At 40.3% G+C, this 144,179-nt stretch overlaps 1 pseudogene; it reads left to right on the forward strand.

The window, feature by feature from the left end:
- Positions 1 to 52,383: 52,383 nt before the first annotated feature.
- On the forward strand, positions 52,384 to 105,165 carry LOC150064497 (chondroitin sulfate proteoglycan 4-like; annotated as a pseudogene).
- The last annotated feature ends 39,014 nt before the right edge of the window (positions 105,166 to 144,179 follow it).

Consider the following 144,179-nt stretch of genomic DNA (forward strand, 5'->3'; position numbering starts at 1 on the left):
TCAGCTCTACCTGGCACAATTCATATGCCAAATGAATTCAGGAGATGAAGCACTGTAAGCAGGTGGAAAAGATTCTGATGAGAGCTTCAGTATGGGGCAGATGTACAAAAGCATGACCAAGATAGCTGGCATTGACATGTCTCAGCAGATAAGTTCTGAGAAGCACATTGTGGAATCTAACCTTGAGAGAAAGAAAATATTCAGGTATCAAGAGACATGGATCTGGTCTGTTGCATGATTATCAGTCTCCTTATCAGACTGAGCAAGAAACCTTACTTTTCCAGGCTTTGAATTCCTCCTTGGTAAAATGGTGGGCGTGGTTAATTCACCTCTGGTACTCTCTTCAGTTGTCAGACTCCACTATTCAATGTCCCTAATCAGGAATGAAGCATCATTCCTTTGAAATATAGAGATTATCTCATTACCATGGCTGGAGGTGGAAGACAAATCTGGAGAGGATGTTGGAGGCAGGGGATAAACTTATGAGCATATCATATAGTTGGATTCCCACAGAATAAAACTATGACACATAATAGAAGCCTCATTTATCCTTTCAAATCTATCACAGTACTGGAAACTCTAGCATTGATACATTTTTAGGTGTTAAGTCAAAGAGCCAGTTACTTGCATTATTTGTTTGGCTCTCTCTTAGCAAGTCAGGGTCTTGAGTGTACCTTGTTTTCTTGCATGTGTTCTGACAGCTCTCATCTTTTGTTGAGTTAACTTGTGGACTTCAAATTCAGTTTAAGTATTCATCTTTATCTTTTTTTTCCCGGTTGGTCATGGGACTTGAACTCTGGGCCTGAGCTCTGTCCCTGAGCTCTTCAGTTCAAGACTAGCGCTCTACCACTTGAGCCACAGAGCCACTTCCAGTTTTCTGGCAGTTTAATTGGAGATAAGCATCTCAAGTACTTTCATGCCCAGGCTGACTGAACCACAATCCTCAGCCTCCTGAGTAGCTAGGATTACTGGCGTGAGACACCAGCACCTGGCTCAAGTGTGTCTTTTTTTTTCCCATATAATTTTATTGTAATTAATAGAAGGGTTACATTACAATCGCCAGATGGAAGGTGCATTACTTCACATACATTGATACCCTTTCTCATATCTTGGTCCCCATTTCCCTCCCCCATATCCCCACCCTCATCTTGTTTTCCCCCATTTCCTATCCAATTTCAAATAACCAAATATGCATATATCCAATATATCACATAACAAAGTGAAATACTGTAATAATATGAGATACCCCATTTGTAAGGAAATGGAAAGACTTAGAAAAAAATCATATTAAGTGAAGTAAGCCAGACTCAAAGGAAAATAGGCTCAATGGTTTCCCTCATTTGCCATACTCAGTAGAAACCTTGGGCTCTTCTAGCAAAGATTTGCAATAGAGCAAAACCTAGATACATAAGGCCATACAGTATGACGCTAAATGAAAGGACCTCCAGGATATAGAAACAAAAGCCATATAATGAGTGATTGTTGTACTTAATGTACTATGTTATCTCTCATGTCTTTTGCTTTCCCTTGGTTATCTCGTGTGTATCTTTTAAGGAAGCATTTACTATTCTCCTTGGCTTGGCTCACTGAGTCTCTGACCTCTCTGCAGGCTTTAGCTGAGCTGCGACCATTTGTCACTTGTTCACACACTAAGCCTTCTCATGAGAGTGTACTCTCAGGAAGATAGCAACTTCCTGGGTCAGAGAGAGAAAAGGGGAGAAGGGAAAGGGAAAGGGGAAGGGAGAGGGTGAGGGAGAGGGAGAGAAAGAAAGACAGAGACAGAGATAGGGACAGAGAGGAAGAGGAGGAGGAGGAGGAGGAAGAAGAAGAGGAGCAGGAGGAGGAGGAGGAGGTGGAGGAAGAGAAATAGGAGGAGGAAGAGAAGGAAGAGGAGAGAAAAGGACCAAGGTCTCAAGAGTCACCTCAAAGGCACATCTCCAGTGATCTAACACTTCATTAAAAATATTATTTTTAAGGGCTAGGAGTGTGGTTTAGTGGTCGAGTACTTGCCTAGCATGCACGAAACCCTGGGTTCAATTCTCTGGTACCACCTACATAGAAAAGCTGGAAGTTGTGCTGTGGCTCCGGTTGTAGATCACTAGCCTTGATAAAGCCCAAGGCTCTGAGTTCAAGCCCCAGGACTGGAAAAAATATTTTTAAGTAGTTGTACAAAGGAGTTGCCATTTAACAAAGTAGTTTATGGATACAGTACATTTTGATCAATATCACCCCTTAAACATTCTCACTCATCTCTCCCCTATCCACCCTTCTCTCACTCTTTGTAATTTTGTGGGATTTACATTGGATTCTTGTCTGTATTTTCTCCCTCTTCTCCTCTTTGCTTGTCTATCACTTTTCCCTTGACTTCACCTACTCCTTTTCAAGTACCTGTTTCCTGGTATTTTATTTTGCTGACCTTTGATCTTGGCTTTCTAAGGCATTACACTGATATTCCTTAAATCTACTGTATTTCAGTTAATATATTTGTATACACTTGCATACCACCCAACATATTTATTTTGAGTTGTACCCAAAATCTGACTTCTATATATAAGGGAAAACATGGATCCTTTGTCTCTCTGGGCCAGACTTGCTTCACTTAACATATTTTTTTGAAGTCTTTCCATTTCTTTTAAATGGTACAATATCATGTTTTTCTGATGGATGAGTAAAATTTCATTCTGTCTCTGTCTCTGTCTCCAAGAGTGGAATATATACATACACACACACACACACATATATATATATATATGCATACACACACACATATATATATATATATATTTTTTTTTTTTCTTGATCCATTCCTCCACTGAGGGACATTTGGGCTGATTCCATACCTTGGATTGACTCTGGCAAATAGTGCTGCAATAAACATGGTTGTGCTGGTAGCTTTACTCTGTCTTGGTTTGTAATCATTTGGGGAATGCCCAGGAATGCAATTGCTGGATACTTAGTACCTAGCAGTTAACTTTCCAGGGAACTTTCCTGTATTGGAAGAACAGAGCCTGAAGGGCTGGTGGCATTTTCATTCCAGATCACACACTTCTCAGTGGAGCTACAATAGCTGCTTTTGGGAGATCTATGGTCTAAGTGTGGAGTGGATGTCTTTTCTGTATCCCTTCTTCCTGGAGAAGGCACCTTTGTGTAATTCAAGAGTTGAGGGGAACCACCTCTGTTATTTATTTTTCTAGAGGTTGTTCTTTTGCGATTTACATTGTGCCTCCAGAGAGTGTCGTTTGCCAAGCCAAGCTCCATATCTCCAGGGAACAGCACTCTTACTCAAGTTTAGATAAACTATAAAAAAGACAAAAATATTTCTGGGAAAAAAGATGGAAGTGAAAGAAAATGTCTTGAATTTAAGGGGAAAAAAAAACTAAAAGGAAATTCCACAGGTAGTTCATCAGAGCTCAGGTCCTCGGGATTCTATTAATCTGAAGGAGAAAAAAGGCAAAAACGGAAATAACTTGTCATAGTTAAAGGGAACTTCTGAGATGTCAGGAAGATGGCTGAGGAGTCCATTGCTGTTTGCTATTGAGTCACAATCAAAAAATATTTTTTCAGGGTTGTACATCTCCTGGGTATTGCAATAGTTTACCACCATACCCATGGGCTCCTGGCAAACAATAGACAGGAACCAGAGCAAAGGCACCACAATTCCATCAAGACTACTTAAATTTAATTTTAGGCCAAGTAAAAGAAACTCTAGATGGAATATACAAAGTATTCCAGTAGTAAAAATAGCAGTTGCTTTGGAAAGAAGACTCTTAAAATTGTGAGATCAGCTTGAAAGTTTAATTTGAATTGTTATATATAAGAATTATTACCCCCAAACAGAAAATAAGCTCTTTAAAGATGGGAGAGGTCATTATGTATTCTTGATCTGATCAAGTCTTAGAAATCTATTGTGATAAAAGAGAAATGGGTGATACTATGAGTAAACTAATGAATCCTATTCCTAACATCCATCCTGTTCTTTTTACAACCAATTTACTCATGCAATTAAGTTTACTGATGGCCTTCTGGAGATGAGATATTGGACCTACAGAGATGACAGGAAAGAAGATTATAATTCAGAAGAAAGCTGGAACAATTATACAGAGAGGAAAAGAGAGTGGGAATAAACTCTGAGAGGGAGTAGTTGGGTTCAGGACTTCCTAGGAAGTGTCTCCAAGAAGAACTAAGATTTGTAGGAGTTTCGATCAGGATCAGTGCAGGCCACGGAGGTAAGAGGTAGTGGAACCACCAAGGCAGAGGCATGGATATTTTGCGAGATTAGGACACATGAAAAATTCTAAGTAATTCTGTATCACTAACCGTAAGAAGTCCAAGAGATGGAGGGATTTAAGAAGAACCTGTAGAGGGAGTTTCAAGATCAGTGTGGAAAATCTTTGGTGGTTTATGGAGAATGATATTGTCGTCTGTAGTCAATAGAGTGCAATAGTGGTGATCATGAGAAAGCAGAAGAATAGAAAGGAAATAAGGTAACCGATTTTGAAGCCAGCTGTTGTGACTTTGGTCCTTTAAAATTATTTAAAAGTGCCAGGTGCCTACCTGTAATTCTGTTACTGAAGATGCTAAATTCTGAAGATTGTAGTTGGAAGCTAGCCCAGGTAGGAAATTCTGTGAGACTCTTATCTCTAATTAAGCACCAAAAATGCTGAAGTGGTGCTGTGGCTCAAATGGTAGAACACTAGCCTTAAGGAAAAAATAGCTCAGAGACAGCATCCGGGTACTGAGTTCAAGCCCTACGATGGGTGCACACACACACACACACACACACACACACACACACACACACACAATGCATGCACATATGCACACACATGCACAAGCACACACAATTATGTAAAAGATAATTAGAAGGTAGCTCAGATGAACTACCTGCTTTGGTGAGCAACTGGACATAAAGGAATTGGGAAAGTTGAGGATGGTTTTTGATCTTTGGTTTGGGAAGCGAAAAGGAGTTTAGTTGTTTGAGTAGTTTTGTCACTGAGCAGAAAAGTTAGTGTTTAGTTTGATAGCGTCACATCTCCTTAGTTTTCTAGGTGAAAATGTTGACAATTTAATAGGTATTTTGCTTTCTGCCCACAAGCTATTTCTCCGTTACCATTCAGTTTTTTTTCAAAGACGATGATCCTAATACCATTTCAGAGACAGCCTCATGAGTACATATTTCAAATCACTCATGATAATCTAGTTCTTCTTGCCAAGGTTTAGGTGAAGGTGAATAAATTGCCCAGTCTTGAGATGTCAAGGGCTATTTACTAGAAGTGTGGGTCATGGATCAAATTGTAGAGAGCCTGCCTAGAAAACTCCAGGTTCTGAGTTCTTATCAGTCCTTTTACCAACATCACCACTCATAATAATACCACCAGTAATAATAGTAATCATAATAATGATAATGTGATGAAGAATCCTATGAAAGTCAATAAAGAACAAAATTGTATTTTCCAATGGAATATAATCATACCTGGCTGGCTTCGAAGCCATCTTGCTGTGATTTGAGAATAAAATCAGAACTCTGAAGTAAGCTACCCCAAAGGTAAAGATAGAGAAGTGGAATAAGAGCTTGTTGCACTGCCTCTCTTAAATTCAAATTTTCATCACAGACTAAGAATTTATAGTTAAGAGACTAATCCAGTTAGTAGTGATTAGCATTTAAATCATCTGAACCACTGGATTGCTCCAATTTAGGACATGAGCCCAGTCCCTTAAAGTCTAATCAGTTTGAGTGACAAGAAAATGATATGTCACATCTTGGAACATTGGTCCCATGGATCAGATCTTCCTGGGTAATGTGCATTCTATTTTATGAATCACTGTAGACCTTCTTTTTGGCTGCATCTTGTTTTCATTCTGCAATAGTTGTGTTTCAGAAGATAGGAGGAAAATTCAGATCTGTGTACACTTGTATACTTATGAATTTAGTCATGTCAATATCTACTAGTATAACAGATCCTAAGTGACAGATGACAAAATGTTCTCTGCACTTTTGCCAGAGGAGCTACGGTCTAGCAATGAGAAAATGAGGATGATGAATATTAGAGACAAGAAATTTGAACTGTTGAGCCATTTGTTATGTGGTAGGATGACCACGTATGAATGGACATAACTAAATAATACTTTATCCCAAAATCTCCAGTGAGAGTTTAAAGGGGCTTAAAAATGGAATGGTGATTTCTGGCAGATACCTTCTCTCTGGACGGTTGCCTGCTGTAGGCAGCTTTTTTGCACTATGAACACGACATGTAGGAATGAAGTCCTTTGCTGACAGACAAGAAACTCACTCAGGAGGTAGATGGATAAGGTGGCTTCACATTCAGAATGGGACACTACATGACTGTTGTATTTTCTTGCTTATCTGTGGGACATATTAACTTTTATTGTATCTAGACCAAGTAGATTCTGGATAAGGAAGAAAGGAGAATATAGAGCATATAGCAAAGAAAGGAACAATCCCAGGAAGAATGAAATTCTTCATTTAAAAAAGACACATTTGCTACTGGCTTTAAACTCTATTTGATTATGTAATGCAGAAATGTGAAATAAAGAAAATAGAGGGCATACCATTTAAAAATGTTTTTCTTTTGTGTTTATTTTCTTTTTGGTGAAAATAAAATAGATTTATAACAATAGTTAAGAACCCAAATCGCTCTAACTACATTGCCACTAACAGTTAAAAATGTCCCCAAAGATCACAAAAACTTTAACAGAAGGAAAATCTGATATATGTGTATTTGATTATTTGAAATCGGATAAGGGGGGGAACAAGATAAGGGGCGCAGGTGGGGGGAGGGAAATGGGGACCAAGACATGAGAAAGGGTATCAATGTATGTGAAGTAATGCACCCTCTATCTGCTGAATATAATGTAACCCTTTTATTAATTACAATAAAAATATATAGAAAAACCTTTAAAATTTAGATTAATTAGTTCCCATTTCGTATTTTTAAAAATAAAGCTATGTTTAAGTAAAACATAGCTTTTGGGAAAATCTGTAAATATACCTTTGATTGTCAGTAAATATAAAACTAGTAAAAGATGGGCTGGGAGTTTGGCCTAGCACTAGAGTGCTTGCCTAGCATGCCCAAGTTTGATTGGTACCACATACATAGAAAAAAGCCAGAAGTGGTGCTGAGGCTCAAGTGGTAGAGCTCTAGTCTTGAGAAAGTCCAAGGACAGTTTTCAGGCCCTGAGCTCAAGCCCAGGACTAGCCCCTCCCCCCACAAAAAAAAGTAGTAAAAGACTTCTCAAAATAGCTGAGTTAGTTCATGCTTCTCACTACATACCGCATGCACATGAAGGGGGGAAATAAATCAGGTATCATCTGAGAGATTTGCAATAGAGCAAAACCTTGATACAAAAGGCCATATAGTAGTTCGCTGAATGAAAGGATCTCTAGGATATAGAAACATATAATGAATGGTTGTTGTTCTTAAGGTACTATGTTATCTCTCCTCTCTTTTGCTGTCCCTTGGTTGTCTCATATTGTTACAGTGTCTCACTTTGTTACCTGATATATCGGATGTATTTGTATTTGGTTATTTGAAATTGGATAGGGAACGGGGGAAAACAAGATGAGGGGTGGGGGTGGGGTGGAGGGAAATGGGGACCAAGACATGTGAAAGGGTATCAATGTATGGGAATTAATGCACCATCTATCTGGCAAATATCATGTAACCCTTCTATTAATTACAATAAAAAATATATGAAAAAAACAAGATTAATATCTCCAGGAACAATCTCATGAAATGGATGTCATCTGAAGGTGGTAATCAAGGTAATGCCATGAGCCGACCAAGCTCTGGATTGTAGTCAGGGGTTTAGCTTCCAAAATGAGGACAAAAAGAAGTTATGGGAGACTTGCTTGAAACAAAAGGATAGAGCAGGTTTTTGCATGTGTGAAAGGAGCCTGAAATCTCTGCCAGATGCTATGTTTAAGGAAAGCTTTGGAACTAGGGGAAAATTTACCAATCCTATGAACTAAGCTGGGTGAAGCTGGATGAAGCTGTGGCTCAGATGAAGTTACAAATCTTGTGAAAATACATCCTTGGGTGAGATCACCAACTTAGCAGGTTCTGTGCAAAGATGGTGGCATTTGATGGCGTCAACTACAAAACCACTAGTAGGGAATGTTATCCAAAGGAGGAGAGAAACAAAAACCCCACCATCCACAATATATATCTATGTACATAGACATATATACAGACACATATATATTTCATATCAGAATTCCCAAATACATGCTAAAGAAGATATCCAATAAAACCAATGGTTGGAACATAAGTTTGCTAAAAATAAATTTAATTTTGTAGAACCAAAAGATCCTGATGAGACTAACTTTACTCAGAATTGCAGATACATGGATACCATCTTAAAGAAATGTGTTAAGAACAGAAATTATGGAAGTGCCCAGTGCTGATAGCTCATTTCTATAATTGTATCTACTTGGGCTGAGATGGGAGGGTCCCAGTTCAAGATCAGTGTGGGCATAAAAGTTTGTAAGATCCCTTCTTTAGAATGAGGTGGAGGGGTGACCTGTACCTGTGCTGGTAAGGATGCAGGAATAAAAGAATAATATAATAGAATATCACGCACAATTATGAAACAATTATGGCCAATCCCCAAACTTATGTCTGATTTTTTTTTCTTTTTGCTTCATACATTTGAGGAAACCTTGACATATAAACATCCTATTAAATGCCCTCCTCGCTGTTATATGAGCAATCAGCTCTATTCTGAGATCTTCACACCCCTAGACCTGCGTGGTATCAGTTTTAACTGCTATAGTATTAAGGTGAGACTCCTGCTGCTCTGGTTCATTTTTTACTGTCTGGTATCGACTCACTGGTTTGATTGCTCTTACCTGGAGTACTTGACTGCATTCTTTCATTTGTATAATATATATCTATATATCTATATATATCAGATGCTATTTTCTACCAGCAATCAAAGTCCTCAATGAGTTGTCAGCACCCACAGAATTCTTAGCAAAATTTAAAAGTGGTTTTACCTTTAGTTTCCTTTCCAGACATAACTCTTGCTCCCTCCTCATACTTCCCCCTGGCTCACTTCTGTGTTCCTGTAAAGCATCTTGCTTTTCTGCTTTCCTGTCATTGCTCATGTATTTATGTACTTCATCTTTTTTTTTCTTATATACTTCATGTTCTTATATACTTTATCTGTTCTTACCCAACTAAAACTCAAATTATCTATATGCACAGATACACGCATAGGCATATGCATAGATATTTGAGAGTATATAGACTCATGCACTTCCTTTAAAGGAAGTGTGAAAAGAACTGAGAATATATGTTGCAGCCAATGATTCAAACTGCAAGCAAAGGTATGCACTTACAAAGTTTACTTCTTATTTGTACTTCTTATTCTGGAAGAATGATGACTTGATTTAGGCTGTTCAGACACAAACATGTTTTGATTTCCTAAGCCTTTTAACTACCACCTGGAAACTAGATATAAATAAATGATACTCTATGTATTCAAATATATTATTAAGCCAGGCAGCCTTATTTAAAAAAAATTAGCTTTGTAAATAAGAGACTAAGCAAAAGCCCAGTGCATAATGACACTTTTTCTCTGTAGGCATCCACTGCTTTCTGGACTTCAGTTGGCATGCACTTAACAGTTTGGAATGTTGACAACTCACTCGGAAGTTCTGACGCTGAGACATCCCGTTCCCAAAGCCTCCCTTGTCCCCACTGCTTAGAGGACAGATTCAATTTTGCCCCACTACTTAGAGGAGAGATTCTATTTCGCTTCTATGTCTCTAGATATGTTCGTATACTGGTTTCTCTAGCCTGTGGGCTCCAGTCAAAGGCAATTATACAGACAACATGCTGCCGAGAGGAAAAGGAGAGGCACTCTGATCAGGTCCAGAGGTCTAGACTGCATGACATTTGGACATTTGTTGCCTTTAAAACCTTTCCCTTGACCTTCCCTCCTGGAGTGACCTCTACAGCTCCCCTCTCATCTCCTGATGCTCCTCCCTTTGTTCCCCATGCTGTTCCTCTTTCTGTTTCATCTACTAAGGAGGTCTCCTTTCCATTTGCAGTAAATGTCTTCTGATCTTTAAAAAACAGAGCTATTGCCACCTCATCCACAAAGCCATCAGAGCTTTCCCAGCCTGGAGCATTCTGTCCTTCCTGCGTTTCCTTAGATGTTTGCTTGTTTCCTCTAAGGGTGACATACTGCCTTGGGTTTTAGTTAATTGTGGGTTTATTTTTTTCCTTTTGCTCAAGGCTGGCACTTTATATTTTGCGCCACAGCTCAACTTCCATAGGACTTATATATATATTTTTAAGTCCTCCCTTTTAAACTCTAAACAGCTCTGAAACAGAGGCCATTCCTTTTTTACATCTGTTCTACCCCAGGGTTAGAGAAACTGTATATTCGGTTAATGCATGTTAACTCTGCAAATGCAGGAGGGAAACTTGGCATGTTTATTGCACATCTAGGATGTGCTGAGCACTGTGTGGCTCTTAGAGTGCTACAGTGCAGGTAATATTGTGAGGTAAGAGTGTGAGTGCTTAAGCCAGTCTGGACTAAAGTTTCCACATAGCTAGAAAATAGCCCACATCACTCCATCTAACTCTTGACTGAGAATGAAGCCTCGTACATAATTATGCCTAGGCTGGCCTTAAATCATAATCCTTCCAATATCTGCCTCCTAGCCTGACAACTGTTTCATTGTTTCTCAGTTTTAACTTGCTGGTTCTGTTTTAATTTCAGAGTTTGTTTTGTTTTGTTTCTGAGGTTTGAACTCAGAGCCTTGCACTTGCTAGGCAGGTTTGCTACCACTTGAGCCATGCCTCCAGCCCTTTTTTGCTTGTATTATTATTTTTTTAAGTAGAGTCTTACACATTTATGCCTACATCATCCTGGAACACAATCTAATTTATGCTTCCTGTGTAGCTGGGATGACAGGTTTGGATTGCATCACATCCAGCATAATATTAGTTGAAATGGGATATTGTAACTTTTCTTTTTGCCTAGGCTGTTCTCTTATCATGATCTCCCTAATCTCTGATTCCCAAGTGGCTAGAATTACAGGCATGAGTCACCATACCTCGCTTGGCTCTATTAATATTTATTAATATTTTTATTTCTTGTTGCATTTCCTATTTATCCTTCCTCAGTAAAATCTTGGCAAGAATTCCAATCACATACTTGAAATTTATCATTCATTCCTCAACAGGGAACTTCCTCTCTCTGGAATCAGATCAAGGTGTTTAGGTAGAAAAGAGGTTGAGCAAGACTACTTTTCTCTTTGGGAGAAATTTTTCTAGTTAAGCTTGAGTGGAAAACCAGAACTAGATTTCTATAAATTTATTTAATGTTACTCCTGTAAACATGTTTCCCTGTGTTCCTTTTTTCATGCTGTGATTTATCTTGTTATGTTCATATTGCTTTTTATTGAATATACTTTAGAAAATAATAGTCATAATTCCAATAATTAGATTATGTTTATATTAGTTCCTTAAGAAACAAATAAACCAACCAAAATCTCCATTGTTCAGTATGCTCAGTTGCTCTGACTGACCAAAAATTTTGTCTTGGCCAACCATTTTGATATTGAGCATGGATTCCCATTCTACTACAAGGTGAAAAAGACTGATGATAGAGCACCCTGGACAACAAACTGACATGTTCTATTTTCCCAGAGATTTCTGCACACTTGGAATAATAGTGAGTTTCTCACATATGGCCAACAATATAAATTACTAGCGACTGTAGGCACTGGCCTTTGTGTTGTACCCTATAACTTACATAGTGCCATCAACCTTTTTCTTCCTGTTGGGTCTTCACCCGAGCTGGTGGACTAGGTGTTCTTATAGTATCTTACATTTAAATTTTAGATGACTAATATTAGATGACTAATATTAAACATTAGTGACTACTAACTTGGATAAGACAGTTCTAGAAAGTTATTGATTGATGCCAATTTTCATGTTTTATATAATATTGGTGAAGACTGGGCTTATGAAAACAGCTGTTAGTTCCTGAATGTGTTTGAGAATAAAGCATCTCAGGTTAGAAGTATAGCTCAGTGTTAGACTTCTTGCCTACGATGTTCAAAGCCTGGGGTTTGATCCCTAGCACCACCAAATAAATAAATGAAACAACATATCAAGACAAATCTCATTTCTCACTAGAGGAATGGCTTAGTAGAAGAATATTTGTCTAGCAAGCACGAGACATAAACTTTAAACCCCAGGACTGCCCAAAACAAAAACAAATACAAAAACCAGGTAAAACTAAAGAAAATATCACAATGCATGTCTATTCTGGTAATCAAACAGAAATACTAAAAATCTTTTTTTAATATATTTTTATTGCAATTAATAGAAGGGTTACATTATATTCACCAGATGGAAGGTGCAGTACTTCACATACATTGATACCCTTTCTCATGTCTTGGTCCCCATTTCCCTCCCCCAACCCCCACCTCTCATCTTGTTTTTCCCCCTTCCCTATCCAATTTCAAATAACCAAATAAGCATATATATAATATATCAGACAACAAGGTAAAATACTGTAACAATATGAGACAGCCAAGGGAGAGCAAAAGAGATGAGAGATAACATAGTACATTAAGGACAAAAATCACTCGTTTTATGCCTTTTGTCTCTATGTCCTGGAGGTCCTTTCATTTAGTGTCATACTATATGGCCTTATGTATCTAGGTAGAAAGAGTAAAAATCTTAAACACATTTCTTATTTTTCCAAATGCTTAAAAGTTTTAATTCAGTAATCAAGTATTAGAGTTCACTGTAATAGTTGGCAGGAAACTTTAGGCTCATGGGAGTTCTAATCAATATAGTTATTCGGGAGAGGAATAATCACACCTTGGATTTCTGTACTCCAGTGTTCATAAAAATAATTTATAATTTATCGATAAGTCTGCAATATTTATTACATTCTTGTCTTAGCTCTGTACATCACCTGTATAATAACAATACTTCTTTTTTCGTTTTGAGGCAGACTCTTTCAGGAGGTGAATTTCTCCTACATAACGTAATGCACGTTTACTGAGATAGCCATCTGAAGCGCGTGGGAAAACTGGGAGAACAAATGAATGATAACCAATTGTCTGTGTACACAATTCCACAGCCTTGGATGAAAACATATTTGTGAGGTCCCCAGAAGAGATCCCATGACTGTGATAATTGTCACGTGCCTGTTTATTTTCCTCTTGAGAAACCGAATGAGTAAAAAAAAAAAAAAAAAAAAGATCACCACTAAACAAAAGCATATCAATAACAGGAAACGGTTGGTGAGAAATACCCTGATGTTCCTGTAAATTCACGTCACTGGATTCCCTAGGGACAAAGGTGCATGAACTGCATGGGTAAATAATTATGATTTAATACGGAGACCTTGCAATGTTGTTTACAGTGAAACAACAAAAAAGAATTGTTTCTGAAGACACAAATAAGCAAATAATAGAAACACATATCAATATAATCAGGAAGTGGTGATGTTATGTCTAGGTCAGCTACCGAAAACAATTTGTAATCTATCAAAGTATCTCCTCTGCTATTGCAAGCAATACAAATTGGACCTCTGGGAGAAAGAGAATCTCTTATCCCCAGGACGATGAGAAGTGGGGGAGAAAATGAACTCTTCATCTTGTAGAGTTTCCTGCATCACGACACCTGTCTGCCTTCAAGGTTTTATTCCTGTGAATGGTAAGAGGGAAAATGAGCTTTTCCTTCCTATTTTTAAAGGATTGAATGGAAAGGACATGTCATCCTTGGAAATGTGTGCCTGTGGGTATATACTCTTCCAGCTAAGAAAACAAATGAGTAGCTGAGCTTCAACATAGTTAGGCCTCTCTCTTTCACTGTCTCTCATAATCAATGTTTTACTTGAGAAAACCATATTTTCAATTTCCTCTTAAGTCTACTTACCTAAAAAGCATTAAGGCCTTTGTCAGGTAGCCTGCAAAGGAGCATCATATTTTTATTGGGATGGGAAGCTTGGAGAAGTCCCACAGGACGTGTGGGACATACAGAGGAGGAGATCAAAATGGATTTCTTATTTGAAATCCCTCTATTTTTTCCCGAGTACTAGGTTATAACTTTCACGGCTTCCTTCTTAGGGTTGAGGTAGCTTTGTAAAATTTTTCTGTATATGCAGTTCAGGGTGATTTAGTTTTGATTATCATTCCTATCACTTCTATTGTTTTTAAAAGATCCTGTGGAATAATAGACCCTCTAAATGTCCAGATCCTAACCCTCAGAACCTGCAGCCTCTTGCCTTTTGTGACAAATGGCACGTGGCAAACATGTTCTGCCATTATTATTATTATTATTATTATTATTATTATTATTAATGTTTCCCTCACTGTTCTAGGCACCATAATAGGCAATTTCACGCTAGTGATGATCTTTAATGGAGTTAAAAAGCTTTGGGGGAGAAGTATCCATTGTTATCATTGTTATCAGATTTATGTGGGTGCATTTTAGGCTGAGAGAGGTTAAGAAAATTAAGTTAGACACGCACAAATAGAAAGTGGTCTGGTGAGGTTAGGTCCCTCAAATCTCATGGCCGTCTTCTCAGAAAATGGGAGCGGGCAGTGGAACACCATGCTGGTGCAATTCTGGACAATCTTCTTTCCCTTCTGGAACTCTATTTCCCACCCAGGCAACTCCAGAAGCTTGTGAATGCTCAGCATGTGCTCTCGTCTCTATAGCTTGCACATCCTAGTAATCTGTGAGCCAGCAGTTTTACCACTTCCTCGTGGCCAGACCTTGCTAGGCAGGCACTTTTCCTTCCTTCCCACGACTGAGAGGGAAGCACGATCTCAGCTAATCTTCCTGTGATGGGAAGGTAAACCTCATGGTTTCTCTGTGTTTGTGTGGAATTCCAGTTCTAAAGGAAAGCCTCTTCGAGGCAAGCCCTTGGGAAGGCTGACTTTGGGGGCTTATAACTCAACTACATGCTGTGACAACAAAGCTGAGGCCTTAGCTCAAGGACAGGTCACTTAGACAAACAGAGCCAGAGCCAGAGCCAAACGTGGAGCCTTTGCAAATTGTAATTACATGAAACGGAGCTGCTCTAGGTATGTGAGGACACAAGCAGTGGGGAAGGACACCAGTCTCCCACCTCCAATCCCCAAACTAGCATGTGGAACAACATATAAAACGTGGGGTCCCTTTTGTTTTTGCATTTTAATTTGTACTTTTGATAAAAATCTCCATTTGCATTTCACCAAGCATAAAAAAAGATTCCTTTAGGTATAGACTGCACCTATAAATCTATTTAAAAAAAAACAAACCACATCGAGTAGTAGACAAGTGCTTACAAATGAACTAACTGAATTATAGTAGACTATGGATAGCTCCAAAAGTGTATTTTTTTTAAAGAAAGACAAAGTACAAGCCAAATAAAATAAGTACCAGGAGATGGGTACTGGAAGGAGGGAGATAGGGCCAAGGAGAGAGGGGTAAACAAATGAAGGGGGAGGAGAATGCAGTCACGAGTCCATTGTATATACCACAAAATTAAGAAAAGTAAGGGAAGAGGTGAGTAGAAGGAAAGCAAGGATGTCTTCAGGAAGATACTCATCACGCTGTATTCATACACTGCTTTGGTACCAGTTACCAACATTTGTACAACTACTTAAAGGTAATAAAAATTTAAAACTAGTAGCAGTAGTAATCAAAGATCCATAATGACAAAGGAAGAGTTCAAGTCTTTTGGGAAGCTGCAGTCCCATGACAGAATATTAACATTTGAACGTCTTTTTATGAGGTAATGTCTGACCACTTCTAGCAAAGTACATCAAGAACTGATTCCCACATGTGAGTGTCTTTGTTTAATTTATAACAAGGATTTAAAGACATATCAAAAATAAATAAATCTTCTTTTGCTCGGTATGAGTTTTGAACCATGAAGGCAGGAATATGCTAATTTCTACAATACCTTGTAGTGATGGGTTGGATATTCATTCAGGTTAACTCCAGGAATAAAGTCAATTATTTAAAAGCAAAAATAAAAAGGGGGCCAGGTATGTGGCCTAGCAGTAGAGTGCTTGCCTAGCATGCATGAAGCCCTGGGTTCAATTCCTAAGCACCACATTAGTAGAAAAAGCTGGAAGTGGTGGTGTTACTCAAGTGGTAGAGCACTAGCCTTGATAAAGCCCAAGAACAGTGCCCAGGGCCCTGAGTTCAAGCCCCAGGACTGGCAAGCAAAACAAAACAAAAATAAATAAATAAAAGCAAAAAAATTTGACAAGCTTTAGAGTTGATTGTTCTGCAGTGTTTGTTTAATGTAGATAAAATATCCAAGTTTTCCTAAGAGATAACTAGGACACAATTTGTGTTTCTGGAGCTTACCTGGTATATTCTATATATGCTTATTTGTTTATTTAAAATAGGGAAGGAAAGGAGGAAAACAAGATGATTGAGAGGGGGTGGGGGGAAGGAAACAGGGACAAAACCATGAGAAGGGGTATCAATGTGTGAGAAGTAATGTACCTAGTAGCTGATGGATGTAACTGTAACCCCTCTATACATTATCCCCCACAATAAAAAAGATAACTAAGACACCATTTGTGTTTCTGGAGCTTATCTCCCTCTCCCCCCACCCTGTGTAGGCTCCTCCCCCGCCCCCTCCTCCCCGGCTCTTCAGCAAACTTCTGAGGAATTTTTAGGACTGACTTCAGAAATGCACATGTTAGGTCTGGCCGCTTGCCCTAATACACCAAGATAAAGATAAAAGGAGTAGTAAAGAGCACAAGATTTGTTATGTATAATGGACAGGCCACAGGAAGAAGAAAAGTAAGAATTTCAATCCCCCTTTGCAGTACAGATATGAGCTTTGGGTTTTAATGGAGAGAGAATCAAAGCAGCAGGAGAGAGGTATGAATAATGAAATAGCTCTGATCAAAGTGTAGCCTGGTTGATCTTGATGTGTGTTTGGGTTTTGCCAAGGGTTCCAGAGAAGTAATCTGTCATCATTTGAGCAGTCTTGCTGCCATGAGATGACTGCTTCTGCTGCAGAGTGGACCCTGGTTGTACCCTGGCATTATCGTTTGGAAAGTGGTCTATCCTGTGGGATGGTCCCTGCTCCTTTCTTTGGATGTGGTTTCTGTTCCTCTTCATCAAGATGATGTTCATCAGTCCTGTCCTTCCTGGAACGCATGTGAGATAGATTCAGAATAAAGAAATAGATGTAAAATGCAAGTACAGATGCCAAGTATATCTCCTGCTTTGGTTCATTTCTGAGCATGAATAAGGAGTCCATGTTTTCTTTTTAGTATTGGCAATTTCCAGGTACATGTTATATAGCCAATATAACAAGACTGACTGTAAGGCCCTAGAGCTATAATCCTGCCATGTGTGAATTTTCTCCCCTCTCCCATGGACATAGATGTCTGTAACACTTGAGGACATAATTATGAGGTAAAAGGCATTTGAATGGTCAAAACACATTTCTAACATGCCAAGCCTCAGTCTTAGAGAGTAAGGCCTTTATGAACAAGGCACCTTTTTAGAAGAAAGGTTGAGTGATCTCTTCTGAAGCCTTATAAAGGCCAGATCCCAAAAAGACAGCAACATTGAGGTGATCTAAAAGTTTTCAGATTAAGGTGAATACCACTTCCCAGGACAGGGAAGGCCACAGTGGAAAACCCTTTAGGAAAAGGAATGTGTGATGATCAGAGACACAATGACCATTTTCTTAGCTTTCCTGTGCTTAAGCTTTCTTAGACTCCAGACTTGCTCTTGCTAGCTCTAGTTCTTCCTTCTTTTCAGCTTCCCATCTGGTAATAGATAAATCCAAGGATGCAGCGTATTTCAGTCTGTCATTCTGATAGAAAGAGCTGAATTTTCTACAGTAAGCACACACACAATGGTGTCCATTCCTGACAATCATAGCAGAATTCCTAGGTTCCTCTGACTCACAGCTATTGTCAGTTTCTCCTGGTGAGAGGACCATGATGAGGAGACACATCCCAACCTGTGGAGTAGTTCTTAAATGAATCATGCCCTGAAAGCATGTGATGATAAGCTTCAGGAGGAAACGGAAGGGCTGAGTAGGTCCTAGCTCATCTTGTTTTCACAGGAACATCTGGTTGTGGGACTGCATACTTCTGATGCACTCCTCTTCTTCCTCTGCCCATGAGTCTCCCACTATCTGAAGGATGTGGATAGATTCTTATTTCCTATCTCTGTAAGCAGTGGTTATGACCTAAATTGTGTTTTCTCAACATTCAAATAAAAGTTCTAATACCTGGTAATTCAGAAATTGGTCATATTTGGATACTGGGTATTTAGAGAGGTACTTAAGTAAAAATAAAGCATAATACTGGGTTTAACTCAGTCTGACTAGTGTACTCATTAAGAGGGAAGCATGGGAGCACACAGAGATAGATACCAGGGATGTATGCATTGAAAAAAAAAGACTGTGAGGACACAAAGAGCAGGTGCCATGTGCAAGTTAAGGAGCTTGCCCTTAAAGGACCTTGGTCTTGGACATCCAACATCCAGACCTGTGGAAATACATTTCTGTGGCTTAAGCCACTCTACTTGTGTTTCCTTGTTTCAGCAATCTTAACATCCTCGTGCAGCCCTCCTGCATTGCAGGATAGCCATCAAGTATAATCTACTCAAGCCATAAGCTTTCCTAGAGCAAGCAATGGCTTCTTAATCATTAAAAACCCAGAGACCTGTTGGGCATGGTGGTTCACACCTGCAATATTAGCTACTCACGCCTGTTTTCCTAGATACTCAGGAGACTGAAATCTAAGGGTCTCCATTGAAAACCAGCCCAGGCACTAAAGTCTGTGAGACGCATCTCCAATTAACCACCAGAAAAGCAGAAGTGGCCTTGTGGCTCAGGGGGTAGGGTGGTAGCCTTAAGCTGAAGAGCTAAGGGACAGTGCCCAGGCTCAGTGTATAAGTCCCACAACTGAAAAACAAAACAAAAACAAAAACCAAACAAAAAAAACAAAACAAAACTTCTGGGCAAGGCAGTGAGAGTTTCTTGGGCCCCTTTTTTCCCCAACAACTCCTTTTTTTTTAATCGGTTGTGGGACTTGAACTCTGGACCTGGACACTGTACCTGAGCTCTTCAGCTCAAGGCTACTGTCCTACGCTTTGAGCCACAGCGTCAATTCCAACAACTTCTTTTTTTATTTTTGTTTTTGCCAGTCCTGGAGCTTGAACTCAGGGTCTGAGCCCTGTTCTTGGGCTTTCTCAAGGGTAGTACTCTACACTTGAGCCTCAATTCCAGCTTTTTCTATGTGCCTGGTACCAAAGAATCGAACCCAGGCCTTCATGCATACTAGGCAAGCAAGTACTCTATTATTAGACCAAACGTCTGGTCCCAACAACTCCTTTTTAAAAAACATTTTTTAACTTACTTTCAAATTATCTTTAAGTCATCATACAAAAGGATCTCAATTCCACATGTCAATTTATGAATACAAAGCATCATTTCCCCTCATCCCTTCTAATGCCATCTTTTCAAATTATATGGTTCTATTTTCACATATGTACATTGAATGTTAAAACTACATATTCTCACTTTTCTTCTCTCCATTTGTCTGTCCCCTCCACCCCGCCCCCATTTACTTTCTCCTGGGGTGTCAACAACTCTTTAAGTAGACATGATCAGATTTGCCAGGCTGAATCAAAGAAAATGAGACATCTGAATTGAGAGTGCCAAGGATCTCTCTGGAAGGACAAGAGATACAAAGAGCAAAGTGTGAACATGAATCATCTGAGTACTTGATACATGTCTAGTATAATCCCTGGGGTCATGAAGAATCAACTAGGTCAACAAAGATGAGTATCCAATGCCATTTTTGTGTCGCATTTGGTCCTGTCTGTTAAGTAGCACCTGGGTTGTATTTAGCAGACAATCTGAGACTCTGGTTGTTTTAATGTTCACTTCCTGAAAACATTGTTCATAAATTCATGGCTCACTGCCCTCTCTCATTAAAACAATTCAGGCTTTTCATCATCTCTATTTTTAGAAATCACTTTAAATTAAAATATGATCACTTACTTACTAGATTTCTAAGAACATGGAGTGTGAGGATAGAATTTACTTTCCCCCCCTCTTATTTCCTATGGGTCACATGATTCTTTTCAACACTATCTGACCATCAGTGGCATTGTTTACGTGTTACTGGTGAGGAAAATGATAGCAAAGTTAAAAAATTGCATGAAGTAATTTTTTCCATATATTTTATTGTAATTAATAGAAGGGTTACATTATATTCACCAGATAGAAGGTGCATTACTTCACAAACATTGATACACTTTCTCATGTCTTGGTCCCCATTTCCCTCCCCACACTCCCACCCCTCATTTTGTTTTTCCCCCTTCCCTTTCTTATTTCAAATAACCAAATAAACATATATCCAATATATCAGATAACAAGGTGAAATACTGTAACCATATGAGATAACCAAGGGTCAGCAAAAGAGATGAGAGATAACATAGTACATTAAGGACAACAATCACTCATTATATGGCTTTTATTTCTATATCCTGGAGGTCCTTTCATTTAGCATTATACTATATGGCCTTGTATAACTAGGTTTTGTTCTATTGTTCCTTTGCATCTGGCTTACTTCACTTAATATGATTTTTTCTAAGTCTTTCCATTTTCTTACAAATGGGGCAATGCCATTCTTTCCAACAGCAGCATAGAATTCCATTGTGTAAAAATACCACATCTTGTTGATTCACTCATCAACTGAGGGACATCTGGGCTGGTTCCATATCTTTTTCATGGTAAATAGTGCTGCAATGAACATTGTTGTGCTGGTGGATTTAGTATGTCCTTGTTTCTGGATGATTGGGTAAATGCCAAGTAGTGGAATTGCTGGGTCATAGGGGAGCTCTATGTTTAGTCTTTTGAGGCACTGCCACACTGCTTTCCATAGTGGTTGAACGAGTTTGCACTCCCACCAACAGTGTAGTAGTGATCCCTCCTGGCCACATCCCTGCCAGCATCTGTTGTTATAAGTTTTCCTGATCCTGGCCATTCTAACTGGAGTGAGGTGGAATCTTAGAGTTGTTTTGATTTGCATTTCTTTTATGGCCAGAGATGTCCAGCATTTCTTCATGTGTCTATAGGCCATTCTTATTTCTTCTTCAGAGAAAACTCTCTTTAAGTCTTTGGCCCATCTTTAATGAGATGGTTGTTTCTTTGGAGATTAGTTTTGGAGTGATTCGATTTTTTGAGCTGTTGATCTATTTTAGATATGAGGTCTTTGTCTGTTGTATGGTGAAGATCTTCTCCCACCCTGTAGGCTTTCTAGTTAATTTGCTAGCTATGTCCTTTGCCATACAGAAGTTCTGCAATCTAATGTAGTCCCACTTATCTAGACTTTCTCTGATTTGTTGTGTTTTTGGTCCTTATTAAGAAAGTTTTGACCTGTGCCAAGGAGACCTATTGTATCTCCTATTCCTTCTTGTAAAGTTTTCAGTGTATCTGCTTTCACCTCAGGGTCTTTGATCCATTTGGAGTTAATCCTGGTGCAGGGTGACAAAGAAGGATCCAACTTTAATTTTTTGCATGTGCTTAACCAGTTCTGCCAGCACCACTTGTTGAAGAGGCTGTCTTTCTTCCATTTTATTTTTTTGCTCCCTTATCAAAGATTAGATAGGTCTGTGGGTTAATGTCTGGGTCCTTAGTTCTATTCCACTGGTCTTCAGGCCTGTTCTTGTGCCAGTACTGAGCTGTTTTGGTCACTATAGCTCGATTACCGAGTCTAAAGTTTGGTATTGAAATTCCTTCTGTGCTGTTCTTTCTGCTAAGAATTGTTTTGGTATATGGGGTCTTTTATTATTTCCTATGAAATTTTGGATTGCCTCTTCTATTTTTTAAAGAATGACATTGGGATATTGATGGGTATTGTGTTGAATTTGTAGATAGCCCTTGACAAGATTGTCATTTTCACGATGTTGATTCTTCCAATACAGGAGCATGGGAGGTTTTTCCATTTCCTCAGTTCTGCTTTAATTTCCTTTTTTGGGTTTTAAAGTTTGCATCAAAAAGGTCCTTTACATTCTTAGTTAATTCCTAGGTACTTTATATTTTTTGAGGCTATTGCAAAAGGAGCTGCTTTCCTGATTGTTGCCTTGTGCATGAAGTAATTTTGTAGTCAATGTAATACTAAGATTTTTGTATACAGACACACTTTGGTTCAAAGTATATTACAGTAGGTAAGAGACCATCTCAATTTATGAATGAGACATTTTGACTCATAAGATATTTCTCCATATTATTTGCTTTAAAATGTTTACTTACAACTGTTCCTAGCATCTTTGTAGATAGATCAACAGAAAAATCTATCTTCTCATAGTGAGGAAAACTGTGGTGGAGAGAAGCCAAACTGATTTGGTCTATTGCCTAATAAATATACGATACAGATGGATTTTAGCCCACCACACATTCATTGATGTGTTCTTTCTGGAATTGGAATTGTATCTTTTAAAAACATGGTCTCTATTTAGTAAGTCAATATAACATGATAGATGGACAGACTATAAAGGATCCAGAAGTTAAAAAACTTGTAGAATATATTGGAAATGAAATTCATGCAAAGATCATTATACAAGGGAGACTTTTTGGAATATTATAGAAATGCTATATATATATGTGTGTGTATAACACACAGGTATATGAAAATACAATAAAATTCATTAAAACTCCTTAAAAAGAATGAGAGGAGAATAGTAAGAATAAGAAAATAGTAAGAATAGAAGAGTAATAAAGAAGAGGCAGATTTGATGACCTTGTAGACATGTATATAAATATATAAATATCACAGTGAACCCTCTTTATATATTATTTTATGCTAATAAATTTTTTAATAAAGAAATATATGCAAATAATACACTTACCAATACTTTGGCAATTTCTATATTACAATTCTTTTCAGTCTGGATCTGATGCATGTCAAGTATAAATGCGACTTGTCTGAATAATAAATTTGATATCTTTCTCTAAGAGCAAAGGAACCACATGGCTTTGGTTTTTAAATTTTTTATTTAATTTCCACTTAATTTTTTATTGTAAGGCTCCTAGATGTGAATGATTTAACTATTTTGGTTCACAGCTAGTCATCAGTCAATGGTTGTATCTAATGGGGCCAATTTTGACTTTGTACAGCTTTGTCACATTCAGCATTGCCAGTTCCAATTGATCCCCTTGGAGAAAAAGCAGTTCATATTTTCCCCTAATGATTAAATTGCTTTTCCAGGCATGGAATCTTACTTTAAATTGGTTCTGTTGTGGTTATCAATGTAAGTGTGGCAGAACATTGTTCTCATTTTCAGACAGTGCAAAAACTGGGTATAGGTGGTGGGTTCCTGGCTTATTTACAGAGATTATGTGTCTGAAAATATTCTTCTTATTTGTCTATAATTATGTCTCAAATCATCTCTACTTTACATTAAAATGTATTCCCCTCTCCTACTCTGCAAGGACATCTGTGAACACTCAAGGGTAATCTAAAAAGGGAAATCTAATAGCGTGATAACCTGATGATAGAATAGGCAATGTATTTTCTTATTTCCCTTTAAGTCCAGCCCTGAGACAAGTACTTTATGGTGATTTTTCTAATTTGGGAAATGATTTTAGGAAGGTGGGAGGACGGAGAGGAGGCAAACAGCATAGGGGGGAAAAGCCAATGAATGTAGTGTTGCAGAGAAATACTGCAATGTGCCTCCCTCCTGATGAAGACCCTCCAAAGAAATGAGAGAAATGGCACAGATCAGGACTATCCCTTTGAGAACCTTTATTCCCTGGCATCCATTCCTTCTAGTCTGAATGTTTGTCCAGGAGGCACGGATTGTAAATGCTACACCAGGCACAAATTCTTCTGTATATGAGAAGGTCCCCAGGCAGAAGAAAGGACGAAGTACTTGATGTGTCCATTGCAGCTCCAGTGAGCTTAAGGTGGGTTGAGAGAATACAGCTTGGAGAAGGAGGCAGTGTCTGTGTCCAGTGGTTCACTCTGTGATTTTTGAGCCAAAGTGTGAAAAGAACAGGGTAGAGTTTGAGTACAAGTTGATTTGGAGAGATAAGACTGGATGAAGGAAGAGATCAAGCATAAGTTGGGATGATGCTTCTGAAAGAGAGTGGAAGGAAAGCTTCAGGGTTGGATCTGAGGACCCTGGATGATAGAAGGCCACAGCTGAGAACATGACTCACAGCTGGTCTGGACCCTGCCCTGACCTTTTTAGTTTTTCTGAAATGCAGATTCAATCAAGACAATGATGGGACAGAGAGACGGAAGACAACTGAGGATTTTATGGAGTTTCCTTCTCAGTCTTATCTCTTACTTGGTCACTTTTAGTCAGTCTTGACTCACTCATCACTCATCAACAGTGTGCTTGTTTTTTTTCCTTTTTTTGGGGGGGGTCCATCTGCGTGTGTGCTGTCTACCTTTCCACACGCGACTGCACATAGGGCAAAGCACCAGAACTGGTTAGTGTACTACACACGCTGTTTGTTTTTCTTTACTAGGTCTCAAACTTTCAGGATGATGTGAACCCCATGAATGTGTTTTTCCCCTTGCACGGATGTAGTGGAGTTTTTGTACTATTACATCTACATTGCATTGTGCCTCACCTTTCCTTCCAATTGATTTCTTACATAAACTAGATTTACCACCTCCAGAATTATCCCTGACTAATATTCCCACACCCCGATTCCAACTTGTTCTCTATTCCATCACTAGATTAAACCTTTTAAATCAAATTCTTTTCCATCTATTTTCCTCCCTGTTTACTTGTTTCCAGTGAAAAACCAACTAACTCACAAATTTCCAAACCTAGAAATCAAGTCTGCTTGTAATATTGTCTAGTTTTACTTTCTAAAACATTTATCGTACTGTACCTACCCTCAAATCTCCATAGTCACAACCAGCCTGTAGACTATGTATTTCCATTTTACCGATCTTCTCAGTAAGTAGATCACTTTCCTTATGTTATTAACAGATCCCATTGAATTGTCGAGGCATTTCAGACACACAAGTTGGGATTTCTAATTTCTTGGGAAACACGGGGAGTTCATTTACATACAGTTCATATACACACAGTCAACTGGATCTGTTGGCTCAGATTAAAAAGATTTTAATATCTTTAATTAGTTGAACAAAAGGGTTGCCATTCCACATGTCAGTGTGTGAGTTCAATGCATCTTGATCCATATCAGCCCTTCCATCATTGTCTATCCCTCACAAGGTTCCCACTTTCAGATTATCACAAGAACCTGCTCTCTCCACTCACCTATCTACCCATAGAAGTTACTTACATAACTAGTACATCTTCTAAGGCACATGTGGCCCAGCGTAATTATTGTATAATTCATTGTCTTACAACATTGCTCCAATTTCTTGAGTTGTTGCTATCAGAAGTAGCCCGTCTATCCTGGATACTCACAAACCCCTTCACTGTCAATATCATATGTGGCTCTGCTGAGGAATTCTCTAGCTAGAAGCATAAATAGATTGTCCTACATAAATCACAGGCCAGAATACTAGAACACTGATACCTCTTGAGTAGACATAACCAGCCGAATGCAGCGGCTCACGCCTATAATCCTAGCTACTCAGGAGGCTGAGATCTGAGGATCGAGGTTCAAAGCCAGCCCAGGCACTAAAGATTGTGAGACTCTTATCTCCAATTAACCACTAGAAAATGGGAAGTGGGGCTGAGGCTCAAGGGGTAGGGCAGTAACCTTGAGCTGAAGAGCTCAAGGTCAGTGCCCAGGCCGAGTTCAAGCCCTATGATTGCCCCCCCCCCGAAAAAAAAGAGTGGCCATGATCAATTAAAATGGAGGTGAATAGGTAAATACTTCATCTATCTCCTGAATTAATAATGGTATTTATTTTCCTTGTGAATATATGAATATATATGAATAAGAAATATCTCCTGAAAACAAATGAGCAACTTTGGATTTCTAACAATCTTTCCTTCCTACTTTTCCCCTTCTTTTTGTAGTACAGATGGAATTCTACTTCTGGGGAAAACAACTAAGATATTTCTCTTCTGGTAAGCCATTTCCCCTAATCCCTATCGCGACACCCACTTCATTTTACAGTACCTCCTGTCCCTTTGAGTTGATCTCAAATATTTCTTCAGGCATAAATTTTTCCTGATCCCTCTTGTTCCTGTGTTTATGTAAGCTTGGAATGCTGTTGATCCTGCTTAGTGATGATACATATGCAGCTCAGAAGTGAGAGGGATGAATCTTTGACCAATAGGAAAAGAGAGCCAACGGTCCAGTGACTGCCTGTTCTTCCCTGGATCAACTGTTCTCAGATACTACCAGGTTTTTCAGAGGATGATTCTGTGGCATTGTTCATTAGTCATACTTGATAATCCATATGATGTCTTGGTTCTAGTCTTCCCTTTTTGTTCTGTTCTCCTTGCCTTTTCTGCTGTGCCCCAGAATTATGCATCTTAATTTTGCAGTAATGCATGAACCTTTGCTTTAGACTCTTATTTCTGAATTCTCCAGCTAAGATGCCTATAATCTCATTAATAAAGGCAAATTATTCTTTGATGGAACGATACTTTACTCATTTTATACCTAACATTGTGCCTAGCACCATGCCCTTTAATATCTATTTTCAGATAAAATGGACCAAGAGCTCTTGTTTTAATTGGTTTATTTTTTTGCCGATGTTTAGTGCTGATTCATTTCTTGGCTATTTATTCCTTATTGTTCTCTTTGGCTGCAGTTTATCTACTGAATTCCTGAAGTTTAGATTTTTCCCTACCAGGTGACTGACTCAATGCAGAACAGCACAGTTGCCTTAGAAGTGGCTTGTTTCAAGTGCTCAGCTTTGAAATGTTGGCCTATCAATGAAACTTAAGTCTCTTATGAAAATGTGACTCATTATGACGAGTTGCCCCATCAGGGCTCAAGCTCCATCCCTTCCTTCCTTCATTCCTTTAGCATCAAGCACTGTAAGCTGGTACCACCAGGACTTTGTGTTGGGTGATGGATAGCATGGCTAATTCTTATCTTAAGACACTTCTGAGAGGGAAAGAAAGCATTGCAAATAGTTAGCAGGCAGTAATTGTTCCACAACAGGCGTAAACAGAGACTTTATTGGGCACTGCAAGGTGTAAGATCATACAATTATTGTGTGTCCTGAAGCATTGTGTGGTAGCAGGTACCCTGAGCTAGTCAGCCAAACCTCTGTCTTGGCTAAGCAAGGCCAATCAGACTGTAGTCAGTCAGATGTTTGTATGTATGTATGTGTGTTTGTGTGTATATGTATGTATGTATGTATGTATGTCTCTAGATAGAATTTATTCTGATTTAAATATTTAAGTTGAGCTTTAAAAAACCAAAACCAAAATTCAGCTTATCAATACTAGTAAGTTAAACACAGAATAGAGACTTCTTTTTATCAGAAGTCCAACTAAAAGTTAGAGGAAAGTATTTGGACTTTGTTTTGGTCTCACCCAGGTTTTTTTCTGTGGTTTTGTTTGAACTTTAGTCTTTTGAGCACAAGGTGGATTTTCCTTCAGCTTTGTCAGATTCCCATGACTGTAACAAAATGCCTGAGCTAATGAATTCCAAAGAAAGAAAGGTTATTTTGGCTCACAATTTTCGAGGTTTCGGTCCATGGCTTGTCTTATTGATTTGGACCTGTAATATGACAGTATATCATGGTCTGGAGTGTGGTGAAAAAGTTGTTCACTTTATGGTAGAGACAACAAGAATAAAGAGACCAGGGCCCACAGTCTCCCCATAGGGCATATCCCCAGTGACTCAATGTCTCTAGGCTCATCTCTTAAAGCCTAAAGCTTCAACAACCTCTCAATAATAATTGGGTGGGGACCAAATCTTTAAAACCTGGCACTCAGTGGGTATTCTAGACCCAAATGACAGCAAGGCCATACAAATGCAAGTGCAACAAATTAACAAAGCACTGAAATTTTACCTTACACTTAGGGATGCGGAGAGGAGCATCATTTAATTGTGTAGAATTTCTTATTGCTGCATGGTGGTGTAGAGTGGGGGGGGCTCTGCTGTGGTGTCTATCTGCAGTGACCATCACATCCTTCCCTCCCATGCTCTCCAGCATGTTCCCTCCATCAGGAAAAGCTGATTCCCGTGAACTTTGTAACTTGCTTTGAGTAATGGAAGTGGTAGGAATTTACCAGTTCTAGGTTGGGTAGCTTCAACTTTCCCTATTTCCCTTTACAGCCCGACTCCATGCTGTAAAGAAGCCAAGGCTGAACCATGGCCAGAGTGATCAGAAGAATGAGAAGAGCACCTGAAAGGATGCTGAGGTGCCAGGCCCGTGGACAGTTCAGACCTTGGAGCTTCAACAGATTGCTGAGAGTTGAGTCAATAACCCCAGCCAATGCGCTGTGGAGGAGAATTGCTCAAGTCCTAAGTCAATAATTGCCCCACTGATTGGTGAGAAAGAATATAACATTGTTGTTTTAGCCACACATTTCGAAGTGATTTCCTGCTGAGTGAGAACGGTTTCCGCACTACGGGTTATCCCTCAGTAGCCTCTGAAGGAAAGCCAGCTTGGTTTGCATTCTTGACATCACCCCCCTACGCCACCCCAAATGAGGATGAAACTTACCAAAGCCAAGCAAGCCTGCTCAGGGAAGTAGTTTTCAAAATAGAATCCTTGGTATTATAGACATTTTCCATTTTTCTCTTCTGAACTAGAATCCTTTGCTGAGTGAATTCAAAATCTTCATCCAAATTCAATTAAAAATAGTCTTCTCTTTTCACCAGGAACTCCAAAGCAGCCCCTGCCTCGGGCATGGGAACCTGTTAATGGATCTTAAACTCCAGTGAAAGCCAGAGGAGAAATTCCACAGAGGATGAGTGTTGTAAATGAGGACGTGCAGGGAGCAAATATTGGGAAAGTTTCTCTGAAGAAGCAAACTTTAGATTGAGCCTGGATGAGGACTAGAACTCAGCCAGGATAAAGGAGGATGGAGACAGCCAGGCAGAGATAGTGTGCCTAGGAGAGTGAATCGAGCTGTGCAGGGCAGAGGTGATCTGTTGTCACAGTCTTCCATACAGCTGTTTCCTAGTATTCCTTGTTTTCACTCCACTTTCAGAACCAAGGCATATTAAATGGTGGTGAGGTGTTTCCTTTCTTTTTAGTGCACTCCTCTTTTCTTTTCCAATCTAGGCTCTGCTTCTGCTCTAGACATCTCAGTTTACTTGAGTTTACTCAGTTTACTTCTTTACCCAGGAGAAGTTATTACACAGTAGAAGTGCTATTGCAGGTGGGGAGGCTTCAGCCATTTTTTTCTAATGATGTCTTGGGAGGTGTAGATACCTGGTAAGAGGGTAATTATTTCCCATCAATTTGCCTCTACCAGTACTAGCTTTCCAATTTACCAAGCCAATGTATAGGCATTAGCAATGAAATCTGGCTGGCTGGGTGGGCACTGAGTCTGACAGCTGGGTTTGGAGTGGCAGTGGCAGCTCACCACCACACAGGTCTCTTTTAATGGATTAGTTTTCCAGAGACTCAATGGTGGGCTGGCTGAAATAATCTTGTGGGTTTGGATAGATGATAATGAACATCTTATGTTTCAAAACATGTGGCCACCTTGACTGTATAGTCAACTTTCCAGGCTTACAGCCCAAATGGTGTTAGGGGAAAGGCAGGTGAAACAAGAGTTACTGCGCCATCAAGCAATATGAACTTGTAGTTTGCTGCTCAGCTCTGTGGCAGCAGGCACTCCCAGAGAAAGAACACTGTTGCAGTTTAGTAAGCTCTTAACATGATCCAATGGATTAACTCATGTTTATATCTGAAGATCAATCTGATCCTGCCTTATTAGAGTCTGTTTCAAGGTTATGACTGTAAAACAGTTATCTCGGATTTTGCTTCCACAAGCAAGCTCCCCACATCCTCAGAACTACCCATTGTCACAGATCGAAAACGACATGTCTAGTTTTTCTATGGTATCTAGGAGTTCTCCATAATAGTTAATCAACTGTCCTTCTGCACCATGGTTGGGATTCCCTATCATTTAGTTACAAGTCTCCTTTGTATTTGAGTCAAAGATGGGCTGACAAGTTAAATATTGAGCTCCTTCTCCAGCACAGCTGTGGATCCACAAGAGAGTCAGCTGCCAAATCTCTCTGTGCTCAAGATGGAATCATGGCTCCTTCTCTTCTCTGTATTCTTGCCCTGGGCAATCACACAGTTACTATTCTGAATAGGGTCAGTATTCAAAATTCATTCAGCAAATATTTACTAATTGATCTCTGCGCGTGCGTGCGTGCGTGCGTGTGCGCACGCACACACACACACACACACACACACACACACACACACCTGTCTTCATTGAGTTTATAAGGTTGGAGGTGGCTCTATCACAATGAACCAATGATGAGGGTTGGGGAGAAGTAGAGATAGACTACTGTCACCTTAAAGAGGGGGCTGGAGAAAGCCTCTAGGAGAAAGAAGGCTGAGCAAAGCCCTGAAGAAAAGAAGAGAGCGAATCTTGAGTGTTAATTGAAGGCAAGAATATTCCAGGCAGAGGATACAGTGAGGGCAAACAAAACCCTGTGTCAGAGTGAGTCTGGCAGCATTTTTGCCCAGCTAAGAAGCTGCTATTTTTTCTCACTCTCCACTAGATCCAAGTCTATTGTCTGTGTGGTAGATTACCACTGAAAGTACCTTGGCATAGCAAAATGGGACATAAATGTGTTAGTAAACATTTACCCACACCTTTTTAAGTCCTTGATAGCTATTACATCTTTTCAACAGTACAATCAATTTTTTTTTTCCTGAGCTTGGTGATGAATACTTGTAGTCCTACCACTTGGAATGTTGAGACAGGAGGATTTTGTATTTATGTAGTCTGAGCTACATAATAGGGACCCTATCTCAAGAGAGAAAGAAAGGAAGGAAGGAAAAAAGAAAGAAAGAAAAAAAATCATCCACTCTTCCTTTAAAGACAAGCAAACAGGAGATTTTCTTTGCTTTCATATTCCTTTAAAACAAATCAGCAAATTTAAAAGTACTTGTTCTATACTTGTTTTATCTCCGGGCTGGACAATTGGAGATACAACTAAGATAGCATTTATCTCCTTTGTTAAGGGCCTTAGAATGAATAAAAGGAGTAAATTTGTATGCTGAACAATTAGAGAAATGTAATTGCAAGAGGAAGCTCCAGTCTCTTCCTCCCTCTGTTATAGCATCTCTCACTGACCATCTCATCTGCCAAGTGCTGTGCTGTTGGTGAAGGTTTAGTGTCATCGAATCATGGATTGAATTTTCAATGTAATTTCAGTTCCAGGTGCTGCTGGCTCACATTTAGGAGGCTGAGATCTGAAGACTGAGGTTTTAAGTCAGCTAGGGCAGGAAAGTCTCAGACTTTGTTCTCCAATTAACCAGCAAAAAATCTGGAAGTGGAAGAGTGGCTCAAATGGTATAGCATGCCAGCCTTCAGTGGAAAAAGCTACGGGACAGCACTCAGGCTGGGTTCATGCCCCTCTACTGGGATGCACATACACACTAATTGATACACACACACACACACACACACACACACACACACATACACACACACTTCATTTTAGAGCCTTCCTAATCCCCCTGCAGAAGCCCTCTGAAGAACTTGGGAATCTCCCTGTCATTTTCTACTCCCCCTTGTCTGTGTGTACTAGCAAAACCCAACCAAGAAGCCAAGGTCATCTATCAGTTCTTTTCTTTCCCCTCTGGGAGTTTCAAACACCCAATTAAAGCTGAAATTTCCCCCAGTGGAACCCAAAGAGCTCAGGTTTCCATTTTTTAAGCCAGAAGATTCCTATTATGCAATTCATTCCCACTATTTTTCTTATTTCCCATTGGAATGTTCGTTCATCTTAAGCAATCTTTTCTACAGAAATACACAGGCATATTTGAACATAATATCCCTTTTTATTTCATTTGATTGGGTAAAGGGAACTTTAGACAAGGGAACCGAGAGCTTATCAATGAAATCTTGGTTAATCCCACTTGAGTTTAAGCAGACTAGATTATGATTGCCCTTTCTTTTCTTAGGAGTGAGATAAAAATTCAGTTTAGTCAATAGCGCTTGCTTTTCACATGATTCTGCCCACAGACTTAGCAGTGGAAAGCTATTTTCATGAAACCTAATGGTGCCCTCAAGTGGCCACACCATTTCAAACTTCTAAATCTCATGGCAGCTCTTTCTCTTTCTTGGATGCTGGCCATGTTTTCCAACGGTCATAATGATTATTACGCTTACTGTTATTATTGATTCTTTCATTGTTATTACCATTATCATTATTATTTTGGTTGCTGGGGATTGAGCCTGTAGCCTTGAGCATGGTGAACATGTGCTCTGACACTGAGCAGCATCTCTAGCCCTTTAAAGTTTATTATTCTTTTAAGAGCTTACGATTAACTTTCAATTCCTGGATCCCAGAAGCTGGTCCTTGCTGCCTGTTGCCATGAGAATGAGACTAAGAGGCAGCACTGATGTTATGACCTGAATGAATGATTTCTCAGAACACTCATGAGACAGGAAAGTCACCCTTAGAACCAATGATTCCAGCTAAGTTGATGTTTGATCCAGGGAAGGGACTTGTGACCATAAGTAGCTGTTCTGAAATCAAGGGTGTCCTGGCCTTCTCCCTCCTACACATGCATTTTTTAAGAAGACACAATGATTTATATTTTGCAAGTTAATAAATGGTGCTGCATTTCTCAATTTATTGGCTCTAAAGTGTCAGTGGTCTAATTACCGGTAGGATAAATGGACCACTTTGGATATTATTTCTCAGGATTAACATTCAACATTAAAGCTTTGCAACCTCTCAGGTAGATGGACTCATAGCTTCCCACAGGCTGGCAAACCATTTAGCAGACCTCACATAGTAGGAGGCAGGCTGCGGATGGCAGAAACAGGATAGCCAAGAGCTGTGGCTGGGTAGTCCAGTATCTGTGGGTGTACACTCTCTTATACATGTGTTAGTCCTGTGGCCTGCATTTAGCGTCTGTTCCTGAGCATTTTTGCTCAAGGCTAGCACTCTACCACTTGAGCCACAGCTGTACTTCTGGATTTGTGGTGGTTAACTGGAGATAAACATCTCATAGACATTCCTATCAGGGTTGGCTTCAAACCAGGATCCGTAGATCTCAGCCTCCTGAGTAATTAGGATTCCAGTATGCACCACTGGCATCTGGCACAGTAGTCCAAGACCTCTTGTATAATTGTTTTACTAGTCATTTGACCCAGAGAATCAGACCCTCACAACTAATATGCTTTGGGGTCTGGGAGATAAATTGTTTCCCACTGCATCAGCCAAGGGAGTAGGGGGAGACCTGGACTAAGTCTCATGCTTGGTCATTCCCATCAACTTTTTGGCATTTTTTAAAAATACAGGTAAGTAAAGGACAAGGGCTTAAAGGACAGTAGGAATAAGAAAGAAAAGTTTAGATGAAATGGCATTTTACTGCTTTGAAAATGACCTGTTTCAACAGAATGGCATAGGTATTACACAAAAGGAGGCACACTGATTTGGGGAATGCCAGAGGATTTTGTCATTGCTAAACTCATTTGTCACAACTTACCACCACTAGGGACAAGACAGTAATGGAGACTGGAATGTGGAATTGAGGTTTGGGGCACCAGAGGCTGAAGCCTTCCACTAGCTTCAGGTGCCTGGCTCCATTTTACAAGGTACTTATTGGATGGGGTACAGGGGTATAAGTGCAGAAAGTGGGTCACAATATTCTTAAAGTCACAAGCACCAGTCATGAGACATAATCTCAGTCAAAAGACACGTGATTTCCTTATCTTAGCAAGCAGAGGTAAACAGTAAATGATTGAAAGTTTGGGGTAGAATTAGCCTACACACAGGATAGAAATCTGAATTCCTATCAAGCCAGGACTGATTGATTTTTTCAGGAAACTCAGCATTCTGAGAGTACTTTTGGAAGAGGCCTTCCAAACTCCAATCCTATCATGTCTTACAGCTTAGATTTTGGGGATCTCACACTCACTAATATTCCCAAGGAATATCCTGAATGTGGCTGTGTGAATGGACACAGGAACTTGGTTGATGGAAAGAGTCAGAACGAGCCAAGAGTTCAAACGCAAGTGTGTTTAGATGGCATGAAAGGAAGAGAATTCTCTGGTTCGCAGGCCCCTGATCGAATCCGGGGAGTTGTGTACTTTCACCCTCCTCTTTATTGTTCTCTGGCCACATAAATTGATTCTGTAAAGATAAAACAGGCTGGAAGACTGGAGGAATTCTATCATGAAGGACCAAGTCTTCCACGATGCTGCTATGACTAGTGTTGACTAGGGGGTGAAGGGACAACCCTCACGAAAGACAAGATATGCCTGCTATCTTTCCAAAGACTGGGTGGGGGTGGAGACATCTGGGGACAGGATTTGTTGAGAGGGAGGCTCATGACTCATACTGGCCACTGGAGGGCGCCCCTCTACAGTCATCACTGCCCAGAAGCTCAAAGCAAATTCTAATCTTGTAGATAAATACAGAGGATAGATGCAGATTTGTATGGCAAGGTTTCTCAACCTCTACAGGGTTGATAGTTTGGGAGAGACAAAATCTTTGTGCCAAAGGTGCTGTCTTGAGCACTGCAGCGCTCTAGCAGCATATCTGGGCACCAACTGTTTGATTCTAGTTCCCGCTAACTTTTTGTAACAAGAGTTAGCTTGACATTGCTTAAGGACCTCTATGGAGGCAAAGTTGTCCTTGGTTGGCAGCCGCTGGTATGTAGGATTTGGCTTCAGTAATTCTATTGTTAGAAGGTTCAAATGCCTCTCCCCAAAAGATTCTTGTGTAAGATCAGTGGACAAAAGCATTAAAAGACCACATTCCTCAATCATTTCTCAGTTAAGTCTCAGATACAGGCTCTCCCCAACCTGTCAGGTTCTCCCCAGGACTGTCAGATCATATGAGTGTGTGTGTTAAGGCTTCTCTCTGTGTGCCCTGTCAGGCCCTTGTCAGAACACTCGTCAAGTGTGCAGACCACAGGAAGCAAAGCTTCTTGTACTCTCATTCACACTGAGGTTTTAGTTATCTGGGTGACTGCTGGAGGCCATGCATATTTAAATGAAGGAACACCCAGTAAGAGACAGTGTTTTATATCCAGCAATTGAGCCTCTAAGGGCAGAATAATAGGCATTATGGAGTTAGTTAATAGGGGTGTTAACTAACAAGAGAAAGCTTCTCATCAAACTGACCTTGACATTAGTCTCTCACCTTCACATCTCTGTCCAGATCTCTTCAACAACGCCTGAGGTCACTACTCAAAAGTGAGGAGTTTGTCTTACAATCTGCCTTCTTCAACTTCACCCTTAACTAGTCTACTCTAAGCCCAAAAGTCACGAATAACCATGGCATGGATGAGTATCGGCAAAACAGAAATGACTATTTGTGAGGCTTCTACACTTCTCAAGGCACCGTGAGGTTGTCTAGATTGTTAGACATAATTTTATAATTGACAAAACCACAGGCACTCAGATCACCAGGATGTCCAGGCAGATATGAGAACAGAAGAGAGTGCAGGTGGATGGGAGGCAGAGGAGGGACAGGAGGGAGAGGCGACCTCCCCAGCACAGTTGGAGGAAAGGGCCCTGGGGACTGAGGAGAGGAAGGGCCTTCTTGACCAGATTTTCCCTTGGGCCCTTAACAGGAAGCTGCTGTGGCTCAGTTACAGAGCTAAGACCGTGTGCCAGATTTTCATGTCTATCCGGAGCATGCAAAACTCTCAGCTCACCTTGAAACCACATCTCAGCTTCTGGTCACACTCTTGAATTCACACTCATGATGGTTTCTGAGAAATGCTCTGTGAAGTGCAAATGTACCACGTTGTAGGACATTTATTAACAAGCCACATAGACAGGGGCCTCCAGGAAGCACACAGCTGTTGCCTAATTTTCTTCATCTCTCCCAATAGTGACCATGTGTGTAGATGTGTGTGTGTGTGTGTGTGTGCATGTGTGTGTATGAAAGAGAGACAGAGACAGGAGATAGAAAGAGACAGAGACAGGGACTGAGAAACAAACAGAAATAGAGAAAAGGGAGGAAGATGAGAGCTGTCATCATAAGTGACATGAGGATTTACTCCCATTTTAACAGCAGAGATTTAATGGTGCATTATCTATACATTAACTTGCTTAAAATATAATTTGCACAAGAGTGTAAATGTTAGCTATTCTGCTGGTGGGAACAAAAGGAAAGGTACTATATAGGATAATGGATTTGTTATCTTGCTTGGCTTTAGTAATCCTTTCCTTGTGAGTTGTTTATCAAAATAAGTATAATCAAAGCACCATTCTTTACATCTTAAATATATTCATTAAAACACCTGCCCATAATTTGTACCATCTGTGTGATTTTGTTGTGCAAATTAGCTCTATTTTTCATCCTAGGAGTGATGAACAATCTAAAATTCACGGAGCTATTAGCCAGCTATGCAGACTCCTAAACACAGCAACTAAAGCCTTACAATTTCTGGCTACTTGTCAATTCCTTGGCACTAACTGAAATAAGATCTAAGATGGATCTTGACAAGCAGAAGATATGGCTGATATATACTTTTAAGTGATGAAATTTATGGAATGACTGAGTACTGAGAGATCTGTACTGTTCTTTGATGCATAATCTTTGGCATTTGTGGATAGACGTAAGTATTCTAGAAAGCTCAAGAGTATAGCAGTCTGCTGCTATACTGGGTCTGTGGAGGACTTTTTCACCTAACTTGTTTACAATGATAAGAGCACGCTTAGCCTGGAATGCATCTTTGTAGTTATGTGGCTGAGGAGAAGGGACCTCTTTTGTCAGCCAAAGACCATGGGACTGAGTTGTGACTTGGAGTAGAATTGGTAACCCTCTTGTACTTTTGCACTTTGCAGTGAGCTTGCAATGAAAGAAATGTCTAGCCTGCCCCACTTAGGACTGTCAGAGGATCGGCTCCTGATTTTTTCCACTGAGTCCAACATTCACTGAATGGTCAAATGGACGCAAAGCCCTTGCCTAAACAAGGGAAGAAGCCCTTTGGTGAGAATGCTGGAGATGTGATAATGAAGAGATTTCAAGAATTTTGTTTGAGAAGGCAGCCTTCCTTCTTGCAGGCCGTGGGGCTCCCCCCACATTCTGGGAAATTTCTAAGTGATAGAATAACCTAGGAGAATCTCTTGAAGCCTTAGAAAGGTTTGATGAGGAAATCTAAACATTCGTTTTCCCAGATGCTGTGGGCATGCCTCAGCTGTACCTTGGCTAATGCTTTACCTAAGGACATTTTCCAAGCATCTGACATGGCAGATGCCTTGTGGACTGGATGGCCAAGAGCTGAAGTGTCTGCAGACCTGGCCTTAATCCTGACTCATTTGAGAGAAGAGGAAGACACATGGGAAAGGAAATTCAGTTGCCTTTTTTTCAGTCAGAACCTATCCTTTCTATTTCGTAAAACAAACTGTTATCCAATTCCAGAGAGAAAGAGAGAGAGAGAGAGAGAGAGAGAGAGAGAGAGAGAGAGAGAGAGAGAGAGAGAGAGAGAGATATGAAAATGACATAACAGTAGTAGACAGTGGTCACTTTAATGGTGTCACTCAAAATGCCACATTAGGCAACTGTTCCTGTAACTGTGACCTATAGACTTCCCCATAGATTGAGCTGATGGGCTAATCTTGAATCTAATCCTGGCTAAGCAAACCTTTAGAAGAATCAGAAGAATACTCTCTGGCTTCTGCAGATTCATGGATCTGTCTTAGCTTTCTTCCCTTATCTTAAGGCCTTGGATCCGTCTTAGATTTCTTCCCTTATCTTAAGTCCTTGCTCACAAATGCTCAGGAGAATGGCTACTGAAGATGCTTTCATGGATTTATATTTCTGTGTGAGGAATTTCAGGTCTTTAAGGAGTTTTTAGTATGAGAAATTATATCAAAAACAGATGGATAAGAGTCTTCACAGGAGCAAGGGTAGGACATGTATTGGGGGGGCACTAGATAGGCATTTCATTGACTAACTTTTCTTGAGGTCCCTGAGTTCTATATAAAGAGTTCTTAAATTCAAGGACTGAATGTAACCAATAGCCTAATAACTACAAATGACTTAATTACCTCCCATAAGTTATCACACTCGGGCTTAGGCTTTTAACATGAATTAGGGAAAGAGGAACAAAAATTTAATTTATAACAGGTAAGGTTTAAACCAGTGAGAATGTCAGAACTAGAGGTATGAATTGAATTTAGGTGTACTTGAGACTATAGATGCAAAATTGTTTTGTTTTGTTTTGTTTTTCTTGGTCCTGGGGCTTGAACTCTGGCCCTGGGTGTTGTCCCCATGCTCTTTAGCTAAAGGCTATTGCTCTACCATTTCAGCCATAGCGCCACTTCCAGTTTTCTGATGGCTAATTGGAGATAAAGTCTCATGGACTTTAGTTCAAAGCTGACTTTGAACTGCTATCCAGAGATCTCATCTTCCTGAGGAGCTAGGATTACACGCATGAGCCAAGCTCCAAACGTGTTTTTAGCTGGAGAGAAAAGAGCTGGCAGATCTGAGCTCTGAGACACAGAAATATGCAGAGGTAATTTAGAGGTCATGGAACTAGCAAAGCAGACCAGACCAGCGCAGTTACGAGAGTAGTAGGCTAATCACACACTTGTACTTTGTGGAAGCAAAGACAGAAAAAGATTTCAAGGAGAAAGCATTCAGCTTGAATACTCCTGAAGGCAGAGTAAAAGAGAACCAATTGGCATTGACTATGTGACTGGTGACCTTAATAAAAACAGATGCAGAGAAACAAGGGTGAGGAGACAGGAGAAGTTTGGTGGAATGGCATGTGAGAGATAGGGAGAAGATGCAGCTATGTTCCTATAGAAAAGGTGGTTTGTTGAGATTGGGGAGAAAACGGAATTTGGAGCAATGACTTGAGTTCTAGGATTAGTGTCACTGTTGGATGGTGTGAGCACTAGAGTTGTGCATCTCGTTTCTACTTTCTTCAACTGCAAAAATGGTTTGCAAGACAAAATTCTTTGTTTTTATTTTGGTCTTCACATATTTGCATTTGTGTTTCTTTTCTGTTATTCATCTCAGAGAACAGAGTTTAGTTTGCTTAGCCAACAGATTTTCCTGAGGAAAAACGAGGAAATTCACCTATTTATGAAGTAAGAGATGAGATAGAGTGATTTTTCTTAGAATATCTTTATTTGCATGAAGGCTGATCAAAACTTGATGAAAACAGACATTGGATGGATATTCTTAGTAGTCACATATTCATCCAACAATGTTCCTCCAAAAGGTCCCTGCACGCCTCTCGATGTGAGCAGCAATTCGTAGGTGACTGCAGGAGGCCGTGTCTAGGTGGAGCTGGTATGTGAAGGCTAAACTCTCACATGTTAACATTCCAGCGTGTTGCGAGGTATTGGTGCCTCATACCTAGCGAGTAATCCTACCTAGTCAGGAAGTAAGCTATGAGAATTGTGGTTTAAAGGCAGCCCCAGCAGGGAAGTTTATGAGATTCTTAATCACCAAAAAGCTGGAAGTGGAGCTGTGACTCAAGTGGTAGAGCACTGTTTGTTATTGAAGCAGAAAAGCCCTGAGATAACACCCAGATCCTGAGTTCAAGCCCTAGAATTGGCACAAAAAATTCAGGATGTTCATTAACATAGAGGCATTTTCCCCCCATCCCTTCCAAAGTGTAGTCCTTAGTGTAGGTTCTCACCATGGTTTTCTTTTCTGTGGAGGAGGTAATGAGAAGGAAGTGATTTGTCACCGCAGGTCACATAAGGCCATCAAGGCCACAGGGAAGCCAGCAGCATGAATAGATACCATTCTATCATGCTATTTACTTACCACTACTTTAAAAATTCAAATGTCAACCAAATGTGGCACATGCTTTTAATCGCAGTACTCAGGAGGCTGAGATGGGAAGATCACAAACTCGGGGTCATCTTGGTCAACAAAACAAGATCCTGTTCTCCTCCACCCCCCAAAAAAATCTTTGTGTTTTTAGACTTCTACTTCATGTGCCTACAAAAATACCAACTATATTTTCCTACCTCTGTGTTTGATGTAGGTGTGTACTATGGGAGAAAATGATAATTGAGGAGGTTCACAGAAGAACACCTCTTCTCTATTTTCTTCTCCCTCACCCCCCTCTCTCTTCTTCTTCCTCTCTTTCTCTGTCTCTCCCCTTCTCTCTCTGTCTCTCTCTCTCTTTCCCAGCACTTAAACATGCTCTAATCCTAAACATTCACTTGGCAATCTAACTTCATTTGTCAAACCCAATATTTTTTTCATTTGGGTTGTGGGGCTTGAACTCTGGGCCTGGGCACTGTCCCTGACCTCTTCAGATCAAGACTATTACCTACCCCTTGAGCCAAGTGTTCCTTGAGCCAAAGTGTCACTTTCGGTTTTCTAGTGGTTAATTGTAGTCTCACGGACTTTATTGTTCAAGCTGGGTTTGAACTGTGATCCTCAGATCTCAGACTCTTGAGTAGCAAGGATTACAGGTATGAGCCACTGTTCCCAGCCAAACCCAAAATTTTAGTAATATCTGCATCTGTTTTGTCCTTCCCTTTACATCTTATCTATTTTGGGCAGTACACTGCTGTCTTCCAGGAAATTAGCTGCTCTCATCTGTGGTTTTCATCTGTATCTTTCTTCATCTCCCTTGATTCTTGAGGCCTTCAACATTGTTCAACAGTCTGCTTTTGTTTTCCTTTTGACAATTCTGGGCTAAATGCAAGGACTTGTGAACTTGCGCTTGGTGTTTTTTTAAGTGATGACTGGTACCTTATCATTTGAGCTAGGGTCCATTTCCAGCCTTTTGCTAGTTAATTGGAGATAGTTTTTCAAATGCATCTGCCCCAGCTGGCCTTGAACCCTGATTCTCAGATCTCCCTGAGTAGCTAGGACTCTAAGCAAGACCCAATAGCACCAGGCTCTGTTGAGCAAGCTTAATGGACACTGTCGTCTTTGTCATTCTTTTCTCCTGTGGACTCTTTTGGACTGCTCATTTGTGATTTGTGCTCATTTACCTCTGGTGCTCAAAACCCATCAGAATTTACACGAGCAACTCCACCCCCCCAAAAAAATACATTTGACTATTTCTGTTTTCTGCAGATGGCATCACAGAGACGTGATGATAAATGATGGGGCTATGAAGTAAGCTAAGCCAATGAACCCTTTCTATTTCTGAGTTAAAAACCTTCTGAGTGGTCACCTGACTCAGAGTCACTGTGGTATACATTTCCATCTTAATCTCACTCAACTGTGGGGTGAGGGTAGGACTGATATGTGTAAATTGCATAGGAAGGAAGCAAAACACTAGTAAATGGTTCTTTGGAAAGCAGAGCTCAATACTTTCAAATCAATTTTGTAGTTTTGAGAGAGCCCCAAATAGTTTCCTGTGGCTTCTTGCATTTCTTTAACTAGAAGGGAGCTTTGTGTTAGACTTGCAAATTCAGCAGAACTGTTTCTTCCCCTAATGAGGCCTGGTGCCTGATGCTATTCTGTCTGAGCCCTAGGCTGTTCAGTGGGGAAAGTGGTGGAGGCAATCCCTGGCTGTGTACTTCCTGAGAAGTCCACATATTAAATGATTCTAAATTTCCCTGGAGCACTGGGACTTGGCATAGGGCTTCTGTGTGGGGCCTGAATCCCTACAGATAGTGTGGGTGGGTTTGTGGGGAGCAGTTTCCCACTCCAATCTGCCTATGTGGGCCCCTCATCGCTTGGTGGGGCTGTAGCCTGGAGAAAATTCAGCTCTGAGTGAAGCTGAATGAGAGATAGGTTAGAAAGAAGCTGAGGATTCACAGTTGCCAGAAGGTTCTGAGAATTTCCATGGTGGTGGCTAAGACTTAAAAGCTATCCTTGTATGTCCTGTTGCTGAGAGATCTCTGTAAAAGTTCAGTCATGATACCCAAAATGTGCAAGGCATCATGGAATATCATTTTGACAGGGACCCCAGAGAGCAACGAACAAAATCACCTTCTGTTGAATAAAGTTTTTGAAGTGCTGATGGTGGCTTGACCCTCCTAATTGAACCAAGTCATATGATATCAAAATTGTTCACATTCCACCAGTGGCAGACTACTCATCACTGACAGCAAAATGAGAAGCCATGACCAGGTAAGTCACGAAAGTTTTTTGAAGTGAAATTCCTCACATGTATACCATATCATCAACTGCCAGTAATCTTCCATTTCCTTATTAACCCATTGTCAACTGACTTCTGTCCTTGTCCTCAGAAGAAACTGTTCTCAAGGCATTAGAGTGACCAGAGACCCCCCCATCTCCAGCCTTCTGGTGAGAGGAAAACACCATGACCCAGTTCCTGTGTGTTCTGAAATCAAAGCTCAGGTTGCTTCTAGATGATAAAATTATTATGCTGAATTCTAGATTCTGGAAGTCACTGAAGGGCAAACCTTCCAGCTGTCCCTGCAATAGTGTTCAGGAAGCAGAAAGGGCTGAATAACAGCTCTAAATCTTTCTCTTTGTGATACGCCTTCACTTACCATTCATACCAGTAGTTACCTTTAGGCTGGGGAATCCCATTTCCACAAAGGTGTCCACTTTTTGGGACACAAAAGATACAATACATTGTATCTCTTCCCACAGCATCCCTTCCTGAGACAAGGCTGGGCAGAAAGCAGAAGGGAAAGAGTAGAGTCTACTCCAGATAGAAAGAGATTAGGAATGGGAAAGGTGAAAGGGAAGAGGGTTCTGAAACTCCTTAAGAGCTGGTCCTAAGACAAACACCTCACTGACAGGTAAGTGGACCTGGAAAAATGTGTTGGGGCTCTTTGGGGCAAAACCACAGTCTATGGACCCCTTAAATATCCATTAGAGAGAATGTTCCTTTGCCTGTGATCTGGGACAAAACTCACAACTTCTCTGAGTGGCAAGTGAGGACTTGGTTCTTACTGAGCAGTTACCAATGAGGTGATAGAATAAGATCTTAGCCTGACCCTCAGTGTATTTTATTTTTGTATAAATGGTCTCTCACAATCCTCAGTAGACTTAGAAGCTCAAGAATGAGCAGAGATCTGAACACATAATGAGATGCTGCTAATATAGGAGAATCACTGTGGAGTAGATGGGAATGACCTAAATAAACTTGAGAAGTGACACACAGTTCTGATTTCTTGAGATGCTACCCTTCTCAGAACTCATGGTTCCTGTTGTTCCTGGAAGGATAGCAAGAAGCCCCAGGCCTTCCTGGCCTCTTGACTCTGGACCCTTTTACACCTGCACTGGCATTCTCTTTACGGTCCTGCCAAACACTCAAAAAATGTGCTTGCTTCTTTTCTGTTCGTCATTTATGGTTTTGTTTCTAGGTGAGTGAGATTCTGTTCTTGTCAAGCAAAGTGGAAGAATAATTAAAATGAAATAAACCTGTACATTTCCACATACCCAGCTCTGTTCTTTTCCAGTTGTTCTTTTCATGTCTTTTAGGAAGGCACAGGGAATAGCTGACAGTCTAAATGCTGGGATGCCAGGGGATGATCGTGTTCAACCTTACAGCATCCCTGTAGAGGGTGGTACTACATTATGCCCTTTTTGTAGATGTTGAATTACTTCACAAATATGAGTGGTGAAGCTGAGAGCTGAGCCTGTCAAGACTCATGCAGTCAGAGCTAACAGAGACGACTTGAAAAACTGCCCCATTTAAATAATGTGGCTATTTCCCGAAATCTCTTCAGCTCCATTATCCCTATCCTCCTCTCTCTGTAGTTGTTATATGAAGTTGGCCTTGGGTATTCCAGCCCCAGAAGAGAAACGGAATTTGACCTTAGGTTCCTGAAGTGAGAAGAACTCCTTTGACACTCCTGTGGTTTTCAAGCTCCTTCCCCTTCATAGTACCCCAGTTTCCATGTTATTAGTCCTGGGGTCTTTTGGGGGGAACCTAGTGTTCCCCAAAGTCTTCATCTTAGACACTCAGTGTTCTCTTTTGGGATTGAAATTCCTCAAAAGTGTGACTCTTTCCACATCTTGAGGAAAATCCGGAAATACTTATGCTTTCCTATTTGTAGAATGTTTCTCTGTTTCAAACAGAGGAACTGCCTCAAAATATTTCTTTGGGGCTGGGCAAAGCTCCCCTTCTAGCCTGGAGATAGCCCCTTCCTTCATGGTCTCTAGGCTACCGCAGTTATAGTAGTTAAAGGATTATATGTGTTTTACAGAGTACTACAGAACTTTCTGGTTGCTGGAAGTAGTTGGCAGAGCAGGCATTGTGCCTTTTTCTGAGAGCAGAATTCTTTGAAGAGTTCAGATCCTTGACGTAGATTCTGAGGAAATCCTTGTCTTTCTTTCCAGAACACTGAGAATTTAACTTTAGTAGAAAACTCCAAGAAGGCTTCCACGGCCCTTCCTTCCTTCTGAGAACTTCCTTCTTTTTAAGGACCTCACAGGAGACTGAAAACATAGAAGTTCTCTGAGGTTGGTATTTCTGAACCAGCAGTGACTTCTGAGAAGGCACTGTATTTCTACATATTAGTGCTTCACCTAGGTCACAGCCATTGCCTCAGAGATGCTGGCTCCAACTCAAAATATTTGTTTGTCAGTCTGGGAGTAGGGTAGGCTCTGGGTGAATTCCTAGCATTCCTGAACAGGCCTCCTCATGTGGCAAATGCAAGTCTCAATCCACAACGCACATGCAAGACCATGTTGACTTTTCAACAATCAAACTCCCAGCTTAATACTTGGTTTCCCTGAGGACCTGTTCAGCCTTAGCCCATGCCACTATTTAGCAGGTCTAAAGAAAAAAGATGTCTTGGGGGGACAGAATAGTCGGGGGATACAACCAGTCAGGACATCAGTGGGATTTAAAGAAGATTATAAAAGTTGCCCAATCCCCACATCTAGATTTTTGGGCATTAGGAAAGCAATAAGATTCTAAGAAAGAAAAGGCCTGTGTGGGAAGTTTGGACAGCTAGTCCCATTGCACATTTTATAGAGTTCCCATACAGGGTGACATCCAGAGAGTTAGGGTTAGGATTAAGGTTAGTGTTTAAAATGACTTTGGAAAAATGGAGAATGTTACTAGTATCTGATAGGACCATTCAGTTGGGAATGTGGCTATTTTTCTATGGCTCCTGCAACACTGACATCCAAGACCATATAGGGTGGTCTCTGTGTCCACTTGCAGGACAGTAAAGAGTATCTGGAAACTGGCAACTTGCACCTTTCTTTCTGATCTATCCTAACACTGCTGAGAACAGTGGAACTTTAATGTCATTTGATTGTGGTGGAGCATGTAAGAGAGAAACTCTCATGCAAGTGAGAATCTCCTGAGATGTAATTTTGTATACACAGCACATGGGGAGATCAAAACAAAACTCAAGCTGAGTTTTGGAAAAAACAGAGAAAGTCATAATGCATGCACATTTGAACTTATGGAGTCAGCGTCATATAGCAACTCTAGTAAAGTGTGCGTTTGGAAGACCTCAGGAAGTGTTTCATGGAAACAAAATTCAGGGAAGTACACTGGGTTTTCTGGGGATGACAAAGCCAAAGATAACTATTGCCTGTACTCTGTGCTGTATAATTGCTGTTTCTCTGGGGTTTGGTACCCATCTTCTCTTAGCAAAGAGATGGCCTTTGATTGCAATCTTGATTATCACTTTGACTGGTTTGAGATAAGCCTAGAAGATGTAGGTAAGTACATCTCTGGTGTGTCTGTGAAGATGTTTCCAGATATGATTAACTAAAAAGGGAGGGCCTATAAACATGGGAAGCATCATCCAACAGGCAGGGCACATATGAAATTAAAGAAGAAAGAGGAAGCCCAGTTGCCTGGAGGTAAGGAGTCTCTGCTACATGCTTCTGCCACAATGATATTCTTTCTTGTCTCAGGCCCACAACAACTGATCCATCAACACTAGTATGAACAGAAATTAATTCTCCTTATTTAAGTTATTTTCTTGGGTATTTGTCACAGTGATACAACATCGACGAAAACAGGAGACACAGGGCATTCTCTGCTGGTTACTGGTTAATGTTCCTGAACAAGCTGGGTGGGCATGGGTCTCAGCTGCTGATAATGAAGATGTCTTCTCCACAAAACTTACTAGTCTTTGAATGCCATCAAGTCTTTGCATTGTTCTTGTTTCTAAGTTGAAAGTTTTGAGAAGGAATCAGCTTTGGCACATCCTGCAGCAATCCATCCTGGTCCAGTCACATCAGGTCATGCAAACCTGACATGACAGAGCAAGCCACTCACATCAATGATCTGTGTTTTGAGCAATTCTTTTTAAATTTTTTATAATAAAGGTAGTGTAAAGAGGGGATATAGTGCCCCCCATACTGGTTTGGACAGTTCTACAGAACGCTGGGAATTGCATTCTTTAAAGAAATAGAAGAGGCAATCCAAAATTTCATATGGAATAACAAAAGACCCTGTAAAGCAAAAACAATTCTTAGCAGAAAGAACAGCCCAGGAGGAATTTCAATACCAACCTTTAGACTCGATTAGAGAGCTATAATAACCAAAACAGCTTGGTACTGGCACAAGAACAGGCCTGAAGACCAATGGAATAGAACTAAGGACCCAGATATTAACCCACAGACCTATGGCCACCTGATCTTTGGTAAAGAAGCAAAAAAATAAAATGGAAGAAAGACAGCCTCTTCAACAAGTGGTGCTGGCAGAACTGGTTAAGCACATGCAAAAAACTAAAGTTGGATCCTTCTTTGTCACCCTATACCAGGATTAACTCCAAATAGATCAGAGACCTCGAGGTGAAAGCCAACACACTGAAAACTTACAAGAAGGAATAGGAGATACACTAGGCCTCCTTGGCACAGGTCAAAACTTTCTTAATAAGGACCAAGAAGCACAAGAAATCAGAGAAAGTCTGGATAAGTGGGACTGCATTAGACTGCAGAGCTTCTGTATGGCAAAGGACATAGCTAGCAAATTAACTAGAAAGCCTAGAGAGTGGGAGAAGATCTTCACTAACCATACAATGGACAAAGGTCTCATATCTAAAATATATCAACAGCTCAAAAAATTGAATCACTCCAAAACTAATCTCCAAAGAAACAACCATCCCATTAAAAGATGGGCCAAAGAGAGTCTTCTCCGAAGAAGAAATAAGAATGGCCTATAGACACATGAAGAAATGCTCGACATCTCTGGCCATAAAAGAAATGCAAATCAAAACAACTCTAAGATTCCACCTCACTCCAGTTAGAATGGCCAGGATCGGGAAAACTTATGACAACAGATGCTGGAGGGGATGTGGCCAGGAGGGATCAATGCTACACTGTTGGTGGGAGTGCAAACTCATTCAACCACTATGGAAAGCAGTATGGCAGTTCCTCAAAAGACTAAACATAGAGCTCCCCTATGACCCAGCAATTCCACTACTAGGCATTTACCCAAATGTCCAGAAACAAGGACATACTAAATCCACTACTACAACAATGTTCATTGCAGCACTATTTACCATAGCAAAGACATGGAACCAACCCAGATGCCCCTCAGTTGATGAGTGGATCAACAAGATGTAGTATTTGTACACAATGGAATTCTATGCTGCTGTCAGAAAGAATGACATCTCCTCATTTGTAAGGAAATGGAAAGACTTAGAAAAAAATCATATTAAGTGAAGTAAGCTAGACTCAAAGGAACATAGGCTCAAAGGTTTCTCTCATTTGTCATAATCAGTAGAAACCTTGGGCTCTCCTAGCAGAGATTTACAATAGCATAAAACCTAGATACATAAGACCATATACAATGATGCTAAATGAAAGGACCTCCAGGATATAGAAACAAAAACCATATAATGAGTGATTGTTGTCCTTAATGTACTATGTTATCTCTCATCTCTTTTGCTGTCCCTTGGTTATCTCATATTGTTACAATAGTTCACCTTGTTATCTGATATATTGTATATATGCATATTTGGTTATTTGAAATTGGATAGGGAAAGGGGGAAAACAAGATGAGGGGTGGGGTGGGGGAGGGAAATGGGGACCAAGACATGAGAAAGTGTATCAATGTTTGTGAAGTAATGCATCTTCTATCTGGTGATATAATGTAATCCTTCTATTAATTACAATAAAAATATATGGAAAAAAAGAACAAAACCTAGGTACATAAGGCCATGTAGTATGACACTAAATGAAAGGACCTCCAGTATATAGAAACAAAAGCCATATAATGAATGATTGTTGTCTTTAATGTACTATGTTATCTTTCATCTCTTTTGCTGTCTCTTGGTTATCTCATATTTTTACAGTATTTCACCTTGCTATCTGATATATTGTGTATATGTTTATCTGGCTATTTGAAATTGGATAGGGAAGGGGGGAAAACAAGATGAGGGGTGAGGGTGGAAGAGGGAAATGGGGACCAAGAGATGAGAAAGGGTATCAATGTATGTGAAGTAATGCACCTTCTATCTGGTGAATACAATGTAACCCTTCTATTAATTACAGCAAAAATATATGGAAAAAAAAGAAAGTTGGACTTGGAGGCTTGACCTGACCTGATTTCAAATTCACCTTAATTGAAATTGTTCCTGTATGTGTCTTAAACCCCTCTTAATACTGCAACTTTCTTGAAGGCAGGTGATCCAATTGATCTTAGCATGCCCCGTGGCATATTTTGTATACATTTTGCATGTAGAAGAGTTCACTGATTGTTTGCATATCCCTGCATGTATTCTCTGACATTGGTACCTTCATTTATGAACAGGAATTGGGCCAGTATCTGAATGGAGTAATTTCTGTAGTTGGTGCTTCTATTAGAATCTGACTCTTAGGGGGGTAGATTTCCTGACTTGGGACTATAAAGAAATAGTCTTAAATTTGCCACCATAAACAATGGATTTCCCCTTAAGATGGAGGATCTCAGTGTCTCATTCTAGAGTCATCTTATCTGCTATGGTAATTAGCTAGAGATCACATCCCATCTTTGAACATTTTAGTGATAAATTAGAAGTAATTTTTAGAAACAGAGCAAGTTGACTCTGCAGAGGATACAATTCCTAGTTGTTTTATTTTTGACACTTTGAATGATTTTTCTAAATTAAAAGCTCCAAATTTATTAGCAATTATTGCTTTGGTCTGTGGAAAGAAATCCAAACATATCACACTTCCTTGTGGGCTAATTAAAAGGGCTCAATTTAAATGGAAAAACTGTCCCAATAACAGCAGTAACTAATTAGAATGCTAAAATGCTGAGCCAGAAGGGATTTTACAGATCATTTAATCAATCTTTATTTTGTAGGGGAAGAAATGAACTGGTGGGGCAAATGAGACTGTTCACATACCTAAGCTCAGAGTTATGGTTCATACCCTCCTGCTCCAGGTTCTTCCACCCCAAGAAAGTCAGCTACTATTGTGGGGGTGTTGGAGGATGCTAGAGACTGCCAATATAGACAACACGAGTAGCGTTTAGGAAAGTGGAAACATCCTTTGTCCTCCAGGAAAAATAAGAGATGGCTTATTCTCAGGAGCATGTGCCCAGCCAGTGATGCTTGGGGGTTGGTAGAAGAGCCTCATGGAATGGTTTTGCTCCCAGGAGCAACCACATGTGATGAATCTTTATCATGAATCATTTTGAGGTAAACCAGGCTCTCTGCCTTAGGCAGACTCTACTGCATCTACACATTCAAGTGTTTGGTAGGACAGAGTCAGTCTGGCTAACTTCTGTGCTTCTCAACTCCCATTCCAAATGCAAAATTTAGAATGTTAAATCTTGAGAGATTGTAAAGGTTGGGTGCTTATATTTTGGGGGGAGAATAAGGGGACACAGAAAGGGTGAGGCAAAGAGTAAAGAAATACAGCAATGAAGGAGACACTATGTTGAAAATGAAGTATTCAAATTGTAGGTGGGAACAGGAGAGAGAAGCTGAGAGAAACATAGGAAGGAGTAACTGTAACTCCTCCATACATCACCTTTACAATAGCAATATATAATGCAATATATAATATATATGCTTGTATATATTGTATAATATATAATCCATATATATATATATATCTTTAAAAAGGTTTGGTGTGATCTCCACTTTTTTGGGGTTTTTTTGCCAGTCCTGGGCTTGAGCTCAGGGCCTGAGTCCTATCCTTTGACTTTCTCAAGGCTAGAGCTCTACCACTTGGGCCTCAGCACCACTTCCAGCTTTTTTTTTTTCTATGCACATGGTACCGAGGAATCGAACCTGGGTCTTCGTCTTTGTGCATGCTAGTCAAGCACTCTACCACTAGGCCAAACTCCTGGCCCCCTAGCTCCACATTTTAAGAAGGAAGAAACAGAAGTCCAATTTGTGTTTGGTTTCTGCCAAGCCATTAATAGCAGAAAACTAAGGATGCTGAGAGCAAAAGTTTGCATGATGTTTGAAATAAAAGCTAATTATTTTTAGTTGGTCTCCCACGCTTACCTCTGCAACTGTCCTGTGATCCAGAGAGGAAGAAGGAATTGCATAGAATGAGAAAGCTGGACTCATTTATATTAGGCACAAAACCAAGAACTCTGCCTTCTTCTGGCTCTATTTTTAGGACTTCAGACAATCTTACTGGGAGGAAAAAGTGCGTAAATGCTACAGGAATCCCAACTGAGGATGAGAATGTGCTTGACAGTTACACTAGAGTTCTTTGTTGGATGTCTGCTGCTGGTCTTAAGGCTTGCAAATATATAGCCTGTTGTTATGGCTTGCATGTAAAGTGTCTCCTCAAAGACCCACATGGTAAAGGTTTCCATTGCTGACATCCTGAGAGAAGACTGGATCATGAGGGCTCGGGCTTCATCAATGTACCAATTTATTCATGAATCCATAGCTGAATGGACTCTCAGTGGTTGGGATGTAGTTGGAAGAAGTACTTGGGAGGTGTTACCACTGAAGGGCAAATCTATTCTGGGACTCTTCTTCTCATACCTTTTCTGTTTCTTGGCAGCCACAAGATGATCAGCTTTCCTTTATCCTGCGCTTCAAACAGGTTTGTGTGTGTGTGTGTGTGTGTGTGTGTGTGTGTGTTATGGAATGAATAATCATGGACTTAAATCTCTGTAGCATCAGTCAAATAAACCTTTCTTCCTGTAAGTTGTATTTCTTAGGTATTTTATCATGCTGAAAGCAATGTGATTAACATACCCCCAGCATGCAAACCAAAGTTCATTAAATCATGCTTGGACAAGAAGTTGAATTATTACAAGGTTGGAATTCAACTTGAGCTATCTTAGGCTAAAAGAGGACTCCAATGAGTCATGTGAAGAAATTTCTGAGAAAAATTAAGGTAGAGGAAGGTCTCAGGGATGAGTGAAGATGATAAATATCAGGCTGGTGCCACAAACCTTCCTTATGTCCACTGCCTTAGCTAGTGTGTCTTCACTTCTATGAAAAGGCAGGGAGCATGGCTTCCAAAATCCTCCCTACTTCCCTTCCAGTGAGGAGAAGATCCTCTTTCTTGGGAAACTTTCTCTGGAATTCTTCACATTGGAACTGACTGGCTTTGCTTGGATCAGCTGTGGGATCCCTTCTCTCTTCCCAATCACACTTATCCAACACATATTCACAAACATGTATGCAAGAAGCATCCACTGGGGATTCAGCAAGGGAATCCCCTCATCCCTGCCTGCTGGTCCTGAAAGCTGAGGCCCCCACCCCTGTGTGGGGAAGGGCAGTAGAAAGCAGCTCCCCTAAGGAAGGAGGGTGGGGGGCTGTTAGATAGACAAAGTATGCCTTCTTGGCTGAAGAAAAGGGCAAAATGGGACTTCACGCTCGACAAACCCTTTATTACAGAACTAAAATAGGAAACCAAGGGGAAATGAGGTCATTATTTGTTTTATTAGGAACACTACTCTTGATGGTTCCAGTAGCACTTGGCTTGGCCTTGTGACTAACGAATGTCACAGAGAAACCCGGCAGAAGAAATGAGGCTCAGGGAAGCTGGTTCTGGAAGGTCCTGGGCTCTTCTTTGCGGAGCCAGCTCTTCAGGCCCTGTTTAAGTCCATTTTTATTTATTTAGTTTATTTATTTTACCAGAGGCAGCCTCAGACCTGGGTGGTCTAGGACACAGGATGATCACCTTGTGTCATTGTCACAAGGTGGCAATGGAGGAATGAGCAGGCCTGCTCACAGGTGCACACACCGAGCTCTCACCAGGCCCAGGCGCCCTCTGCGCCCCCCGCCGCGCACCCCCTCCCCCCGCTCCGCCCGGGTCCCGGTGGGCGGGGGCCGAGGGGACAGGCCGTTCCGCCCCGCGTATCCCCGCGCGGGGCCGGGCGCCGACAGTGGGGGAGTGGGGATCGACAGCCGTTGGTGGCGCCGGGCGCTCCCCGCCCCATCCAGCCCCCTCCCCACTCCGGGAGGGGCGGCGCAGGTAGCTCGGCCAGGGCCCGGGAGGGGGCGAGCGAGCGAGCGAGCGCGGGGCCGCGGCGGCGGGATGGGGCCACTCGGGGCCCGCGGCCTGGTCCAGCTCGCCGCCTGCCTGGGGCTCTGCGGGGCGCGCGGGGCGCTCGAAGGTAGCGCCCCAACTCCTCCTCCCCGCCGCTAGCCCGCCGCGCGCCGTCCCTCGGAGGGCGTGGAGCCGGGGCCCCGACTTCCGTGCCCCGATGACCCGGGGCCACACCAGGCTGGGCCGGCACCCCGGAGGGCAGGAAAGACTTCCACCGCCCCGCGCCACCCCTCCGGCCGGGCCGCGCTCCCCGGCGGCCCAGCCCGGCCTGTTCCTCTCCTTGGCGCCGTCTGCCCTGAGGACTCGAGGTTTAAAGTGGGCCTGCGAGTCCCGGAACGAGGGCCGGACCCCTGCCGTCCGCCCTTCCTTCCAGTGCTCGGTTAGCGGTGTCCCCACTGGGCTCTGGCCGCCCGCCCTCCCTGGGCGCACGTGGCCCCAGGGCTTTAGGGGGCCGAGTGTCTTCACATTCTTGGGTCACAGGCTTTGTCCCCAACGACACCCCCTCCACACAGGAGGGTAACATTGCTGAGCCCAGTTAGGAACAAGCCCTCTTTTGCCGTGGTGTTTTTAAAGATTACTGAGAACTCATTCAGAATGTTCCTGTGTTTTCATGACCACACGGCATACGCATGGATGCCTTGTACATGTTTGTATGTCAGTACTGGGCCTTGAACTCAGAGCCTGGGCACTGTCTCCTAACTATGCCGCCTTCAGCTTTTTGGTGATTAATAGGACTTTTCCTGTCCATGCCGGATTCGAGCTGCCATCCTCAGATCTCAGCCTCCTGAGTAGCTGGGATTACAGGCGTCTAGGAGCCATGTGTCTTTGGAAGTGAATGCAGTTCGAGAGACTGAGTTTTCGAGAATGCAGTCTAAATCACACATCGGCCCAGCACTGCTCACCGGGGCTCAGAGGACTCCTCACCCTTCCCCTGCTTGGGGTTGGGCAGATGGACTTGTGTCTGCACCTGCCTCATCTTCTTCTTCTTGAGTCTTCTCCGTCCCCTCACCTTCCTCTTCCTGTCTGGTTCTCAGGGTGGATTGGACAAAGGACTGAGGGCTGGAACTGCTGTGACCTGGGCTTTGCAGGGAAGGTGTGAGCTGCAGGACAGGGAGATCCCAGAGGATAAGGGCAGGTCACTGGCGGAAAGCCAGTAATGGTTAGTGTAGGGTGAAGGAAACCCAGGGCGCAGAAGACAGATAGACCAGGGCTCTGTGCTCTGTCACGTTGTCAAAGAGTCTTTGAGTAAATGACTTCTCTGGGTCTTGATTTTGCAACTGTAAAATCATCATGATAATAACTTCTTCAGAAAGACTTGAAGTACAGTGTACTACCGATTGCCTTAGTAGTGAGGAACATTCAGTGAGCACTCATTTTCCATCCTTCCCTGCTCATGACCCTCCATTTCTCCCATCCCTTGCAATTAATTTGTGTGAGAGCCAATGGGCTAGACATCCCTCTAAGGGTAAAGAATGAGGATTAAGAGCCTTATTGAGTATGGAATACAACACACTGGCAGTAATTGCATGAAATTTTCCTGTTCTTCCTTCTTTGCTTTGGTTGTATGACAAATATTATGTACTGAAGTCTTATCAAACATCTACTTTGAAGCACTTGAAAGAATGTTTTTTCAAATAGCTTCACTGATCTTTGCTCTGCTTCAGTGATCTTTGCTTTCAGTTCTTGAAAGAACAGGCTGATGTATGGTCAGCTTTGTGGGTACCATAATAGAAAGCCATCCTTGTCTAGCAAAAGATATTGCTTCTGTAAAAAATATCATCAGCATTTTTTTTGGCTAGTCCTGGGGCTTGAAGTCAGAGCCTGGGCACTGTCCTTGAGCTTTTTTCAAGGCTAGCAGTCTACCACTTGAGTCACAGCACCACTTTCAGCTTTTTCTGTATATGTGGTACTAAGGTATTGAACCCAAGGGTTCATGCAATCTAGGCAAGCACTCTACCACTAGGCCATAATCCCCACCCTTCGTTAGCATATTTGCCTTGTTTAATTCTATTTGTGGGATCAGTAGTACTGTCACTTGTTACTTCCTCAAAGTAAGCACACATAGCACTGGGCCACATTATCAATAACTCAGTATTCCAATATTTCTATTTAATATTTGTAATTTTTACTACCTTCTTATAGGATCTCAGTACATTATTGTTATTGCTATCTAGAAAAGTGCCAACACTAGAAAGGGATTTCACAGACACAACTATATTTGGACTTTTGATATGCACAGATTATCCTGAACTCCCTAACTGATATTAAACTATAATTGCAAGGATTTTTATAGTAGACAGGAGTATCAGGTTCAGAGGAGACATGACTAAAGAAGCAGAGGTCAGAGTGATGTGGTTGTTGGCTGAGGGGTTGGAGACAAACTAAGTCATGGAGGTCGCCCCCAGTATCTGGAAAGGCAAGGAAAGAAGGCAGGCCTTCCTTGAGTTTAGTTCAATGAGACTTACTTCAGACTACTGATCTTTTAGATATTAAATGAGTGGTATGTTGTTATAGAAACAAGAGGAAACTTATACAATGCATGATAATCTAAGGGGCATGGAACTCTGACAGTATAAGACAGGTGCCGTCAGAGAGGAATGAGCGGCTGTGACTGTGGGCTCAGTGTGTGGTCTGGAGGAATCAGAGACCTGCTGTCGCAGGTGACCCGTGGTTAGGACAAGTATGGTATGCACAGTAGTGTATGGGTTGTCCACTCCTTGGGTGATCACTCCAAACTGAGGTGATGGCACCGCTAGGCCTAAGGGGAGAGGAACATATATGCCAAAAGTTGGCAGGGGACAGGGCAGTGATGGTGGCACCAGCAGCCAGGCGTCATGGAGTGTGTGTACCCAGAAGTAGCATGGGATCAGAGCAGCAATGTATCCTAGGCCATGGGCTCAGCCGTGATGGAGAGGAACCAGCACTCAAATGTGGCATGTAGCCAGGAGAGACCATGCAAGTGCTGCCTTTGGTTCTGGTATTAGCATGACTCTATACAGGTAACCACGCTGGTTCCTGGACTCTCAGGACACTTGTCTTGAGGACAGCATTCCTCTCCTCCCCAGTGTGCTAAATATCTATGATGCATGTCACTGAGTGGGCTAGCTGCTCTGCTCTGTCACACTGAGTATGAGGCTGGAACCCCCTAGTAGAGTGGAACATGTATTGGCTCCTAGAGATAGATGCACAGGGGTTTCTGACTATTACAGTGATATTCTTTCAAACAAAGCCCCCCCCCCTCCAAGAGCTGGAGTTTGAACTTAGGGCCTCACATTTGTGCTCAGTTTGTACTCTACCATTTGAACCTTGCCTCCAGCTCAGCTTTTTACTGGTTATTTCAGAGATGGAGTCTTGTAGACTTCTTAGCTCATGTGGCTTGGAGCCATGATCCTCTGGGTCTTGGCTTCCTGACTAGCTAGGATTATAGATACAAGCCACTGATGCCTGGCAACCCGTTCTTTCTTACAGTAGTGCCCAGCAGTACAACCTGGGCTCTGGGACTTTGTAAGGAGAAGATGTAAATTTCTTCTTCAAAGCAAAGCTACTGTATAGATTCTATGCAGGTCCCCTAACTGGGCTGCAACCTTAGGAAAGCTGTGAAGCTTCCCCTTCTCCCTTCCTTCCTCCCTCCCCTTCCTGTCTCTTTGTTTCCTCTCTCTCTCTCTCTCTCTCTCTCTCTCTCTCTCTCTCTCTCTCTCTCTCTCTCTCTCTCTCTCTCTCTCTCTCTCTCTCTCTCTCTCTCTCTCTCTCTCTCTCTCTCTCTCTCTCTCTCTCTCTCTCCCTCCCTCCCTCCCCCCTCTCTCTTCCTTCCTTCCTTCCTTCTTTATCAGTTATGGGGCTTGAAGTTGGCTTGGGTGTTATCCCTCACCTTTGTGCTCAAGGCTAGCACAAAAGGCTACCACTCTATGCCACAGCTCCACTTTTGGAGTGGTTAATTGGAGGTAAGAGTTTCACAGACTTTTCTGCCTGGGCTGGCTTTGAACTGCAATCTGCAGATCTCAGCTTCCTGAATAGCTAGGATTACAAGGCACAAGCCACCAGCACCCAGCTCTGTGAAACTGTCTAATATAACTAAAGTTGACAGGTATTGGTTCTGATGGAGTTGATAAACTCTACAATTACATTTTTAACTGCAAAATGGAGCCCTTCTTTGCTCAGCTAGAGGAAATCCCTTCTTTCTTTTGCCTGGGTGGCTGTTGAGGGTTCTGAAGAAGAAATGACCCTTCAGAGATGTCCTAAGGTAAGTGAGAGAGCACTGAGCCTAGACATCGACATCCATGTTGGGTCTGAGTCATCTCAGAGTCGGTATGGCTGTGGACAAGGTTTTTTCTTCAGCAGGGTCAGTGTATAAAGGGGGATGATGATCATGTTACGTGAAATAAACACACACAATAAATTTACTGACTTGTCTTTTTTATTTCCCCTAGCATCTTTTTATGGTGAAAGCTACGTGGAGCTCCCCATCCAAGAAGTTTCCTCTGAGCTATCTCTTCAATTAAAATTTCAAACCAGCAAGCCACAGGGGTTACTTTTCCTTGCAGCTGGGAAAAATGACTACTGCATAATAGAAGTTGTATCAGGAACTGTATGGGTATGATTTTTAAAAAATCCTCAAGATATACTAACATTCATATATTATGATATATAAGTGAGAAATAGAAAAATCAGCTATATAAGTTTATTACTATTTTCTCACTGGTATAGTGTGATGTGTTATTTCTATTAGTGAAAGCTTTTTCCATTTTTGCTACCATGTCTTAAATAAGTAAAAAAAATATATATTTTATATATTTTGTGTTGGCCTTGGGGCTTGAACTTAGGATCTGGGCACTGTTACTGAGCTTCATTTTACTCAAGGTGAGTGCTATATCACTTGAGCCACAGCACCACTTCCAGCTTCTGAGTAGTTTATTGGAGGAATGAGTTTCTGCCTGGGCTAGTTTTGATCAGCGATCCTTGGCTCCCGAGGAACTAGAAATATAGGTATGAGCCACACATGACTATTTCTTTTAAATATTTTGACTTTAAAATATTGTCACTTTTAGGTACGGGAGTTTGGCCTAGTGGTAAAGTGCTTGCCTAGCATGCTCAAAGACCTGAGTTCGATTCCTCTATACCACATATGTTGAAAAAGCCAGAAGTGGTGCTGTGGCTCAAGTGGTAGAGCTCTAGCCTTGAGAAAGCCCAAGGAAAGTCAGTTCTCAGGCCCTGAGTCCACTAGGACAGGCAAAAAAAAGTTGTCACTTTCATGTGCAGTTTCTAAGTTTAGAGAACGTCTTCATGTCCAGCCCCAACTATCGATTTTTCTATTTCTGTAACAAAAGAATTGAGGCTGTGTAATTAACCAAAGAAATACATATGCTTTGACTCATAGTTCTGAGGCCTAAGCTGGAATCTGCTTAGCTTTTAGTGAGGACTTATGGTAGAAGCAAACAAGAGGGAGGAGAAGGGGGGAGGAAGCAGAATTTGCTTTATGACGACATAACTAATCCACTTCCACAAGACAACTCAGCTGGTACCAGGTATTCATGACTACAGTCCTAGCTATTCAGCAGGCTGAGATTCAAGAACCATGGTTCAGAGCCCGCTAGGGCAGGAACGTGCACGAGATTCTTCAATTAACTACCAACAAACCAGAAATGGTGCTGTGGCTCAAGTGGTAGAGCTGTAGCTTTAAGAAAAATTGCTCAAGGACAGTCTCAGGCTCTGCGTTCAAGTCCTTTCCCCTCCAAAAAGAAAAAGAAAACCCCCCTCATTCTCACGCATGAAAAACATGAATCTCTTTAACAACCTAATTATTTCTTTGAGACCTCACTACAATGTGGAATAAGACTGACCATTGGTTTTGGTAGGGACCAACTCTAGTTGCTTTACTTTCTTACCTAAACACTGAAATGAAGCTCTTGAGGAGATGCAATAATTGTAATTCATTCTCTTTCAGGTGAGAGTGAACTGGGGAACAAACACTCCTTTCTGAGCAAAGACTTCGTGTAGACAACTTGGCTTGGTATTTGTTGGAACTGTACTGTGTTAAGGATAATATCTACTTGGTTATAGACAAATATTATGAGACTACTGGCCCAATAGTTGGTGGGACGTCTAATTTCAGGTTTCACCATGGGATCTATGTGGGAGGTCAAGGGAGACTCAATGTCCCCTACCTAGATGGAAGGACCCCCAGCTTCCGTGGATGTATGCAGGATGTGATGTTGAACTAGAGGGAAATCCTGATGTCCCTTTGATCTTACCCTGGTTTTAAGAAGATCCATGAGGTTTCTCTGGGATGCAGTGATGAGTTTTTTGGTGGGGAGGATGAAGCCATCAATTTCTTTAGCTCTAGGTCCTACGTTGCCTTTCCAGAATGGAAGGTACATGGAGAAGGACTATTAGGATTTGCTTTGCAAACTGGATTTCAGAAAGCCTTACTTTTATTTCAGTCAGGTAGGGAAGAAGGCTTTGTTGCCTTGGAAATACACGAAGGTCGGTCGAAAACTCAGCTTTCTTCTTTTGGCTTAGTGACAACAAGTAGCATGTTATTCAACTCAAATTCACGGGAAGGTATCTGCATCTCGTGGTAGATAAACAAAGGGTGAGGGCGTTGCTGCCTTCATCAAGAACACCATTTGTATCTAACAGCCCCCTGCTTGTGGGAGGTCTTCAGGACCAAATGTGGGAGCAGGTGAAGAGGATCAACCTTGCCTCTGGGCAGTCTGCTCACAGAATCTCTTTGAAGGGGTGCTTATGAGGCTTGGAAGCCAATTCAGAAAAGAGAGCATTAAGGGATGCTCTTGTTTCCAAATATTTTTCTACTGGGTGCAAAACGAAGGTTATCGATAATGCAAATCCTTCTCGGCCAGCTGCAGCAAGCCTGCTTCCATCAGAATTATCCCATTCCACTTCAGTCCCCTGAACCGTCAAGCCTTTTCTTCCAGAGGAAAGCAGCAACATTTTGGTTTTGAATAACTTGGAGGTCCAAGAAGATGGACAAGCCTTACTGGAAGAAAAGCATATGACAGTGAATGTGGAACTTAATGACCTGAGTATCAATTATTCTCACATATTATTTAAAATAGAGGACATGCCTACTCATGGGTTCCTTCATTTAGATGTTTCACCCCAGCAAGAAATGGAGAAAGTTTTTACTACATTAGATTTGTGGCAAGGAAAAATGTGGTATGTACATGACAGTTCAGAAAATCCTACAGATTATTTCACATTTTTGGTCTATTCCAGCACTAAGAAGGAAATATCATTCTATCAGCAAGACCGTGTTCCATACATACTTAATATCACTGTCATTCCAGTCAGTGAGCCCCCCGCAGCTTCAACTCCCGGAAGGAGTCAGACCCGGACACCGATTCCTTCAGTCTTAGTTTCTCAGTTCTTGGCAACTTCAATTCAGAGGCTGGGTATTTAGAAAATGCCGATGACCCTGGGAAAATCATTCATGGATTTACCTATGTGGACTTAAGAGATGGAAATGTTTTCTACGTCCAGAGGGGACATCAAAATGCTCCAATTGTTCTGAGAGCCAGTGATGGTGAGCTCGTTAGCAATACTGCAGTATTAAGAGTTGTGGCTGTCCCTTGGGACTTTGAAGTGGCCAACAGAACTGGTGTGGCTGTTCTACAGGGTGACACTGTTCTGATTACCCGGGGTAACTTGTCTGTGGAGGTGAATGGTGAGCGACATGAGATGGAGACTCATTATGTTATTACTCACCCACCTCAATTTGGCCAGATTGAGTATCGGGGGTCGAATGGAGAATGGAGACAAGTTAATACTTTTTCTCAGCACTCCATTGACCAGAGTCGAATATGGTATCATAGTACATTCAAAGAATTGCAGCAAGAAAACATCACAGATCACTTTAAGTTTAAAGTTCATGTAGAAGGGAAAAAGAGCAAAGAGCTCATGTTTCCTGTGATCATACAATGGCTGAAGTTCACACTTCTGAAGAATGTGCCTCTCGAGGTCAGGAACACACACAAACAAGTATTGAATTCTGATCATCTGCAGGCTGTAATAGAAGGTGTGGACGTTGCTGACAGGGAACTACATTTTAAGTTGCTGCACCCACCGAAGAGAGGAAAATTGCTACTTGGCAGGAAAGTTCTTAAAAGAAACTTGATCTTCAGCCAGAAAAATATTACAGACGCTAAGATAAGTTATGAACCTCAGGAGAGGCCAAGAGAAAACTCACAGGACACATTTAAGTTTTTGATTCTTGTAGAACACATAGAATCAAAAGAGCATGCTTTTAAGATAACTTTCAAGGCAAATAACACACACATTAACAAACCACAAACTACTTGTAAAAGAGGGAGGAAGGAAACTAATTACAAAATCAGAATTATTTGCTCAAGCCTGGCACAATCAGACTCTCCAATATCAAGTCACTAAGAATCCTCTGCACGGAAAGCTGGTGTTGACGAACTTCTCAGCATCTCTGGAAAGCCTTGACAATGTCACTACATTCACAGATGAAGACATCTTGGGCAGGCAGCTCATATATATTCACGAAGACTCCGAGTCTCAGTGTGATGAATTCTTTGTGGTGGCCTCTACCAAAGCTCCAGGCCCACAGGACGTGGCTGGAGGTCTTGCCTCAGAGCCTTTGTCTACAGAAATCAAAGTCAGCATTTCTATTGAGTGGAAGAATGATGAGAGGCCAGTGAGTATAGTGGATAAGGTGTTTCATGTGGTGTGGGGCAGCCAGCGCTTACTGACCTTGGTGGATCTCTGTTACCATGACCCTGACTTAGATTTCGATGATGGACAGCTGCTGTACATCCGGGGAGGCATCCCCAGTGGGGACCTGGTCCAAGCCAGCCACCCCCTTGGAGAAGCTCTTCCGGTTCAGGCAGGAGGACCTGTAGGAGGGACACGTGCTCTTCAGGTACCACAGTGCTGACTCTGCTCGCTTTGTGCTGTTTGTGACAGATGGCGTCCATTACACACCATCCCTGTTGAGGTCAGTGTGTCAGACCCGTATGTCCACATAGCCAACAACACAGGCTTGCTGGTGCAGAGGGGGAAAGACAGTTGCCTCACCACAGCAAACCTGAGTGTCACCACAAACCAAGATGTGTGGACAGATCTGGAGGTAGTGTTTCATGTCGTGGGGCCTCCGAAGCATGGTAGAGTCCTGCTCAACAATTCTGTGTCCTATTCATTTTCCCAACACGACCTGAAACAGGGACATGTGAGTTACAAGCACGATGGCGGTGGCAACTTTGACATGTTCAACCTGTCGGTGAGCGTTAAAGAGATAGACTTAGAAGTGGGGGTCGACGTTCTAGTGTCTTTGGAAGGTCACCAGCATCCTGTTCAGATTCTGCACAGCAAGACCTTTGTGGTTGAAGAAGGAAAACCTGTCAAATTGAGCCTCCAAGTAGCTGTTAGGATAAGTATTGGGCATTCTTATCTCCTGGAACCGCAGGGGTCAAGAATCATTTCTTTGCTTCTGAAATGTATTTTTTGTGTATATTGTATATCTATATTTTAAAGGCCTTTTCTGACATTAGGAGCAAAGATGCCATTGAGAAGAAAAGTTGGAAGGCATCCTGATTTCGATGCTATCAATTTTCCCCTGGTTGGCAATGAGTTCATACATGCATTTGTGTGTTGGGGGTGCACATGTGTGCGTGTGTGTCTGTTTAGTGTTCAGAACAGTAATAAGGCAAATGAAGAGGTCTTTATTTTGAGTTTTTATTAATAGCAGCACTTCTCAAAGGTATTATTTCGAATTTCAGTTGATTTGACTTTTGTTCTTGGTGATGAGGCAGCAATTTCACAATCATATAAGATACCTAGAATAGCAGAGGACATTATTATAGTTTGTTTTCTAAGTTCTGAAAGTGGCTTTGTTTAGTTTCCTGAAATTGATGGATGAAACTAGCCTAGAACAGTGGAATACCAGGGGTGGGCTCAGAGATACCTAGTTTCCTCAGCTTCTTTTCTGGAAACTTGGAATAGGCACAGCCTGGTGGATCAGGTGTTCTTTTTTGGTTAATCTTGTATAGGGTTGAGAGTAAGGAGGTTGACTGGTGCAAACTATTCTCAATCTACTGCAAACACGTTAACAAAATGCAACAACAAACTGAATAGAAAGAATCTCAATTGGAATCAGTTTGCTAAGTAAAAAGTTTTGACTAATGGAATATAGGGCCCACTAACTTTTCTCTATTCTTTTTGAAGAGAGTTAATATGGAAGTTTTACCACAAGGGGGCATGTGCATTCTAGTGATTGCATATCAGTTGTAATCACGTATTTTTTTTTAAGATGGATTTTGCTGAATCAACAAATTGAAATGGTATGGAAGCGCTGAGTTACTTAAAATGGAGAGGAGAGCTTTCCTCTATATCTTAAAATATTAGTGATTCGGGCTGGGAGTTTGGCCTAGTGGTAGGAGTGCTTGCCCACGAAGAACCGGGTTTGATTCCTCGGTACCACATACATAGAAAAGCCAGCAGTGGTGCTGTGGCTCAAGTGGTAGAGCTCTAGTCTTGAGGAAAGCTCAAGGACACTGCTCAGGCCCTGAGTTCAGTCCCTAGGACTGGCAAAAAAAAAAAATGTTAGTGATTCAACTTCCATTTATCCCTACATTCTGTTCTTTCTCTTAGAACATTTTATTTTCTTCATCAAAATTTTCTGAGTGATGTAGCTTTTGCTGCCTTATGCCACTCCTTGTTACAATGTTTTGTAGCTACTTAAGTGTTGTGGCTCACTGCTTTTCTGCCTTTGTGATCATGGCTGATATTTAAATTACTGACATATCCACCAAATGAGAACTAGGCTTCTAATTGTAATCTAAGGCATTTGTGGACACTAGTAGAAAACACTTTGATTTTATCATATTGTTGACTTTAATATTTTTCTTTGTGTGTATTGGGATTGTGTTTATGAACTCAAGACTGGGAACAGAGACAATCTTCCTTCAGAACTAGTGTTCATTGTCGAACTCCACCAACATATGGATATCTCCAGAAACGGACACAAGAAGGCAATGACATGGATGCAGATGCAAATTCCTTCTGAGTTTTACACAACAGGATGTGGATGAAGGCAGCGTCTTCTATGTACAGACAGAGCGTGCCCAACCACAGGATCGAATTCTCCTAGATGTGACTGTTGGTCCCCATGTGTTAAGTACAGTAGAGATCCTGTTCAACACCATCCCCAAGTGGATTCCCCTGGAGGTACAGAACTTTACAATTCGAGAAGGTGGCTCCAGGCCATTTCTGAAAGACTACCTCAAAATCCCAAGCAAATACTTTGAGACAGTTGATTTTGAATTTGTTCTACTTGAACCACCAAGACATGGCTATGTTGGAAGTTCTAATTTTCCAAGTGTGAAGCTGATGAAATTTACCAGGAAACAGGTAATTCATTTCAGCTAATGTATTTGGCAATGTTATAGCTGAGAAAACACATATATCATTCGGGCTTTGGAAATGATGGGATCTGGAAGGTTATTTGGTTCAACTTCCCTTCTGATGCTAGAAGCCTTTCTTTAGCATCCTTATTGAGAAGTTATCAACCATTACTTAAATATCTTCAGTGATATTTATTCTTTAAGCAGAAATAGTATCTGATACTTGGAAATCCCTAGATCCTGGGTATGGTAGAACACTGAATAAATCATACCTCCCTTCTTGAAAGCTTTTTCAGTGTTTGAAAGTAAACATAAGATTTCCCTGAATTTTGTTTCGTATAGATTACACTTCCCTAATGTTTTAACCTTTGCTGATTTACCATGAGTTTACTGCACCACCCTGACTTCTCAGTCCTATATTAGTATCATAGTATCACACTGGATATTTCATCATTAGGGGTCATGAGCTGTGCCTTAGCTTTTTTGCTAAATACTAGGATTCTCCAGCTTGAGCCATACCTCTAGTTCCAGTTTTTTGCTGGTTAACTGGAGACAAGAATCTCATGGACTTTCCTCTCCAGGGTGGCTTCAAACTATGATCCTCAGGTCATAGCCTCCAGAGTATCTAGAAATACAGGCATAGACCCTTGGGTGATCAGAGAGACCAAAACTTTATAACATGTCGAAATTTCCCACAAGTTTGTTGTATTCTTTAATTTCATGTCAGCAGGTATTTTTCTTATTTTCAAAGGCTAGGAACAGACAAAAATCTCCAACACATTCTCTTCTGGCCTTCAGATGAATATTAAATGACATGTAATTTTAGGACATGTCCTTTCATCGATGAAATGATGTTTTTCTCAAGGAATGTTATCCTATAGATGATTGCTAATTAAACACTATGGTTCCTAAGGGTCTTCAATTTAAATATTTTCTCATTTTTTGATCAGTGCCACTGTCCCATGTTTGTTTTCAAACAGCTTCAAATCGTATGATCAGGCCTATGATCTGGAATTTCTCTGGGTATAAATTTCAAAGAATTTCTTGTAGCATCTGTGTTTAAGTGGCCACAAACTTCCTTTGAGACACTAAGTAAACTTTTTAACTTTTGTCAGAAAGACCTCTGAAAGATCAAAAAACTGCTCAAAGATAGCGTGTCATTGGAATGGTCGAAGTTGAACTACTAAAAGTTTTGGCTGTGTTTTATCAATACAAATGCAATCCCAGAGATTTTTTTCCAGAAATTTAGTAATTCCTTTGCGGGAAGTTTGGTTGAAGTTCTTTTGCTATTATATGTTTGGATCGCATATTCACCAAAATTAAGTTTCTCTCTCGCTTTAAAATTCTCTTGGTCTCTCCTTTGTTGTCCCTTGGGTATCTCATATTGTTACAGTATCTCACTTTGTTATCTGATATATTGAATTTATTTGTATTTGTTATTTGAAATTTGATAGGGAAGGGGGGAAAACCAAGACGGGGGGTGGGTGGTGGGTGGGGGGGAGGGAAATGGGTACCAAGACATGTGAAAAGGTATCAATGTATGTGAATTAATGCACCTTCTATCTGGCAAATATCATGTAACCCTTTTATTAATTACAATAGAAAAAATTCTCTTGGTCTCTGATTTTGATTCTGTTCTCTTTAATGTTTGCACCAAGGTCTTAGAGTCATGAAAGGCATTCTAATCAAAGCTATGGTTATTATGGTATAAGAGAAATAACTAAGTCATTGGACTACTATTTCAGAATCAAAACTAAAGAGTTAATAAATATTTGTAAAAATATTTGCATTTGAGTTGTTACAGTTTGGGAGATCTGCTTTGATAGAATGATTTGATCGCAACATATTTGATGGTAGAAATTTGTCCATGATAGCTAGTCACGAATGGCATCCCTTAGGAGATACATAAATCTCCCCACCACATGTGTTCCAAAGGAGAAGGAACAGGATTAGGAGGCAGAAGATCATTACTTAACATACAACAGATAGAAGACTAATATATTCTTAACTCAGGAAAACTATTTAAGGGAACTTAATAGTTTCCCTGGTCTGTGTGTCTTAAAAGCCCAGATCTAACCATTAACAATTCAGATTATTTAACAAAGCAATCAGCAACTTCAAAATTACTCATTTTAAATAATCAATGACAGCACCATCTGCATTGTGACATTCCATGAGTAAGAAGACTTGATTATTACACACTTTAGAGTTAGAAATGGCATTTGAACCCCCAATTCTCCTGATTCTATTTCAGTGTTCTCGGCGACACCACATAGCTCAATTGTTCTATAATTCCATAAGTTCACTTACTGGATGCAGTGTTATTGCAGAAACTGTATACTACCCATCACAATTTACTCTCTATCAGATGCAGGCTTCACTGGATGAGGGCATGCTTTCACAATTTAAAGAGATCCTTGGCATGAGGATTTCTTTTATAGTAATTTACCAGAAATTAAAATCTCAATTTAGTAGGTTAATAACTTTTGTTGTTGATTATAGGTGGAAAGAGAATTGATTTATTATGTTCATGATGGCAGTGAGAAACTTCTGGACAATTTCATCATCTTTGCAAATAGCTCAACACTTGGAAAACAGAGTGTATCCCAATCTGTTTTTGTGACTGTTGAATCTGTAAATGATGAAGCTCCAGTAGTGACAGCCAATAAAGTCCTCCAGGTAAATTATGCATGCTTAGACTTCACATGAGAACCTTTGGCTATCAAACAAATCATCATTTGTATTATTTCTATTGTTACTACATATACTACAATATGTCCATATGTATATAGTTGACATATTCCCACTGGCTTAAATATGCATTACATATTACCAGTGCCTGTTGGATACCTGATGGGGAGATGATGAAGAATCTTGTTGGTTTTCTCGTATTTCTCAAGTGGGCGGTAATCACAATGTCCTTAATGAAGCATGGATTGTGCTTGGTAAGTTAGGGAGGGTTTCTCTGTGTTGCTACTGCTCTCAAACCTGGTTGGACTATGACTGGTTGGACTACAGCACTGTGCTGTTTCCTGTCTCTGGACCCTAATTTAATTTTCTTTTTAGTGTTCAGCACCCTATAATATTAAACAAAATCTATTTTCTGTCTCCTCCCACAAGTGCAAGCTTCACTTGGAATGGAATTTACCTGACTGTCTATGGCATCCTTAGCACCTGGCATATTATATGACACAGTCTAGAGGTTTAATTACTGGATGGCAAGATGCCCTCATACAACTTACAGTCTGCAAAGACAGCAATAAGAGTGTGTTTTGAATGCAGTAGTTATCACCCACATTTCTCTGAAAAGCACTGGAGAAGGTGGAGGTCATTGATATTGCAGGGCCATTTGAAAACAGGGCTGTGTATGAGAGATACCAAGACCACTCTGCTGTCTTGTTGATATTCAAGGACTCATTGAATCAGCATACATGTAAGTAATACTTAGTTCAGTGTCAAGTAGGAAGCCAAATCAGTAGAGGAAAAAGGCTTCAGAATGAAGTGTGGAGAATAGTAGGTCAAGCTTGGAGCATGCTTTCCCAGTGAAAGCACACAAGTTGCATGTAAGTGTCCATAAAGCTGTGACAACACATGCAAAGTATTTCCTACCAAGGAAGCCTGAGGTGGAGGGAGGCAGGGGGAAGTTTAGTCAAGTGGGCAACCTCTATAGTTTGTTCCAAAATCTCAGACTTCCCAGAGGGAGAGCAAGCATCTCACACAAACCATATTGTTTGCATAGTTTTAGATACAGTGAGTGGATCTGATCTTATCATTTAGGACAGTTTAGAAAACTGTTCAATGGTCAAGTTCTCAAATGTCAGACAACAGCAGATCTTTGTAAAGAAAAGCAGTCTGTTATCTTCTTTTAACTCTTTCCTGAATAAAGATGAAGAAGGATAAAGTGATTAGATGATTCATTCATATGAATACTGGAGGGAAGGGTATTCTTGGTGGAGGAACACCCCAGAAGAAAGGGATTGTGTCTAGAGTGAACCTGGAGGGTCTGAAGATATGAAGTAACTGAAGTAGATGGTGGAAGGAGAAGAATGATAAATCATTAGGCTCTATGGTGAGAGTTGACTTCTAGGCATAATGACCCTGGAGTACCACACAGTTTTGTCCCATCAAGCTTTCAGAGATAATGAGGAAGCAGCCAGCACTTTCTGAGTCTCTGGAATGAGTCAGGTGCCCTGCTACCAGTGTCATGTACAAAATGAAGAATTCTTCTTTAATTCACTGAATGACTCTTGGAATCAAATGAGGACTGACCAAGTGGAAAAGTGACTAGTAGTTGAGCGTGGGTAGCCTGAACCTAGTCCATTCTCTGGATGAGTGATCTGCATCTGTGTTTTCAAATTCCAGGTGGCAACCTTAGGTCAGGATCAATATTTTTTAAACCAAATTAAATAGAATAGAATAGAATAGAAGAGATAGTATCAGAATGTACTGTATTTAATGAGAGCAAGTATTTGTGAAGCTTTGACTTTAGGTGTATGTATATTGGATTTTGACTACATATACACAAATATTAATATATATTATATGTGTAATATTGCTGCATAAAACATATTTATTTTAGATATAAAGAAAAAGACATTAAAGTCATGGATCTAGTAAAGCTAGATGCTTTAGATGCTTTTATATGTATGAATCACTTTTTCTTTTTTCTTTTTTGTCCTCCCTCTTTCTGTTTCTGGGAAATCCTGACCTTTTATGAATTGAGTCAAGTCCTAAGAGTTCATCTATCAAGATTTCTAGGCAGGCAGGGTGGCACACAACTGTAATCCTAGCTACTCAGGAGGCTGAGATCTGAAGATCGTGGTTCAGAGCCAGTCTGGGCACTAAAGACCTCGAAACTCTTTTTTTTTTTTTTTTTTTTTGCCAGTCCTGGGCTTGAGCTCAGGGCCTGAGCACTGTCCTTGGACTTTCTCAAGGCTAGAGCTCTACCACTTGTGCCTCAGCACCACTTCCGGCTTTTTTCTATGTATGTGGTACGGAGGAATCGAACCCGGGTCTTCATGCATGCTAGGCAAACACTTTAACCACTAGGAACCAAACTCCAGGCCCTCAAATATTCTTTTATCAAGATAATTTGCAACATGTAAGAGGACAGTCTCAGACACAGGAGTCAGACTGCTGTCTTCAACTCTGAACTTTCCCTTCCTGACCATAGCCACACCCAGCCTTGTTCTGTCCAGTAGGAAGGGAGTTTGGGATAGGAGGATCACGTCCCTGGTGTATATACCTGGGGCAGTCACTTCATGGACTGCTGCTGTGATCCAATATCATGGCGATGAGGAAGAAAAAGTAAATTATAAGGTCCGAGGAAAAAGAAATAGAGATAATGGTATTGTGTATAATACCAAGTGAATTAGATTGCTTCAAGGACTTTAAGGTAATGTAGTTTTGTGCCTTGAAACTTTCAAACATAATCTCAATATCGTTTATTAATGTCAATATTATTTCAACTTGGTGAAAAGCCTCTAGAGCAGAAACTGATGTTGCTAATATTGGAAACCTGAGTCACCAGTTAACGACCTCAAAATGACATGTAAGACAACCTTTATTCTCTGTGTTTTTGTGTCTCATTTTAATTGGGGTGTGAGCTCCAAATTAAAAATAATTGATATCCCTTTCTATTAAAATATATAACAATCATGGAAAATGAGCAGAAAAAAAGCCTCTTTGAAAGATTGTGGTATTGGCCAGGTTGCTGGGAGTTTTCATGAAAGAGTCATCTTTAATGCTATTAAAGAAATGTCAGGCTTAATATTCTTTTGAAAGCAAATGCATAAAACATATGCATTTTATCAAAATAATGGCTGTGAAAGCACATTTCCCAGTAATACATGAAAAGTTATGGTAACTAATTCTTTCCGGGCAACATTTCATATTTTAGAGGACTATTTCTGACCGTGACATTTGTTTTTGAGATTTCAGAGAACTTCGTGGTGACAATAATAATAATTTACACAAACATTTTGGTAACTGACACATCGTGCTTCCTGACTGACACTATCAGCTCTTTGTGTGACTCCTCAGCAACAGCTGGTATAGGGTATCATTTTTACTTTTAAGATGAGAAGCCTTTAGCACAGGGAAGGTTAGATACTTGCCCAAGGTCAAAGGAGGGAGAGCTGTGGTAGGCAGCGGGTAAGAGGGCAAGGATCATTTGAACTCATAACCACAGTGTCCTACTGCATCTTCCTCTGGTTACCATGATGGAGACCAATGACCTGGTGAAGTAGACAGTTGATTTTTATTTCCATTTTAAGAATATGGAGCTTAAATGAGAAATTAAGTGACGGCCTGGGGATGTAGCTCAGAGGTGGAGTGCAGCCTAGTATTTACCAGACCTTCAGTGTTCCATACTGCCACACACACACACACACACACACACACACACGGGGAAGATGGACAAAACCAGATAGTGATAAGAAGATTGGGACAAAGGTGGATTTATAAATGCGACTGTGATAAGGCCTCAGATTTTGTGCTGTTTATGACTTTCAGCCAGCATTTTCTCAAGAACCACAGATGATTTTGCACAAACACTCATTGTCCTTACTTGACCTCAGGGCATCAGAGAGGTAAAAGAAGGTCCACTCAAAGTCTGTTTGGGGAAGGGAGATGGGAGTGGAGATGGAAAGGGGCTCCTGACAGCTTCCAGGACTCTGGATGGGAGTTCTAGACCAGAATTCTAAATTTGAATCCCTGTTCCAGCATTTTCAATACACTTCTTTCACCTATAATTTTCTTAAGCCAATGAATGGCAGCAGATCTCTAAGGCCAGCCAATAGAATGGGGGTCATTTATGCCTTGACAAATTGCAAATAAAAATTGGAGTTTGAATGTTTGGGGTAAACCTTTTGCACTTTCTTCTGAAATATATTCTTACTGTGTACATTCGATGCATCAAGCATGGCCTGGATTACTGTGCTTACCTGGTCAAATATATTTGTGCCCACAAGGAGGCTCCATTTTCCTATTTTTCAAGTTTCTTTTTCTACTGTATGTTTTGTCTTTCTTGCTTATACTCAAATAGAACAATTAACTTGTATTTAAAAAATAGTGCTGGAATCAAACCTAGTGCTGTGTACATGCTAGCCAAGTATAATACATCTTGAGCTACATCCCCTAGCCCTAATTTATTTCACTTAACATCACTAAAAAAAACTTTGGAGTGTTAAACATAAGGAAAAATTAGGGCTGAAATCACAGCTAAGGTTCTGGATGAGTCTGGTGGTGGTGACAAAGAATGAATGAGCAGTTCACAGGCCTCATATGGAATTAAAACAAAGCCCAGATGCTGGTGGCTCATGCCTGTAACCCTAACTACTCAAGAAGCTGAGCTGTGAGGACTGAGGTTCAAAGCCAGCTCAGGCAGGAAAGTCTGTGAGGAGGCTATTATCCATGAACCACCAAAAATCCAGAGGTGGCACTGTGGCGCAAGCTCAGGGACAGCATCAGGCTCTGAGTTCAAGCCTCAGGTCTCTCCCTCTCTCTTGCTCTCTCTCTCTCTCTCTCTCTCTCTCTCTCTCTCTCTCTCTCTCTCTCTCTCTCTCTCTCTCTCTCTCTCCCCCTCTCTCTTTCTCTCCTCTCTCTCCCCCCTCTCTCTCTCCTCTCTCTCTCTCTCTCTCTCTCTCTCTCTCTCTCTCTCTCTCTCTCTCTCTCTCTCTCTCTCTCTCTCTCTCCTCTCTCTCTCTCTCTCTCCCCCCCTCTCTCCCTCACACACACACACACACACACACACACACACCAAAAACTAAAACAAGTCTCCCCTGGCAAAAATAACCTACCACCACTGCCACCACCAATAAACAAAACAAAAACAAAAAAGAGAGGTCTGAGTCTTTAATACTAGGTTCATAATTTGACTTAAACTGAGTCATAATTAGGTTTCTAAATCCCACTAACATCCTCTTAAAGCTAAGGATGAATTTAGAAATAGATCGTATCTATATATGATTTTAGCTTTTAGTTTTGATTTTTTAAAGATATTCATCCTATGAACTATGATTTATTGGGCTTTTAACTCCTGGAAGGCTTGAATTCAAGTTCAGGGTCACTGCTATTCTCTCCAACCGTGTGAAATCTGTCACCATACACTAGGCCTCCCTCAAAGCTCTGGGGGCTGCTAATTAAAGTACATTGAGTTTGAGTGGAAATGAAAACCACAGGGCACTAGCATTTACTTTGTGTAGCAAGTTTCCCCTTTGCTTTGGAGGCTGGGGTATGCAGGGGCCGGAGGGGGAAATGCAGGGCTCAGAGTGGTGCAACTGCTGTAGGAAATGTGCTCTGTCCAGCTCTTTTGTGCACTGTGGTGGAAAAAAAAAGTGTCTTGAAGTTACAGGAAAAGAAATGACTGCACATGTCTAACTTAGCTTGCGTCCCCGAAGAAATGAGAATTAGACATACAGATTGATTTAAAACTGCAAAAAGTGAAAATTTGGAATAGATGAGTCTGACATTTCTTTTTTAGACAAGCCAGCTTGTTTATTTTCGGGAAATCTTTCGCTGGGTTAAGTGAAGGCTAACAACTTATGATTTGAGTATTAAGTTGGGTAGCATTTCCAGTGGTTCCTGAAGAGTCAGTGTCTTTAGAGCGTGATGCTGAGGTTTCAGTGTGTGTAATCCAAACGGCCAGGTGTAGAAGCGTCTACTGACAATGACAGCATTGAATAGAGAGCCATGCGTCCCATTCTGGGATTATACAGAATCTGCAGCATGCGCTAGAGAACAGCCTTAGTAGTGACAGTCATTACCACCAGAAGGACTTGAAAGTTATATGAAAAAAACAAACACAAAAACAGCCATTGGGGGTTAGGGTTTTAGTTAATGGGGTTGTAGTTTATGGATAGAACACTTGTCTGGCATGTTAGAGGCTCTGGGCTTGATCTGATCCCCAACAAAACACATACACACACACACATACACAGAGGAGACAGCGACAGAAAGACAACAGAGAAAGAGAGATGGTGTGTGTGTGTGGGGGGGTGCTCAGAGTGAATCTGATGAAGACAGGTTACATAAAGCTAATATTTGTTGAAAACTCACTATATATCAGGCATAGTTGTTCTAAATACTTTTAGATGAAATCATTCAGTATACATACAAGCCTTTATTATTACTGATGAGGAACTTAAACCCAGAAAAGCAAAGAAATGTGGCCAAAGGTTCCATGAGTAGTAATCAGCAAAGCCATGACTTGAATCTAGGCAAGTCATTGGTCAAAAACAAAATCAAAGTGCTTGTGAACAACCGGAAGATAAGTTCTACTGAAAATTCTGAGCAGTGTTATCATTATTGTTCTTTAGCATAGTCACTTGAAGACTTAACCATTTATTTGGGCATATATCCAGTGTGAGTGTGTGTGTGTGTGTGTGTGCGTGCACACACATACACAAGTGGCCATGTGGTGTGTGGGAGTATTTATTTACTTTCAAGTTTCATCTGCAAACTTTTGAAAAGCTAAGGATGACTCACAAAGGAATTTTTTCTATGTTATCAATGGTTAGAGCATCAGAAAAAATCTGAGTGGATTTTTATCCTTCTCTACCAATGTGGTTTGTATGAAAACACTAGAAACATATCTTTTGACCTCCAGTCTCAAATTCTGTGTAGACAGTTAGTAGATGATGGGGTATAGCATAGATTAATTTACTCCATTAATTGCCTGTTTTACCGAGTGAAGAGTTCCTTTTAACTGGGGAGCTTATCTATTGGGTGGCTAAGGAGTGAAGTTTTAAACATGGTAAAATGCATAGATGAGAATAAGACTAGTCAGGGAGTGAAGGATGATACATAAGCTCAGGAATGTGCACATAATGTTTCTGTGGTTAAAGTAAATAAACACAGAGAGAAATGTGAAAACTGAGTTCATGATAAAACCACTTATGTTTAGCCCTAGTGAAGTATCATGTGATTGCATGATTCTAGAATCTCAGAGCAGCCTGATTCCATCAGATGTGATTCAGTATCCAAGTAAGCATTTAAAACTCAACATATTTAAAACAGAAATCCTCTCTTCCTCTCAGTCTTCTGTCTCCCAGCAACCCTCATTTCAATGGATAAGAACTCTTAGCTACCTAATCACCCACCTCCAGCCATGGTATCCTTCCCTCCTTCTTTCCTTCTTCCATGCCTCCTCATATCCACGTCCTCACACACTAACAGAGTTACCTTCAAAACTACCCAGGGTTGGACCTAGCCTACTACCTCTGCAACTTCAGGTCCCTGGCTTCTTGCATTCTTCCCTGGGGTTATTGTAGTCACCCACTCATTGGTCTCCTTGTTTCTCCGCTGGTTCTGCCAGCCTTGCCATCTCTTCTCAACATAGAAGCACGAGGGACTGTGTATTTAGTACACCAGGTCACACCTTACCTGAGCTCCTGTGTGGATTTTCAACTGCACTCATGATCAAGGCGAGGGTCTAGATGAGAAACACAACCATCAGTTATGTTTCTGATTTATCTATTTTTTATTATTCATCTTGTTTATTTCCTCCTTACTGCTCTTCATCAATGTGATGCCATTTTCACAGTTCTGTTATTCCTTCTGTCAGGAGACAGTCCTCTAGATAGTTACACGGCTCCTCCTTTTCCTCCTCCCAGCCTTTCCTTCAAGGAGTCTCCTCCTCCACATTCATTCCACCACTGAGCCCTGCTGAGATTGCTTTAGTGTCATCATGATGTTATAATTTTCAGCAGATTATGCAATTTATTCTATTATTATTATTATTATTAGCAATGTTTCTCTGTGTCCTTGTCCTCTTCGGCTGGAACAGAGGCTCTGTGACAGGAATCTTTTACCATTCATTTACTATTATACTCTAGTACCCAAAACATTTCCTAGGGCATGATAGATACTCAAATACTCGATGATTTGTTGAACTGACATATTTAGGCCATGTAAATAGACTTTAAATGTAAGTGGAAAACAGTGTGTTACTCAGATACCATTGTACATGGGAGCTATCAATATGGAAAACATGGCAAAGAGAAAAGAAGCAGCTAGCTGGTTTCCTTCCAGACAGGTACAATAAAGGAATAAAAAAGGGCAATGCATGTTTTCCCCTTAAACTATTTAGAAGCTGATGAAATCATTAGCATCTTAAAGTAATAAACAGCACCTCTTAGGTCAACCTAAAGAGGTAGGTTATTTGAGGGCTCAAGGGTGTGCCAGGAATTTAGTAATCATTAGCTCTGCTCTATTTTGCATAAATGTGTATCACTTTAGCTCATTTTAAATAACTATGAAAACTATTTTTATTGAACCCTTCTACATACCTTGCATTTCACCTGGCTTTTAATGATATGTCTGTTAGGAACGATGAAACCTCATGCTTGCAAAACCTCCGATAAGTTGATTTAGTTTGTGTCCTAGATATCTGTTTAATAATGTGTTGGGATTGGTATGGGATCTCACGAGATATGTGGGCCTCTTCTTTTTAAGGTGTGGGCGAATTCTGTCACAGAGATGACCAGAGGTGACCTGTGTGCCAAAGATAAGGACTCCTCCCCGCAGGACCTGGTCTGCTGGGTCACCCCACCCAGGAATGGGTACCTGGCACTTAAGTCTCTTCCCAGCCAGAGCATCCAGAACTTCACCCAGGCTCAAATCATTGAGGGCCAACTGGTGTTTGTACATGCTGGTATGTCCCAGAGCCAAGCACTTACACTGTGATAGGTATAGATGAGAATTGCTCACTAAAAAGTATCAAGGACCATGTAGAAACTTTCCCAGGCTGGAAAGTTTCTTGTACCTGTGACTCCCTCATAGGTATTCAGAATCGCGCGGGAGGCTGGTTATAAACTTGGAGCCTTTTCCTCCATGTGCTGACATAGCATCTGATTTCTTGTCATTCTCCATCTCTTCCCCTCACTGCTGTCATAGCCTGTCTTCCCTATTTCAGTGTAAACATGCTAAAGTCAGGGTCTCTTGTATTCTCGGTGTCTGGAAGAGTGACTAGAACAGAGTAGATGTTTAATTGGTGAAAACTGTCAAACACATGACATATATCTAGATGTCCAGGGGGACTCATTAGACACTATGTTGAAAATGAACTATGCAAGGTAAGGGTGGGGATGGGAGGGGAAAATGGAGAGAGTGAGAGAAGGGATTACATTGTCCAAAAAGAAATGTACTCTTTATCTAACTTATGTGACTGTAATCCCTCTCTACATTACCTTTATAGTAACAATTAAAAACAAGTTAAAAAAGAGCTTTATGCCATAGATTCATGCTTATAATCCTAGCTGCTCAGGAAGCTGAGATCTGAGACTCGTGGCTTGGAGCTGGCCTGGGAATACAAAGCCATGAGATGCTTATCTCAAAATAGCCAACAAAAAAGCTGAAAGTGGAGGCGTGGCTCAACTGATAGAGTACCAGCTGTAAGGAAAAAAGCCAAGAGAGAGCCCAAGTTCAAGGCTCTGAGTTTAAGCCTGGGTGCCAGAAAAAATAGGAAATAACTCCCACCACACAACAAAACAAATAAAAAATGAAATTATGTATGGGGTAGTAATGTTCCAGATGCTAGAGATGCATCAGTGAACAAAACAAATATTTGTTCAAGAAATAAATATGTGACCAAATGAATGTGACCTTGATATTGAAGGCCTTTTCTGCTTTCTTTGTTCATCAATAAATCAATCAGTCAAATAGCTGCCAATAATCAACAGAAGGGGTGACCCAGGCATACTGCTAGGGTGGCCTGACTTTGTTTCTAGGCTGTTCTTGGTAGCAGCTGGCAGGATTGGGAAGGAGTGAGTCTGAGCTTTTCTGATTACCATTATTACTTGGGTGATATTGTTGTTTGAACTCAGGGTCATAGGCTTAGGAGGCAAACTCTCTAGTACTTGGGTCATATCCCCATCCTCTTTCAATTATTTTCTTTAAAAATATAGTAAAGAGAATAAAAATAAGATTATATCTGAATCTAAATATAATATGGTCCTGATTATTTTTGCATTTACCACAGAAGCTCCCTAGAGAATCCCAAAATAGTTTTCTATGTGAATGTCTGCATCTACTGATTCCAAACCAGTAGGTCATAATCTGTGTCAGTCAGAATTGTTATAATGCTGTCCTAACTCTACTCACATATATATTGTTTCTAGACTGGATGACATGTTCCTACATGTGTGTTTCCATTTTTAAAGTGGGTACAGATGTGTTCAGTAATAAAATACCATTCATTAAAGGGATACTATATTGATAGGAGGCTTCTTCTAATTTTGTATGTTACCAAAAGTATAGGTAGTAGTAAGTGAGGGCCTGGAAAGTTCATTCTCTTTAAAGAAGGAGTATCATGGTAGAGAGAGAGAGAGAGAGAGAGAGAGAGAGAGAGAGAGAGAGAGAGAGAGAGAGAGAGAGAGAGGGAGAGGGAGAGGGAGAGGGAGAGGGAGAGGGAGAGGGAGAGGGAGAGGGAGAGGGAGAGGGAGAGGGAGAGGGAGAGGGAGAGGGAGAGGGAGAGAGAGGGAGGAGAGCATGTGTTGTGGGAAGGGAGTTTTGAATGTATTCTGCCTCTACTGTTACTTCACATCACCTCCAGAAGTCATCTGAGCACTAGTGAGTAATGAGCCTGTTGGTTTTTTTTACATAGAGAAACAGAGTCTCAGAAAGATTAACTTGGCCCAACTCTAAAACTGGGCTTTCTTCAAGCGTTCACACATCGAAGGGTAGAGCATGTTGAAAAATTGGAGTTGTTATTTGCCACGAAGGCTTTAGATAAGAATAAGCTCTCTCTGGGTTGATTTGTCAATTGCCAGGTCAATATTTGCTTTTGGCAAGTAGAGATGATAAGTTCTCCTAGAAAAGCAGGAAGGCAAGTTAAAGGCCAGGTTAACATGAGGGTTGATCCATTTCATTTTCTAAATGGATGGTCAACTAATCACTCTGACTTGGAAGCCCAGCTGCAGTGGAGTCTTGCTGAAGCCAGCTGGCTCTCCCTCGTGCATATGTCTGTTCTCAGTCTCAAAGACTGAAGTTTAATTAGTCTCTCTTAGCATTTTATATTTGCAAAGTGCTCTGCCATTAAGGTAATTCATTGTGCCATATAACCTATGTAGGTTGAAAAAACCAGGGTTTGAAAGACTGAGTGATTAAGAGAAGCTTGTTTTTCTCAAAGTCCTATTGGAGAAAATCAGAGACTGTAAATAGGAAACCCATAGGACAACTCTATTCTCTTAAAATATAATTTTTATTATTAAGGTGTTGTACAGAGGGGTTACCATTTCAAAAGTCAGGTAAGGACTGCACTTGTGTTTTTGGATAATGTCACATCCTCTTTTGCTTTCCCCCAGCTTCTCCCTCCCATCCTTGCCCACAAATTATATAGGTCATTTCCCACATAATATGTATGGAATAGCATCATTGCATTTGTTCTTCCAAGCAACCCTTTGTAGGGGTTTATTTTCTTATCTTTTTGGGGTCCTGAGTAGTCTGTTAGATCACAATATAATATTTTCTCTCATTCTCTGTTTCGTGTGTGTGTGTGTGTGTGTGTGTGTGTGTGTCTTTTGGCAATACTGGAATTTCAACTGAGGGCCTTAAATTTGCTAGGCATGTACCTGACACACTTCTAGACCACTTTTGCACTGGTTGTTTTTGAGATAGAGTCTTGTTTCCTTCCTGGGTGTGCAGTTCAGGTGAGCACCTGAAACACAAGCTGCCCATATGCTGTAGTCAGGTTGATAGGTGATGCACTACCACATTCAGCTTCTTCTGTTGAGATGAATGCTCACAGACCTTCCTGCTTGGATTGCTCTGGAACTTCATCCTTCCAATGTCAGTCTTTCACATAGCTAGAATGATAGGAGCATGCCACCTTGTCCAGATCTTGATTGAGAAGAGACCTGAATGTATGACATGGCTGGCTTCAAACTGTTATCATCCTGAATTCAGGCTCCCAAATAGGGAGGGAAGATTACTGTAACATCCTGGTGCCCAACTCTTTATTTGCTTTGATTGAATTCCTTTGCTTCCATTCCCATTGTTTCCGGGCTTATGAAATATCAAAAATGCTGCTGATAGAAAATATTCTCTCCTTGATTTTTGTGGATCATTAAAAGAGTTGTTTCTAGAAAATAAAAACCATTTCTCTAGAAACGTTTCTAGAGCTATTTCTTTTATTTAAAGAGCTATTTCTAGGACAACAAAATTGCAAAATAACATTTGGTCCTGAATTAAGCAGATTCTGAATTTTCTGTCTCTTTTCCTGCTTTTTCTCTCTCTTCATTGTTAGTACATTGGGAAAAATCAACAATCTGTAACCTTTTTTTTGTGAGAAATCAGAATTCTCAGGGTTTATTTGAGTAACAGAGACTTTGGAGATCTCAAGCCTTTGATCTACAGATCTTTCATTGAACTGTGGGATTAAGGGAGTGCTTGTGCCTCACCACAGAGGCAGGATGGGCCTGCTCTCTCCTTTTGCCATGTGTCTCAGAGGACAGCCATTTCTTACCCAGCACATGATGTAAAGACATCATGCCAGGTGCTGTGTGAATCAGATTGGTAAATCTCTATCAGGAACTGGATCAATATGAGTCCATTTCAACTTACGTTTTGCACATGTTAATTTTTAACTTTACTGCTATTCATAATCCCTTGACAGAAGTGTGGGGGTGGAGTTCTTTCCTTGCAGAAATTTTACAAAAGCAAACCTGGTTCTTTTCCTTCCCTTCTTAGCAAAATATAGTCAGGTTAAGATAGATGAGTCAAAGTGTAATTATTTGATTTTCAATATTATCAACATTTCAGTAGATATTAGAGAATATTTATATATATTTGTATGTATAACAGTTATTCATCACTGCTATAATTTGATTTTTCTCTTTTTTCTTTTAGACAAGTCATGGGATTTGAACTCTGCGCCTGGGCGTTGTCCCTGAGTTCAAGGGACCCCTTGAGCCACAGTGCCATTTCCAGTTTTCTGGTGGTTAATTGGAGATAAGAGTCTCATGGACTTTAGTGCCTGGGCTTGCTTTGAACCATGTATAATTTGATTTCAAAATAACAAAATATAGTGATGAATATGTTAAAAATATTCTCAGCAATGATATCTCTGTTTTACTTAATGATATCACAGATTGGAGGATTTTGTGGTTTAGTTATTTTATCTTAGCTTAAATTTTATTTTATGTTTTAGTTGATTATACTAGGGAATAAAGTCAGGTCCTTTTGTTTGCTAGGCAAGCATTTTTTCAGCTTTGAGCTTCCCAGCATAGCTTGTAACTGCTTTTGGCTAGATTTCAGATAGGGTATCATCCTGACTCTTCCTAGGCAGGCCTTGAACCCTGATCCATTTGTCTCCACAGCTGAGTAGCTGGGATTACAAGTGTTTGCCACAGACCCAGACCAAATCTGCATTTTAGATCTTCATGGATATGTTTGAACTTTGTGTCTTTGGAAGTACAGTTGTACATCCTGGAAATGAGTTGTGAGGCACTTTTGTCATTGTATGAACATCATGGAGAGTACACCATAAACAGAGATGGTTCAGAGACCATGACCTCATGGAACCCCATGTGATCTGTTGTTGATGGAAACATCATTGTGCAGGACATAGCTGTATTTGATTCAGTGAACTCTGAAGTTATATTAACACAGTCTTAAATTGATGGGAACTATTTTCAAAGAAGGAAGAGGGCCAAGGTGAAGGTCGATTATTTTGCAGAACTAACAAACTGACCAGACTGTATTTTCCTTCCTTCCTTCCTTTCTTCCTTCCTTCCTTCCTTCCTTCCTTCCTTCCTTCCTTCCTTCCTTCCTTCCTTCCTTCTTTCCTTCCTTTCTCCTTCCTTCCTTCCCTTCTTCCTCTTTCCCTCCTTCCCTCTCTGTCTCCTTTTCTTTCTTTCTTTCTTTCTTTCTTTCTTTCTTCCTTCCTTCCTTCCTTCCTTCCTTCCTTCCTTCCTTCCTTCCTTCCTACCTTTCTTATTTTTTGAAGGAGCAATGTCAGGAGGCTTTAATTTTCAAGTTACTGATGGATTGAACCTTGCACCTTGACAAATCTTTAGCATCACTGCTCGATCTCTGATCATTAGCTTAGAAATAAACAGGGGTCTGAGCATCTTTCCAGGAAAGATTTGTAACAAGTTTTGGGGTGGTGGGAAGAAACCTGAAATGTTTTTCTGTTTGTTCAGACAGTTCCCCCTTGATGGTATAAAGTGCTGTTTTAGTGTAAAATGGTACCAACCACATTGAGAAAGTCCCAGAAAGAATCCTTTCTCTGCAGGAATTTAATGGGAGCAAGACTGGGCTTTCTGAAACCCTTCTGTCTTTTTCTTTCCTTTCCCTTGTGCTGAAGGGCATGCTGGTGCAGTCACCAAGGCAACCATCTTCATGCTCCAGCAGAACAGTGGTTCTGCTCTATGTGCTGAATTCACACTGAGCAGAGGACCAGGCTGTATGTGTGCCTATCTCTTTCTTGGGATTTTCTTATTTGGGATAGAAGAGTCCTGTGTAGTACTGAGCAGCTCTGATGGTTTCTGTGAGTGAAGTTCTAGATGATTCTTCGCCAAGAATCTCAGCCTGGCTGACATAGAAGCAGCTAAGTGAGCTGGTCTGGCCAATATACACATTGCCCAGAAGAGGAAAGATTTATCCAATGGCAAAGGCAAATAAAAAAAGAGAAAAGTTTGAATTCATTATTTTTTTTAAAATAAACACTGAGGTGGAAACATGGGAAATAATAAAATTTTATCATATTCTGAATATTAGTGGAGGAGAGGAGGAAGCCAAAAGCAACTTCACATCATGGGAGTTGTTCAAGTGATATGCTTTAACAGTAAATCATAGATGGAAAAAGACATTAATTATGGTTGTACTAGCCTGTGTTTGCCACTGTGGGAAAGCTCTTACAAATAGCAATGTCAGACAGGCACTGGTGCTTCGTGTATACAGTCCTGCCTATTCAGGAGGCTGAGATCTGAGGACCATGGTTCAAAACCAACCTAAGCAGGAATATTCTTGGGACTATTATCTCCAATGAACCCCCTGTCTGCACCCCCCCAAAAAAAAGCTGTAAGCGGAACTATGACTCAAATGGTAAAGCACTAGCTTCAAGCACAGCAACATCTTAGGGACAGCACTTAGGCACTGAGTTCAAGCCCCGGAGCCAGCACCAAAAAGAAAGAAAGAAAGAAAGAAAAAACCTAACTAATGTTCAGTTATCTTAGACTAGTTAAGTGAGAGTCTCTGAAATGGATGGGGAATTACTTGAAAAAGTCTTAGTTGGCCCGAAAGTGGAATAGGGATGGGAATTCATGGGCCTGGGCACTCTGCCCATCCTTTGGTCCTTACAGCGATGCAAGGTAGACTGTGGAATCAGGGATCTGGCAGACTTTGTGGCTTAAGAAGGAATGTCACTTGGCCACACAGCAGTGAAGGTCTAGGGGCTCTCACGCTTACGTAATGGACTTCAGTGAAAATGACTTTCTGCCTGTTACTATTTTTTTTTTTAAAAAAAAACTGCTTTTAAAAAGGGGAATTTTGAATGTTTTATTTCTCCTCAGCAATTGAGTTTATATAAAACAGTTTATGAGTTTATCTTAACCAAGATCCTTTTATTTTTTTTTCCACTGAGAATAGTGTAATTCTTCTCTGAGTTTTTCTCCCAAGGCAATTAGCATTTAAAAAAATAAACAAATGAAGAATTATACTCTAATAATCCCAACAATTTGGTATTCTGTTAAAAAATTCTACAATCAGGGTTTATTGCAACAAACTAACTGCTTTTAATCTATCCTGGCTAAAGAGATCTCATTTAATAACCAATTAGTTCTATTAAGGGAGGGGCAGAAGACTACACCTTGAAAACTTCAAATTTCTGAGTCTTGTTTTACTTACTATTATTTTGAAAGGGAAATCATATTGAAGTGGTCAAAATTCCTTTGTCACCTTTCTAGGATTGTATAAAACATTTTTTTGTTTGTTTAATTTTATTGTTGGGGTAATGTATAGAGAGGTTACAGTCAGGTAGTAGGTGCATTACTTCTCACACATTGATACTCCTTCTCATGTACTTGTCCCCATTTCTCTCCCCTCACCCCCTCCCAATCATCTTGTTTCCCCCCTTCCCTTCACTATTTCAAATAAACAAATAAATGTATACATAATATACCAGGTAACAAAGTCAGATACAGTAAAACATGTGATTAACCATAAGGGCAAAAATAGAGAAGAGAAATAGCATAGCACATTAAGAACAGCAATCACGTAAGGTAAACCTCTTTTTTAAAAGATATTTTTATTGTAATTAATAAAAGGGTTACATGATATTTGCCAGATAGAAGGTGCATTAATTCACATACATTGATACCCTTTCACATGTCTTGGTACCCATTACCCTCCCCCCACCCCCCACCCACTCCCTGTATTGGTTTTCCCCCCTTCCCTATCAAGTTTCAGATAACCAAATACAAATAAATTCAATATATCAGATAACAAAGTGAGATACTGTAACAATATGAGATACTCAAGGGACAGCAAAGGAGATGAGGGATAACATAGTACATTAAGGACAACAATCATTCGTTATATGGCTTTTGTTGACCCATTTGTTAGGAAATGGAAAGACTTAGAAAAAATCATATTAAGTGAAGTAAGCCAGACTCAAAGGAACTTAGGCTCAGTGGTTTCCCTCATTTGTCATAATCAGTAGAAACCTTGGGCTCTACTAGCAGAGATCTGCAATAGAGAAAAACCTTGATACATAAGGCCATATAGTATGAAGCTAATTGAAAGGACCTCCAGGATATTGAAACAAGATAAACCTCTTGTTCCCATATCCTAGAGCTCATTTCATTTAGTCCCATCCTATACAACCTTATATAAATAGGTTTTGAGCTATTGTAATCCTCTGCTAGGAGAGTCCTAGATGGTAAAACATAGTTTTCATAGGTGTCTGCCTAACACTGGACACAGCCTTGAGTGACTGTCTTTCTCCTTTTCCAAGAAGCCTCACATCTGTTTCCACACGATCCAGAACTCACTACTGGAACTTGCATATTATTCTCAAATCCCAAAGAGAGCTAGCTGCCCTTTTCCCCAAGCTCTCTCAGACTTGTTAGTCCTCTTAGTATTCTTGCTTTCTATCATTGTCTGTCATCACACCATGACTTGTTTCCTATTCTAGCTCCTAGCTAGGAGGAAAGAAAACATTTTTTTTTGTCAGTCGTTGTACTTGAACTCTGGGCCTGGGCTCTGTTCCTGAGCTCTTCGGTTCAAGGCTACTGCCCTACCCCTTGAACCACAGCGCCACTTCCAGTTTTCTGGTGGTTAATTGGAGATAAAAGTCTCCCAGTCTTTAGTGCTCAGTCTCGCTTTGAATTGGGATCCTCAGATCTCAGACTCCTGAGTAGCTAGGATTACAGGTGTGAGCCATTGACCTGGCCAGACTTTTTTTTTCACATGCATTTCCATTGAGTGGCCTTTATATTTGATAAAATCTCAACTTGGGAGGGAATGGAAAGGAAAACTGTGCAATCACAGATTGTAGAGCCAAGCTAGACTTTTTATACATCATCTTTAATGAGAAACAACAGTCATATAGAAATGTGCATTTTGCTGTCTTTGATTATAGAACTATTTCAACCTGGCATATGTTAATATTAAAATTTATAATGGCCCCATATCATTTGGATTTTCCCTGTCAGCTCTCCAGACTTGGGCTAATTCTGTCCTTGCTTCTGTATGCATTTACACTTGGACCTGGCTTGAGACTTGTACGAATTGCATGACAAGCCAAAATAACTATTGGAATACATACTGAATATTTTAATCCAATCATGGCTTCTGTGTTTCACCAAATTTGAAAATCAGTTTTTAACTTAAAGTAAGAAAGGAGTTTGAATCTAAGTGAAATACTTAAATGATTAAATTCTGTTAATTTTCAGCTTGTTTTATTATACAGTTTACACACAACTTTGTAGCTATGTGTATAGTATTTGCACCTGTAAAATGTGTGTATACAATATATATATATATATACATATATTTGTATTTAATTGAAACCTGCTTTATTCCTTTCTGCAAGATTTATCCCCAGAAAAATATTTTGTAACATGTTTCACATTGAATGTTATCATTGGTTTTGTTTACCTTTAGGGTGGCAGATTAAAATATATTGTTGCCTTAGGATCTAGCATTCCAACTTATCCAAATTGTACTTGGCTCTATTTCAAGGAAAGTTGGCCCTCAACATTGAGGGAATTGACATTGAGATTCTTCCTATAATGTTCTAGAATTAAATTTACATAGACCCAAAATGAAGTAGCCCATTGGCAAAGGATCTTCCTGACAAATGCTATAACTTTAGTCTCTTTGGTGATGGTATTTAGGGAATGGCATCTCATCAAGAGGCCATCTGTCCTCCTGGAAGAAATTTAAGGAGAGAAGGAGAAGGGATCCAAAGCATGCTGCTGAAGGGTTTAAAAAGGAGATTCATTAAAATGTTTTATTCAATGGATGTTGACCCACTGAATTGTTAACCGATCTTGAAAAGCTAAAGGTAAACTGCTGTATGATTCTCTTATACCACTCCTAAGCATATATATGAAAGAATGTAAATCAACTTACAATCAAGATACCTGTACACTTTTGTTTATAGCAACAGTAGTCACAATAACTAAAACACAGAATCAGTCTAGATATCTACTGACTGACAAATGAAAAATACACAATGGAATATCATTCAGCCACGAGGAAGAGTGAAATCACATCATTTGCAGGGAAGTGAGTGGAAGTGGAGATCAGCATGTTACATAAAATAAGTCATACTGAGGAAGTCGAATATCTTTTATATACAAAAGGTAGCCCTTAATAAAAAAAAGATAGGACTGTTAAACAATTTCTGTTTCTGGAGAGATACTACCAGAGTGAGAGGGAGAAAGGAGAGAGCATGAGGGGGTGATCCAACTATGATCCAACTACTTCATAGATAGGAATGAAAATAGAATGATGAAACCCATTGAAATTGTTCTAAGAAGTGATGGGGAAAGAAAGAAAGGTAGTGGAGGTAGATTTAATGGAGGTACATTGTATACATATGTGGAAGCATCACAGTGAATCTCCTCTCTGTGACTAATATATGCTAATAAAAACATAAAAACCACAGAAGGCTAGAATCATTTTTCCTGGGTTTCAACCCTGGTTTACCAGTACAGAGCTTTGTTACCTTGGGTAAGTGATTAATTAGTGTCTTACTGCCTCTGTTTTGTCATCTGGGATAACATGGACCCCAGGCTCAGGGTAATAAAAGAGTGATGTGCACCAAGTGTGCATGAAATGGCCCGTGCACACCTGTGCACACAGAATAGCTAATATCCATACTTTCTTAAAAAGTACGGCACTGAGGCTACTTTCACTAAGTAACTGTTAAAAAGACAAGAGAAAGGACAACACTTGAGTACTAGTTATCAAGTTAACAAGATAGACGACACCTAATAGTAGTTTTTATACTGATAGGACACATTTCCTGCTCATACAACTACATTAATAGATCAATAATCCTGATTTTAAGAGATAGCAATAAATATGTGATTTGTTGCCATAATGAGAAAACAAGGGAAAGGAAAATGGGTAAGGAAAAAGGGAAAGAAAGGAGCAGGAGCAGGGGAGGGCAACATGTTCATATTTCCCAGTATGAGTTGAGTATGCCTTATCTGAAATCCTGTCGACTATTTGCACATGCACAATTATCTTGGAGATGGAAATCTTTACATTTTCCATATGCTTGATCCATGTCGACCCCCTTCTATGTAACTGTACAGAAGAGCTGACTTTTAGTGAATTTGCAGTTTGGCTACCTTCTGCCTCATCCATTGATGACGGCATGTTGGGGTTTGAGACATTTCAAATTGTGGAGCATCTTAGATGCTAGCTTGTTGGGTTGGGGTGCTTGGCCTGTATGTCTCCTCTTCTCCTTATTTTAGGGATTTTTTTGCATGGTAACTTCTCAATATTTGTGGAAGAAGTACAAAAGCCTTGATGCCTGGAGGTCATGAGCCTCTTGTTATTATGGTGGCAATTGGGATTCAAGGATGTTTGAGAAATGCTGGGTATAGAAGGAGGATTAAGCCAGTGAACAGATTTTTTTCAGTGGCTTTAATAGTGTGCTTTACTTTTCAAACCTCTAAGGAGTGCATGTGCAGTGCTGATTGGCCCAACAGTGACACAGTCACTAAGCACTCAGGACCAGGCCTTTTATAGGACAGACATTTTGTGGATAAAGACATAGTTGGAGTCTTACAGAAATCATTCTCTAAATAAGTGCTGGGAACTCACTGATGCCAACAACTTGACGCAAGGTTGGAGGACAGAAGAGAACATTGGCTTTTGTTGCGTTAGGCCAGGCTATTGAGGTGCTTTTAGGAATTTGCAGCATGGACGAGCTGTTCATGCTGACTGAGCAGCTCAAAGTGCTTGCTGAGTAGAAAGGATACCTTCATGTCATTCTGGCTTGAGTGGTGGATGAGAGAATGAGAGATGAATAGATCCTTCCACTTGGCCCTGGAACAGCTCTGGCGGATCCTCTACCCCTAAACAAAGATTAAACAAATGAAATGATATTTTTTAATTTCTTTTCGAGTTAACAGATAATTGTTCTATTAATCTCTATGGGGTACACGGTGATATCTCAGTGCATTTATGCATTGCATGGTGATTAGCTTGGGTTATCTATAACCTCTAATATGTTTTATTTCTTTATGAAAAAATATTCAGAATCCTTTCTCCAAGTAATTGTAGATTATGCAATACAATCTTGTGGGGTGTAGTCATCCTTTTGCATAATTGTAGAACATTTTTGCTGAACTTATTTTTTCTGTTGGCTTGTGACATTTTACTCACTGACCAATTTCCTCCCATCAACCCCTTTCCTCTGCTTTCCTCGATCTCTGCTATCCACTATTCTGTTCTCTACTTCTATCAGCACAGCTTCTTAGGTTCTACATCTAAGTGAAACTAAATAGCATTAGTCTTTCTGTGCCTGGCTTATTTCATTTAACATTATGACCTCTAGATTCCATCTACATTGTCACAAATGACAAGATCTCACCCTTTTTATGGCTAAAAAATATTCCCTTGTGTATATTTACCTTATTTTATTTACCCGTATACCTAGTGATGGAAGCTTAGGCTGGTTCTATATCTGAGAGTCCAGATAGCTTTTTAATTTATGCTAATTTCACATTTGTTGGATTAGAAGAAGTAACATTTCTTTAAAAAGAAACAATCCCTTTCATGTCCTACTCCCTTACAGGTAAGCCTTAGATGGTGAAGGAAGAAGTCAACTATAAATTAGGGTCCTTTATAAGAAGGAAGTAATTGAGAAAGTACAGTGGGAAAACATTGCAGAGAAAAACTGAGGATGAAACTAGGATGCCTAGGGACAGAGCAAACACACACACACACACACACACACACACACACACACACACACACACACACATAGGTAATTTAGCTGACAAGAAGAAGGACTCCCCGTGACAGGAAATAGAATGGGCCCAGTTAGGACTTTGTAACAGGGACTTAGGACACACTAGCATCACTCTTGGCTTCCCTGCTGTGATCTCCATCTTGGTTCCTAACTCCAAAGCCAAAGAGAAGCATTTTCAGCAGCAAGAAGTGAGAGGAATGAGAGAGGCAGTTATACACATCACCTGGGCATTGTGTAACAACTAAACTTGTTCCCAAGGCTGACATTCACAAGCTCACCTGCATCCTACATGATGCTCATCTTACTATCTGAGATACTGTAAATGGCTCCTACAATGGAGATCTTGGAATAATCCTTAAAAATCCACACCCGAAGCTGGCTTCTCTTCTGAATTAGCAAATGCCTAATGCAGTTTAAATACTACATCTGGTGGCTTTTACTCTAAGACTACAAAGAACAAGTAGGGAAAGCAAACCCAGATGTTATCCAGGGTGCTTAGTTACTATTGGATGGCTGATCCAACCTCATAAATAGTGTATCATGTGCCTGTTCAACTGGGTTACCCGGTGAAGATCTAACACTTAAGCCTTTCCCAAATGCTTGCACAGAAACAATCGAGACTGGAAGGAGGAAATGAGTCTTTTCAGATCTCCCTTCCCATGAGAATGTCCCTTCAGTCATGAGAGAATAAAGGGAGCTGTATTTCTGACCCTGTACTCCTCCAAGGGTAGTCCATGGACCTTCCAGTCTATGAACTGATAAGAATGGAAAGCAAGAGGAAGTGTTTAGAAATTTATATAGTAGTTTGGCATTGCTGTGACATCTATTGTATTGTACACATTATTGGCTCCCTGTGGAGGAAGGAAAGACTGATCCTTCTCCACAGACCATCTGAGAAGCACCAGTCAAACCTTAGTGTCCCTAAGTTCTCTGGCCTCTTGTTACCAATGAGATCATGTTAACATAAAGACCTATGTGTCACTAGTTCTTTCTGCCTGGGTATTCATGCTGACCTTTTCCCCCAGAAAATAGCTCATATTTGTTCAAAAGCCAATCCACACCCTCTGAAGGGGAGCACAGTCTCTTGTGTTCTAAGCACCACTCAATCTGCTTTTTCCTCCCATAACACCGGGCCTAGCTTCATGATATGCACATCTTGGCATTGCTTTCCTTATCTAGAGACCAGTTAGCTACCTAGCCTGGGAAGGGGGAGGGAAAGGGAAGCTGATTTTCTCTGGGGTTCTAGGAACAAATGATATCCACAAAGAGACAGCTTAGGGACCACTAGCTCCTTTCAAAGCCCCATTTCTAGTTAGGGCTGGCTAGTCAGTTTCTCTGTTTATAACCATACAGTTTCCAGGAGGTGTCAGAGGTCTGTCAAGATTATTGCATTAGCTGGCAGTGTTCCTTTGCTTTGTACTGATGTACATGTATTGATTTTTACTCAGGATCCACAAAGCCCCTTTCATCTCATGACCTGAAAGCTGTGACTAATGATGACAGTGCAGGAAACAGAATTATAACTTTCACAGTTGTAAGTTCCCCTAGACTTGGGAGGTTGCTGAGAACAAACACTGACAAGAATACTGAGGATGTTTCCATTTTTACCCAATATCTGGCAAGTCTTGACGTATGTAGCCTCCGGGCAGGGCTGCCTGTTAGGGCAGGGCAGCCTTCTCATTTGTCTTTGTCCTGCTAAGCCAAGTGGACCCCACTGCCCAGGCAATTACTCAAGTCAGCTGGGCAGGCTTAAAATAGGACCCATATGGAGCACAAGACGACACACAGCTACCAGAGACAAGTTTCAACTCTGACTTCACAGAGATCTTCGTATCACTAAAGGTGACATTCAAGGAGATCCACAGCGTAATTGCTCGAGTGAATCTTGCATTGTGTATGCATCTGTTTGCATTTCTGTATGATATTTTGCACACTCTTTAATATAAACATGCGCGCGCATGCGCGCGTGTGTGTTTATGATGCACACCCAAAGCCAAGTATTTTAAACTTAACTGGCTCTTTCTCATAGAACTACCATCCACAACCCTTTTGGTGTATGTATGTTAGTAGTAGTGTTTTTGTTTAGCTTTTTTTTTTTCTCAAGGCTGGTGCTCTACCACTTGAGTTGTAGCTCTACTTCCAGCTGTAATGTAGACACCACATCTCCAATGCATAGGTGAGATGCAAATGGAAATAAAGATATCTTTATATCACACAGCATACCCAGAGGCCATAGCCATACAACATTCAAGAAGCTCATGGATAGAAGGGAACAAATGGACCAGTTCTTCTGAGCCTGGGCTATTATCTAAACACATTTCCCCAGGGGACTTTGAATTGGTAGGATTGAAACAGCCAGGCCCAAGTTCCAAAGGGCCACACAGGGAGTGGGAGATGATCACCACTGTCCATGTGGGGAAGGCAGGTCAGTGCGGTCAGTTGAATTAGCCGAATTAGCTGTCCCTTAAGGAGTTGGTTACCAGGAAGCCATTGTTTAAGGTGACTATCAAGGGTGACACTGATCAAGATGCATTGTGCATACAAATTGACATGTTGAATTGAAACCCCTTCGTACAACTACTTAAAGATATAGATAATAATAATAATAATAAGTGAATATCTGGATTGTGCGTGTTGAAGAATTGGAGTGAAGACTAGAACTGGAAATGGGTGTCAAGTGTGCCTGCACCCTGCTCTGGGTCCGACAAAGTCTAGCTGATAATCAAAATGGATGCAGAGGCAGCAGAAAACTCTTAAGAATCACACACACGAATTGGATGACAGCGAAGGTTGATGTTATTATCCTTTTGTTCCTGGAATGGTAAAAGACCCTTTCTTCTGCTTGTAGGTGAAGGATGAGTTCCCCAAGGGAAAGCCATTTTCTGGAACATCAGTGTGCTTGCCCTAATGTGTTACCTAATTGAATGAGTGTTAACGGGGTCTTCAGAGGGTAGTGACATCTGCTTCACCTTATAACCCACTTATTGTCTTCCTTTGGAGAGGGTCTGTAGTGTTCTCCAATGCATATTCCTGGAGTGTAATAAGAAGCTAGGCTGAGGAAAGGCATAGGGGGCCACATGTGGGGGTAAGGTACTCCATCCTTGGCCACAGCACAGGCTGGAGAAGGAATGAAGCCTGGGGATGGAAGATCTCAAAGAATCCCACCCCAGCATTCAGAAAAAAGGAACATGGTGGGAAAACTAATCATGAAAGCAGCTGAGCACTGAGACATTTTCTAGGCTATGTCTGGATAGGTTTATAAGCCTGTCACTGGAATACCCTGTCAACCCTTTCTACCTCAACACCAGGAAAGAACGTCAATGCCATTTTACATCCAAATTGTAGCCCATACTTACTATCAAAATAAGATCAGAAAACATTAAAATGCTATGTTTAAACCAGTAAGAGCAGAGCCTCGCTCTTAAGTACAGTACAATGAGTGTTCATCAGAAGGTAGTCTAATTCTGGTTAGCTCTTATGTCCAAAAATGTACATTTTAATCTGTGAGTTGAGAGGAGGAAGAACTTTGTTATTTTCTTTCTACTGGCTTTCCCTTCCCAGATTCTGTCTCCCTTTTCACATTCACATGAATATGAATCTTTACCTAAAGCTAGCAGTTTTATAGCCCAAGTTGAATAATTCTCAGGTCAGCTGTCAGCCATTTTTTTCATGGCTCAGATTTACTGCCCAGCCACTTTAAAATAGTTTGGAAAGTAAAAGAAGTGGTGAGCATCTGGGCAGTGGTGGCTAATTCCTAACAATCCTAGCTACTGGGAAGGCTGAGATCTGAGGATCTTGGCTCAAAGCCAGCTGGGGCAGACAAATTCTCAAGACACGTATCTCCAATTAACCAGTCAAAATGCTCACAGGAAGTGTGGTTTAAGTAGTGGGGCACCAACTATGAGTAAAAAAAGCCAAATGAAATGCCATGAGTTCAACCCCAGTGCTGACGCACAAAACAAAAGTTTTTTTTTTAAAGAAATAATGGGCAATCAGAAAAGGCCACAAGAAAATAAAAACCAGTGAAACTGATATAGACTGTCAAATTTCAGCGGAAAAGCAATGCTTTAGGCCCTGGGGTCAATCTTCAGCATGCTGAAAGGGAAGTTTTTCTTTGAAATACTCAATAAAGACAATTCTCTTCAATCTAGTTGGTGACAAAAGAAGAAAGAGTATTCAAAACAATTTCAATCTTTTTTTGTGGGGGGGGGCAGTATCTGGGCTTTGTACTCATGGCCTTGAGTTTGCCTGTCAGATGCTTCATAATTTGAGTCACACCTCTAGCCTTTTTAGCTTTAGTTTATTTTTCAGAGAGCCTTGTGCTTTCACCTGGCTCAGCACCATGCCTAGAGTATTTTCATTGCTGTTATTGTTTGGCAGCACTGGGGTTTGAACTTGCTACGAAGCTGCTATATTGCTGAACCATGCCTATATAGTCCCTAGCCTTGTTGCTTGAGTTAGTCTTATTAACATTTTTTCTTTTACCTGAAGGTCACCTAGAACCGTGGTCTTCTCAGCTATGTAGCTGTATTTAAAGGAAGCAATTTCCTTCCTTCCTTCTTCCCTCTGCTTCCTTCCTTCTGCTTCCTCCCTCCCTCCCTCCCTCCCTCCCTCCCTCCCTCCCTCCCTCCCTCCCTCCCTCCCTCCCTCCCTCCCTCCCTCCCTCCCTCCCTTCCTTCCTTCCTTCCTTCCTTCCTTCCTTCCTTCCTTCCTTCCTTCCTTCCTTCCTTCCTTCCTTGGTATCAGGGGTTGAGCTTAAGGCCTTAAACTTGCAAAGCAGGTGCTCTAGCATTTGAGCCACCTTTTCAGTCCCTTTCTATTGATGTATGCTTGGGCTACTATTTTTATGCTTGTGTTCCTGTTTGTCACTGGGTGATAGCCACACACTCACCACTGTACCCTGTCACTGTTCTTCTCTTGTGGCTAGAATTAACAGGCATAGACCTCTGTGCCCCACCATTGGTCCAAATGGAGTACACAGGCTTGCTTCAAATTATGATATCCCGATCTTTGCCTCTAAACCAGCTAGACTTATAGGCTTGAGGTGTTGTGCCCAGGGACAGAAACAATATGTGTTAAAAAGAGCTCAAGCCAGTTGTGGTGGCTTGTGCCTGTAATCCTAGCTTCTCAGGAGGCTGAGATCTGAGGATCAAGGTTCAAAGCCAACCCCGGGCACAAAAGGATCTCAGACTCTTTATCTCTAATTAACCTCTAAAAAAACAGGAAGTGGCATTGTGGCCCAAGAGTAGGGTGGTAGCTTTGAGCTGAAGAGCTCCATATGCAACGTATCAAATGATTCTGATTACTGTTTGGCTTCCTAGACTCTAATCTCAAGAGTCAGTTCCAACTAGTAACCTGCCAAGTATCCACAGAGAGGCAGTAAATGGTGTGTCCTCTTTGACCCCTTTCCCAGAGTTCCTAGTTCTTTACCATTCTCATTGGTGGTGGAGGTGGGAGCGATGGAGTTGGGAGATAGAGGTGGGACAGGAGGAAATTAAAGGATTATGATGGGGCACTGTTAAAATCAAGGATTTTATTTTTTGCACATATACGCTACCTTCCTCTTGTTTGTGATGGATAAATGAAATTTATCAGTGGCTCTGGATGGAAATAACTTAGGAAAGAAACCTCCATCTGTTATTCTTAAATCATACCTTGGCAGAATAATTGTGAGGAAAAAGGTTGTAACATCATTGTGCAAAAGATTTTCTGATCTCAGAATATGTTCACTGTATTTTCAAACTATACCTCATCCATGAGTCTACGAAGATAAGCAAGTAACCCTTCCCTCCACTACCTTTTTTTTTTAACCACAAGACTCTATCTGCCTAAACAGACAAAGCTAAACTACCAAAGTGTTGGCTGAAAATCTTGTAACTTGAAGAATTAAGCATGCAAGTATAAGGAGAAGGTAAATCACCAAATTTCAGAATTAAACAAAAAGCCTTTTAAAAAGAATAACATGGACCAAGGAGCTGAATTCTATAAAACATTGATCTTTTCCAAGTAGAACTTGAAGCTAATTGTGTGGTTTTCATTCCACAGCTTGTTGAGATAATGTAGATGCATTCAAAAGCAAAGTGTTCTGGTTTTGAGGTTTTATGATGCCCAGCCTCTTTTTCTAAAATTCCACAAAGCCAGTAATTGCATTTTAGCTATTGTGCTGTTGTGGATAGGAGATCATCTGTTTTAGTGTCTTCCTGGTGCAGTACTCACCAGACACACAGACACACACACAGACACACACACACACACACACACACACACACACACACACACACAAGTTTTCAAGGCCACATTTAAAAAATTATACAATCAATCTGAGTTATGAATTTTCTATAATTACGCCTCCCAGAATCTGGGTTTATTGCTCCAGAAAACATTTGCATTTTAAGGAATTGTGAACACGTTTACCATAGGATAGAAATTAATTTATTACAACTTAATGGAGAGTAAATCAGCTTAATGGCTCATTAAGCTTGTGTCCTTGAATTTGCAGATGGGGAGCCAGTGTCTTCCTGTTGATGATCACTTTGCCCCGTGCTGCTCTCTCATGGTCTCTGGTTCAGTGGTTCCGTGGTTCTCACACTCAGTAGTCATTGTGACATTTTCTGCCAGCTTTTTGTTTGGGCAATTTTGTTTTGGCCATTACAATTTATTGAATTATGTGGAAAATATTTTTCAATGTGTAACAATTATTACATTGTGTCATCACTTAGTCATTCATTCATCGTTCAATTGGAGCTTGGCTGATAAGTCTTGGTCCAATGACTGAAGAAGCTGATTTTTTTATTCTATTAAAAGGACTGGCTCTTTTTTTTTATTTTGAAAATTTATTTTGGTGAGAGTGATAGGCCCTTTCACTTTGCTTTTGTTTCCCATGGCTGTCATAAGAAAGTCCAACAAACTCCATAGTTAACAACAACAGAAATTTGCTTTCTCACAGTTTGGATGCCAGCCTGAACTTCATTTCCTGGGCCTAAATCATAGTGTCAGCAGGCCAACTGGCCTCTGAGGGCTGTGGGAGAGTCCTTCTTTACTTCTTCCAAAGTCCAGTGACTATTATAGCCATTCTCAGTATATCACTGCTCCAACTCCTACCTCCACAGTCATGTGGCTTTTCGTCCTTTGTCTCTATAAATCTTCTGCCTCCTTGTATGAAGGCATGTGACTGCAGTTGGAACCCACTTAATCTTTGAATCCTAGGCCATCTAAGAGAACATCTACAAGTTCTAGAAATTGGGAGCAATATCTTTGGGAAGTATTTATTTTGTTTTTTTTAGCCTTGCACTCATGCAAAACACAGACAAGGTGCTCCGTACTCCCTATGCTTGTTCCTAAGTAGCACCTTTTGGTTTGGTTTCATTTCGTCATTTTTTTAAAGAAGATCTACACAGTTATAATGACACAAGGTATGTCAGAATCCATTGTAGAAATGTGGGTTTGAGCTGGATGCCAGGTGGTTTCCACCTGGACTCCAGTAGAGATCTGAGGATTGTGGTTCAAAGCCAGCCTGGACACTCTTACCTTCAGTTAACCACCGAAAAACTGGAAGTGGAGCTGTGGCTCAAGTGGTAGAGTTCTAGCCTTGAGTCAAAAAGCTCAGGGATAGTGCCCTGAATTCAAGCCTCAGGACTGTTACAAAACCAACAGACTAGCCAAACATGCAGGTTTGAACCTCTCGATCATGTAGGGAATTAGAGGAATAAATATTGCTGTGCCCTCACAAAAGGTTTGTGCAGAGATTGACTTCAACTTGTTGATAATCATTTGGATCAGTTGCTAGAGATTCAGTAGCTAGAGATTTCCAGATATTACCATTGAGGACATTAGGTTTCCTGAAATGCTTCTTCTACTTATTTCACCAAGAGGAACTTAACCTAGCCTTGCTTTATTTTGCCTGAGACCTAGGTGCTCTGAAAGTGTTGGCACCCTGGTCTGCCCTGGACTTCTGATCTCTTTTGCAAACTTGGATGTCACCTAGCTGCACTCTTTTCTGCAACCATGGTGCTGCAGTCCCAGTAGAAAGGAGGAAGAACTCCCAGAAAGGAATCATTTCTCTAATCTCTTTTTTTTTAGGAGCAGGGGATCTTGATGTCTTCAAAGTGTTAGCTTTTAGGGCCTTTTGGTTAATCCCTGGGGAACCTTAGAGACTTGATCTTCTTAAATTGTTTGGCTGTCTGTACTCTTCTTTGCCCAAGAAAGAATATCTGCCCAAGATAGTTTTGTTGTTCTTTCTTTTGCTGTAGACTTGAACAAAGCTGTCCTATTGTGGAGAGCTAAGTGAGTGGGTTCCTTGTCTCTTTCTCTTCTAAGATAATGTGCTATTCTCTTCTCCAATGGGAATTCCAGCACTGTGTTTAATGCTGAAGTCCCACTGTGAGAAGGAGCATGGCAGAAGATTAATCATAGGAAACTGTGTACAGAAAGGCTGCACAATGAAGACCCTCTCCTGAGTGTCCTAGCCCTGTCTATTGGCTGTTTGTCCTTTTCATTTTTCATTGCCCTCAGTTTTGTCCACGTGTACTTTTATGGATGCTTGGAATGTTTTTTTAATAAAAACTCATCAGATTCTATGCAGTCATTGATTCCATTAAAGGTGATGTATTTAAATTCTTACTTCATCTCTGGATTTATTCAAGGGCATTCAGTGGTGATCCTTAGTTTTCTCGCTCTATGTTCAAAAGCTTTACTTTTGCCCAGATGCAGGCAGGTATCTGTTAGTGACTTTGGATCCCTTTGAAAATTCATTTTCCTTTAATTCTACCCTCTTTTCTCCAGGGTCTTAGGAGTCTCTACTTGATTAAAAATGTCATCATTGTAGAAGAGCTGGGATGCTTAATTTGCCATTTGTAAAAAACAAGAGTCTATAGAACTGGGTACACATAACTTACATGTATAATTCCAGCTACTCAGGAGGCTGAGATTTGAGGATCTGAGGTGTAGCTCGAGTGGTAGAATGCCACCTTTAAGCAGAAAAGGCTGCACAACAAGAGCTTGAGGCCCTGAGTTTAAGACCCAGTACTGGTGTTTTTGTGTGTGTATATGCATGCACACACATATACACACAGTGGTAGCAAGAACTGGCTTTGAGTTATTACAAGTCTATTCAAGCTCTGTCCAATACTAATTGTCCTGGTCTAGCCAAGCCACCAAGTGGCACTTGTCTGCTTTAGTCATACTTACCAACTGACTTTTCCCGTCACGGGGTTCCTTCATCGCCTAGAATCTCATTGGTTTTTCACATTGTGGACAGAGCTCTTGATATGACTCCAAACGACTAAGTTCAAAATAAGACTCTCAATTGATTGCTATTTACATTTTCTGAGCCTGTTTTTCTCAGTCTGTTAAGTAGGCATAAAATATCAAAATAAAATAAATCACATGCAGTGTCATAGGGCATGGCTTGCCATTTGTATTTAGGGCTCTAATAAAACTTAGGTATCCACGATATATTTCTGTTAAGTAGATATGTAAGAAATCTCCTGGATTTCTTTATCCCTATTGCTTCATGATAAACTTTGCAAAACATTTTTAAGCAGTGTGTTTTTTCAAGAAACAAAATATTTATTAAATTGCCTACTACAGAATGGTGAAAAAGTATTTATTTACAAAGAAGCTAAAAGTCAGCTTCCAGAATGTGTGCCAAGATTCCTTGTACAAATCCCCTCATTTTTATGGGAAAACATTGACATTAGGCATGTTTTAGAACTTTCTGATATCTTAGTATTTTCCTGCTATGATTTACTAAAAGAGATTAGTATAGCCTCCCATCTTACCCCCAAATCTCCTCATGTCCATTAGTGATGACTTCAGTGTTCTGAAAGACCAAGACTTGTCCACAGAGCCTACCATTTTGAATGCTGCTATGGAAAAAGACCAGGCAAAATGAATATCTACAAATGAGAAAGTATTCTATATTTAAATGCACAAAATGCTCTATATTTTAAGGCACAACGAGATTAAATGAACTTGCACAAAGACCAAAGAACTGAAAATGAGTAGCATTTATTTTTGAATTTAGGACTGGTCAACCTTCTGCTTCCATTTTCAAGTCAGTAAATGTTCTTTTCTTTCTTGGAGGAATAAAAGCCATAAAAAAGCCATAATTCTGGAAGGTTGCATCAAAGAGTCCCCAGTGAAGTTTTACATGACAAACTTTTATAAGGCAGAAAAGTCACAGAGAAGACAGTGGAGCCTCAGGCTCTCTTGACAGCCAAAGTTCTCTCTTTATGGTCTGACAAATATTCCTGGTGGTTATATAGAAATTAGAATAGGGGACACAGAAAGTTTCAAGCTCAGAAATCCAAGAGTTATTTTATTATTGTCCTTTTAAAAAATACCACTACTGTGAGAAGTTTTCAAATTTGGGACTATGCTTAGGCATTCATTCATGGGCAATTGGGAAGATGTGTTGATTCATGCTTCAGTCTACATATGCTGGGTCATCAGTATGGGTCCTTTCTTAAAGCTGACATGTCAAATGTTAGCATTTAACGAGACACTTTCTCTCCAGACATTCTCACTCTCCAATCTCCCCTCTCTTTCTCTCCCTCTCCCTCCCTCTACCCCCCCCCCCTTGAAATTTCAAGTCAGTTGAGCTGTAGTGCTGGTTTTTTTGTTGTTTTGTTTTTTTTTGCCAGTCCTGGGCTTGAGCTCAGGGCCTGAGCACTGTTCTTGGACTTTCTCAAGATTAGAGCTCTACCACTTGAGCAGCAGCACCACTTCCGGCGTTTTTCTATGTATGTGGTACTGAGAAATCGAACCCCAGGTCTTCATGCAGGCTAGGCAAGCACTCTACCACTAGGTCAAACTCCCGGCCCTGTGGTGCTTTTTGACAGTTAATTGGAGGCAAGAGTCTTGATTTTCTTGTACAGATTGGCTTTGAACCACAATCCTCTGATTTCAGACTCCTGAGTAGCTAGGATTTCTGATGTGAGCCACTGGTGCCAGGCTGTAGCCATCGTTTTAGGATTCTTGCTTGAACTGTTATGTCTGCAATAGGTGCCAAATGATAATTCTTCTCATTTTGTATTTCTTGCTAAAGTTTTAGCGGAAAGTCTATCCCACTGGTTTCCTAATAGCATTCCAGAAAGATTCTGTGACAGAAAATATATGAAGTGATCTAAACCCATCAGAGGTAAAAATCTCCACTGTCTATCTCCCCAATCTCAGGGCACAGGTTTTTAGCTAAGTAAGATATCTACCCATATTTAATGCTATGGAAATAGGCCAGGTGACTGGCACTGAGAAATCAAACCTGGGTCTTTGTGCATGCTAGGTAGGCAAGCACTCTACCACTAGGCGAAACTCCACACTCCTGAAATGCCTTTTTAAAAATAGAACCTGTAAGAGACTCGTCTTCCACTAGATTCCCCAAGTGAAGTACAAAGGTGCATTTAGAACTTTCCCAGGTCCTTCCCCTGGAAGACTTCACATCTTCAACTGTACCCGCCTACGAGCACCATTCTGTTCCTGGAGTGGTCATGCTCCTTACTACAGCTATCATAACACTTTTAGATGATGCCAATAACTTCTTATGCATTTTGCAGGGATGATAATTTTCACTTATACCAAAGGACCAGTGGACAAGAGTGGCTAGTTCCAAGAAAACAATTCCATTGGTTACTAAACTATGTTATGGTTACTATTAAGAACCATTATCAACATGGTGGCTCATATCTGTAATCTTAGCTACTCAGGAAGTAGAGATCAGGAGGCTTGCAGTTTGAGGCCAACATGATCTAAACGTTTGTGAGATTCCTATCTTAGCCAATGGCATGGTGTCTATGTCTTTCATACTAGCTGTGGTAGGAAATCCAAATAGGATTGTGTTCTAGGCCAGTCTGTAAAACAGCAAGACCCTATCTCAAAAATAACTAAAGCAAAAATGGCTGGAAGTGTGACTTAAATGGTAGAGTGTCTGCTACAAGTATGAAGAAAGTATAAGAACAAGTACTGTTAGAAAAAACCTAGATTTCTTTTGCTTTATAGTATCATAACTGTTAAACAGCATAGTAAGCATCTAGGAATCATTTGTTGGCACTGATTCCAGAGCACAGTCACCTGGTTCTGGGAGGAGGAATACATAATACATTTATGACTAATCAAATCTTCTGTCATAAATCTGAGCTTGTGAATAGAAATGGTAAGATTGCTAAATAAAACCAACGTATTTGGAAAAGACAATCCGATTTCTCATTTCCAAACTCAAATTGGATTACCTTTAATACAAGTAATTCAATTTTTCATGCATAATTTTATTTCTTTCTGAGACAATATTTAGAGATGACATATATCTTTCCTTTTTCATTAACATTTTTTACAAAATTCCCTTGCCTCATCCTTGAGTAGTCTAAGGAACAAAGATCTCAATTAGTGGGTTTTGGATCCTCTGGTACAGGAAACTTTATTTATATAGAAACTCTTTAATTAAAAGACTTGGTAGAACTCTGATTCTTCATGCATCCACTCAGCCAGCACTGAGCCAAGGCAGTACATACTCAAAGATCCAAACATCTGGTTAAGTAATCCAGTATTTATAAATATTACCAATACTAATTTAACAGCTCTGTGAATGGTATGATAACTTATCCTAGGCACTTTGACGTGGATACTAGAATATTTCGACAGAATCACACAAATTGAGACATGGTTATCATTGACAGGTGAGAAAAGAAGTAAGAGTTGCATGTGTTGTCTGCTGTGTGTCTTCTAGGGTGCAGTTTTACATTTCCAGTCACTAATGTTTGAGAAAAGACTACCCACAGTGGGGATAGACAATAAAACACTGATAGTGGAATTAGAACACTGACAAGCAAAAAGTATTAAAGGCTTCAATTAAATATTTAAAAACTACATTAGGCAAGGTGGGGCAATGTGAGTAACAATGAGAAGAATAAGAAGAATAATTGCAATGGAATGAGATAGAGCATGCATTAGAATTCAGAAATCTGTCATGCTTCTAAAACAAATAGGGCCATTAGTCATGTTTGGTTATCAGAGCAAGAAAATGAACTCATTATTCTGAAAACAGGAATGTAAGGAAAAGGAACCAAGCATTTTTCCTGTTTCTTTAACAAACAGCTGATGGGAGAATGCGCTTCATACAAGACTTCCAGAAAATAAAAGAACACATAATGGATAAAAGAGAGTACTAATGTTTTGTCACAATAATGGATTCAGGTATTGGTATCAATGACTGTTAAACTCGTAGGTGATAGGCTGACAAGGTAGATCAACCTATCAACCTTTGAACCAATCAATTTTAACATATTCAGTGGTGAGGCAGCCAGATATTACTGTGCTTTGGAAAGACGTCCAATGGGAAGTATTTATAGTATATTGATATTAAAATGTAATCTGATTATTTAAGCTTGTAGATTTAACTATAGGAGAAAAAGGAATATACTAAAAGCATCCTAGAGGTGTAACCAGCATAAGATGAACAATCCAATTGTCTCATCAAACAAACGACAAGAAAAAATTTAAAGATGGGAGCCCACAGTTGAAAAGACAGCTGTGTAAAGTACTAAGGTGACTTACAGATGTCTAAGGATCTTGACTCAGACAAAACATGTAATTGTGTTTTCATTTAAAAAGACATGTACTAGATCAGTACACAGATTAGATATTTGATATTAAATAGTTATACTACTTAGGTATACTAGTGATATCTTGGTTATATTTTAAAGACCATCTTTTATTAGTACTTACTAAATTATTTACAGATGAAATGATTTGATTCAAGATCATTTATTGGGTAAGAACAGTAGATGGGAGTACACATGAAACCAGATTCGCTGTCAGTTGATAATTGTCTGACAAGTAAGTAGAGGTTTGTTGTGCACTTTAACACAACTACCTTAGTGTATTAGTCATCTCCAAATCAATATATTTTTTCCTTAGATGAATCAATTTAAAAAAAGAATCCTCTTGATTTCATGAAATATAAGTTACCACATTTTTCATTACATGGATGTGTGCAATAATTCAAACATGAACAATAAGCTCTGTTAGAATATGAATTAGGAAATACGTTAATTTTATACCATTCTGTACTTGTTTTTCTTGTTGTCTGTCTGGTGGCAGGTCAATGAAGGGCTAATATACCAGCACATGGATCATGCAAACACAGGCTGGACTGTGGAAGATTCATTCACATTCACAGTGTCCTCCCCACCAGCAGTTCTGGGCCCTGAATAGTTCTATATTACGATTTCATATGAAATTAATAAACCTGGTTGGCAGAGTCATCTGTTTGCAAATACAGGTAATGTTACTAAGATTTGATCAGTGCCTTATCTGTATTCAAATAGGGACAATAAAATTCCCCCCTTTTTGTTGTCAACGTCATATCAACCTTTGAAATAAACCTGCTATATTTGTTATAATTGCCCCCCTCTCTCTGTGCCTCTTCTATTTTCTTTCATATGTTTATTAGGTGTCTTGGGGATAAATTGCCAACCTAGATTTAGGGAATTCTATTTGTACCTGCATGGTTCCTTTGACTGAAAACTGTTGATAGAAAATTGAAAATGGCAAATAGGGTAAATTCTTGGAGAGAAAGGGGTTTTGAAAATGACATGTTTCCACTGCAAGTAATAGCTAAAGTTGGGAAATCTGCATAAATGAATTGGAGGGTCTTTCTTAAAGCTCACTTATCTGAAACATTGGCTTTACTGTGTGTGTGTGTGTGTGTGTGTGTGTGTGTGTGCGTGTGCACGCACGCATGCACACACATGCTCATATTTAAAAATGTACTAGTTTTTTTTAATGCTTTGGGTATTAATTCTGTGTTTAGAATAACCCATTAAGGGGCAAATTTGAAAGAGAAAACTTTACAATAGTACTTAAAAGTTCTAATAAAATGCTTTGTTTTCTGCTGTCTGTGCTTTACTTGATAGGAGCTGCTGTCAAGGAGGGAGACAACGTTCTCATTGACCAGTCTAAGTTAGATGCTTCCAATCTCTTATTCCAATTACCTGAACTTCAGCGCTCTTCCTATGAAATCTGGTACCAGGTTACATCCCTTCCTCACCACGGAACCATTATGGTTGGAGAAAGAAACATCACCAAAGGCAAACCCAATTTCTCCCAGTATATAATCAATAAGTTTGGGATCCTATACCTTCATGATGACTCTGAATCACGGACTGATAATTTTACTGTTGCCATTTGGCCAAAACAAAAGAGCACGTCCACCACCAAGCCAGAGGCTGACTGTCTTGAAGAGATGTTTAACATCACCATTATTCCTGTGAATGACCAGCCACCGGAATTAAAGACGAAAAGGCTTCGGTTAGAAGTTCTGCAGGGCAGTAGGTTGATTGTGGGACCTGAAATCCTGAAAGTGGAAGATCTAGACGGTCCTCCGAATGAAATCAGGTGTATGATCATCTGTAACCCCAGCAATGGTTTCTTGGCCATGGCTTACCATCTAGACATGCCTGTTCACCACTTTACACAGCTGACATTGGTAACTCTCAGGTGTGGTTCATATAAGATGGAAGACCATGTTCTGAAGCGTTCTACTTTAGTGTGAAGGATGGTAAATATCGCCCTTTCTACAAGCTCTTCCATCTGGATGTCATTCCCGTCTCCATCAACCTTGGGACCCTCACAGATCTTCTTCTCCCACAAGGCCAGACAACTGTCCCCATCACCAACACTCACCTCTCAGCAGTGACCAATGGGAGAAGCTTCCAGGTCATCTACAGAATGACATGGCCACTCCAAATGGGCAATTGCTGATTGAAAACCAGGTGGTCACCAGTTTTGGATAGGAGAATTTAGATTTGGGAAGACTCTTTTATCATATGACAAATCTCACAGCCTCAGAGGACCAGCTACATTTCTCATTGTTTACCTCAGAAAGCAATCTGACGGGACAAACACTGGGCATCAGAGTGCAGCCTCTACTGCGGGTTATGTCAAACCTGAAAACTGTCAGCAGAGTAGCTCATCAGCTGAGGAGACGGGACCTCAATGCAACTGAACTTGTTAATCTGACTAATAGTGATCCCATATTTGAAGTGACAGAACCCCCTGTTCATGGAAGACTTAGGCAAAGAGTTGTTCACAGCAATATGGCAGAAGATGCTACTCTGTTCACCCAGAAAGACATTGACCAGGGGCTATTGGTGCTGGAATCAGATGTGAAGCTAATCTAACAGACAATGATACACTAAATGACTCCTTTGTTTTCTTGCTCAGGGCTGATTATGTACAACCAGCAATAGGTTATCTCCCCTTCACCATTGTGCCACTTGAGCCCTTACTTTTGCAAAGCTTTACACCAGATGTTCCTTTATTACTCACTGAAGATAACCTCGTGACCTCAGTTTTTGTTCAGAAACCGCCTGTGGTTTCTTCAGAACCCATGACATAGACAGAAACTCTAGGGAATCTGACCCAGACCAGATGGCAGGGAGCAGATCCCCGGGGGCAGCACAATGGCAAAGAGCCAAGAGTGAATGACAAGGCCTCTCCCACCAGGATCACTTGGTTACCAGCTGCCACCAAAGTCAACCCTGGGGCATCCACTCAGTCCAGAGAACCCAGTTACCCCCTCATTGTCATCATACCCCTGGCTGCTGTGTTCCTCCTCCTAACAGTGACTGTAGTGGCCCTGTGTGTCTTCCTGCTGGGCCTGAAGGAAGAGAAGGAAAAACCCCTGCTTGACCCCAGCTCAGCCTAGAGCCCACAATCCCTACTTGTAGACCAGAAAAGAATGCAAGCATTCCCACAGTCACAGTGACACCCCTTCTAAGAAGCTCCAGTAGCCCTCCAGCCAGTCTTCTCAGGGTCCCACAAGGTGAACAAATGGCCTACCCAGCAGCTGAGCCAATGGATAAATGTGTTGCTTGGGAGTCAGGGGTGAACCTGGATCCCGATATGGCCAAACTCTGCCGACAAACCAATCGGACACTGAAGCACAGCCAGTACTGGGTATAGGTGGAGGCTGTTATTCTTATTGACCTACTGTGTTTCAGCCACTAGCACAGGCACAACAATACAGGGATACTGGTTGACAGCAAAGAGAAAGGCAGGCCCTACTCCCCCCTCTCAGTGCTCAGACATAGCTTGGTGGGTGGGTAGTCCTTTGATTCTACAGCACTGGTGAGCTTTGCATAGTAGGCTTTCTATGCCCTTCTTTAGACCAGATTTTATACACCTAAGTTTTTCTAAGTATTTAAGCAATTTACCAAGGTGGTACTGGACGTGGCAGCTCTCTGAAAACAGCAGTATTAGGATATGGAGTTGAAAAAGTGAGGCTTTAGGTATTTTCCATCAAGGATTTTCTGCATTAGTCAACAGGAAGTACAAGAGCTATCTCAGCAGAAGTAATTTATAACATCAGTGTGTTTGCCAGCATAATGTTTATCTGTAATGTCTTTTCCTTCTGGGACCCCCTTGCGTTTAGTTTCCCTAATGCAGGAAATGCCTTGCTGCTTCAGAAAGTGAGCCAGTCTGACCTCCTTCTAAGCTTATCATTGATTCTATTGTGTTTACTCAAGGGGCTTGTCAATACAGATCGTTCAAACTAAGCTGTGTTTAGTAGAAATATTATTTGAAGCCTGAAGGGACAGAAAAGTTTGCCTTAGCTTTATAGTGAATTGAAGTAACAAATGTGTGTTTGCATTTGATTGTCTAATTGAGCCTGACATTGGTTGACTAAGCATTAATTTGTGTCATTGTAAAATGAAAATATTAGGAATGTTATAGGATGAAAATTGTAAGACATCCACCACAAGTGTTTTAGATTGGGGATTAGCAATTTTTTTCTAAAACACAGTCAAGATTTTAGGCTCGTTGGGCCATATACGGCCTCTGTCATTAATTAAAAAAAAACTTTTAAAATGTAAAATAAATCTTAGTTTAGATTTAACCTATAGACCATAGTCTATATTGCCAGTTTAGGCAATAAAAAATGTTGAATTATCTCAACTAATGGGCATACTGGAGCTATGGTGAAGGAATGAAGCTCTTGTTTCCTTTGCTCCACTTTCTTCAGAGCACTAGCCCTTCATTCTTTTGTCCAATGGCAAGATGGCTGACAAAGCTCCATGCCATTCAACCACATTTAAGGCAGAAATTACAACAGAGAAAACAAAATATGGTAAATATTTTCTCATAGAGATTCTTGTTTATTACTATCACCATCATTACTATTATTTATTATTATTATTATTATTATTTTAATCTTAGAAAGGGAGCTGCTCCCAAACATTTCCCTCCCCTTTATGGCGCATTGCCAAGAACTAGACAACACAATTCTCCATCGCAGGCAGTGTGAGGTTCTATTAAAATACTCTTCAAGTATTTAGATACTTGGAAAGCAAAGATTTTGGGGGTTTTCAGATTGGTGTCTACTTTAGTATTTTCTTTTGGATTTGATGATTTTCTCCAAGCCACAGATTGATGGATGTTCTTATAGTGGGAGATGGGGATAGATGGGCTGAGATGGGGTGACTAGAAAGGGAGCTATACCCAACTCCAAGGCATTTAGCCATGATTGGAGATATTTTTGGCTTCCAAGATGCTGGGGGAAGGCGTTGCCTCTAGTACACAGAGGCCAAGTAGGCTGCTAAATATCCAACAATGCACAGGACAGATCCCTTGAATTATCTAGCTAGTTTCAGTTATCAGGATTGTAGAGATTAAGAAGCCAAAGTTTAAGTATTAAGAGTTTTATTGTATAACTGATAAAAAAAACCTTAATAAATTCATTACTAAGTTGAGGCAAAAATTATTTTCTAAAGATAGACTGGACAGGTGAAGATTCCAAAGTTTGTTTGAAACTCTGGCTAATAATATGCACGGATACTCTTTTAAAGAAATGTATTCAAAACCAAACGCAACTTGACAACAGATTTATACCTATGTATTCTTGGTTCTAGAGAAAGATGATCTTAACATAAGACCAGGGGAAAAATGATCCAGGATATTTACTGAAAATGAGGGTGAAATGTTCCTTGAAGTCTCATGACTCTGATGGGCTTCTTAACTTCTTTAAGTGACATATTCCCTTCCAGCTCTTTGTGACTCTCACTGTCCACAGGTTAAATGGCAGCATAACGTATGCATAGACACAGCCACAGATGTCTTAGCTCTTTATTTGGCATCCTTAGCGGTGACAGCTGATGCTGGGAAACTTCTTTGCCCTTCAAAAATGCTTCTCTTCTTCATTTCTGGATTTCTGAATTACTGACTTATGAGTTGCCTGTTTTCAGTAGTTTTGTTTAAGCAAAGATGATGAATAAGAGTCTTAACTCAAGGTTGGCTTAATCTATATGCGATTCTCAATAGTTCTGAGTTCTGTTATAATCTAGGAACCTCTAAGAGAGCCATGAGCAGTGTGATCTGGGAATCATACACCTGGAGAGAGGTTGAGGAGTTTTCTCCCCCTTACTGGGCCGTGCCTGCTCTTTGTGGGAGCGCTAGACATCCTTGGCGTGGTGAGCATGCTGGCTTCTTCCTTGCTTCTGCTTTAAAGTCTATGAAGCTGGTATTACCAGCCTGGCCAAACAAAAGTCTGCTTTTTATTCTCCTCCTTTTTTGTTTGTTAAATTTACAACAAATCAAATTGATATCCATCATAGAAAGAACATGCATACACAAGACACTTGAAGATTATGATTTCCATTTTTGATTGTAATTGCGCTTACTACAGCAAGAACTGTGTGAGATGCAAATGTCAAACTCTATCCATCAAAAAACTAATTAATAAAGTGTGTAAAGTTTTCCAGAGACTCTGGAATATACTACTGATTAGCAGATGGGCTCCATTAAAAGAAACAACGTCAACCATTTGGTGTTGGCTCAAAGAAAGCATAAATAAAAAGGTCCTGGAAAAAGCTTGTCTAGGATTTAGGTTCTAAAATTTGAAATCAGTATGAAGTGGCTTCTTCCATAAGGGGAAATTACATGCATTTCAACTTTTGTCTTAATGAATTCACCAGGTCATAACAAGCACATACCAGCGGTCAATATCAGAAGCATGGCAGATGACTGCTTAAGAGATTTTATACATTGTATGGGGTAGGTTAGGAATGGACAGTCTTATTTTTTTCTCCAACAACCCACAAGTATGTTTTCTTTTCAGTAGGGCTTGGCAAAATCTAGCCTTCAGTTGTTCATTCTGGAACACCTGAATGCATTTCTTGATAGTCCTGTGATAATTCCATAGTGTGGGTGTGACTCAGCAGAGCCTTTATCCTCTGGCTCTTCAGATCTCCTGAGCTGAAATGGACACATTGGATGTTAATATGTGATCATGGTATATCAAAAGCTGTCCCCTGAAGTTAAGGATGAGACAAAGCTACCCATCTCCATACTTCAGAAGAATTATAATCAATAACGAGGTTCAGTCTGCATAAGGAAAGCGTGGCTTTGAAAGTAGATACAAAACCACTATTTTGTATAGTTAAAGACAGGTCCTTTGCTCTCAAGAGAGCATCCTGAGTGGTTTTGTAGACACATGCAAGAGGCTGTCTTCTTGTAGAGATCCATAAAGACCATTTAGATACCTAATGTTTGTGGGAACTGCTAGACAGTCCCCTCTAAAGAATGTCTGTCTAATCTTCAGGAATCACACACATGTGCCAGACAGATGAGGACACAAGGGAAAGAGGATAAGGAGAACTGGGGTTTAGGAAAGAGGTTTGTGATTGCATTTGACTTGTTTTGGTTTGTTTTTGCTCGTCCTGGGGCTTGAACTTTGGGCCTAGGTGCTGTCCTTGAGCTTCTTTTGTTCCAGGCTAGAGTTCCACCATTGAGCCACAGCTTGAGCTCCATTTCTGGGTTTTTCTGAGTAGTTTATTAGAGATAAGTGTTTCATGGACTTTCCTGGCCCAACTGTCTTCAGCCTCTTGAGCAGCTAGTATTAAAAGTGTGAGCCACCATCGCCTGGCTCAGCATCATATTTTTTTAAGTTCACTCATGTTGTAGCATCTAAGTTCCTTTCAAGGCCAAATAGTTTACTGTTGTTATGTACATATTACTTTAGCCATGTACTCATGAGTTAATAGAAATTTGGGTTATTTGCACTGTTTTGGATAAATGTGCATGGTGATGTAGATGTTCCTTTTTCTACGAACAGGCCTACGAGCTGAATTATTGATTTGTGTGGTCTCTCCATATATAACTATCCAAATAATTACAAAGTGATGCTACATTTCGCCTTCCTACCTGCGGTACACAAAGGGGGTCATCTCTGTACCTCTTTGCTGATACATGGGATTCTTCATCTTAATTTTAGCCATCCTACTGGGTGTGAATGGATTCTCACTGGAGTTTGGGTTCATTTTCCCTGTGAGAGCTAATAATCAGAATTGTCTTCTCAGGCAATTAATGACTATGTGGGTCTCTTCTTTGGAGAATTGTGTCTGATCTTTTGATCATTAAAAAAATTGAGTTAATTATCATTTTGTTTTTGAATTATAGGACTTACCCATATGTTCTGGATACTAACCCTTAATCAGATCTTTAATCTACAAAAATCTTTTATTCTGTGTACTAACTTCACTTTCTTGATAGTATTCTTTGAAGCCCAGAAGTTTTAAATTTTGACTGTATCTAATTTATCTATCATTTTCTTGTTACTTGTATATTTGGTGTTTTATCTGAAAGATCATTTCCTAAGCCATTTCCCTTTCCTAAAATAATGGAAATTTATGTCCATACTTTCTTTTGAAAGTCTTCTAATTTTAGCTTTTTCAATTAGATCTTTGACCCATTTTGAGCTACTTTTCATATGTAATGTTGGTTAGAGGTAGAGTCTCACTCTGTTGCACGTAGAATCTACTTATCCTAGCACCATTTTTCGAAGAAAGTATTTTTTTCTCATATTTGTCCCTACAGCCTTGTCAAACATGATCACAGGGTGTGATAATGCACACCTATAATCCAAGCATCCCAATCTAACATAAGAGGATCAAGAGTTTGAGGTCATAGCTTGACATGGTGGCTCACACCTATAGACCTATTTGGGAAGTGGAGATTGGACAATCATGATTCAAGGTTAGCCAAGACAAGTTTGAAAAACTTGAGCTGCACAGTGGTGAGCTGTTATTCTAGTTATGGGGGAAAACACAATGGCTGGGTAGAGTAGTGGACATCTGCTACCTGCTACGATATGAAGAAGCATAAGTAGGAGAATTACATATCAGGCATAAGTAAGACCCTCCCATACAAATAATCAATAGAAAAGAGAGAGAAAAATTGAGGCCAATCAGGGTTACCTGGCCAGGCAGTTAAAAAAATATAAACTGATCATAAGTGTGAAGCATTATTTCTGTGTTCCTCATTCTGCTGATCTGTATATCTGCCTTTATATCAGCACATGCTGGCCAGCATTTCACATACTCTACAGTTTGTGCAAAGACTTTCTCTGCAGGCCTTTTCTCTTAGTTTTCTTGGGTTTTCTCCCAAGACTCTGGAAGCCCAGAGTCTGTCTGGCAACCCCTCAATCCTGATCCCTGGTTAGCTCTGTTTCTAGATAGAAGGCTTTAGCAAGCAGCTGTCCTTCTGAAGATCTGCAGTAACTCTGTGTGTGAGTGTGTGTGTGTGTGTGTGTGTGTGTGTGTGTGTGTGTGTGTGCATATACATGGGAGCAATGGGAAAAAGAAGCTTGAAATTGCTTTCTGAGTGAGAGTTGCATCCTTTCCTGGAAAGAGTTTTCTTTTCTGAAGCTGCCACAGTCAATTGAAAACAAGGAAGTTGCTTTCAGAAATTTTCTCCTATGCATTGGAATGTAATTGAAAACAATTGTTCTGCTTCTACTGAAACATGTAGGAAACGAGCACTGGCCACTAATCAAGGAGGTGGTGGGAGAGGAATGCTTTTGGCAAAGGGAGAGGAAGATAACAGTTGCACTGGAGCAGGGTAAAAACAACTTATAGGTTAGAAGAAAAGAAAATAATTTGAGGTTTCCATGTAAAATAGATTTCCATCTAAACTGCTTTGATGGCAAAATAGAGCAGGACTGGAAATGACTTTTTAGAGTTACATAGTAGTGTAAAATCACTGCAGCGGTATATCTACTCCAAAGCAGGATTGTACCCTCTTCAAACAGCAAGTCAAGGACAGGCCTATTTTTAAAAAGGACGCAGTCTGTGAGATACTGGTTGCATGCTCCAAATGTTTAGAAGAAAAGCTATCTAGTCACAGCTTGGCTTCAACAGGAAGATTAGAATCTTCATTTCAGCATACCCCTGCCTTTTATTTCCTGCAAGCCCCATATTCTACCTTTTGACTTACTTCATAATCATAACTTTTTTCTGGGCACACAGTCCATGCCATCTGCCCATAAGGCTCACTGTTGGACTACGTCCCTTTTTGATCAGTGAACCTTTTTCTTGCCCTGTAGGTAGAGGGACTATAGATTCTTCCAATAGATCAAACCTTCTCCACACCCGGACGAATGCAGAGAATTGCAGGGCTAATTTCCAAAGTTGGGTCTCATAAATGCCTTTCCTTAAACCGGGCAGAATATTTTCTCCCATTCTATTGGTCAGATCATATCAAGAAGCATTTAAAAGGACATTTTAAGTAAACCTGTAAGTTTCTTCCTAGAGCTCATTTTGGTTGTCATACTAAGAATAAATGTGGGCCAATGCAAAGCCCTTCAGACTAGGCATTGTAGCTGTATATCTAGATCTCTGGGAAACCAACATCAGGCTGGGTGTAGGGAGGCATCTGAAGGGTATCTCCTCTGTTTTTGGTCTCTCACAAAGCTCCACAATCTCAATTCACCCCCAAACAGAAGCATTTCTGTTCTTGTGGAGTCTATAAGAGCCACATAATAATTAACACTTAGATCAGAGCATTTAGTAAGCACCCAATAAAGGTTTTACAATGTTAGCTCACTTGGTGATCGTCAGCATTCTATGAAGTAGGCCCTGTTCTATAGCTTGCACCTCATTTCACTCATTTGTAAAATATGACAGAGAGAAAGTAACTTGCTCAAGGCCATATAAGCTCTCAGGGATGTTATGATGAGCAGTTCAGAGTCTCTTTCTGGAAGGAAGAACTTAGGGCCCAGATGATGAGTGTGGGTGACAGATAGGCCATAGATGTCAGGCTTCCTGGAGAATGGCCTTGATTGAAGAGAGAGCCACTAACTCCAGTGCTATCATTCCTCCCGCCTCAGGGAGAGCCCTCAGGAAATGACTTCACGCGCGTGTAGAAAGGTCCAACACTCTGGCTGGATCTCAGGACAATTCTAAAGGTCTATCTGGGTCTAAAGGGGTTATCTCAGTCCTTTGTTAAGACTACATTGCAACTCCTTCCTTTTCCAGTCTCATGTTACTCTTTCCTTTCCAAGCAGGTAATCTCAGAAGCACTTTCTATCTAAATCTTCTGCCCTCCAAACCTAGTCTGCCTTCTATGCTGTGGCTGTGTGCTGGCTGTGGGCCACCTGGCTCTCTAGACTAGGTTACTAACCGCTGCATCCTGCGGACTCTCAAGGGAGGTGTTACTGTTCACTTTGGGAATGCAAACTGTAACCATCAGTTGAGGCAACCAATCCCATGTCAATGCCTAAAGTGCTTTATTCCATTTGAAATGACAGTACTTTCCCATAGCCGACACTTCGGGCGTAACGAGCAAATTTGGCAATGGCAGCCCCACCATTTGGAAAAGTGAACTGGAATTTGGAACCCATCCTTTGGACACTTTGTTGTTCAACTCAGAGGTGGAGGAGCTGAGAGGAGGCAGGCACTGTGAGGTTGAGACAAGAAGGTGGCACACTGAGTGTCCCTTTTTACTCCTCTTCAGGAGGTCAGATCACCAGGGAAACACAGAAGCCTGTGTTAGGCTGTGTTCACGTTTTCTACTTCTGCTCTCTTTCTGCACCCAGGGATGAGTTTAGGCCCTGTGGTCTTTTCAGCCTGTGCCCAGCTGTACCCTTCTCATAAGTGCATCAGGAACTGATAGGAGGAACTAACCCTATGTCACTTCTCTATGAAACTTCTGCTCCAGCCCCCGCTTTATGTCCCCACCTACACTGGGCCTGCCAGGACCCCATTCTGAATTAGGAATTCACACACCTTTCTATTGCTGGGCACAGCTGTGGCTCCAAACAGGAAAAAAGAAATTAAAAAAAGGTTAAACATTCTCTCAAGTGATCTGTTCATTTTGGTGACTTTGGAACCTCAATTTGATATGTAGATTGCTTGCCCCAAAGTGGAATTCTGACTAGTTGGCCTTGATAGTATTTTCTGGCATCAAACCTGGGTTTACCACCCTTGGAGGTAGATGACTATACCTTTCTCCTTCGAACACAGGGGTCTGAGTCCAGTGGATGGCTACTGACACACCCCCTTGTGTCAGAGCCACATCTCATGTAGTTTTAGACAAGGCCTACTGTCCAAGGTTTGTGATGAATGGTTTCACTGCATGCAGATTCTTCAGAAGACAAGGTGTGAGACAGAAGAAAGTAGTTTTGTGGGTGTTGACAAAGATAACATAAGTTCCCATATAAGCCTGACATCTTTTATTTTCATAAATGAACAAAATCTTACTGGGTTCTCATAGATGTCACAATGTGTGATAAGATTAAGACATTTTATCAAGGTTCAACTTTATTTTACATATAAAATAAAAGCAACGCTGTGGGCAAATACTTTCATTTCTTGATATTTCTCGTTTAAAATTCTATTTTACTGGATTGTAAAAACTAAAGCAATAGGATAGAGAGACTGAGTCCTAAATCTTTCTAACCAATAAAATAATGGCTTGGCATATATTCTTTAATATTTTTATTTCACTTGAAAGTGTTGTGGCATTTTCTGTGCCAAACGATCTACTTCCAAAAGGGAAATGTGCAAATGTCACAAGTTACTCTTTTTCTTCACTGTGGTTTATGGCATGCCTGGAAAACATTTCTCACCTCAACTATAAATCTAGGAATACCATGTCATTCTTCCTCCATAAAAATAAATCCCATCAATGGATTCAACTTATTTCTTTACATTTAAATGGCCAAATTATTATTTGAATGCTACATTTATGTAACTGAAATGTTACATGTTGTTGCATATTAAAATATTCTAGTACCTTAAAATTTATGTTTCATACTGAAAACAAATCATACCATATGAATGTATTTTAGTTTACATCCTATAATCTGTTTTGTGGATTTTTTCTATACTTATTTCAAATCTAAACATTGTTGTTCTTTGAATCACTGTAGCTTTAAAGATCTGGCTATCTGATAGGACAATTCTCCCCTTATCACCAATCTCATCAATCTTCTCATGTGGTCATTGTTTCGAAGTAAAGTTTGTTTCCACCTAACAAAAACAGTGTAGCAAAGAAGTAGCATGAAAGAAAGGAAGGGATGGAGAAAGGGAAAATAAAAGAGAGAGAGAAAAAAAGGAGAAAAATGGAAGAGAAAGTGAGAAAGGTTTTAAGACTTTTTAAAAATAATTTTTATTTTTGTCTTTAATACTTGTTGGCATTCAAAAAAGTAGTATAGAATACAACGAATCTTGATCAATTTCATCATTTTTCCCATCCCTCCAATCCTACACCTTCCCTTAGTTTTCTTAATTTTGTAGAAGTTGCATTGAATTTTATGATTATATTCTCCCTTTCTTTATTTGTCTTTCCCTTCTCCCCACCTCAAAATAATCCCATCTTTACTTTTATTTAGGACTGTGAAGAGAAACAGAACTGAAAGATATATATATACATTTGTGTATATATGTGAGTGTGGGTTATCATAAATAAATGTTGGAAATATCATTGATTACTTGTTACATTTACCAAAAAAATACTTCAACATAACTGTGGTATCTTGTGTTTATAACAATAATGTATTTTATTAATTTTCCAAAATGCAAATTAAATTTCCAAAATTCAATTCTATTATTCTATTAATTCTATTATTTTTCAAAATTAATTCGTAATTGATTCTGAGTTTTATACATTATTACATTCTATTTTCTCATATTATATTTACAATCTTTACCTGGATATTTTAAGGGTGACTTTCCTGTACCTTATTGTCTTTTTTTGGTCAAACTTTTATATAAGGATTATGTTAACTTATAGAAAATTTCTTAAATATTTTTTATTGGAAATGTCATTCCTGATTAACTCTGTCACATGCCAGGTTCATTCTCTGTGGCCATGGTAACCTTCTGAATTGCAATGTACAGAGCAAATCCTCCCAAATATTCATAGCTTAAAACAACCAGCATTTATTATCTCAGTTTCTGTGAGTTTAAAATTCAAGAGCTGCCTACTCTCTCCACTCCTCTTTAACATAGTATTAGAATTCCTAGCCAGAGCAATAAGGCAAGAAGCAAGAATAAAGGGGATGCAAATAGGGAAAGAGGAAGTGAAACTTTCCCTCTTTGCAGATGACATGATTCTCTATTTAAAGAACCCTATAGACTCCACACCCAAGCTCCTTGAGCTGATTCAAAACTTTGGAAAGGTAGCAGGGTATAAAATTAACCCTCAAAAATCAACCGCCTTCCTATATGCCAACAGTGAGAGGAATGAGGCAACAATCAGGAAAGCAACTCCTTTTGCAATAGCCTCAAAGAAAATAAAGTACCTAGGAATTAACTTAACTAAGAATGTAAAGGACCTTTTTGATGAAAACTTTAAAACCCTGAAAAAGGAAATTAAAGCAGAACTGAGGAAATGGAAAAACCTCCCTTGCTCCTGGGTTGGAAGAATCATCATCGTGAAAATGGCAATCTTGCCAAGGGCTATCTACAAATTCAACACAATACCCATCAATATCCCAATGTCATTCTTTAAAGAAATAGAAGAGGCAATCCAAAATTTCATATGGAATAATACAAGCCCCCGTATAGCAAAAACAATTCTTAGCAGAAAGAACAGCGCAGGAGGAATTTCAATACCAAACTTTTGACTCTATTACAGAGCCATAGTGACCAAAACAGCTTGGTACTGGCACAAGAACAGGCCTGAAGACCAATAGAATAGAACTGAGGACCCAAATATTAACCCACAGACCTATGGCCACCTAATCTTTGATAAGGGAGCAAAAAAAAATAAATAAAATGGAAGAAAGACAGCCTCTTCAACAAGTGGTGCTGGCAGAACTGGTTAAGCACCTGCAAAAAATTAAAGTTGGATCCTTCTTTGTCACCCTGCACCAGGATTAACTCCAAATGGATCAAAGACCTCGAGGTAAAAGCTGATACACTGAAAACCTACAAGAAGGAATAGGAAATACACTAGGTCTCCTTGGCACAGGTCAAAACTTTCTTAATAAGGACCAAGAAACACAACAAATCAGAGAAAGTCTGGATAAGTGGGACTGCATTAAACTGCAAAGCTTCTGTATGGCAAAGGACATAGCTAGCAAATTAACTAGAAAGCCTACAGAGTGGGAGAAGATCTTCACCATACAACAGACAAAGGCCTTATATCTAAAATATATCAACAGCTCAAAAAATCGAATCACTCCAAAACTAATCTCCAAAGAAACAACCATCCCATTAAAAGATGGGCCAAAGACTTAAAGAGAGTCCTCTCTGAAGAAGAAACAAAAATGGCCTATGGACACATGAAGAAATGCTCAACATCTCTGGTCATAAAAGAAATGCAAATCAAAACAACTCTAAGATTCCACCTCACTCCAGTTAGAGTGGCCAGGATCAAGAAAACTAATAACAACAGATGCTGGAGGGGATGTGGCCAGGAGGGATCACTACTCATTGCTGGTGGGAGTGCAAACTCATTCAACCACTATGGAAAGCAGTATGGCAGTTCCTCAAAAGACTAAACATAGAACTCCCCTATGACCCAGCAATTCCACTACTTGGCATTTACCCAATTGTCCAGAAACGAGGACATACTAAATCCACTAGCACAACAATATTCATTGCAGCACTATTTACCATAGCAAAGATATGGAACCAACTCAGATGTCCCTCAGTTGATGAGTGGATCAACAAGATGTGGTAGTTATACACAATGGAATTCTATGCTGCTGTCAGAAAAAACATCACCCCATTTGTTAGGAAATGGAAAGACTTGGAAAAAATCGTATTAAGTGAAGTAAGCCTGACTCAAAAGGAACATAGGCTCAATGGTTTCCCTCATTTGTAGAAACCTTAGGCTCTCCTAGCAGAAATTTACAGTAGAGCAAAACCTAGATACATAAGGCCATATAGTATGATGCTAAATGAAAGGACCTCCAGGATATAGAAACAAAAGCCATATAATGAGTGATTATTGTCCTTAATGTACTGTTATCTCTCATTCTTTTGCTGTCCCTTGGTCATCTCATATTGTTACAATATTTCACCTTGTTATCTGATATATTTTATATGTGCTTAATTGGTTATTTGAAATTGGATAGAGAAGGGGGGAAAATCAAGGTGAGCAAGGGAGAGGGAAATAGGGACCATGACAAGAGAAAGGGTATCAATGTTTGTGAGGTAATACACTTTCTATCTGGTGAATATAATGTAATCCTTCTATTAATTACAATAAAAATATATGGAAAAAAATTCAAGAGGTGCTTAGCTAACTGTCGTAACTCATGATCTGTGATAGGATTTCTAAGAAGATATTGTCCTGGGATGTAGCCATTGGAAAACTGCCTCGATTAATCCTCCTTTAAGCTCATTTGTGTCATTGCAAGCTGAAAGCTGCCATTCCTCACCATGTTATGTCTTTTGTGGCCCTACCAGAGCATGACAGTTGTCTTCTCTCAGGGTAAGAAAACCAAGAGAGGTGGAAACCATGATGCCTACTGATGGCCTCGGCTCAGTGGTCGTATGCTATCACTTTTAACCTATTCTATGGGCACAAAAACAAACTGATACGCAGGGAGAGGCAACTATACCCGGATGGAGCTCCACACAGGAATGGGTCATTGATGGCATCATCTTGAGGTTAGCTAACACATCTCCACCCTTCTGCTCTATATTTTTGGCCCCTTCTTTGAACCACTTCTCCTGGTACTCAGAAAAATACTATGTATGGGGCAGTTCTTGCTAAAAATGTATATATAATCTAAGTTTTGGTCCTTGCCCTTGGGCTCCATGAGTATTCATACATGTATGCAGGCCTGAGCACTGGAAGCAGCTCTCTACCTGGTATGTATGCAGTGCTGCATGGGAACTATTCAATGCAAACTCTGTTCCTGAGCTGTTTGGAAAGGATTTTGCTTCTGATGAGTGAGAATTCCTCCCCCCACCCCAATTTATCTCTCTTTAAGGGGGGGTGGAGTTAAATATCAAATGAGGAACTCCTTTGGGGATGGTACTAATTCAAGTCAGGTATGTGTAATGCTGGCCTACTTTTGAGAAATTTCCCTGTGGATATTCTGACTCAGAACACAGATGGCAAGAAGAAAGCATTGATTTGGGGGGAAGTAAGGATGGGAGGAGAAGTGTTATTTTACAAGAACTTTTTTTTCTACTCTCCACTGAAAATATCATGGCAGCAAGCATTTTTGATGTAGAGCTAGGCATAGTGGCTTGTTGCTATAATCCCAATACTTGGGAGGTAGAGATAGTATGATCACAAGTTTGAGTTCAGGCTGGGCTACACAGTAGAATTTGGTGCCCATCTGGGCTACATACATAGCTCAAGAAATAAAACAAAACAACAACACCCTCTCAATTTTTTAAAAGATTTTATTACCATTGATTTTTACATCATATTTCAAATGTCATGTTTAACAAACAAGTATTCAAGAAGGGAATCTCTGTATACAATCACTGGCACATAGATTGTAGAACATAAAATTAAGCTGAGTGTTTGTATGTCAAAGGTACATATTAATATATGTAATAAAACATTATGTCCCCCCAGATTTTTTAACTTCTGTAATCACAGAGGTTGAGATAATACCCCACTCCCCCATTTTTTGTTTGTTTGCCTTACATCTATTTTATCTGAACACACTGTCTATATAAGTTTTTGTACTGGATTATATGCTTGAACTGACAAACTTTTTAACAAAGTCAACAAGTTTTAATTATTTTTAATAGTGCAGAGCAATTTCTTCAAATGCTTTGATCAGATAAAATTGGTAAAAAGGGAATTGCAAGGAAGAGTGCTTGGATGAGATTTGAGATGTAGGTGAAAAGTTCTGATTTCACTGACCTATCTTTAGCCTTTCACCTCCTTCGGGTTAATCTTGATTCCATAACTGGATCTGTTTGTCTTTGGCTGAAAACCATGTCTTCATATGAAATATTATTTTTTTCCAGTCCTGGAGCTTGAACTCAGTGCCTACCTGAGTTCAAGGCCAGCACTCTAGCTTTGAGCCACTTGAGCCACAGCACCATTTCCAGTTTTTTTCTGTTTATGTGGTACTAGGGAATCAAGCCTAGGGCTTCATGCATACTAGGCAAACAATCTACTACTAAGCCACATCCCCAGACCCTTCATATGAAATCTTATAAGTAAAGTAGATTTTAAAAATAAGCTATTTTCATAGATAAGAAATGGAGCACACAATTTCCTACACTTTCGGTACCCCTAGCTCTTTATTCTCTTTCACTATGACCCTGGGGTTGGGAGAGGGTATCTTCTAGAATTCCCAGTGCTGTCATAGATGAGTTAATAGCCATTAGAAGGGATAAGCCCTGAGTGCTCTTCCCTAATCAAATTTTACATAACCGTAATTGCTTTATTTCCCTCCTCTCCACCTTTCTAAATCATAAGCACATGATGTGAACTACATATTAATCTCTGGTATGCTCTTAAATTCATATATTGAACCCCTCCCCCCTGTATGATTGTATTTTGAGATGGGGCCTTTAGGAGGTAATTAAGGTTAGATGAAGCACAGATAAGATTAGTGTTTTTAGGACAAGAGACACAGAATTCTCTGGCATCCTCTCACTACCAAATGAAGACTTAACCAAAGATTGACATCTGCAAGGCAAGAAAAGAGCTCTCACCAAAACCCAACCGTGAAGCAACCTGATGTCAGATTACTACACTCCCAAACTGAGAAAAGTAAGTTTCTGTTTTAGGAGCCATACAGTTTATACTATTTTTGCTATGGAAACCCCCAAAGCCCAGCTCCTATAAGGCCCACCCCTGACTTTACATGAATGTATTTGTGCCATTCATTTTGAACCATTTCTTGATACTAAAAATTAAAGAATTTTAAAGTGATGGTCTATATTTCTTTCCCCCCCCCCTTGTTTTTTTTGCCAGTCCTGGCCTTTGGACTCAGGGCCTAAGCACTATCCTTGGGTTCTTTTTCTCAAGGCTAGAGCTCTACCACTTGAGCCTCAGCACCATTTCTGGCTTTTTTTCTATGTATGTGGTACAGAGGAATCAAACCTGGGTCTTCATGAATGCTAGGCAAGCACTCCTCCACTAGGCCAAACTCTCAGCCCCAATAGTCTGTATTTCATTTTGACGTGAATGGTAAGTAAAACAGCAATGAGAAGTAATAACGGGCAGTAATGAGCCAGGGTAGTGGCTGATGTCTGGAATGAAAGTTAGGGATGCATTCAAAAAGCATCATTATCAGCCTGAGGTGGGTGGCTCACATCTGTAATCCTAGCTACTCAGGAAGCTGACGTCTGAGGATCATAGCTTGAAGGCAGCCAGGGAAAAATAAGTCAATGAGATTCTTATCCCCAGTTAACCAGCAAAAAGCTACAAATGGAGCTAGCTGTGGTTTTAGTGATAGAATACCAGCTTTGAGCAAAAACATCCAAGTCGGGGCCGGGAGTTTGGCCTAGTGGTAGAGTAATTGCCTAGCATGCACAAAGACCTGGGTTCGATTCCTTGGTACCACATACACAGAAAAAAAACAAAACAAAACTGGAAGTGGTGCTGAGGCTCAAGTGGTAGAGTTCTAGCCTTGAGAAAGTCCAAGGACAGTGCTCAGGCCCTGAGCTCAGCCCCAGGACTGGCAAAAAAAAAAAAAAAGAATAAATAAATAAATAAACAAAAAAAACATCCAACTAAGAACTCTAAGCCCTGAGTTCAGGTCCCATTGCTAGCAAACACACAAAAATTGTCTGTGAGAGGATTTCACAGGTCCTTTTCATTTGTAGCATTGCTGATATTTTAGAATCATGGCCATTTTGGGTCTGATACAGAGAAGAGTCTGTTAAAGTAAGGGAGGACCACAGACAGAGTGTTCTGTTCATCAGCTTGAGACCTCCCATAAAATGAAAGTGAATGACTGAATTTTATAAAATGGTGTCACTTGCTGTACCTGGGGCATGGCTGGTTGCATCTTGCCTGCCTCCACAAGGTTGGGAGACTGAAGCAAATGTATTTAGCAGATGGTGCTTTTATTTTATTATTGATTTGTAAATTGTATTTTATTGTTGGGGTAATGTATAGAGTTGTTAGTTACATTCATCAGGTAGTGGGTACATTACTTCTCAAACATTAAAACCTCGTCTCATGTTTTTGTCTCCCTTTTTCTCCCCACCCTTTCCCAATCAAAAACTCCTGGCATCTTTTAGAATTTTCCTCATGGTCCCTATCCCTGAACTCTTAACAATATTCTTCTAGTGTGCTTAGCTTTTTCAAAGCACTTCTACATTTACAGTATCATTTATAATAAGCTTGGTGATGGAACAGAAATGACCACTCTTATTTTTCCACCAGTGCAGCAGCACCTAAATGGTAAAATGACTTGCTAACATTAAACTCAGTAATGAATACTAGTGGCAACTTCCTAACAGAGAAGAGAGAAACTGCGAAGAGACCATGGTGACAAATACCTGCTTAGATTGCTAAAAAGATTCTTTGGGACTCTTTCCTCCCAGCAAAATTGCTGTCAGGTTAGAATTACTGTATCCCAGTGAACTGAATCAAACAGTCCACTCACTGTAAAATATCTCCATTGATTATAAAGATGTTTCTGGCCTTAATTATCATTTTTTCTGAAAATGTAGATTTTGGAAAAGCTGGACATTTTGAGTGGCCTACAAGTTGGCACAATTAAGAGAAAGGTTTTTTTTTAGGCCAAAAGAATGCCTACACATATAAAATACATTCTTGTTTAAAAAGGAAACCTCATAAATCATCTTAGAGCACAGACGGAAATTAAACTTGTCTGCCAAAACACTAGCCACTACAATCTGTTTGCTTTCTCAAAGTTGGGGCTCAGAGACTTACTGGAGTGTCTCTTACCCTGGCCCCCATGAGATAGTCTACCTGGCCTTTCTCTTTCCCTAGACAGACCTCTGGCACCTTCCAGAAGGCTCCATGTGTGAAAGCTCTGGAAGCAGAAAGCCAAGGTTGGGTGGGAGGAGGCTGTGTGCCTCCATGCTTCGAGGTGTGGCTGACGTCAGTCTTTGCCTGTTCCCTCTCAGACGGGAGCCAGCACACACAAAACTCCCTTTTGCAGCTGTGCAAACTGTTCTTACAGAACTGAAACATGCCCATCGCCCTTTACAGCTGAATCTGAATCTACAGCTTCACTGCTCATATTCAGGAGAAAAAATTTGAAAAACAAAACAAAACAAAAAACAGAAGAAAAAGATATCCCAGTTGGATCTTTTTCAGTCCCACAACATTAGAAGGAAGGCTGACATTTAAATGAAGTACTCCTCCAGCTCGTGCTCTCAAGTTTCCATGCCCCTCTGGGTAGAGCAGAGCTGGCAGTTGAGGGATTTTCTTCCCATTTCCTAAGGAACAACCTTGGAAAGTTGGCGTTGAGTGCTGCTGCTCAGTATGTCTGGCTTCAGGCTTCTGTCCTGCCTCCTGTCCTAACTAGAATGCTGAATAGCAGGAGTCCATTCTCAAGGTTTGCCCTGTGGAGGGGAGGGGGTCCGGCTTTCTGCAGGTCTTAGGAGAGCTCTCCTAGCCTCATCTCCAAAGGACTCTAGTCCTGTTGTGAGCCACCTTTCTGTAGTGGGGATGAATGCTGGATCCTGCATCTTTCACTGCAGACGCACGGAGGAAAAGGATAAAGATGTCTTCCAAGCTCTTCTAAACCACAGTCCTGAGAGTCTGGCGTGAGCAGAAAGATAGCGGGCTCTGGCAGTAGTTTCAGTCCCGAATACCTGGTAAATCCCTTGGTGCTTGTGCATGTATTGAAATAATTACAGAATTTTCTAAAAATATAAATGCCAAAGACTTTAATTCTGTAGGAAGGAGGTACCAGAGCCTTCATTTTTGTGTGTTTTAAAAAAGATTTCCAGTAATCCTCACCCAGGTTGCTCACATTTTCTTACTTGGGATAAATACCAGCCCCTTAAGAAAAGAGCTCTATAACCCCTCAAAGAAATTCTTTTAAGTGAAATCTAAAGTATGGAGGAAAAAAGACAATCATTTATAAAAAGATAGAAGGGGCTGGAAATGTGGCCTAGTGACAGAGTGCTTGCCTAGCATTTATGATTTGATTCCTTATGGTTTGATTCCTTAGGAGTATATAAACAGAAACAAAAAGCCAGAAGTAATGCTGTGGCTCAAATGGTAGAGTGCTAGCCTTGAGCAAAAAAAGCTCACTTCAAAAGAAGCCAGGCTGAGTTCAAGCCCCAGGACTGGCAAAAATAAAATAAATAAAATAAAATAGTTGAAGTTACTTTAGCCTGTAGCAGTAATGAATACAATTAGTTGTGTTGTGACTACAGAGTACTCAAATGAAGTAGGACAAAAACCCAAGATCGCACCCCTCAAAGCAGATGGGCAATATTAAGTCCAAGGGGCCAACAGAACAAGGCCCTAAGCAAGGAACACAGGTTGAAGTGGCATCAGTAATGCTTTGAGTTCTCATTTTACATGGTCTTTCCCACATGTGACCATGTTCCAGTTGTGAGGATATTAATTTATGCATTCAGCTGGCATCCCTGGGTACTTACTATGTTCTAGTCACTATGCCAGATTCCAGAGGGACAGAGATAATGGCACCAGACTTCTCTGACCACTTTTTTTTCTCACTTTCTTTGTACTTGGTTCTAGTTGTGCCTTAAGAGCCTTGCCATATGATAGAAAAGTTGCCCCTGGTAGCTCTGCTTTTACTCCCTTCACCTTAGAAACTCAGAACAGGAACTTGGTCTTGAGTTGGGGGGTAGAGTTTTGCCTCTGCCTTTGCCAGTCTCCCCAAAATGGGCATAAGGGAGCTCCCAGACTGCAGTTGCTCAGGATCTTCTAAGAATGGTGAGTGAGTAAGATGTGGGGCTGTCTGGTCATAGAAATATTCTTTCCCCAACCTGACCTTCCAGGTCTGCTTTGTCACATTCTAAAGCATTACCAATGCAGCCCGATCCCAGCTTTTAAGAACTAAGGATCCTAAGGTCTCTTTCTCCACTCTGGTCCACATATACACAAGAGTGCATGCCCCTCACATATTTCACATGGTCTGCATTTTTATGAATCCAAGAATAAATGCAGTTTTGGCTAACACTTGGAAATATTTTTAGACTCTAGGGCTGAGTTTTTGTCTTCTGGGAAACATAATTTGAAGCAGATGCAGCTGCACACAGCTCTCTTTAATTCTATCCCCAATTTCAGATGCATCCCTTCCAAAACCTGTTAACACTTCAATGAAAACTGAAGCTCAACAGAATGGCTCCATATAGAAGGATGAGCCATCACAAGGACAGTGAACTAGGTCTATTTACTCTCAGCTTTGGCCTGGCTGTCTGGGAAGAGGGTCTTTTATAATGGAGTTATTTACTGATCAAATGAAGAAAATGGAGAGCTGTCCAAGTAGTAGGCAAGGTTTAAAGCCCAGAAGGAACACTGAAGGAAGAGTAGAGCTTCCTGGAACCAATCTTGAGCCCATGCTTGTTCCATGAAGGAGCAAGATCAGGGTTCCAGGGACACATGCTTGCTAGAGAAAGAATTCCACTGATCCAGTATCTTTTATAGGATCTTCTATGTATTACTAGTTAGATTTGGAAGTGACCTCTGATATTATATATTTCACTGTTTTTTTTCTACATCTTCACTCAGTCCCAATGATTGGATCTAATTTTACTTTGTCTCATTTTTATTTTTATTTTTTCGATAAGACTTCACTATGTAACACAGGCTGGACTTAAACTTGGGATTTTCCTGACTTAGTTTCTCAAGTGCCAGGATTACATATCACCAGTCCAGTGATTTGGACCATTGATTTTTGGAAACAAAAAGAGAAAGAGTAGGCTTATGTTAGCAGGAGCTCATACTAAGCTCACACTCCACCCTTCTTGAACCATCTTTGGCTGCTGTTGTTGCCTGTGGGTGTCAGGCTCTAGGTCTGTCTCCTTTGCGGTATCTGTACCAGAGGTTTTTTGGTGGGGATGGAGGGGTGGGGGTCTTCAAGGCCCTCAGCCTCAGACTAGGGCTGAGTCATTTGTTCTTCTTGTTCTGAGGACACAGGATTCTTAGATTGAGTAGCTACCAGTTTCTCTGGCTCATAGCCATTCAAGTCAATCTATTGAACCTCCCTGTGTGTGCTCAGGTGCACACACACACACACACACACACACACACACACACACACACACACACACAGATAGCTTCCATTCCTTTGGAGAAGAATGCTGACTAATACCGTGTCATCTTCTGGCAGAAGACAAAAGGGCAAGAGGGTAAACAGAGGAAGGGGCTGAACTTGTCTTTTCATAAGGTACCTACTCTTGTGGTGACAGCATTAGTCTGTTCTGTTTTCATGGCCTAATCATTTCTTCAAACTCCCAGCTGACTGAGTTTCTCCAACACCTGAGCTTTGGTGGACGGATTCAAGCCATAGCAGATGAGGGCAGCCTCTGTGGTGAGCCATAGCGCTACACTGTCACTTTACAGACTGCCTATACTCTGCCTGTACCTTGGGTAATCCTGCTCCAAATGAGTGTACCCTGTTTTATGCTGGGACTTAAATGACACAGGGGCGATTTGTACTTCCATAAGTATTCGGTCCTAGGGAAGGAGTTGGCGTTCTCAAATCAGAATAATTCCCTCAGTGGAGGAGCTGCTTCCTCCATTGCTGACATCCAGCATCTCTGGGTTCACTGCTTGATTCAATGCAGCTCTGAGCTCATTGTCCTTCTAGCACCAACCTATGTCTATATCCCCACTGCTGTCAGTGACCCTCTGAGCAATGAATCCTGCAGTTTACTTTCCAGTACTTGGACCTCCTCAGGTACACCAATCATCTCTTCTTCATACAATCCACCTGACCTCACCTCCACTCCCTGGCTGTTATCACTACTCAGAACTCCCCACCTCTGGAACTTAGCCTCCGTTCTCCCCTTCAGAAAGAATGCTTGACATTGTTAGACCTCTTTTCATTGCCTATCCCTTGTTCTAAACATCATTTTGATCATTTAGTCATTCCATTGCTTCAAGTTTCTTCCTCCTTTTTTTTTGAAGATTTTTTAAATTGTCATTATAAAGGTGATATACAGAAGGGTTAGAGTTACATAAGCCAGGTAAAGACTATATTTCTTTTTGAATAATATCACTCCCTCATTCTCTCCCAGTTTTTCCCTCCCATCCCCAACCACGAAGTTTTCTTCTGTCTTATAGACTAGCTTCTATCCTAGGTTCATCCAACTCACTCCTACCCATACACTGAAGCCCTTGAGTGCTGGAGACCATTGCTTTCAGCCTCCTGAGGAAGTAAGATTATGACACCTGGCAGCTCGCCAATGAGTCAATACTTGCTGACCAGGAAGTTTCTTTGCATTGGTTGATTTGTTTCTTCCGTGCTTGTGGATAGAATGTGATCGCTAGATTTCTTCCAGGTTTGTTTGCTGCTTGTGCAGATGACCTTTATTATGACTGGCTGCTTAAGGATATAAATAGTGTAGGATTTCTGGGGAAGGGAGGAGAAAGGCAGAGAGGAGCAGAAAGGCAGGAAGAAGGAGAAAGACAGAGAGGAGGAGAAAGGCAGGGAGAAGGAGAAAGGCAGAGAGAGAAGAATAGAGAGAGAAACAAAAACCTCTTCTTGCAGCTATTTGAGTCTGTGATCATTCCCAGTCCGCCTTGGAAGTGACGCGTTGTTGTGGCAGGCAGCGACACTTGAGTTGTTCTGCCAGCTCCCCTAGCTAAAAAATCTAAATGAAGTCTCAATCTTTCCCATGTGAGATGAGATGGGGAGGAGAGGTGGAATATAGATGGAAAAAATCAAGCTAATACTAGAAGTAGAAAGTCTGTTGATAAATTATGACATTTGTGCCTCTGAAAATGACTCTATTGGATAACACAGGAATTGAATGTATACAAAAGAAGGATCCAAGGAATACTGAAAGAAGCCTTGCTAGCCAACTAGGGGAATGGGTGTACAACATTCCTGCATCAGCTACTCAAGAGGCAGACATGGAAGCATTCATTTAAGAAATGTTGGCATCATTACCCCCTCCCCCTGTCTGCCTACACTTGAAGGGTGATGGCCATGAATCCAAGAGATGACCAGTGCCACCCACAGGTCCACAGGCCAGGGACTTGTCGGAGATGCTGGATGTCAACAATGCCAACTCCTTCCCTAGGACCTAAGACTTATGGGAGCACAAACAGCCTCCTGTGTCATTAAGTGCACAGCCCAGTGTTCTTTACTTTCTTTCTGGGCTTGAGCTCAGAGCCTGAGCACTGTCCTTGGACTTTCTCAAGACTAGAGCTCTACCACTTGAGCCTCAGTACCACTTCCAGCTTCTTTCTATGTACGTGGTACCGAGGAATCGAACCTGAGTCTTAGTGCATGCTAGGCAAGCTCTCTACCACCAGTCTAAACTCCTGGTCCCAGAGTTCTTCTTTTTGAAACTTGAGGCTGAGTCACACAAGCTTATGAATTCAAGTTGTCTTGTGGGACAACTTGAATGTCAATAACTCTCTGTGCTTAAAATAGTTCTTGTTCTACCCTTCACCCTGACATAGAGTCCCTAAACCAAATGACAACATCATTTCCAAGTGCCCTGACCCTTGTAGAAAAGGAGAGAAAGTAGTCCTGATATTCCCAGTAGATCAGGAGTTCTCTCTCTCTCTCTCTCTCTCTCTCTCTCTCTCTCTCTCTCTCTCTCTCTCTCTCTCTCTCTCTCTCTCTCTCTGATGATAGAGGTCACAGAGCTGTAAAGAAAAAAAATCAGAAACTGGAAGGAAACTCACCCCCTTCTCCTTGGATGAATTAGAGAAATGCCTAAAGGTTAGGGACTGTCATGCCTCCAGGAACACTGGCCATTTTATCTTGAAAGCCATACTCACTTTGAGTATTAAAGAAGGATGGAACTCAGTGGGTCTGCCTGTAATCTCAACAGGAAGATTCCTATGGCAGAAGAGCAGGTGACTTACCACCTATTTTTCTTGGCATTGTGCAGAGAATGGGTAGAATCTTTATCTCCATACATTGCTTCTTTGGCATGGAAGCCCTAATACCAAGCCTTGGACCAAAGGGCCCCCCCTTTAAGAACTTTGATGCAACTCCACTGCTTGCCTTTTACATACTGCTCTCCTGCTATGAAGGGTCTGGCAGGGGGAGGTCCAATAGTCAGCTTGCTCTGGGTCTAGGCTTCTCTGTCAAAGACCAATGTTCAAAGCAAGATTAAGTGAAGGAAGCCAGGGCATCACTCACATAGGGTGGCCTGCAGGAAAGGGAACTCATGAAAGCCTTCGTAATTCTGTGAGTAAGGTAATGCCAAGATCCTAGTGAGAAAGAGTCCTGGATCTTTATTTTTCCCCACTTAAAAAAATGTGTGTGTGGTATACACAGGTACATTATACAGTAAGCTAGGTTCCTACTGCTGCCAAACACTGGCGGGATCGGGATGAACTGATTTTGGTCTCTATCCTCTGTGACAATTTGGTGGGACAAGTGGATAGTTAACCACTAAAACCAGTGGGATGAACAGTGATCAAGAGTCTAGTATGGGAGCAAACTCAGTCCTTGGATGTCAGGGAAGCCTTTTTCTAGGACGTGATAGAGAATAATTCTGAAGGAGGTACAAGTTGGCTTACAAGGGGCTGCCTTGTTAAAGGAAGAAAAGCCATGTCCTGGCTGATGGAACAGCAGACACTGGGAGTTGGGGGTAGGAGAACTCAAGACACTATGGAGTCTTGAGGCACGTGAAGTTGCACCTAAAGGCCACTAGGGGAGATGGGCATAGCAGCACTAAAGGAGGTTTAGTGCATAAGAAAGTCCTTGCACTCTGCTAGCACCCAGGTGATAAGACTCTCTTTTTGGCCAGGGAGAGCTGTCCTCTGAGCCTGGCTTCAGTCTTGACTCATAACAATTTAAAACACTAATGTAGTTTCTCCCAACTCAAGGTGCAACCCTAAAATGGCCCACCGCCTCAGTGCCTACTGGAGATCGGTGGAATTGTCAGGGAGAACACACTTCTTGTTCCAGTCGGCACCTGAGCAGAGGTCCTGACCATGGTTCCTTAGCGTTTTGATTACAAATGGCTTGTTCTCTTTAGTACCTGCCAGCCCTTCACTTACATGTGTTATGGGCAAGGACAGGGCCCCTATCTATCTCTGTGGAAGGAAAGGTTCCTAACTCCCTTGACTTCTGGCTGGCACACAAAGCTGACCTGGTCATCATATTTCCAGTGCCCAGTCCTTCACAATGTTCGACGCCCCTGATCCTGCTGAGCCCCTGTCTGTCCTCCTGTCTTTTTTCTCATGCTCCCTCCCTGGAATATACCTGGTCACATCTGTGTGCACAAACCGCTTTTCCCTATTGCAGCAGCTTCTCATCAATGAAATCTGTCTTTGCCACTTTAATCAGTGTTGGAGTTTATTCATGTTTGACAACAGTTGGGTTTAACAGGGTAAGAAATTGCTAATTGCCCTGGCTGAATTGTTTTAGCTCTGCGTGGTCAGTGTGAGCTCTCATTCATTACAACCAGAAGGCCTAGTACCCCCACCCCTACCCCCACCCCTGTGCCACTCACAAAGCTGGCTGGACCTTCTGGGTCCTGACACGACATGACAGGGCCATGGTACCTCTGTGTTCAACCAGAAATGCTGACTCACTGAAAACAGAGCACATTTATAAGCAGGAAGCTGAGTGTGGGACCACAGGCATTCTGCATCTGATAGCAATTGCTGAATGTGGGCAGGGAGGGGACCCAAACCTGCAAGTAAGAAAGAACTCTCTAGCTCAGGGAAATACAATCCTTCTATTGATCATTTATTAAATAGTTAAATAAGGGGAGATTTTAGTGGGTCAAACCAAGCTGGTGAGTCAGAAAGGCCATAAGTATTTATTGCACCCCTCTGGCTGTGTGGTTTACTGTCTTTTTTCTTCTTCTTCCCACCCTAAGCAGAGCAAAAAAAAAAAAAGCTCTTTAGTGAGAGCTTCATGGTCAGCACAGAAGAGGTTTGTTTTCCCTTTGAGTTCAGATGATCTGCATTCCCCATGCCCCAGCTCCATGCCAGTACAAGGCAAGTACAGTCTCCATCAGGGGCTCTGGAGAAATGCACACACCCTCTCGGGCTCATCCTAACCATTGGTTGCTTGGAGACTTGGTTTGATCAAGCACTGTCTAAGCAGAGAAGAGGTTGAGGAGTTCCAAACTTTCAGTGACCATAGAAAAAAAGGCTGGTTTTCCTGGATATTTCTTTGCTGTGGTAGGCTTGGTGTCTGCCACAACCTGACCTGAGGAAGTTGACATCAACAGCGTGGAAAGGTGATTAGCTTTTAAAAATTGGTACCACATCCACGTCCATCATCTGGGTAAAGGTAGCTGACTGATGTAGGAGTCATTTCCCTTCTCTTCAGTGAAATCAGACGGAGGACATTATGGCCATGATGCCTGGAGTAAGGAAGGAGTGGCAGTGCTTTAAATATGCTGTGTTGGTCATTTTTTTTTACCATCACCGGAGGAGCTAATTCTGCTTGAGTTTGCCAAGCCAAGCCAGGGAGCTAGGACACAGGGTCTACCATAGACAGACAGCCAGTTATCAGACACACCATCTTTCCACTCTGAAGCTCACCAGTAGCATAAAGAAGCTCCTCAAAGGCAGTTCCAAGTATGAGGCATAAAAGCAGACACAGACTCAGAGGTGCACTCAAGAGCTGGGGCCATACTGTGCTGGTTCCATGTACATGGAACATCCCTGAGTCTGCCTCTACTCACTTGAAATCAGGACTTAGAGTCTACTGAATCCTCATGAGCTTCAGTAAGCACAAATCACATAGAAGGCTTCTCTCCTTCGCACAGAGACATCAGCCTAAAGAAGAATGCCTGGGACTGTAGAGCAACCTTCCATGATACCATGACACTTCGGTCCTCGGTCTAATTTTATATAACCTTCCAGCTAAGAATTGTTTATGCACTTTTAAATGGTTAAAAATAAATCAAAAAAGTATATTTTGCAACATGGGAAAATTATTGGAAATTCACATTTAAATATCCATGAACTCCTAATGGAATGAACATACATTGGAATTGGAATTTATTAATTATATATTTTCTATTTGCTTTCTAACAGCAGCGTTGACTAGTTAAGCACAGAAACTATACAGCCCACAAAGCTGAAAATACTTCTTTTCTGGCCTTTTCCTGAAAAAGTTTGCTGCCTCATTCTTTAATATCAGAGAACTAGGATTTTAAAAATATTGCTGCTTTGTTTTCCTCAACATGTGCTTCACCTCATGGTCTAAGATGGCACCTTACGCTCTATTGTGTCTGTATTCAAACCATTATAAAAGAGAAGAGGAAAACTTCTGGAAGCAGTGGCATTGATCAAGATACATTGTACTCATAAACTGCCCTCTTGAGTTAAAACTTCTTTATACAGTTCCTGAAAGAAAAACAATTTTAAAGGTATCTATCTATGTTTATATCTTCTGAGAATCACAGAACTCAGTCTCATTTCATTGGCTGGAAATGAGTCTCATTTCCTTACCTTGTTTCCTTACCATTCTTGTAAAACTCTATTTCATATTCTACAAATCCAGCAAGAATAAAATAAGGTAAAAAATTAAAGGATAAAGAGAAATATATGTCAGGAGACAATTCGTTTTACTTCCACCTAGTTAAGAGTATCAGATCAAGTGCCAGGAGTTTGGCCTAGTGGTAGAGTGATTGCCTAGCATGCAGGAAGATCCAGGTTCGATTCCTCGGTACTACATACATAGAAAAAAAAAAGCCGGAAGTGGTGCTGTGGCTCAAGTGGTAGAGCTTTAGCCTTGAGAAATCCCAAGGACAGTGCTCAGGCCCTGAGCTCAAGCCCAGGACTGGCAAAAAAAAGAAAAAGAAAAAGAGTATCAGATCAAGAGAACAGTGAGTAATAAGGGATTAAAAGCCAGATCATCAGGATGGATGGTGCTGACTGTCTCAAGACTGGGAATGAGGACTTGGAGAAGGATAGGAATGTTGTAGGAAAGGAAGGACAGTGAACATGACAGCATGGTCACTGTCATATGCTTTTATGGAGAGGACTAGGATAATCCAGGCAGGCTGAACTTGAGAGGATTTATCATATCTCTTGTGGTTTCCACGTGAACCTAGACCCAGATGGCACTGAATTGGGAGAAACACAAACCACATTTTTCTGTGAAACTCTGCATAGCTCAGTCACTGTGACACTGTGGGACCAGTTTAAGAAGAACAGATCCAGCAGATAGGACTCCATATGAATCATTGTATTGCTGCAGAGGTCAGGGTTCCTTGTGCCAAACATAAGATAGAGCTTTATGTACTTTGAGGGGGGTTGACATCGAAAAGGCCAGATGGAGACATCCTTAAGGTCTGTGACCATTTCAGGCACCATAGGAACTCTTGTGGTTATCCTGGAGGCAAGATAGACATCAACAAATATTAGATGTATGAATCTGAACTTCCCTATTTAGATGTACATTTTATTTGGAACTTGTGTGATGTCAAATTTATTAAAAGAACTAGTATAAATTTACTTGAGGAATTTTTGGTAGTGGTATCTTTTTGCCAGCCCTCCCCTCTCTCTCTCCTCCCTTCCTACCTGGCAGGCATGTTTCCAAGGGAAAGGAAGAAAATAACTTTTCGATGATATTAGAGGATTCATGAAAGGAAGACTATTGTTACCAACAACACAAACTATTGAAATGTAAATATTGAATGTAACACAAGACCTAGCCCCAACTGAAATATTAAAATGACCATTGGAGGAGCAGGTGTTAAGGTGGAATAAGCTATAGCAGCTTGGGTTATTTAGGGAGACACTCAGTAGTCAGTCTAGCAAGTAAGGGTGATTGAAACATTCCCTTATCTAGGAGTCAAACAGCTGAGCCATGCAGCTTCTTATTGTTAGCTGAGAAGACTTAACAGTGGAAAGGGAAGTTGAAGGTTTGAGCTGAGTGACATTTGTAAAAGGGGTGATCATTTGGTTATACACCACAGGCAGAACATTTTAGAAAACGATTGACATTTATTTTGACCTTTTTGATATTATTCTCCCCATATTCCTTACTATCCTTTCTTGCGAGATTATGCCAATCCACATCCTAATTTCTAGTATCCCAGATCTTTTTTATTTTTCATGTTATCAGCTTGTAAATTCTTTGGGGGAGGATGTTGGTATGACTCTGCAAGTGTAACTATGAACAGAAAGAGAAAAGAAGGCTTGGGTAAAGAAATTTGTATATTCTATCAGATCATCTTCTCTAGTTTTATTTTCTAAACCTCTGGAACTGTGAATTTTGTGTGTTTGTCCATTTGTCTTCTTTCTTCTTGTTTATGCTTGTGTATAGAGTCTGAATTATTTACAAAATCTATTTTTATTCCTTACAGTGCTTGAATTACTTGCCAGAGCAACAAGGCAAGAAAGATATAGAAGGAAGACAAATAGAAAGAAACCAAATTATTTTTGTTTCCATATTATCTGACCTTTAGAACACTTCCAAAGACTATACCAAAAAAATCTATATCTGATAAACCTTTTTGGAATAATAGAAGGAAACAAAATCACTATTAAAAAGTCAGTAGCTTTTATGTATCCCAATAATGAAATGCTGAGAAAGAAATCAAGAAAACAATTGCACTTGAAATAGCCTTAACAAAACTTCTATAGCTAGGAATGAACTTAACTAAGGAAGAAAAAGATTTCTGTAACACAACTATAAAATGCTGAAGAAATTGGATATCAAAGCAGAAGGAAAAATTGACAGAATATTATGTGTTATAGAAAGTGATATGAGATTCAATACAATCCCCATCAAAATTCTAATAATATTCTTTCACAGTTCTCAGATGTATAAAGAAACACAAAAGATGCAGAATAGCCAAAGGAATACTGAGCAAAAGGAATCATGCTGTAGAAATCATGGTATCTAGCTTCAAATTATACCACAGAGACATGATATAGAAAACAGTGTAGTCTTTTCTCAAAAACAGAGATATAGATCAATGGACAGAATAGAAAACACAGAAATAAGCCCACAAGGCTATAATTATCTGATTCTTGACAAAGAAACAAATAAACAAAACTCTTACAAATGTTGGGAAAAAGGTCTTTGTTGTTGAAAAGGATCTTTCAAGAAATAGTTGGTTGTAGGCTGCATGGTTTCCCTCATTTGTAATAACTAGACTATGTCTATGATATTCTTAGCCAAGGATCACAATAGCTCAAGATCTAGGTACATATTACCATATAAAATGATACTTATCAAAATGAACTCCCAGAAATGGAAACTAAAGAGGTTTTTTTTTATAATGTACTATTTATAGTTATTTTTTCTTTCTTTCTTTTTTTTCCCCTTTGGTCTATGCATCACCTTGACAACAACCAAAAAAGGTTGATCTTGAGAAGTTGGATATTGACTTACACAAGACTAAAACTTGATTCCTATATTGCACCTTGTACATAAAATTAATTCACAATGGATGAAAAACCTTAATGTAAGACTTGAAATTTGAAACTTCTAGGGGAAAAAAACGGTAAGATATTTGACTTCGTTGAATAGAATTTTTTTGCAGTAGCTCAGGAAATAAGAGCAAGGATTGACAAAGGGAATGACATCAAATAAAAAGGTTCTACATATCAAATGAAAAATTATCCACGGGGGCTGGGAGTTTGGCCTAGTGGTAGAGTGCTTGCCTAGCATGCACGAAGATCCGGGTTCGATTCCTTGGTACCCCACATACATAGCAAAAAGCTAGAAGTGGTGCTGAGGCTCAAGTGGTAGAGTGCTAGGCTTGAGAAAGTCCAAGGACAGTGCTCAAGCCCTGAGCACAAGCCCAGGACTGGCAAAAAGAAAAAAAGAAAAATTATCCACGTGAGCACATAGTCTATAAGATGGGAAAATGTCTTTACTACATAGTCATCCAAAATGGGATTGGTATATTAAGAATTCAAAACACCAGAAGAACAAATAACGCAATCAATAAATGGAAAAATAAATTGAACAATGTTCAAAAGAAGTACAAATAACCAATAGATACCTGAAGAAAATGTTCAACATTTTTAGCTATAAAGGAAATCCAAGTGAAAACTATATGGAAATTTCATGTACCTCAATCAGATTGGTTATTATCAACTGAATAATGACAAATTCTGGTGAGGATGTAAGCAGAAGGAACTCTTACACACTGTTTATGGGAATGTAAATTAGTGAAACCACTGTGCAGATCAGCATAGCGGTCATCTTAAAACTAAAGGTAGTACTACTATCTAATCTTATTATACAACTGTTGGCTATATACCTAAAGGATCAATCAGCATATATTAGAGGCACCTGCAAACTCCTGTTTATTGCAGCACTATATTCATAATAGCCAAGTTATGGAAGCAGCCTATGTACCTAGTAAAACTACACATGTGTATATGTATATGTATGCATATACACTTAGAGTATTTTATACCATACAGGATAACAAAATCATGTCATTTGCAGGAAAACGTATGGAACTGGAGATTATTATGTTAGTGAAATAAGACACAGAAAGACAAATCTTACATGTTTTCTCTCATATGTGGAATGTAGGTCTAAAAATACTAACAAGACAAAAGATGTGAATGCAAAAAGGAAGAATATTGGGAGAGAGACCTGTGGGAAGGAGAGTGACAAGATTAAGTGATAGAGGCACAAATCGGATTAAAAGCACATTGCACACATGCATGGAAATAGCTTAACAAAGTGCATTATTTTGTACCCCTAAGAATAAACCAGCAAAAATACCTGAAGTAAAAAATAACCATGTCTAATATTGAAAAAATTGATTTATAAATTTATACATGCCGTATAGTTTCTGATATTGATGTAAATATTTAAAGCACATAAACCCAAGAGTATCTATTATTTATAGACATACCCATATACCACAATATGAGTTTAAAAATGCATAAAAAGAAGTATACCAACTTTAAGATAATGTTTACCTGTCTACAGAGTGAGGTGAGCAATGAGATGGGTGTTCCACCTAGGCCTAATGTTTTCTATTTGAAAAAGAGTGAAAACTAATCCTAAAGAAAAGAAGCCAAAATGTTAACATCTGTTCATTTGACTTGTGGGTATCTGTTAATGTTTTAGGTGTTTGGTTGTATATTTTAAATATCATCACTAAATAGTTAAAACTTTAAAAAGACAAATCTCACCAACACATGAAAACATAGCAAAAAGATTGTCATTAATACATTGTTCCATTTTTGTTCAAGCTATATAAATAGATACGTATAAATAATCTATTGTTATACTACAAATTATATTATAACATCAAGTTATTGTAGTATAGTATACTGTGTATCTGTTTCTGTGTTTTGATTATAATATTCTCCCCAAATTATTTTTCATAAGCGGCTACAGATACCTATTTTCATGATAGACTTTGTATGTTTATTAAGTGTGATTCAAAGATACAATTAGAGTGACTGACAAGTTGAGTTGGGAGAGCCAGGCATAATTCTAAACAGTCACAAGAATCCTGGCCTATGGACTGAACAGATACAGGTAGCGTTCTTCCAGGGAGGGAGGGCCCTTCATCTTTCTACGAGTTTTGAACAAGGAATTGAGGCTGGGAATGATCAATGCTTTTGACATTCCTAAAGCTATCTCCAGGTTGTGGAAGGATTTTTCTTTCTTGTTTGAGTTAAAAGTTGAATTGATTGTAGAAGTGCTCTGCAAATTGCAAGAGAAGAATGTCCTTTCCTAAACTGGTAAATGTATTTAAACAATCTCTATCACAGCATACTTATGTGCTACCTTGACATCTAAAACCGAGAAGATCTCTAATGGCCTGTCCTTATTGTCTGAACTCCCTTTGTGCCACGGAATAAGGCTCCTCATTGAAACAACCTTTGTTATCATGGGGCTGAGCACAGTGCAAACTTAATCTGAATAGACTTCAGAGCCCCCTAGCCCACAGAACAGTTCAAACAGGCCAATCACATCTTTCTGCAGAAATGAGGGGTCATTCCACTTGCCCTCCACAGCCCCTGCCAGTCTACTCTGTTCCTGCAGAGTGCAGTTCCTTGCCTTCCCAAACAGAAGCTTGTTGTCAGTCCATCTGGGCAGTGTTTAGGTACTTTGTGTTGGGCGATTCCCATAAACGAAGGGTGCCATTCTTTCCTCACCAACAGGGTGAAGGTTTTCATGCACTTCCTCTTCAGATTAAGCATTACTCTCCATGAGGTTTTTCATGTGTCCTTTATTTCCCACCAATTTACTCTGGTTTTAGAAAGTGGGAAAATGTACAGAACACAGAATGTGTTTCATGATCTCTTGCTACTTGCACATTCTGAGGTTTTTGCTTTGAAATCTCATCTGAGTCATAAGTAAAGTGATGGAAAATGAGGGATAGAAAACCTCAGTGTTACTGAGCATAATTCACCAAGAATGTTCAGTAATGACATAAGGACGACAAAACTATTTCATTACATGATATATAGTCACATAGTAGCAATTCAGTAGTTATAGTCAATCTACCATATAAATGATGAGGTGATACTATGATATCACTGCTTTTGATACATATATAATCATAATGACTTCATTGAGCATCCTACCACAGGCCACACAACGTGAAAGGTCATCTCTAAATTACTGGTTTCTTAAATCCAATGTTCTTTCTGTTACTCAGACTTCTCTTACATCTTTATAGCTCAGTCCTTGACAAGTTGATTAGACTAGCACATGTCTGAAGAAAATACAGTGGTGAAGCTGAGAGGGTTTTAGAGATGATCTGAAATGTCAATGCATATAAAAGAATTAGTAATTAGGTCCCAGAGATCAGGCCTATGAATTGAGAAATCTTCATGAAAGCGTGATTTGCCTAATCCATTTCTAGCATTAGTAGCATTCTGAAACTGTACTAACGTAATAAAATATTTTTGTAGTGATACTACAATTTGGTAAACATTGTCCCTGCCCTAGGAAAGGAAAAACTAAAATTAAACTAAAAGGGATGGAGTTTTAGAATCTTCCTTGTCCAGTTCATCTGGCCAATAAGACTTTGTCCCTGTCTGGTCAATGCTAGAGACAGTACTATAAGACAGAAGCCCAGCTAGGACTTATTTCTATGTCTTCCTGTCTTAGTACTTTCAGGTTGTCATAACAAAATTCCATGGACTGGATAGCTCATGAATAACATAGATTTACGCCTTTGTATACTAAGGGTTAGGAAGCTTATACTTGAAAGTCCAACAGAGTTAACATGTAGTAAAGCCTTACTCTCTAGCGCATGTATGTTGCAATGTCACTGCATTCTTCAGATTCATCCTATTGAAAAGGGAAATGGTCCCTGGGCCTCTTCCCTAACAGCATTATTCCCATTCATGGTAGTTCTATCCCAAACACCTAATCAGCTCTTCCTATTATCTCACATACTATCTCATTGAGGATCAGGTTTTGATGTGAATATTAGAGTGACATGACCAGTGTCCCTGAATATCTCTTCCTCCCTGCCCCCACTCCTTGTACAGCTGAAATGGTAATCTTCAACAATACTGAGCACACTTTAAGAATTCTTAGCAAATCCTAATACTAGCTGACCACTTAAATATGTTCCTGTCACTTAGGAACCATAAAGAAGAGAGTCAGCTTCTTTTCCTGTGTTCTTTGAGAGCATAATAAAGTATATACATTTGTCTTATTCCATAACAAAGGTTGACATTCTATTTTTATTGAGCTCATTGTAATCTGTGGGACAAAGACATATGCTTTTGAGAAAAAACAGTAACAAGGACTACTTTTATTGTCCTGAGATAGCTAAATATCTTAATAAAATAAGCAAAACCGTAACACTTAGGATAATTACTAAGAATAGGAAATCAATGAGAGGGGCCTAATGATTTCCCAAGAAACTCTTCCATGACCTGTAAAAAGTGTCTGGTAACTTCCACAGTATCCTGTATATACTTTTATTAGAACATTTATTATACTATAGTTAAATAGTACATATGGTACACCATTTATTACCATAGTTGTTCAGGGTTTTTATGGATTTGTCTTTTCAGCCAGATTGTAACTTCCTTAAAGGCAGAGATTCATGCTTATTTCTTTTTTTTTTCTAATTATGATTTTTAAAATTTTACTACTTTTTTCATTGCATTCTTCTTTTTTTTTTTTTTTTTGGCTTGAGCTCAGGGCCTAAGCACTGTCCTCAGACTTTCTCAAGGCTAGAACTCTACCACTTGAGCCTCAGCACCACTTCTGGCGTTTTTCTATGGATATGGTACCGAGGAATTGAACCCGGGCCTTTGTGCATACTAGGTAAGCACTCTACCTCTAGGCCAAACTCCTGGCCTAATTGTGTTTTTCTTAACACAGCAGAGTATTATGTACATGGAGTTCAATAATGTTTGTAATACTAGTTATCTAAGATCATTCTCTTATTAATGAGACCTTTTCAAATGCAATACCTCATTTAAAGTTCATGTTAATTTTCTAACATTGGTATGATATATATATATATATATATTCTCTCCATTTTACAGATGAGAAAGTGAGATGGAATAAATAGTACACAGAATTTCATTTAAATACTGGGCTGCTGATTTATTCATTCTATTATCTATGCTCAATTTTAGTCATATTTGGAGATGATTCCATTTTCAAATACTTAAGGCTACTTGATGAGCCAGATGGTGCTTTAAAATATAATTTCCATTTTTAGGCATTTGGATTGTGAATAAACTTCTAGGTAAATTTCTAGAAGTGTTAAAAGTTACAAATTAACTAGGCATACACTGGCATACATGTTTGATTCACTTTTCCACCAGACCAAATCCTGACCTCAGATTGCTCCAAATGACATATTTGAAGCTATTAATAATTGTACCCCCACTATCTAATGTAATGATTAGGGAAATAACACAGCACCTAGAAAATTAATTCACCATATCAGTAAAATAAATAATATGTTACTTCTTTCCCTCTGAATAACTATGTACATGCTTTTTTAAAAATTCCAATCTGAAAGAGAATAATTAATTCTTCTACACTTGAATCCTAGTGTGGAATTTAATTATTAGAGGTTACTTCATGGGCAGAAGTTAGGAAAACTATGTTCTTAATCTTTGAGCCTATAATCTGTTTTGGAATAATATTTTCTGCCAATTTGTCTTGAAATTTTTTTCTGAAAAAATTGCCCCCAGGAAGCACTGGTCTGGCCTAAAGACACTGCATGAAGAGCCAGAGGGGCTATATGTATGCTCATCTAGTTTTCTCTTTTTGCCCATCCTGGGCCTTGAACTCAGGGTCTGAGCACTGTCGTTGGGCTTTCTCAAGGCTAGAGCTCTACCACTTGAGCCACAGCACCACTTCTGGCTTTTTTCTATGTATGTGGTACCAGGTCTTCATGCATGTAGGCAAGTACTCTACCACTAGGCTAAACTCCTGGCCTTCATCTAGTTTTATTAACATTATTTTAATAAAAATTTTATTGTTATTATAAAGATGATGGACAGAAGGGTTATAGTTATATAAGTCAGGTAATGAGTACATTTCTTTTTGAACAATGTCACTTGCTCTCTCCAAGTTTTTCCCTCCCATTCCAATCCACAAGTTGCATAGTTGATATTCAACATAGTGTCTAGAGAATATCACTGCTGCATTTCTCAAATGAATTTTAATTTCTGATGCCTCTTTATGTTAAAAGGTGTCAATTGCTGGACAGAAAACGATTCTCCTCACTCATGAGGAGCCAAGTAGTCTAACTAAAAACAAAATTAAATTCATCTTTTTGATAAGATGCTAATAAGGTATACAGATTTGGCAACTATTGGGACTGTAGGTATCTTCTTGTAGGGCTTCTTGGTTCTCAACAGAGAAACTAATAATGGGAACAAAGACCGGAGACAGGAAATAGGCTAACTTTAGAAAGAACTGAGCCAGCTCTCCTCATATCTTTGGTCCCTTTTCTTGCTCCTAAGCAGTCTTCCTGCTCACTCTACAGGACCACAGCAGCAGAGGGGGATTAATCATTTGTAAACTCTAGTCCTGATTACCTTCTTCACTCAAAACCAAATAATTTGGAGTCACGATCCACTAGAAAGTCAAACTCTTGCTATCAGAGCTAGTTAATTGACCTTATAGTAAACACATTAACCAGGAATTGCAAAATGGAAGGCAGATATGTTTGAAACCAGCTCCCATGTTTGAGTTAACAACTGCACTATGACTAAACCATCTTACATTTTCTTTTTTTTTTTTTCAGTGCCTAGTGCCCTGCGTTTAGCCTACATTTGGCATTGACTGCCAGACTTCTGTCAGAAATGGGAATTATGATTGCTGAAGTAAATCTCTGTTAATGTTAAAATAAACTCTTTACAAGTATTTAAACGTTTTACTAAGGGCTTTTAAGAAGCAATCTCAGTACAATGATGCTGAGGAATCAAGAGAAAGATTCTCAAGGCTGATTCAGGAATATAGTGGAAATGACTCTTGTTAGATAAAGCTCAAGGTCTGCTTGTGTTTAGTGATACCGAGGATGGAACTCAGAGTCTTGTGCTTGCAAAGGGAGGACTTTATTATTTGAACCCTACCTCCAGTGCCTCTTTGGGCTGGTTATTCAAGGAAGGGTATCACTTTATGCCCAGGAGCAGCCTGAGCTGAAATCTTTCTACTTGAGCCTTTCTCAGACACTAAGAGAACAGGCATGGGACATTGCATCCAGCCATTAGTTGAGAAGGAGTCTTACAAACTTTTATGCCCATGCCGATCTCAAAATGGAATCTCCCATTCTCTGCTCTCCAAGTAGCTAGGATTATAGGTTTGAGTCGCTCTGCCTGGCTTAAAGCTCAGCTTTATCAACAAACATTCACAGATGGTTAGATGATTGTAAGTGGTATCATGCTCATGCCTAGAATTCAATTGACTTTCAGAGAATGTGGACATAACTAGAAGCTAAATTTTAGATAAATAAAACTGTATAATTACTACTTAGAACACACATATAGCAGAGGCCAATGAACACAAACAAGGACACACTTAAGCTACCAGCACAACTATGTCATTGCAGTATTATTTACCTAAGATGTGGAACCAACTCAGATGCTCCAAAGTAGATGAATGGTTCAAGAAAATGTGGTACTTATGCACAATGGAATCCATCAGAAAGAATGACACCATCCCATTCGTAAAGAAATGGAAGGACTTGGAAAAAATCATATTAAGTAAGTAATCCAAACCCAAAGAAACATAGGCTCCATGGTTTCCCTCATTTCTAATAATTAGTATATATCTAAGACAGTCCTTGAAGAGGATCACAATAGCTCAATAGCTATGTACATATGATCATATAAGATGAGGCTAAGCAAATGAATTTCAAGATGTGGAAACAAGAGGTTTTTCTTTATTGTTGTTTTTAATATACTGCATGTGTTATTTCTTTTTTCTTTCACTTTTTTTCTTCTTTGGTTTAAACCTTGTTGCTACTGTTTTTGATTTTGGTATGCTGTGTCATTTATATATGTTAATCTGAATTGGGGAAGGGAAACAACAAAATAGACAAAAAACAAAGGGCAAACCAATGCAACAGTGATACAAGACAATATGTTGAAAATGGTCTTTATAACTTTGTGGAGTGGAGGGACTGGGGAGAAGGAAAGTGGGAGAAAAATGAGGGAGGGAACAACAGTGTTTGACAAGAAGTGTATTAATTTCCTGATATATGTAACTATAACTCCTCTATAGATCACCTTGACATAAAATTAAATTTAAAAGGTGTAATTGCTACTTAAAGCACACACATAGCAAAGGGACTAATATATCATTTGTCTAAAAAAAGTAGTAGAGGGAAATGAGTAACAGGGTGGAAACAGAATATGAACTGCCCTGGCCCAGGAAAAGAAAAATGGGATCAGGGTATGCCAGGCTAAGAATTGAGAAAAACAGTCTTTAGAGTAGATAAAGATGAAATATTTCTTTTTTTCCCCTCCTCCCTATTGCTCTTCTTATTCTCTTATAAAAGTAAGCTTTGGTTTTAGGTATTTAAATTTGTAAAACAAAACCACATAACTATTAGATGCTGTTTTGTACAAAGAAAAGAAATAGAACTCAGACAAGTTGGTTAAAATATAAAAGCATTTTTTGTGATATTTGCTTGTTCCTTTATTATCCCTTGCTTGGCAGGCCTATAGAGCTCAGTGGGAAGATAAGCTCTTCATGTAATGAATTCTCTGTTTTCTCACAAAGATTCTGGAAAGCCAAGCTGTGGCAGGTATCTGCGCTGCACACAAATGAGGCAGGTGACCCAGTTGGAGTTTGTGGCAAAGACCTCCTCACAATGCCTAGTATCAAACTAGCATTCTGACAACAATAATAACTCCAATTCAGTTTTTTCATTAAGCAGAAACTCTGATGGTCACAAAGCAGATAGCTTACAGCAATCAAGAAAGAATGGGATTATTTTATAAATGATTTAAATTACTAATACGCCCAATTTCTTTGTAAGGGATGTCTGGAGAGCACCATTATTCATTTTGGGGGGGTCTCTGGTCAGTTACTATGCCAATGGTGTCTTAAGAGGAAGAGAATTTAAACAATGAATCAACATTGGCCAATGGAAACCAGAAGTAGTAATATTTAGATACAAGGACTGATAGCGAGGTGAAAGATAAAAGCCAAGAAACCAGAAGACCTGAGCCCAACTTGACTTTATTATCTACTTGTTTTCTGTTTGGGGACCTTGATTGAG

The sequence above is a fragment of the Megascapheus bottae genome, chromosome 4 (assembly GCF_031878675.1).
Source record: "Megascapheus bottae isolate mThoBot1 chromosome 4, mThoBot2.hap1, whole genome shotgun sequence".
NCBI classification, from domain to species: domain Eukaryota; kingdom Metazoa; phylum Chordata; class Mammalia; order Rodentia; family Geomyidae; genus Megascapheus; species Megascapheus bottae.